The 119,478-nt window shown below is 45.7% G+C and overlaps 1 protein-coding gene across 2 annotated transcripts; it reads left to right on the top strand.

The window, feature by feature from the left end:
- The first annotated feature begins 23,016 nt into the window (after positions 1-23,016).
- On the top strand, positions 23,017-116,760 carry SRGAP3 (SLIT-ROBO Rho GTPase activating protein 3). Of its 2 annotated transcripts, none has more exons than XM_066596984.1 (22): positions 23,017-23,209; positions 71,580-71,775; positions 74,711-74,873; positions 75,653-75,715; positions 75,793-75,978; positions 77,725-77,853; positions 83,844-84,065; positions 84,157-84,258; positions 87,922-88,119; positions 89,603-89,687; positions 89,818-89,845; positions 92,546-92,648; positions 103,012-103,072; positions 103,204-103,281; positions 106,370-106,504; positions 107,103-107,208; positions 107,964-108,191; positions 109,887-109,966; positions 110,295-110,475; positions 110,617-110,766; positions 110,847-111,174; positions 113,830-116,760. In XM_066596984.1, exons 1-22 carry the CDS (start codon positions 23,152-23,154, stop codon positions 114,244-114,246), a joined length of 3,297 nt encoding a protein of 1,098 aa, XP_066453081.1. In that variant the 5' UTR covers positions 23,017-23,151; the 3' UTR covers positions 114,247-116,760. The 2 variants fall into 2 exon arrangements, with proteins under 2 accessions (XP_066453081.1, XP_066453082.1); XM_066596985.1 differs by lacking the exon at positions 92,546-92,648 and adding an exon at positions 101,331-101,361 and having other exon boundaries at positions 113,830-116,759.
- Positions 116,761-119,478: the final 2,718 nt, after the last annotated feature.

Raw genomic sequence — 119,478 nt, 5'->3', positions numbered from 1 at the left:
CATGATACTGTCTACTAAACTGTGTATCTAATCCCATCATGTGTGATACTGTCTACTAAGATGATGTATCTAAACCTATCATGTGTGATACTGTGCTCCTGTATCTAATCCAACCATGTGTGAAACTGAGCTATTTATACTGAGCTTTACTGAGCTGTGTATCTAATCCTATCCTGTGTGATACTGTCTGCTGAGCTCCTGTATCTAATCCTATCCTGTGTGATATTGTTTGCCGAGCTGTGTATCTAACCCTATCATGCACGATACTGTCTGCTGAGCCGCTGTATCTAATCCTATCCTGTGTGATACTGTCTGCTGAGCTCCTGTATCTAATCCTATCATGCGCGATACTGTCTGCTGAGCTCCTGTATCTAATCATATCCTGTGTGATACTGTCTGCTGAGCTCCTGTATCTAATCCTATCATGCACGATACTGTCTGCTGAGCTCCTGTATCTAATCTTATCATGCACGATACTGTCTGCTGAGCTCCTGTATCTAATCCTATCATGCACGATACTGTCTGCTGAGCTCCTGTATCCAATCCTATCATGCGCGATACTGTCTGCTGAGCTCCTGTATCTAATCCTATCCTGTGTGATACTGTCTGCTGAGCTCCTGTATCTAATCCTATCATGCGCGATACTGTCTGCTGAGCTCCTGTATCTAATCCTATCATGTGTGATACTATCTGTTGAGCTGTGTATCTTATCTTATCATATCTGATATTGTCTGCTGAGCACCTGTATCTAATCCCATCATGTGTGATACCGTCTGCTGAGCTGTGTATCTGATCTTATATATGGTACTCTCCGCTGAGCTGTGTATCTCAGCCTGTCGTGTGATACCATCTCTTGAGCTGCTGTATCTAATGCCATCATGTGTGATACTGTCTGCTGAGCTCCTGTATCTAATCCTATCCTGTGTGATACTGTCTGCTGAGCTCCTGTATCTAATCCTATCATGTGCGATACTGTCTGCTGAGCTCCTGTATCTAATCCTATCCTGTGTGATACTGTCTGCTGAGCTCCTGTATCTAATCCTATCATGTGCGATACTGTCTGCTGAGCTCCTGTATCTAATCCTATCCTGTGTGATACTGTCTGCTGAGCTCCTGTATCTAATCCTATCATGTGTGATACTATCTGTTGAGCTGTGTATCTAATCCTATCTGTTGAGCTGTGTATCTTATCCTATCATATCTGATATTGTGTATCAGCTGTGTATCTGATCTTATATATGGTACTCTCCGCTGAGCTGTGTATCTCAGCCTGTCGTGTGATACCATCTCTTGAGCTGCTGTATCTAATGCCATCATGTGTGATACTGTCCATCATGTATCTAATTCTATCATGTGTGAGACATGTCTGGAGTAGATCTCTAATGCCCGGGATCAGGGTCAGGGGTTGACAATCCTGTGGATGTCACTGTGACGCCTTGGCCGCCATGTTTGTGGCTGATGTCACCACCCGCCCTCGCTGCGCTGTTTTGTGTCTTCGCTGCTGATGGCAGACTCCCCTCAGAATAATCACACGGCTGTTTGTGCTGTTGGCAGAGACGTTCGCGCCGCGTAATGCTGCTCGCTGCGATCGCTTGGCTGCAAGTCTGTAAATTGTGTTCTGTCAATATTTCCATGAAACATACGGAGAGGAGACGGAACGGGGATCTGTGGCGGGAGGATGCGTCACCCATAGCAACAAGCAATCTCAGCTGCCATCTTGTATGGTTGTACTATCAAGCAGGATCTGTGGATGGTTTCCATGGGCAACGCAATCATGTGTAAACATTTCACGGATACGGCCCCCCCCCCATCCTCACCACCTCATATCGGTATATTCAGGCGGATGAAGCAGCGCCGCCGTTCTGGACTCTGGAAAAGCTGAGTGACAATCCATATGACCACCTCTATGACCACAGGGGCTGTCCCATGCTTTCCTGCACCCCCGAATGACCAGATCTGACTCCCAGGCGACACCTTAACCCCTACATGACCAGAGTGTCATCACTTTTTGATTTTCGTTCTTTCATCCCCGCCTTCCAAGAGCCGTAACTTTTTAATTTTTCCATTGACACGACCGTATGAGGGCTTGTTTTCTGCAGGACGAGTTGTGTTTTTTAATGGTACCACTAAATGTACCGTATAATGTACAGGAAAACTTTTTAAAATGCTTAGGCCGGCTGCACACGGCGGATTTGCATTGCGGAATCCAGAGCGGGCGTCTGTCTCCGGATTCCGCAGCAAATGCCGCCCATAGCATGCAGTGGCAAAATGCGATTTCCTGCTGACGAGCGGAAATCGATTACGATTTTCTGCTAGCGTAGGAGAAATCGCAGCATGCTACGATTCTATGCTGTTTCCGTGCAGACGGAATTCAATGGAAGCTGTCTGCCCCGCAACGCTCCCGTAATCATTACGGAAACGCTGGGGAAATCGTGTCATCGCTAGGCGATGGCGCGGTATAATCTGTATTGTGCATGTGCGCCGGCCGGCACATCTGAGAGATATAAAGATGGAATCCGCGCCCGTCCGCAATATCAATGGAAGCCGTCCGCATGGAATCCACACTAAAATGGCGCATGCTGCGATGTGTTTTCAGCATGCGGAATCCTTAACACAAATCCGCATGTCTAAATTCAAGTGGGACAACTATGCTTCCCTGTGGGCGGCTTGAACTGCGGGGAACCTATGCGGATTCTGCAAATCAAATCCATGGTTGGCACGAGGCCTGAGGAACACTTGGCGGACGAGGACGACTCCGTGCAGGAATCCAAAAGCAAAGACGCTGGAAGTTGAGGAAGGTGAAATCTGACATGTTTTCTGCTCTTTGAAGTATTGGTTGGTTGCCATGACGATAAAGTGCCGCGCCGCTTCTCGCTTCTCCCTGAGATCCGCACTGAGTTTCAGTCCATAAAACGTGATCCATTAACCATGGCCGTATAGCAGGAGATTACAATGTGCTGGGAAGCCATGCGCCCCCCCCCCCCCAATTTATAATGTTGTCGCACCCTCTCACTTACGTGTAAACTGTTGCCTAGTAACAGATGAAGCGATAGCTGGGTGACTACTGCTGCTCCTGTGAGTGCGGACACAGGTGGCTTTTACATATCTGCGTGGGGGGGGGGGGATGACAACTACTTTGAACACCATTTTGCACTGAGGTTCTCAGTTGTCGGGTTCCATTCACACGATTGAAGTCCATATTGGAAATATCTAACGCGAGCGTCAATGAAAACTGCTGCAGAAATCCATGGAAATGCGAGTGCAGTGCAAATCCGTGAGGGGACTTCCAAAGCCGACTTCATAAAAGGTCTACACGAGTTTTTGGCGCAAAAAAAAAAAGAAAAATTTATTTTTCACGAGCCTTGCTTGCACTAAAACTTTTCAACTTTTGCCCCTGCACCCCACTTTCTGAAAGGGGAGGGGCTTGTCAGGAGGGGTGTGGCCACCTTGGATTGACACAGTTATGTATAATTTACACCAGAAGCTGGTGTAAAACTTACTAGAAATCTGCGACAGCTCCTAGATGACCTACATTTTTGTGTAGGCGCATGGAGCAGCCGAGACGCACCCAAGATATGAAGAGGTGTGCGCCTGATCATGCATTAGGCGCATAGTGCGCCGGTTGAAATTATATTAAGATCGGCATTTGAAATGTTAGTCTTAATAAATTTTGCCATCTGTGTCAAAAAAAAAATTTCCGCAACGTGGACCTGAAATCCGTGCTCATAATAATCCACGGCATATAAACTACGGCGTTGCTCGCTCTTCAAGTAAAGGGGGCACTTTGTTGATTTTGCTGCAAACTTTCTATCAAATTGACACAAATTCTATGTGGATATTGAGCCAAATCCACAATAAAATCCTCAATCTAAGGGCGCCCACCCACTAGCGTTTTTTTACTGCGAAATTCGCAGCGTTTTTTTTTTCTGCAGGGGTCTTTGGGCTATGGGACATGCAAAGCTAAAATCGATTTTGCGCGATCGCAATTTTTACATTACAAGTCCCATAGACCCCCTGCAGAAAAAAAAAACCTGCGAGTTTCGCAGTGAAAAAAAACGCCAGTGGGTGGGCGCCCTAAGGGCTCCTTCACACTAGCGAGAAAATTATGCAATTTTCGAGCGATACGAGCTTTTCAATTGTTTCATTCCCATTTGCGATGATACGAGATCTGAAAATCGCAGCATGTTCTATCTTTCTGCGTTTTGCGATTTATTTATTTTTTTGGTCCTTTTCTAGTCTATGTTTCCCTATGGCGCCTCCGCTTTAACGCACAAACTTATGATGTCCATGTGATGCGTTTTTAAGATTAGAAACTCCTGTTGTCTATTGCATGAGAAAATGGCGGGCGGCAGCAATGCGATGCGAGATTATTCTCAGGAAAAAGCTTCGCGAAGCGCAAAAATCGCCTGAACAAATATGCGCATGTGAATGAGCCTGTTCAAATCAATTGGTTCCATTCTCTGTGTATTGTGCGTGCAAATTTTGCCCAAATGCGCCCATGTAAAGCTGGCCTTAGGCCTTTTTCACACAGCCGAGAGAATCGTGCGGGATTTGCGCATTGCGGGACACGCAAATCTCGCACAATTATGAAACCAACTCTTTTTTGAATGGGGTCATACACGTGAGCGATGGTTTTCTGCATGGCACCACAGGATGCTGACCGACCGTACGATACGCGACCGCCATTGTGAATTATTTATCTGGCTGTGTAAACTCTGTCATCGCTCGCTCATGTCAACGATGTATCACTCTGTGTAAAAGGAGATCCGCATACCGAGGCGCCGGGCTGCGTGAGTGACTGGGCCTGAAGGATCAAAGATGTCTGCCAGGACCTTGTCGCCCCAAGCAACCAGTCAGGATTTGGTTGTTGTGGGTCACAAGGCCAGTTTGTACCTGGGGAGCCCCTAAGTATTGGGCACATTTAGTGGGGGGCGCACTCGTCTTTGTAACAACAGCCATCCCATCATGGCGCTTTACACTTACATGGCAGACGTTTGTGTGGGATGACAGATCCTCTCTGCGTGACGACGCTTTTCTTTTCCCCCCAGCTGGAATGTGGTAATGAGCCACAGTCACAATGCCGCCATTATTCCAGATGTCACTGGGAGAAGACTACGGCCGTCATCAAACACTGGAAGGACGCAGTGTGGAAGGAATGCCATAACCGCTAATGAGTGCGCAGTGAATACCCTCATACAACCCCGTGTCATACACCGCTAGGTGGGGTGACACCGGTCAGTCTATGGTAGTCGTCTGCTTCAGGATGTGAACACGCTTTATAGCTCATCTGACAACTGGCTGATTGTTGGGGTCCCATTCCTGGTTCACCCCTTCCCCAATCACCTGGGATTAATATGGAGACCCCAAAGTAAATATACAGAAAAGTGATACTAGAGCGCCCCTGGGAGAAGGTATCAACACTGGACCTAGAAGGGAGCTCCGATCAGGGATTCTCCCATTGCTAGAGTTGACACCTGTAATAATAGCACCCCCTTTTAGTGGCCCTAGTGGTGATAGTACACCACCTCAGTGGCCCCAATAGTAATTGCGTGCCCCTTTAGTGGCTCCAGTAGTAATTCACACCCCCTTAGTGACCCTAGTAGTAATCGTGCATTCTAAATAGTAGTGCCCCCAATCATAGTAGTGGCCCCAAAGGTAATAGTGCCCCCAATAGTGTCCCAAATAATAATAGTTCACCCCCGATAGTGGCCCCAATAGTAACGGTGCACCCCCTTAGTGGCCCCAATGGTAATAATATGCCCCTATGGTTTGTGATCAACAAACTTTGTTTTTTAGTTGCTTCAAGATCTCTTTTTGCTGTCAGTGAACAGAAACATTCTAAAGAAATCTAACAGGACATGGGTGCTAGATTTAAGGGGGCTGTGTTGCTCGTCGCCGCACTGCGCCCCTCAAACCAGCGCTTGGAGATCTCTCGGATATCCACTTATGAGAATCTTTCATTAAGAAGATCAGAAGCTGCAGATTAGTTTTAGGCCAGTTTCAAACTAGCGTTATTCTCACGTGAGTTTTGTGTGTTATGAGGCTTTTGAATGGATTCATAACATGAGCGATGCTGTGAGAAATAAAATCGTGACATGTTCTCTTCTTTCGCCTTCCTCACGATGCATCGGCCATTGATCTCAATGAGACCTTAAATACATTGCATGGCACTCAAATGCCGTGCCATGTGCATGCAAGTTTTCCCATTGAAATCAGTGGGAAACACTGCCGATCCACTATCGCGCATGAGGATCAGAATTTCACAGAAGCGATGCGAGGCGATTTTGCCTGAAAATTGTATCACATCCACGGGTAAAACGCACATTCACAAAGATGACAGAAGTATTATAAATGGCACATGGCAGGTGGGGCCCTAGTATCAGGGCTAGCATAGCTAAAGGCCCATGGGCCTGGGTGCAAATTCAACTCCTTTCCCCATCTCTTCGCTCTGCAGCATTCATACAATACTACGAGAAGGAAGAGACTGGGTAGAAGTCCAGCACTGAGTAGGTATCTAAGCTTGCTGGAGTTTCTGAGGCAAGGGGGGCCTAGTGTCTATATTCATGCATGATATAGTGGTGAGGGAGGCCCATAGGCCCTGGCTTAAGGGGCCTAGTTGCAGTTGTGACCTCTGCAACCCCTATGGCTATGCCAACGCCTGGTATGGATTTTGAATAGGAGCCCAGTAGCTTAATGTTGTATCTCATGTAACAGAAGCGGAAGACCAGATTAGGGATACAGCAATATTGGAGAGCATTCACACCAGGCGCTTGCTGTAAATACATGGTTTTATTTGGTGTTATCATCCATCTTCGTAAAAAGCCTCTGAGGGCTCATTCACATGAGTGTATTTGGTCTGAGTATGACGTTGGGTATTTATGTGATGCATTCATTCCCTGCGGATTTAGATTTTTTTTGTGTGTGGAAATATGCAGTGATCAATCCATATTTACATGTGAAAAAAAAACCAAAAATGCAAGAACATGTTTCTTTCCTTCCTGCATGAATACCCTAGACCGCCTCATATCATTCATAGAGGGTCACATGAACCACAATACTACTGCACCCACTGCAAAAGCTGCCTGCTAACCATTTCCATCCCAGTCCGGCAACATCTGCTCTTTGCTTCAAGATCTTGGTAATCACTACTTGAGGGTGTTTTCACACACAGAAACTCGGACCGATATCGCACTCTTCAGCCTGTGATTTTTTAGCAAGTGCGAAACGCATCACATCGCAGAAAAATCACATTGCACTTGCATGAATATTGCATTTACATGTGAAGACAATATGATTTTTTTTTTTTTTGCCTGCCATAGAAATGAATGGGTGCCGTTAACGCTCATGTAATAGCACCAATTGCCAGCACTTCCAAGTGCAGCCCGGCAGTTATCTGGAAAATGCGGGAACTAGTTGCTGCCACCTCTGGAATAGCAGCACACATCAGTATAGCGGAGGTGTAAGGCCTCCTGCAGACGGCCGGGTCGGATCCCCTGCGAGAATTCTCGCAGCGGGACCCGACCCACGCCCCTGCAGTGACCAGCGCGGCTCTCACCTGCCCCCATGGCTCAGGCTCTCTGATGTGCCAGCTGCCACCCAGCTAGCGCATGCGCAGAACAGAGCCGGCGGTCGGGGAGTGACATTTCTGTGCGGACCTCTGCGAGACCCGCACAGAAATAGAGCATGCTGCGATTTGTTTTCCTCATGTGTTTTCACGCGGACAAATCGCGGCTGTGTGCATAGGATTGCGTTTTTCAATGCAATCCTATGTAGGCGGGCACGGGCGGAAATTCTGCGGGAAATGCCGTGCAGAATTTCCGCCCATGTGCAGGGGGCCTAGCCTCATGTCCATTAGGAAAATCAGGCCCGCCGCGGATTCTTCATGTAGAATCCGTAGCGGGTCCCTCCTGCCCCGCGGACATGAGGCTAAAAATAGGAATAAACTCAACTGTCCGAACACTGCGGATCTTCCCTCCGTCGCGGCCGGATCTTTTTTCTTCGGCCCGGCGGATATGCTCGGCACTCCGGTAGTGTGCCACGTGCATGCGCCGGACACATCCGCCGGGCCAAAGAAAGAAGATACGGCCGCGACGGAGGGAAGATCCGCAGCGTCCGGACAGGTAAGTTTTAATTCTGGTACGGGTGTTTCGCGGATCCGGATGGCTTCCATAGGCTGTAAAAGAAGCCTGCGGGAGACCCGCACTAAAATGGAGCATGTCGCGTTTTTTTTCCCGCACACGCAATCCGCGCCTGAAGGGCAAATGACATCTGCAGGTATTTAACTACCTGCGGGTGTCCAATGCATCCCTATGGGGCGCGGATCCACGTGCGGGAAAAACGTTGCGGATTTTAAATCATCTTTTCCCCGTGGACATGAGGCCTTAGACTCTAGCAATATGATTTATTCACAGGTGTCTGAGACTTCAGAAGATTATTTGGTTTGATTTTCCCATTACATTTGGGACAGGTGTTAAATACCTGAAATGACCACAAGGTGGCTACGTGTTCCAACACTTAAACTCCTATAATTGTATAATGTAATTTGTATATTGCCCAAGGCAGGAATCACATATACTCAACAGACACTTTATTAGAGATCCCCATCTAGTAGCACGTTGGACCACCTTTGGTCTTCCAACCACGGCAACTTATTGTGGCGTAGATTCCACGAGATGATGAAACCCTCCCATCAGCAAGGTGCAACAGAAATCTGGATCCTTCTGACCATGTAATTTTTTTTCGCTGCTCAGTGATACAAGTTTTTTGCTCTTTTACCCGCTGGAGTTTCGCCTTTCTGTTTCTCTTAGACACAATGGCACTGGAACTGGTCATCTGCTGTTGTATCCCATCTGTGCTAAGGAACGGCGATTTGTGCATTTGGACACATTAGTTGGCACAACAATGTTATATTCGGCTGACTGTGCAGCGTCTGCTGGTCAGAACAATTCCTGACATCCTCCTCTGACTCCTTTCGGTGATGAGTTGCTTCTCTCAACTTTTTTGGCGCACGGAAATGCACATGCCTTGCGCATGCAAAAAACACAGAAAATATGCATATGCAAAAAAGCAAATACATGACATTCATGCGCCCGCAAATATGCTTACACTCATTTGAAGCTGGCCTAAATAAAGAGGCTGGAGAACGGAGGTAGGAGGGAGTTTTGCAGCGTGACTGTTAAACTCCCTTCCCCTTCTCTTCTCCTCTCCGCCCCTTGCCACTGTTTGCAATGGGAGTGGCAGGACGAGGAGGGAGCTTGCTGGCTTGCGGACAAGAGGCGGGAGCTTAGCTCCACCTCCGTCCTGCCCCTTCCCATTGCAAACGGCCGGAGGGGAGGAGAGAGGAGGTGAGCTGGCGAGGGGGAGGGAAGGGGGAATGTCTTCCCAGGCCCCACGACATTGCGTCCTTGGCATATATGCGCCAGGCCCATTACTGTTCAGGCGTTTTTTCCAGCGGGCGCATGTAAAACGCCTACCGCTATGTAAATGGACCCTCAGACGGGAATTTGCTGTTGCTTTTTTTTTGCACAAATCCAACTACATGGATAGTTTTTTTTTTTCTTGATTTTGCCCCATTTTAATTTTAATATCATCATTCTGACTGTTGACCAATTATTTTATATTGGGTTATGCAGAATTACATTCTTGGAGTGAAACATATTTCCAAATGCACAATTTTGGTGAACGTACTAGTCTTATCCGCAAATTGGAATATTTTGCAGAGCAACATAAGCTACATGGATTTGGTATTGTTTAGGTTTTTACTGATTTTAACACATAAAATGGGGGTACTTAGACTGCTAGAATTTAATTTGTGTGTCAAAATACATTTCGTAGTAAAAATTGGCACATTTGTTGCGCAAATCTTTTGTGGAGCTTCAAATAATTAGGGCAAGTTACATTTCTGTTGTAATTATAAATGATTTTTGACACATTTTTGTGGGCTCTTTTCTATCAGTCTGTGCACCACCTTTGCAACTTTTGCGCAGTTTAAGACTTTTTAAAAAGAATTAGCGCAATATACGCAAATCTTTATGAATAAGGGCCAAAGTGTATTAGAAAGTTGCAGAACTTCTCATAATACTACTGTGTTGGTACCTTTTAAGAGCTCCATGCGCCTGACAGATGAGGGTCTATTACTAAGAGGCCGTGTATGCAGCATCCCTGCTAAACTCCTACACGCTCCCTGTTACTCCTAAGTATCTCAGCTGCTAGAAGTAAAGAGGATTCTAACACTTGAGTGATTCCCTATGCAGCAGAGGCCGATCCCCCTCTACTCTATGGGACCCCAATCCATCTGAATGCTCGGGTATAATGGGGGTAAGCAGGGGGGGGCAGAAGCTGCTCTGAATTACTGCTGCTACCAGACAATAGGGACACTATGTGCTCAAAACTGCACAATCACAACTTCCCAGGCTCTCTGTCCTGCCCGGAGGCATATCAATGAGGAGAGAGTGGGGAGGGGGCAGCTGAGAGAAGGACGAGGTGGGGGGCGAGCAGTACACTGGACATGACGCAGGTGCCTGCCATATATGCCAAGTCCTTGAGTCCGATTCTTCTGACCGGTTGTAAGAACACTAGTTCCTTCATCTGTTTGGTATTTATATTGTTCCTAGAAAAGCTGGGTGATGACCATTTACGGCACGTTCACATGGCGGAATATTCTTCAGATTTTTCTGCGTAGATTGTATCTCAAAATCAGATCCAGAAATATGTGACTTAGTCACCTGATACAATTTGCACTTGAGTTTTCTCCATGCCCTCCCAAAAAAATACATCATATTTACCCCAAAATGGTACCATTAAGAATAACCGCTCGCCATGCAAAAAATAATCCCTCATATGGTCAAAGGGATGGAAAATAAAAATGTAATGGCTTTATAAAGGGGAGATGAAAGTCTGCCAAAAATCGTCACATCCTTAGGTCCAAAATAGGCCACATCGCTAAGGGGTTACATCCACCTTGTCAGATGTCCCTCTCAGTTGCTGTCGGCTCCGACTTCTTCCATTCATTGCTCTGAGCTCAGGTCTTCTTATAAAGGGAAAGGAGAGAAGCGGTGACTGGGGCCACCAGACAAAAGCGAGAGTTCGCTTCAGACCCCATATTGGGGTCACTGACCCTCAAACAGATTACGTAATGGGCTCACAGCCGAGTCCAGGCACGGAGAATGATTTGAATAAACCCTGGAGGAGGCAAAGGCTGAGGACAAAGCTGAATTCTGCTGGAATAAGGCTGGTAAAGCGAAGATCCGGTTATACACTAAAGTTAATCCTTGTACCATATAATGACAAGTACTGCAGCTTTCTAATAGATTTTGTATTTAATTTCCAAGACCTCGGCTTGCTGTCAGTGAATGAGAGCATTCTTATCTACATCCAGAGGCTGAAAATCCATCCTGGTCTAATACTTCTCTCAGCTGACAGTTTGTTACATTTGTATTCAGTTTAGACAATCCTCTGTGAGCTAAACATCCTGGACTCTAGACCGATACATTATAACAAGCAACAGTGCTGTACTGTCCAGTCCTGTTTGTTACAATGTATCAGTGCAGGTAACATGTATCAGTGTGGAGTCCGGGATGTTACAATGTATCAGTGCAGGTAACATGTATCAGTGTGGAGTCCGGGATGTTACAATGTATCAGTCTGGAGTCCGGGATGTTACAATGTATCAGTGCAGGTAACATGTATCAGTGTGGAGTCCGGGATGTTACAATGTATCGGTGCAGGTAACATGTATCAGTGTGGAGTCTGGGATGTTACAATGTATCAGTGCAGGTAACATGTGTCAGTCTGGAGTCCGGGATGTTACATTGTATCAGTGCAGGTAACATGTATCAGTGTAGAGTCCGGGATGTTACAATGTATCAGTGCAGGTAACATGTATCAGTGTGGAGTCTGGGATGTTACAATGTATCAGTGCAGGTAACATGTATCAGTGTGGGGTCCAGGATGTTACAATGTATCAGTGCAGGTAACATGTATCAGTGTGGAGTCCAGGATGTTACAATGTATCAGTGCAGGTAACATGTATCAGTGTGGAGTCCAGGATGTTACAATGTATCAGTGCAGGTAACATGTATCAGTGTGGAGTCCAGGATGTTACAATGTATCAGTGCAGGTAACATGTGTCAGTCTGGAGTCCGGGATGTTACAATGTATCAGTGCAGGTAACATGTGTCAGTCTGGAGTCCGGGATGTTACAATGTATCAGTGCAGGTAACATGTGTCAGTCTGGAGTCCGGGATGTTACAATGTATCAGTGCAGGTAACATGTATCAGTCTGGAGTCCGGGATGTTACAATGTATCAGTGCAGGTAACATGTATCAGTCTGGAGTCCGGGATCTTACAATGTATCAGTGCAGGTAACATGTGTCAGTCTGGAGTATGAGATGTTTACCTCTTAGGCTGGGTTCCCGCCAGGAAAGTGCTGCTTCAAAACCCACGGCACATGCTTGGCTGCATGCTTTTCTGTTGCAGCCGGCGCTCCCATAGAGTACAGCGCGGCTGCAAGGTAAAAGAAAAAATTGACATGCTGCGGCTGGGGAATTTGCGCCGCAGCGCCGGCTTTGCCGCAATGGATTGGCCGTCCCATTTGGCTGAGATTTTTGACAAATCTCGTCCGCATTGCTGGCTAATCCTGGGATTAGCGGCCACAAGCGGATTTGCCGCAGTAAAATTCTGGACGGAATTTCTGTGGCAATTCCGCCTTGTGTGAACCCAGCCTAGGAGGATTGTTTCCTCTGGATAAAAATGTAAACCTCAGCTGTGAGATGTACACTAGAGATGAGCGAGCATATTCACTAAGGGCAATTGCTCGATCAAGCATTGCCCGTAGCGAGTACCTGCTTGCTCGGGAGCAAAGATTCGTCTGCCGTCGGCGGGGAAGAGCGGGGAGGAACGGTGGATGCAAAATGTGATACGGTCGGGCATGGAGGCATACAGGTTCCGTATGATGTTCTGCGGCATATTACTCCACATTTGCTGTTACTGAGCCTATAGATCGTGCAATTTGTAGGCTGTCGAAGCTGGCGTCCCTTTAGACATTAGATGACCAGTCGGGTTGTTGATCCAGGTCTTGGAGTCAGGTGGGAACTTTGAAATGTTGATATAGGGATTATTCTGACTCTCAATATGGAGTCAGGGCTCCTGCACACTTGCGTTTTTCCTGCACGTTTTTTCACGCGATATTGCTGCTTTTTTTGTAACGCGATTAGAAAGTCCCATTGACAATGTTAAAAACCCATCGCAAGTTGGTGCTTTGCAATTTTTATGCGATGCGTTTTTAACATTAGAAAGTGCCACTGACATTGGCGTTAAAAAAAATGCAGCAATATTGCGTGGAAAAAACGCGCAAGAAAAACGCAAGTGGTTGTTCACCTTCAGGAAGGATTTTTTTCCCCAGATGGAGTAAATTGGCTTCTGCCTCATTGTTTTTTTTATGCCTTCCTCTGGGTCAACAAGGGGGAGTGCAGTGTAAATTTGTGACAAATTTACAAATCCGTGTGCAACTTTTGTAAATTTGACACAATTTAGGGCTGGGTAGTTCTAAAAAGAATTGGCGCAATATACGCTAGATAAGGGCAAACGTGTGTTAGAAAGTCACTGAACATGTTATTATTCAGTGATTAGAGGAGAGCGTTCATCTCATAGGATGTGATATCACTTAAGGATCAGTGAGATATGAACTCTGAGACCCTCTGATCCTGAGAATGATGGGAACTGATTTGGCGCTGAGCAAGGAAAGTGTAGAGGTAGACGCAGAGTTGCATCTGCACTGCGGCCCCTCATTCCAGAATTAGTGGAGGTCCCAGAGCTCATGGCATATCCCAGCAATATGTCATCGCTTAGAGATGGGAATACCCCTAAGGCCTCATGTGCACGGAGAAAATCAGGCCCGCTACGGATTCTCCATGGGGAATCCGTAGCGGGTCCCTCCTGCCCTGCGGACATGAGGGCTGAAAATGAGAATAAACTCGCCTGCTGCGGGCAGTGCGTGTCTTCCCTTCTTCGCGGCCGGATCTTCTTTCTTCAGCACGGCGGATGTGCTCGGCACATGGGCTGCGTGCCGCGCGCTTGCGCCGGGCACACCCGCCGGGCCGAAGAAAGAAGTTTCCGGCCGCGAAGGAAGGCAGACCTGCATCGCCCGGAGCAGGTGAGTTTAATTCAGGCGCGGGTCTCCTGCGGATCCGGACGTCTCCCATAGGCTTCAATAGAAGCCTGCGGGAGCCCTGCACCTAAATGGAGCATGTCCGGAATTTTCCTGCACGCGGGACCCGCGCCTGCAGGGAAAAATGACATCCGCAGGTATTTAACTACCTGTGGGTGTCTAATGCATCCCTATGGGGCGCGGATCCACATAGAGGAAAAACGCTGCGGATTTAAAATGTTAATTGTACCGTGGACATGAGGCCTTGTAAGATCAGAAGCCCGCTTTAAGTTGCGGACACTACAGATGGACACGTCGCCTCCGCTGCAGCCTCACATCCCCATGTAGTACAGCGCAGTACCCAGAGTCTTCCAGCAGTGGCTCATCGTTCCTCTCCTCCTGTGACATTAGCATTCATCCCAAGTTCCTCGTCTGTAGCTTCAATGATTTATTATTGCGGGCCTGGCTGAGCCGCGGCGGGGAGAGCTGAGCTCCGGCACAGGAGCAGAATGAGCACTTTGTTTTGGTATTCGCAGCGTTTATTCTTTACCGCACGCTGCGTCATTTTGCTTTGAACAGAATCGAAATGAGGAAACAACAAAACTCAATCATGATTCATTCACTGACACGGCGCCGCCCAGAAAGAGAGCAACTGTAACACTGAGGATGAAGAACATGACATGATGGGGGAGGTAGTGTAGGGCGCTGCTCTGAGACTGTATTACACAGGATAGGCTCAGATACAGCAGACAGTATCACACATAATAGGACTAGTTACACAGCTCAGCAGGCAGTATCACACATGATAGGATTAGATACAGGAGCTCAGCAGGCACTATCATATATGATAGGATTAGATACACAGCTCAGCAGGCAGTATCACACATGATAGGATTAGATACAGGAGCTCAGCAGGCAGTATCATATATGATAGGATTAGATACACAGACTAGCAGACAGTAGCACGCATGATAGGATTAGATACATAGCTCTGCAGATAGTATCACACAAGATAGGATTAGATACAGCAGATCTTTTATTCTAAAAGTAAAAAGCACAACAAGGGATAATAAAACAACAAGAGAATTGCAAAGAACACAAATTATCAAAATACTAGTCAAAAGCAAAAAGCAAAAAATAAATATTTACAAAATATTACAAAATAACTAAGAGAAGAATAAAACTGGCTGGGCTGCATAACCATCCATACGTCTCCCATGAATACCAAATTTATATCCAAAATATATATTTCAAAACAAAATGAAGAAAATCCTCTTCAATAATTCTGTGGGCTCTGACCTACAAAAAGAGAAATGAAAAACACATTGGTAACACAACATATTTAAACACATATTCATACCCCATACCCACATCCTATACTCTCATATACCCTATATCAGTGGTGGCGAACCTATGGCACATGTGCCAGAGGCGGCACGCAGAGCCCTCCCTGCTGGCACACGTCCCTGTCGGCTGCTCACCATGTTAGTGAATACTGGCAGGGACTGCGGCTCCCCTGCGCACACAGTGACAGCGCACACAGCCAGGATCATCCTTCCCCCTTCCCTGACGTCTCTTACTTCTTGGTTCCGCGAGAGCAGGGGAGGAGGCGTCCGGCAGCACACTGACGTTACATTGTGCACTGGGATCAGCGCTACTAGTGGTGTGCCCCACGAGAAGGAGGGGGTAAGTATGTGGGTCTCGGAGGGGGGATGGTGGGCCACTGTGGGATGTCACTATTGTACTGGGCGCAGCTGTGGGACTTCACTATTGTATTGGGGGCCACTGTGGGGCGTCCCTATTGTAAGGGGGGCCACTGTGGGGCGTCACTATTGTAAGGGGGGATGCTGTGGACCATCATTATAGTACGGTGGGCTGCTGTGGGGTGTCACTATTGTATGGGGGGCTGCTATTGGAAGGCAGCATTCCAAGCCAAAGTCAGACTCTTTATACAAGCCTTGTAACAATGACTGGGAATTAAAAGCAAAGCCAGGCTCCATGTACAGACAGCTGTTTCAGCGTATTTGCCCTTCATCAGTGTATAGTAGGAGTCTGGCTTTGCTAGTTGGGCCTGTGTGTTATCTCTCTTTCAGACCTGCAAATAAGGAAGATGAAACAATACTGCTGCAGCGCCACCTATTGGATGGCAGCATTCCTTTAAATCAATTTATGACTTTTTACCAAGTCTGTAAAACAATGATTGGGAGTAGCACCCCTTCTGGGTGCTCTCCTTGGGGAGAGATGACCCACTCACCCCCCAGGTGTCTCCACACACCCCCTGGGTGCTCTTAAGGATACCCCTCTTGACCTCCTTCAGACCTTTCATATTCTCCACTGATGCAAGAACCCCGCTCCGAGGTTCACTCCATTCTTGAGGGTATCAAAAATGGCCATTAATTCATACTCCAAAATTCTTCTGTTATGACTTCTGTCTATGACTTGAAGTTGCCCTTCAGTATGATAACTCTAATCTGTTTCATGTTCTGTCCGTGACTAGAAAAACGTTTTGCCACAGGTAATTCCATCTTTCCCTCTGTAAGAGCTCTTTCCAACGGCGTTTTCACAGCCGGATGATATATGCTATCATCTGTGGCCTAGAAGCTCGTGATCGGGTACACAAATCTAACGTTTGTGCGCCCGTTCACACGGCATAGGCGCCAAGGTCACCATGCCGTCACCCCTTTCTCCTCCCTCCCCCTCGCAGGCTCAACTCTGCTCTCCCCCCTTTCATTCTTTGCAATGGGAGGGGCGGGACAGGGGCGGAGATAAACACCGACCCGTACCGCCTCCTCCTATTGCTGGCTATGGACATGGGGCGTGGAGAGGGCGGGAGCTTGGGTCCGCTCACGTTCCACTCCTTGTCCGCACCCAGCAATGGGAGGAGAGCCTGCACGGGGGAAGGGAGGGGAAAGGGGCGACTCCCTCCCACCTCTGGCCGCTGCCATGGGCTCCCATAGGAGTCTATGCAGTGGCTGACGTATTATGGCCGGGCGCTTTTACGTCTCAGGAATACTGCCATGTGATCTGATGCATTGAAATCCAATGTATCAGATTGCAGCGTATATCGGCCGGCCGTTTTCACGGCCGGCCAATATACGCTTGTGGGAAAGAGCCCTAATTGTGTGGCGATGAGGTCTCATCCTGGCTCTCAGTTTTTATCCTGTTTCTCCAACATAAAGCCCCACAAGAGGACATTCACTGCAGCGGATCAGGTACACAACATCAGACATGGAGCATGTGAATGTCCCTGGCATCTTATAGTCCTGTTGTGGATTTGTATCCTGTCTGTTGTCAGTACATGTGAGCAGGTTTTGTCTGCAGTTCTCTGGCAGACGTCTGTCCTATGCTGGACACTGCGTCTTTAATATCATAGATCTCAGTCAGACCCAGCTGAGACCCTTCAAACCGATCATCATTCTCCAACTTCTCCACAAAGGAACTTGCACCCTTAAAGAGGGCCGTCTTTCTCTTAACCAGGGTCTCTCCCTTTAATTCTTGGACACCCTGGTTCTATTGAGCCTTCCTTGCCCCACATGATTATTGACCAGGGATCTGGTTGCCCGTAACTCCTCTTGGAGCCTTTTGATGGTGCCACCAGCCTCAATTTACTCCTGGGTTCTTGCAGCTATCCTGGTGGCAAAACTGCTTACACCCTCCAGCTGCCGCAGTGTCCTCCAGTCCTGGATGGTAGGACAAGGTTCTCCTCCAGAAGCACCTGGCCTGGCTCCAGGAGGACCTTTGCTGAAACTCGTTGAAGCCGAGGTCCCGGAGGGCCGCCGTCCTCTTCTCTGGTCAGCCTGATGGCTACCTTGCGTGCAGGAGACACATCGCTACGCCTCCAGCTTGATCTGTACATCCGCACTCTCCACTCCATTGGCCTGACCCGGAGAGTAGGGGTAGTGAGCCTCTAACCATAGCCAGGGACCTCACCCTCCCTTGGCCAAGAGAGAGCAGAAGGTCCAGGTAGTAACAAAGATTGGAGCTGCAAGCACCCGCAAGTAGTCAGGAGGTAGATACACAGCTCATCAGACAGTATCACACGTAATAGGATTAGATACACCTGCTGAGCAGGTAGATATGATGGCTCAGTAGAAAGCATCACAGATTGTGGGTTTAGATACATTAGATCAGCAGAAAGTATCACACATTATGGGCTTAGATACGCTGGCTCAGCAGGCCTACAGGTGCATAGTTTTAGATTAGGTCATAATACTATTAGAATTGATCCTATTCTTGTCCGCAGACACAACCCATCACCCCTCGAGGGACCGCAGTTGCACTTATTAACCCTTTGTTTATTGTGCTTCTCTCAGTGTTCTCACTGTGCGGGCAATTACTCTGTTTCACTCACTTTATTCCATCTCCAGGCCCGTCCTAAATTCCCAAACCCCAGGAAACATCTGCAGCCTTTGGACGGTCTCAGCTCATTCACTGACTGCGCTGTAAATTCCACTTTACGCTTTATGTATGCCAGTGAATTTCTGCACTCGCTGAGCTTCCAAAACAAACAGCTTGGGTCACACAGCTGACGTGCAGCCTTCTGCCCAAATAGCGGAACAGTACAGCGTATCCCTCTATACAACACACCTTACCAGTGTACATAAATTGCGCAATATTCATGGCCATTCTGAACTTGGCGAGGAAATCTGCGACGATTAATTTTATAATATATCTTTATAGGAGTCAGTGCTCCAAATCCCTAGTGTCTCCACACACAGCAATATAGTTACTTAATGAAATTCCATCTGCCTGCAGCCACCACTAGGGGGAGCTCACTGCATAAGGATTAGTAAAGCTGTCATAGTAATTTAAACCATATGTAATGAGCTCCCACTAGTGGTGATTGTATATATCTGTATGTAATGAATCCACCCTAGAATGCCAGTATATCTGTATGTAATGAACTACTTTAGTGGTGCCTGTATATATCTGTTTACAGTGAGCTCCCCCTAAGGGTGGCTGTATAAATCTGCATACAGTAAGCTCCTCCTAGTGGTGGCTGTATATATCTGTATGTAGTGAGCTCCCTCTAATGGTGACATTATATACAGTAAAACCTTGAGTAGCATTGCTCTCAAGTAAAGCTGTTTTCAACTAAAGTCGATGTGTCAGGGCAGCAGCGGTCCCTCAAATAAAGTTGCATTCCTCAGATAAGGGCGCCAAACGCTCCATGACCCCGGGCGCCGCTCAGTGAGTCGGCGCACAGCTGATGCCGGTCACTTTCTGCTTCTCCTGCATCAGCGCGCGCCTACTCCTACCCCTCCCCTCTCCACAGTTCACAGTGCCGGCTGAACGTTGCTGTGTCTGCCTGCCTCCTGAGACAGTACAGCAGCTGAATCCCCAAAGTGCCGGCTGAACGCTGCCTGCCTCCCGAATCCCCACCGTACTGCAAAATGTAAGTACTGTAAAGATGAGTACAGTAAAGAAACGTTTGCAAATAAATACAGCAGTCCTATGTCAAAGCACAGATAACACAGTGATACATACTGCTAATGATGTCCCTGCAGTCCTGTGTCAAACCACAGATAACACAGTAATACGTACTGCTATAATGATGTCCCTGCAGTCCTTTGTCAAAGCAGAGATAACACAGTGATACGTATTGCTATAATGACGTCCCTGCAATGTTAATTTATTCTTTATAGTTGTGTTTTATATTCATTCAATATTGTTATTGTTTTTGGTATTAAAGACCAGAGTTATTCTTTATTTAATGGGGTTTGGTGTGTTTTTTGGAACGTCCAGAACCAATTAATTGGATTTACATTAATTCCTATGGAAATAATGTCCTCAACTAACATTGATTTCTACTAAAGTCCATTGCTTCCGGACGGTTTAATGACCTTAGTTGATGTTCTACTGTATATATTGTAAGCTTCCCCAGTGGTGGCTGTATAAATCTGTATACAGTGACCTCCCCCTAGTGACGGCTGTAGAAATCTGTATGTAGTGAGCTTCTCCTAGTAGTGGCTGTATAAATCTGTATGTAGTTAGCTACCCCTAGTGGTGACTGTATATAGTGAGTTTTCGCTAGTGGAGGCTATATAAATGTGTGTACAGTGAGCACCTCCTAGTCATGGCTGTATAAATCTGGGTATGGTAATCTCTCTCTAGTGGTGACTGTATATATGTGTATACAATGAGCTACCTTCGTGGTGGTTATATATATAGCTGTATATAATGAGCTCCCACTAGTGATGACTGTATATATCTGTATGTTTTGAGCTCCCTCTATTGGTGGCTGTATATTTCTGTATGTAGTGAGCTCCATCTATTGGTGGCTGTTAGAGATGAGCGAACGTACTCGTTTAGGGCAATTTCGCAATCGAGCATCGCTTTTTTCGAGTAACTGACTACTTGGGCCAAAAGATTCGGGGGGGGGGGGGCGTGGTGGAGCGGGGGGTAACAGTGGGGAACAGGGGGAGCTCTCTCTCTCCCCCCCTCCCCCCCTCCCCTCTGCAATCCCCCGCTCACCCCCGGCGCCCCCCCAAATCTTTTTGCCCGAATAGGCAGGTACTCGAAAAAAGCGATGCGAAATTGCCCTAAACGAGTACGTTCGCTCATCTCTAGTGGCTGTATGTGTCTGTATATTTTGAGCTCCTCCTAGTGGTGGCTGTATATACCTGCAAACAATAAGCTTCCCCTAGTGGTAGCTGTATAAATCTTTATTTAGGGACCTACCCCTAGCAGTGGCTTTGTGATCTGTATACAATGAGCTCCTATAACGGTGGTTGTATAATCTGTATATAGTGAGCTCCCTGTAGTGGTGGCTGTATAAATCTGTATACAGTGATCTTCTCCTAGTGGTGGCCGCAAGCATTGGGAATTTTACTATATAAGGGCTCCTTCCCACGGACAGATTTCCGCTGCGTTGCCCGCAGCTATTAGGTTCTATTGAACCTAATAGCTCAATGCTCACGGTGCGGAATTCCATCGCGGAATTCCGCACCGTGAATTCACCCGTCCTCACCCGCGGCATGCTCTATTTGCCGCGGGTGTACGTGTGGCCGGCTTCCATTGCAGTCAATGGAAGCCGTCCGTCACGCTATCTTCCGCTGTAGACGCCGGATCCAGAGGTAAGTATTGGGGTCTCTGGGGGGGCGCCGTGACAGGCTCCGCGGCGGAGCCCATCACGGCCGTGGGAAGCCGGCCTAACTCTGCTTATATGAAAATGAGCAGATGATTTGAAGCTGTGTATCAGAAACAGAGCAGTGACATTTATAACTATATATTAAGAAATGAATCCGCACAGAATTGTTGACCTATTTAGATAAGAAAAAAAGATATTAACAGTTTATTAATCATTGTATAACCATTTCCAAAATCTCTGCTTGCTGTCAGTAAATGGATACTTTTCTTTTACATCTAGTTTACACAGTCTATGGTAATTCAGACAATAAAAATGCACAGTCTCAGAATTCTCAGACGATACCAGACTGGTCAGGTTGCCAATTTGGGTCTGATTCATTAGTGCGATGGCAGCTCGTTTCACAGTTGCTATTTTGTGTAGGTTCTGCCAGTAGCAACATTTTTACAAATAAGAGGAGCTGATTATAGATAGGACTGCAGTGCGTGAGATGAAAATACAGTGACTACAGGTGGCTCAGCAGGAGAATGCAGTCTCTGAGAACAGCAATGTAGGGAATGGGGTATGGCAGTAGAGAGGAGCCTGGAGATAGAAATGACATGACTGCAATAATCAGGGATGAGTATGCAGTGACAGGAGATAACAATGCAGTGAATAAAAAGGATGGAGTGCCTGGAGATGAGGATGCAGTAAATAAGGAGGTTGCAGTGACAGGAGGTGAGAGGAGCAGTGAATGCGGAAAGGGCACATTGATTAGGGTGATGCAGAAAGGAAATAAATGCAGTGACTGAAAATGAGGATGAAAGGTTTCCATGCAGTGACTAGAAATAAGGATACAGTGCATGAGAATGCAGGGACTTCATGCAGCAGGACGAACTTTGACAGTAAAGATTACATACAATTCATTGACAATAGATCTGCATGTCCTAACTGGAGATGAGGTGCAGTGCTTAAGAAGGGTGCAGTGACTACAGAGCACGATGCAGTAACTGAAGATGAGGGTGCAGTAGATAAGAAGCATGCAGTGACTGGACAAAAGGGAGGAGTGGAGTGACTACATATAAGAAAACACTGACTATGGTTCTGCATGCACTGACTGGAGATGAGGATGCAGTGCATGAGAAAGATGCAGTAATTGAACATAGGGGGGAGGTGCAGTGACTACATGTAAGAATGCACAGAATAAGGTTCTGCATGCAGTGACTGGAGAGGAGGATGCAGTAACTACTTGCAGTGATTGGAGAGGAGGATGCAGTAACTACTTGCAGTGATTGGAGAGGAGGATACAGTAACTACTTGCAGTGACTGAAGAGGAGGATGCAGTAAATACTTGCAGTGACTGGAGAGGAGAATACAGTAACTACTTGCAGTGACTGAAGAGGAGGATGCAGTAAATACTTGCAGTGACTGGAGAGGAGGATGCAGTAACTACTTGCAGTGACTGGAGGGGAGGATGCAGTAACTACTTGCAGTGACTGAAGAGGAGGATGCAGTAAATACTTGCAGTGACTGGAGAGGAGGATGCAGTAGCCGTACAAGGATGTAGTACCTACAAGCAGTGACTAAAGATGAGGACGCAGAGGCTAAAAGGCAGGGCAGGGAGCAGTGGTTAGAGCTAAGTATGCAGTAACTACTTGCAGTGGTGGGATGAGGATGCAGTGTGTAGAGGGCAGGCTGCTGAGAGTGTGCACTGGCTGAGGGTGTCCATCTCTTGTAAGAGGAGCTGGGAGGAGCCGCTGACGTGCAGCCTCAATTCAACCCTGCAGCAGCAAGAAAAGAAAGAAGGAGCAAAGGAAAACAATCCGTGCAGAGCGATGCGGAGCCCCGTGTGTGCCGGGCGGCTCTGCAGCTGATCTCCCGGGGATCCAGTGCACTGATTCTCAGGCAGCCAACACCGGGCACCCGGCGGGCAGCATCATGTCCAGGTTCAAGAAGGACAAGGAGATCATCGCTGACTATGAGAACCAGGTGAAAGGTGAGTGCCTGCCGGGGGCATCTGCATCGCCCTGCAGCTAGTGTGCCACCCTCCCTACACTGTTATTCTGGGTCCAGTGCCAGCACCTGGCAGCCAGGGTGCTTCCTGCAGTGTGGGCATCCCTGTGCACTTGTGCTGGGTGAGACTGGCGCTGCAATGCAGCTGTGCAGCAAACTAGCTGCAAAATCCACCCTGCACCCCTGATGAAGCCTGCATTGTCCTCTCCCAGTCATCACATGGGCATTGTCCAGCAGCAGCCAGGCCCTCACACTGCATGTATGATGCACACCAGATCATGGATGGTGACTGCTCTGCTATTATTCCCTCAACTTGGCTCAGCTCCAGACCACAAACTTTCCCTGCTCCCCCAGCAGCCCCCTCCTCCCACCCTGCCTATAATCTCCTGCCCACCTTTATTACAGTCACATGCTGCTGCCCTTATATCATGCATGTCAGAGGAAGCCGTATGGAGAACATATGCACCTTCTTCTGCCTGCACAGGCTGTGGAGTCATGTTACAGGACCAGGCAGTGCCATCCCAGTGCCCATCCCCATTCTGCTGGATGCATTGCACCTGATGCTATGTACATGCAGAGTACATGTCACACTGTCACGTTATCTCCATACGTGTGCAGGCTGTACTGGAGGTAATGCAATATTTTGTCACCACGCCCATACACTGCATGTGTTATTCTAATCTGCGGCCACAGACAATACGGAGAGAAGATCGCGTCGTCGCTGCAGGCGGATATTTCATTTCTTTCTACGTATTTCTGCTGTTTGTTTCCTGCAGTATCGGGTCATGTGATCAGCAGGGTTGTTACAATGTATCAGGGTGTCAGTCCACACTCGCTACAGTTCTGTACGTGTTGCAACATGTGATGGGTCCTTGGTGGCATCTGGTAAACATGTTGTGTCCATTCTGATTGGATGCAGAGGACGTGTCGTTTCATCGTATCACTCGCATATTATTGCAGATTTGGATCTTTTAAAAATGGAACATCATGTTAGGGTGTGTGACAGTCCTTGATTATCTCAAGGCCTGGATGAAGATTTCTGCCGCACAGCGCTGTCGCTCCCAGACAGGCTTCTGTTAACTCTTACAACGCCACAGCTGCGGTGCAACATTCAGGCTCCGTAAAATTGCATGGAAACTGGAGGCGACCATAGCATGACAACCATGCTCCATAGAAGTCAATGGAAATTGGGTGCGACCCCGCCTATAAGGTTCTGTGTGTGTGTGGGCTAAAGGGGACTTACTAAATCCGAAATGCTTGGGAGTTGCTTCATTCATCTTGAATTGCACAAAATCTTTGGATTTGAACAGCAAAAGTTGGCAAATAGTAGCCATAAGGGCCCTTTTACACTGCACAATTATCACTCAGATTGCAGGATTATAATCATTCAGTGTAAATTGTGGCAGCGACAGAACGATCAACGATAATTAGTGCAGGCATAAAAATCAAATGCCCATCTGCCCGGTAAGCAGGCAGAACTTGGTCTATGAACGATGGCCTATTTACTGTGAATGAGGCGGGCGGGCTGGAACGATCCCCGGCGCACTCTGCCTCCATTTACTGGGAGATCATCGCTTCTGTATAAAAGCACAGGAGTGACTATCGCTGGGACAACTGTTGGGCGCAGAATAGTCTTCCCGTGTAAAAGGGCCCCAACTCATGCGCCTTCATTTTTGTGGTTCCAAGTAACGCAGTGATAAGGTCAGAAGCAATGGAAAGACTGAGAATGAATCGGCCACCATTAGAACTCCCACGCTGGTTGTCACCCAGCTTTCCTAATATCCTAAATGGCAAATTCGTCTCCGCATGCAGCGTTATACGGACTAGGGATGTATTTGCCCTTCAGAAGTCTAGAAATGCTGAGTGCCAACTTTTGTGCAGACTGTGATATCTGCCATATTGGTTGTCACCCAGGTTTCCCAGAGTCGGATAAAACTAACGACTGTTGTCAGGAGGATGACTCTGGGACAGATATTTTTGTGGGTGCGTTTAGCAGTTGTCTCCATTGCAGTAGTTCTTCCTCAGATCTAAGTGATAGAGCGGAGAGGTCACATGCGTGGGCAGAAGTTGGCAGATGAATCTACCGCGGTTCTAGGAAAGAAAAGCGACTCGCCAAGAAGCAACGGCAAAATACAATGTCAGCGAAGCAGAGATTCAGGGGGAGAGACAGTAAAAGCCGAAGCTTCCCCCTGCTATCATTCATTAGACCTCCAGGTCACCGGATCTGCATGTAGTTGTCACCCACCTTTGGCAGAAGGGCTGGGCTCCCAGGGAAAAGATGGCGGCTGGGATCCTATATTGGCCCTGACACATCTGTGTGGTTTATATATATGTAGGTAAATGCCCCACGATCAGCCTGTAGATGGTCAGCGCACATCGGAGGGGTTTATTCATAATGGCCTCCTGGAAATCATTCACAATGGATGATGAAGCATTGTAGCTACAGAAACGTTCCTTTAATATGGCACCTTTATAGGTGCCGGACTATCAGATGTTCCGGATTATGGGGCAGTCATAGTAAAGTACAAGGTGAGGCAAAAGTCTGAATACACACGTTTGAGGGCTCCTGCACACGCACGTTTTTCTTGCGCGTTTTTTTACGTGATTGTCAATGGGACTTTCTAATGTTAAAAACGCATCACACAAGAATTGCAAATTTGCGCTTTGCGATTTCTGTGCAGTGCGTTTTTAACATTATAAAGTCCCATTGATATTCGCGTAAAAAAAATGCAGCGATATCGCGTGAAAAAAACGTGCAAGAAAAACGCAGGTGTGGAAGAGCCCTAACTGGTGTAATAATGAAAAGATTGACTTCCAATGTGTGAAAGTATTAATTGGGAGGGAGGCTGCATTTTTTGGTGAAGGAGATGTTTTCGGCGACCATTTTGAATGCCGCCATATTGAATTCAGCTCAGGTTTTTCAGATGGAAAGGGGTCATGTGATATATCAGTCTTGGTTAGAATTTACTCGGAAACACACTGGAAGTGTCAGTTTTGTGCTGTCTTTACTTGTTTAGGAGATAAGTGAGGGCAAAGTATCACAAAGCGCTTTACATTACATGTCCACTGTGCTGACGGATGCACAAGGTTAAACATTTAATCCAGCCTTTGTGAACACGCGGAAGAACTGCAGGTGATATTTCTTCATAGCACTGCAGGATTCGCTGTTTCCACATACATAAGGGACTTTAAGTGACCCCAGAGATAAAAGTCCAAAGGCATTAAGTTTTGCAGCCTTAGCAACCATTCTACTGGACCCCTGCGTGCAATCCAGTGCTCAGATAATTTCACGTACAACCGTAGCGAAGTGCAGAGTTGCGCCATTGTGTTGAAAGTAACGTGGGCAATCACTGTTCTCCTTGAGTACAGATGGGAATATGGTGCCCTATAATATCCGGAAGGACTTCTCACTGCTAAGTAATCTGTCAGTGAAAAAAGGCACTGAATGTCAGACACAATTTACCAGTCTTGCCCTCACTTAACTCCTAAACAAGTAAAGATAGCGCAAAACTGACATTTCCGGTGTGTTTCTGAGGAAATTCTAGCCAATACTGATATATCATATGACCCTTTCCCATTTAAAAATCTTGAGCTTAGTTCAATGTGGCAGAGTTCAAAATGGCCACCAAAAACATCTCTTCCATCAAAAAAATGCAGCCCTCCCACTCAACTAATATTAATACTCTCACACATCTGAAGTTAATCTTTTCATTATTACACCAGATAAGCATGTGTGTCCAGACTTTTGCCTCACCCTGTATATGGACAACCTTCCAGGAGAGCAGGGATCAGACGTGAAGTGTTATAGGGTTGTCACACAACGGACATTTGTCATCTGCCGGTTCCTTCTCATTGGATGACTTCAGGGAGATGGAGTTTGAATGGATTGGGGCACGCCTCGCCCCTGCAGTGTGTATGGGACTGATAGAAACGGCTGCAGGCTGTAATTCGCTATCTCTACCAGTCCTATAAACTTAGAATGGAGCATAATGAGAATATTCAACCTAATATTCTACTTCATACAGACTGTGGTCGTAAGGCTCTAGACCCCTGTTCTAGGGATCGTGGGGGTCCCTGTGGTTATACCCAATGGGAACTGTGCTGCAGTCCTAATCCGTAGAATGTATGGAGTTATGTGCTTCCAACACACAGCAGCTCTGTGCACTTAAACAGCGGCCCCGACGAACCGCTGATCGGTGGAGACCCCAGGGGATGTGCCCCCGCCAATCAACTATTAACGACCTGTCCTGAGGATAGACCAGCAGTAGTTTGAAGCTGGGCATTCCCTTTAAAGACGACCCGTCACCCACTCCTGTGTTATTAAAGTGGCTTTCCGAGTGGCCCTATCATTCTTAGCAGCACGGAAGGGGGGGGGGGGGGGGGATTTTTCTAAAAAATAAAAACAAAATACCCCTCACTGCGCGCTACTGTGGATTGTTTACACATGTGACCACTGCAACCAATAGCAGTCAGGACAGAGATGTCATCAGTGACGTCACGTAAACCTGCCTCAGGACGTCTACATTACAAGCCCACGTGGCAGGTGCTCCGGACATCATCAGGCCTTCTGGTCGTGTGACGCCACCTGTCAAATGCCGTGGCACAGGACTGCCAAGGAATGCAGGTAACTGCCGCCTGCCAATCAGAGGCCATAGCATCACTGTTCGGAACTCCTGGCATCATGGCACCCAGGATGTGAGCGCTGATGTCAGCAGAACAGGCTTGACGCTGCTATGGCGTCTGATTGGCTACGGTGGTCACCTGACTCCCTCTCTCAACAGAAACCGGGTGAATTGCAGAGCTGGATTGCCAAGGACATATAAGTACTGTTTATTTTATTGTTTTAACCCATTTGGCTCTATATTGCAAGGGGTTATACTATAATTAGGGGGTTATAAGGGGTTATACCATAATTAGGGGGTTATAAGGGGTTATACTATAATTAGGGGGTTATAAGGGGTTATACCATAATTAGGGGGTTATAAGGGGTTATACTATAATTAGGGGGTTATAAGGGGTTATACTATAATTAGGGGGTTATAAGGGCTTATACTATAATTAGGGGGTTATAAGGGCTTATACCATAATTGCAAGAAATCTCTCCCATCCACAGTATGGGGGGTAAATTGCTGATGGGTGGGGGTCTCACTGCTGAGGCCCATGCCAATATGCAGAGCGGGATTCCCATGTTCCATTCTGCCTATCACTTCAGTGGTCTCCTCTGCACCCGCAGTGATGCCACTGAATGGAGCGCGGGTCGGGCATGCACAGCTGCCACTCCGTTTCTTTGAATAGGGCTGACGGAAATACTCGAGCGGGTGCCACTCGGTCCAGAGTCCCATTGAAAGTGAATGGAGCGCTAGTGTGCTTGTGCGACCAGCCTTTCCTTCAGTTTCCTCTTCTCTGCGGGGGGTGCAGTAGCCCCACCTGTGAGAAGGACAAATGACATGGAACCCCCGATTTCGAGATTGGCAGGAGTTTTTGTGGTAAGACCCGCACTATCAGCAAGTTATCTTCTATCCTGTGTATAGAACTTGTAATTGTGGTACAACCTCTTTAAAAAGTTAATTTATAACCAGACAACCCCTTATAAATTCTTGTATTCCTAATAAACAACAATTCTGGAGCAATTTTTTCTTAGACCTTTGCATTGTGCTGTTCCTCTGTTATACCTCCTGTAAATTTATGACAGTTGGGTGTTACTAGTTCGGGATGTGCCCCTACAGTCTGACATTGTCTAATCAGAGCTGTCTGTGTGTTTATTGACACACCCCTTTTTTAAGGAATGGTAACAACTAGTTGTGGGTTTATTCATAAATTTCCAGGAGGAATAACGGAGGGATGACACAGCACAGAGTTCTAAGAAAATATGCTCCAGAATTGTTATGGGGGGGGGGAGTATTTATTGAAACAAGTCAGGAGTGGTGACAGATCTCCTATAAAGGGGTTGTATGGGGTTAGAAAAACATGGCTGCTTTCTTCCAAACACATCGCCATCCTTGTCCGTGGGTGGTGTCTGGTATTACAGGTCAGGTGCATTGAAGTGAATGGGAACTGAGCTGCAATACCAGACACCACCTATGGACAAGGGTGGTGCTGTGTTTGGAAGAAAACAGCCATGTTTTTCTAACCCTGGATAACCCCTCATTAAAGGTGGAAACGTTGGGCCTCAACACAGTAGGGCAGAGGGGGCAACGCATGTTAGTGGCATTCACTATAGTCAGTGGATGATTATGCCCTCCATAGTCCAGAGTAGAGCATGCAGTATTTCAGTTCTCCAGGAAATGACAGCATCTCTGGAAACCCCCCAACTTGCCAAAAAAGGGGCTTCAGAAGCCAGACAATCCCTTTAAATCTTGTTATTGGTCTTCGTGACAACTCTCAACCAATGACATTCCACTGTTGGCCCAGAATGTAAGACAGTGCAGATGACATTGTCACTCCTGGTTGGGGACACCCACAAATGCTGACCCCTGTGTTTTGACCAGAGGCGTCCGTGACTCCCACTCCTCTGAGTGTCGGGGTTGTCTCTTTTTTGACATTGAGGATCCCCTTGTTCTCTGTATAATGGGGGTCTCCCAGCGGTCAGACCCCCCACTGATCAAACTCCTCCACCACTTCCGATATATAAGTCATCCAAGTTCATTGCTAGAAACCCCTCTCGTAAGGATGAAGATGGCCGCATGCAGTGAAGCTGTCCCTCGCCGGCGCTGGATGCACATACTTTGTAGCTAAATCGATATTAATGACACTCCGGCAGACGCATTAGTGCAGCTTGTAGACAATTTGCAGGCCGCTCGGATGCGCTTGTTGCGGACTGATTCATTTGTATATCTTCAGAACTGGCCCCCGAGGGGCGAATAATCCCGCTTTTAGTTGATGGACTCGGTGGGGAGGGGGAGGGGGGAGAGGCAGCTGCAGGTTTATCTGGTATACGCTTTTATATCTCTCTTTTGAATGGCTGCAGAAGTTGTCGGCATGGCTGGTAGAAGTTCTTTAATCCGGCATCATTGGATCTTGACGTGTGTTTTGGATTATCAGATGTACATATGATAAGATGTAGTGTTAGTATGTGGCGGCATCACGCAATCCCCTGACCTGCACGGTATCTGGGAAGCGTTAGACTTCTGTTGTTCTTTGAGATTCCAGATTATCAGTCTGTTTTGTGCCAGATTAATGGATTTGTTGGATTAATTGATTTTTGACTGCTCTGATTCTACTAAAAATGGAAATCAGCAAAATGAAAATAAGCGGAAAGCATTCCTTCCTTTTTGGGCGGATTTATATAATGGATCCATCAAAAATACTTTCCGTTTATTTCCCTTCCACGTAATAGAAAACTGACCCATTTTCTTGCACAGCTTGGTAGAGATGAGCCCAAACAACTGTAGATGTTGCCCTTGTGCACCCCTTAAGACACCTGCATTACAGTGGTGGTGGCTCAGTGGTTAGTACTGTTGCCTTACAGGGTCCCAATCCGACCAAGGAAACCATTTGCATGGACTTTGAAAAACTCCATCTAGATGTTGTCCTTGATCACATGTGAGCCTAGAACTGCAAGGCAGCAATGCTAACCAGTGAGCCACCACAGTTGTTCTTTCTTCTCCAGAAAAGGAGAGGAATTGGTGGAATAAACACAAGGAGAACATAAAAACTCCATACAGATGTTGCCCTCGGTTGGATTTGTACCTAGAACTCCAGTACTGCAAGGCAGCAGTGCAATCTGCTGAGCCACCACACTTCTTTCTTTTCCAGAGGAGGAGAAGAACAAGAATAATAAGGAGAAATTTACAAACCTATCTGCACCAGAATTCTGACATCAAAGGGATGCAGTTTTGGGACACGGTATCTTGTGAACCAAAAGTTGTGACTTTTTGCTATTTTATCCCTGGCAATTTTAACTCCTTATGACGCAGCCTTTTTTTCCTTTTTGAGTTCTCTACCCCACTTTCAAAAAATTGTAATTTGTTTACTTTTCTGTCAACGTACCTGTCTGAGGTCTTGTTTTTTGTGGGACTAGGTATATTAGGGCTCATGCCCACGGCCGTGATAGGCTCCGCAAGCGGAATACTGCAGTGGAGTCTGTCATGGCGCCCCTCCAAAGACCCCATACTCGCTTCCGGATCCGCTGTGCAGCTCATGCATGACGCGCTGGCGTGCATGCGTAGTACAGCGCGTGACACGCCGGCAGCGTCATATGACGCGGTGGGCAGGGCGCGTATTCACGCTATACTTTCGCTGTGCTTCAGCGGAAGTATAGTGTGAAGGCCGGCTTCCATTGACTACAATGGAAGCCGTCTGCGCATATTCCCACGGCAAATAGGACATGCCGCAGGTTATTTCACACTGCGGAATTCTGCAGTGTGAACATTGAGCTATTAGGTTCAATAGAACCTAATAGTTGCGGTGAAATCCGTCCATGGGCATTAGCCCTTAGGTGTAAAACTTACTTCTGCCATCTTGGGGGGCGGTCTTATTTTCACAGTATACATATTTCAGTAAACTTTATTATGTGGGGCGGTTCTATTATGACGATACTAAATTTATAGTGGGTTTTTTTCTATTTTTTTGCTGCACTACTGTTATAAAATAAAATCTCTTTGGAAAAATATAATTATTTTCTCGCTGGCATCTGCTGGCTGCCATGACTTTTTTTCATATTTTCCCACTGACATAGTTGTGCGAGAGCTCGTTTTTTGAAGGACATCCTGTAGTTTCTATTGGTACCATTTTGCAGTTCATGTAACTTTTGGACTGGTTTTCATCCCTTTTTTTTTTTTAAAGACGGGGTGACCAAAAATGGCGTTGTGATTTTTTTCTTTTTTAAACTACATTCACCGTGCGGGACAAATAATGTGTTACTTTGATAGATCGGACTTTGACAGATGCAGCGATACAAAATATGTTTTTGTTTTCTTTATATTGATTTTTTTTAATTAGAAATATGAGGAAAGGGCTTCTTTTAAAACTTTTATTACCTCTTATTTTTTCTAATAATTTTTATTTTCTACTTATTTTTCAACCCCACGGGGGATTCAAACTTGTGACCGTTTGATCATTCATAGAGCATAACTGCATTACACTGCAATCTGACAGTCAGTCTATCAAGCTATGCCACAGGCATGCCTTGATAGGCATCTAGTCATGGCAGCCCTGGGGACCTTCAGAAGGCCCCAGGCTGCCATGACAACTGAATGCCACCCCACGATCTCATCGCAGGGGGGTGTTCAGAACCCTCAAACATCGATCAGGCATTTAAAAGGTTAACACCCATGATCAGTGTAAGTATAAGCTCCATACGAACCCTGCATGCCCAGGACGTAAATCGGGTGTCGAGGGGTTAAAACAGTGGGTGGGGCTTAAATTATAGGAGCAATCTACGGCAGCGTGTAGCTCATTCAGATTTGGCGCACAGACTGCCCAAAATGCTTGCGCCGCACAATAGAATTGCTACACTTCACGTCAGCTGAGTTTTTACTTAGACCGGCGTTTAAAACAGTGATCTTAGTAAATCTGCCGCTGAGTTCTCCCCCATACTCTGCGGATGGTCGGTGGATTCGGTTTTGCAGGGTGCTCACCTCCCCCGTCCCCTCTTTGATCTGTATTGAAGTCTCACCTGCCGCAGGTAACTTTCCGACATTTCTGTCCGCAGACGTCTCTGCATGTTCTGATGTTTTCCACTCATTAGAGCTGCTTCGGGGTGGGGTGTATTTAATCTATTGATCGGCGTTACGTCCGTGGAGCCACGTTCCTGTAATTGTGCTGGAACATTTGTAATGTGGAATAAGATGTCCTGAAATATCTGCAAGGCCCCAGAGTCTAGAAATGTGCATCACTGCCTTGGTGAATCTGCATCCTGAGCTTCCAGTTTCATGAATGTAATTCTAGCACTGCAGTGAACACTGACACTTTACTCTGACAATGAAGGAGGTGATGTAACTTTTTATGTCTGCCATTCATTCTTCGAAGGCCCTGTATTGGGGGTCATTAGTGGTTGTCACCCACCAAGACGGGACTGAATAGAACAGCAGAAAGACTTCACATGTACTTCTAGCTGCAGATCCTTCATTACAGGGTTGCTATGGTGACAGAAAGTTTCTTCGGTTGACTGGGTAACGCCGTTCATTGGATCATATTCACTAGCAGACTCCCGGCGATCTGCGCTGCACTTTCTAAAACCTTTTGAGGGGCTTCGTTAGCCATTCGGACATTCCAATTAAATCTTCCCTGTCTGAGCCCCCCTCCCCCCAACTTATGAAATGAGCTCACAGTTGGGGGCTGAACTTTACGCTGGCGTTCGCACTCTTTGGAGATTAAAAATTCAGTACAAGTGCAAGCTGAATGCAGTGCGAGCACCTATAGATGTGTAATCCCCCTCCCCCGCCTGAGCCACATACAATGGCGGCGACTTGTACTTGTCCATCTGTCGTTCCTTTCTGTCATTAGAAGGACACTGAGGGACCTTTTAATGCGGGACAGAATTTGCTACTCTGGAAAGCCGCAGGCCTAAATGTGGATTTTGATATGAAGTTGCCAGCAGAATTCTGCCATTTTCAATTCCAAATTAGAATTCTCATGTTAGGGTTGCATATTATATTACTAGTATTAGGAAACTATAGTACCAGTATTTCTGGTAGCGCAATGCGCCACACAGCTCTGCTACATGCATGTCACACACACACACAGCTCTGCTACATGCATGTCACACACACACAGCTCTGCTACATGCATGTCACACACACACAGCTCTGCTACATGCATGTCGCACACACAGCTTTGCTATATGCACGTCATACACACATAGCTCTGCTACATAGCTTTCACATATAAGCTGCATGTGTTTTATGAACCAGCTGGCGGCTGAGGTGAAATCGTGGCTTGTCTCTGTGTCATGCAAGCTTCATTAGCTTCACGGCGGCGATGAACCCTCTGTGGTGACACGTTTGCAGGGCAGTGATGGTTTGTTCCAACACTGGACAAGGGTTGACGGTTACATGAAGGTTCGACTGTTGGCGGCATTCGCACTTGAGATGACATGATATGACATCACGGTCAGGATATGTGAAGATAGCGGGGAAGGACTGTGCTTCAATGTTGTTGGTCAATATACACTGCCATCTATGTATGTGTAAAGGACTTGTGATGACATCACCACCATGTGATCAAGGGGCGGGGCTAAGAGCCAATATGTGTAAATTTGTCAGGTGTCATTTATTGGAGGTGTGTAGCAGTCTGACAACCAGGTACAAACTGGCAGACTGAGTACTGCTGTATCCATAGCAACAGAGGCTGCAGGGGTTTGTGGGGATGTAGTCTGCCTATAATTCCTCACTCACTGCAGAAGGAGGATAAAGGACTTGTGATGATGTCACTGTCATGTGATCAGGGGGCGGAGCTAAGAGACGGTAATAACTGACATCACAGATGCTGTCAGGCTCTGCATGTAACTCACACGTCACACACAGAAGTTGGACGGACAAGTGGTCGTTGGTAGTTTGACACAGTGAATTGAACCCATTGATTTCCATGAGTTTGTTCAAAAGTGCGTATTTAGTCACACAGAGTGCGGTAAAAATACGCAGCATCTCCTATTTTGATGTGTATTACGCGCTGCAGAAGGCTGTTGAAGTAAATGCGCCGGCGCAAATACCTAGTGAATACGTTGAAAAGCCTTCATATTTGCTGTGTATCTGAGCAGCAGATCAGTGGGGCCCTTATTGGTTGGGTGCACAAATACGCAGTGTATTTTCGCGCACAAAAACTCGCAGGACCAGCTGAAATACGCGGGCTAACGCCAGTTTCGGTTGCATAAATATGCAGTGTATTTATGCGACTGAAACGTACATCCGCCCGTGTGAACAAGCCCTTAGACATGTGGATTTTGGTACATAAATTTCTATACAACGGAAATTTTTGCTGCGTGTTGCAGAACAGTTCCGTCTCCTGTGAAAGGTCCCTAGGGGTTCATACACACGTAGCAGAAATGCTGCAGATTTGCAGCTGATTTCCGCCTGCACTCAATGGCGCTCCGCTCACGTCTGAATAGTGAGCACTTGCTGCCAGCGCGAAGAGCACAGAGTACAGCGGCAACTGCTACTGCACCCCGCCAACTGTACCCTGCTGAAAGGCCACCCACTCGCACATCACCTGACCAGCAGTGGCGCTCAGTAGAATCGCCGTTATATACAGCCTGATATCCGCTGCAGATCAGTAGCAGAATCTGAGTCAAGATGTGTACTAATAGTGTAGATTGTGATTGTTCTCAGTATGGCCGCCTGCAGACGGCCGGGTCGGATCCCGCTGCGAGAATTCTTGCAGTAGTATACAGACCTGTGCCGCTGCAGACTTGCGGCTCACCCGCTCCTGCTATGCGCCGGCCAGCCGGCACATGCGCAGAGCGGAGCTGGCTCGTCACTACTGACATTTCTGTGCGGGTCTCGAAAAAGAACATGCCGCAATTTGTTTTCTGCCTGTGTTTTCACGGGGACAAATCGCGGCTGTCTGCACAGGATTGCGTTTTGTAATGCAATCCTATGCAGGCGGGTACGGGCGGAAATTTTACGGGAAATCCCACCGCAGAATTTCCGCCCGTGTGCAGGGGGCCTAAGAGAAACCAAGTGATCTTGTACATATGATACCTTTTAATGGCTAACAAAAATACATGATGTTACAGCGAGCTTTGGGATCTTCTATGGACCCTTCGTCAGGCTTGATAACTAGTGTAGGTTTTGATGAAGAAATGGTGCGGATTTTGCTGCAAGTTTTCCCGCTTTAGAAAATCAGCAGCATCTCCGCTATTTGTGAACATAACCTTATGAAGTTTTCCAGGTTTATGGACATGAAGATTATTTATTGTTTAATGAAAAGTTCTGAAATGTACTAATCTGTGTTGTGATATTTCACCATTTTCAAGATCTCTGCTTGCTGTCAGCAAGTGGAAACATTCAAAGTTTATCTCTCCTGAAATTGAAACCTGTAAGAGTTTTATGATGTTGGGATTATTTTTGGCCTATGTAACGAGCCATATATGTTCTATTGGATATAAATCTGACGACCGGGCGGCCATGGAAGTGTGACAATGTTGTGGGGACATTCCTGTGACCCCCTTGTGTGTGCGGCCGAGCATTATCCTGCTGGGAAATGCCTCCTGGAAGCCATGAGAGGAACACATGTGGCTGCAGGATGTCCTGAACATATCACTGAGCTGTCATTGTCCCTCGTACCGCTACTAGGGGTGACCGACTGTTGTATGCAATGCCCCCCCCCAGACCATCACACCAGCAGGGGGCAGTGTGCCACTCCACAGCAAAGGCACGATTAAAGCCCTCACCCCGAGGTCTTCAGACACGAACATGGCCCAAACTAAACCTAGATTAGTCGCTGAAGACAACCCGGTTCCACTCCATAGTGTCCAGTTTCATCGTTCATGACACCACTGCAAACAGAGGAGACTGTGGGTGTTAAAGGCAGAACATTTAATGAGGGCTGTGAGACCAAATGTCCTGCAGTCTGGAAATGGTTCTAACGGACACCGGGGTGCAACGATGGCGCCACCTGCCTCTGGATGGCAGACAAGGAAACAGTTGGAGCTGCTCGAGCTTGTCAGACGATCAGATGGTCCTCTCTACTGGTGGTCTGTCAGAAGGCCCTGAGCCCGATCACCTTTTGTGCCCCCACACATCCACTGGTCCCAACTCCTCCTAACAGTCTGGTCAGAACGGCCCGGTGGGGGACAATTCCTTGATATGACCATCCAGCTTCTCCCATCCCAATAATGCGCCCCTCTCAGACTCTGGTAACGGGGTGACATCTCTTCTCTGTGTTGTAGAGGTGTCTAGTGGCCAACAAGCCCTACAGAAGTGGAAGAAGAGGTCAGTACACACAAGGAGCCTCCGAGAGCCTTTTATAGGTCAAGGGGGGAACCACTTTTAGGGCCTCAGGTGACAAGACTGTTCATCTAATCACCACAACTCTAATCACTTGTATATCTGCCTGAGATGGAACTGCATGCCGAGTTTTGCAGCAGAATGACAACTATTAGAGGAGGGATTGCTTTTGACAAAGAGTGTATTTGGCTGTAGATCCACGTGTGGGTTTAGCACTTTTCAATGGGCAAATCCATGTGCAGAATTACCAACGCAGATTTCACTCAGCTACATCAGGGAATCCGCATCAAGAACTGACACCTTGCTATTTATTTATTTTTTTCCCAAAAATCTGGGGTGGAAAAATACAGAACCCTATTCAAATAAATGGGATGTGAATTTTAGCGTAGACTTTGGCGAGGAATCCATGCCAAAATCTGCAATGTGAATCTGGATGTAAAATGTGTTGAAAATGACAAAGAATTAAATGGTAAAGTTTATTAACAAGTAGTATCTATTAAATAATCCGCAGTCCCCAGGGATGTCCAGGCGCCATTTACTACTAACTGGGTATTTCAAGGTGGTCACTGGCCGGCTGTTGCTAAGCAGAGGCCTGAATATTTAACTTTTTAGGAAATGGCGCTGCTACACAATGCTTAACATGTGGTAAGTCACCTGGGTTCATAGCGCCACCTCTCTGTTAAGTTACATGAGGGCCATTCGGTGGGGCCCTGCTGCCATTGCCTCACCGGGCCTCTCCTGCTTCCTCGGTGCTTTCCGCTGACATGCCATAACATTAATACCAGGTGAAGCAATAACACGGATTATCTGGTGACAATGGCGCCCGTTGGAGGTCGGATACATCAGGCAACAAGTGATCGGTCAGTTCCAGAAGTTGATGATGGAAGCTGGAAAAATGGGCAAGCAGAAGGATCAGAGCGACTGCGACGAGGGCCGAATAGTGATGTGTAGACGACTGGTCAAAGCATCTCCAGAGCGGCCCTGACTTGTGGGGGGTTGCCGGTATATAGCGGTTAGTATCAACAAAAAGTGCTCCAAGGAAGAACGACTGGCGACCGGGTGATGGTTGCCTGAGCCATGCAGGCCGCACCTCACCACTTACAGACCCGTTGACAGATACCACAGGACACTTCAGTATTGTGAAGTCCACGCCTCGATAGGCAGCCCGAGGGGCATCTACCTGCACAATATTAGGCAGGTGGTTTTAAAGTTATGGCTTTTTTGTGTTTATGGCATATCGATTGCTTGTGCTGTAAAATCTCCATGGGGTCTATAAAACATCAGGCTTGCCCCCGCCTGCCGCTGCCTGCCCCTGCCTGTCTCTTGCTGCCTCTGCCTGCCCCTGCATGCTGCCACTCTCCTAAATTTATGGACCACATGATAGAAAAAACAATGATGGTGGAAAAGGTCATCCGCGAGCCAGTGTCTCCTCGTATTCAGTGACATGGACGGTATCATAATGGTGGACCTAAGGTTGCACATGGCTGGTAGATGACAGGCCCAATCAGTAATTAAGTTCCAAGGCCGGTGCCTGTATTTATTCTTTACCAGCCATATTAATAACCTGTAAAAAATAGCAACAAAGGTAATACTGCCCCCCAAAAATAATAGTGGCTTCCCCGATAGTAGCTCCTTAGATAGTATGCACAGACCCTGCTACCTCCCTGGCATCTGCGTTGCGCACTCTACTTACGCGAATGTAGACGCCGGGGTGGAAGCAGGGTCTGTGCATATGGAAGCTGTGGCAGGTCATAGCGCAGCTGCTTCGGTGAGTAAAACTACTTGCCGCCATGGTTGTTGCCCGGCCGTACTCACAGGAAGCAGTTATTTTTTATCGGCTGCTTGCAGCCATGATTGTTCCTCAAGAGCACTAAGGGCGCACACTAGTACCACTGGGAGCACTATTATTATTGGGGCCATTAAGGCAGCACACCATTACTGTTGGAGCTACTATCGGTGGAACCACTATTATTTTTGGGGGCAGTATTACCTTTGTTGCCACTAAGGAGATGCACCATTACTATTAGGTGTGCAGTATTATTATTGGGGTCACTAACGGATGACTATTACCATTGGGGCCACTAATGAGGCGTACCTTTATTGGGGCCACACTATTATTATTTTGGAGACTATTGGGGGCACTATTGCTATTACAGCTACTAGGGAGGTGCACTATTGTTATTGGGTCCATTAAGGAGGTGCACTACTGCTATTGCGCCACTGTCAAGGGCATTATTACCATTGGCCCCCTAAGGTGGTGCACCACTACTATTGGGCACACCCTATTATTATTTAGGTCATTGGTTATCAACAGGGGGACTGAAAATTAAAGGAATTGTCCACTTTGAACTGCTTCATGCTGATTGTCTCTGAGTTAACACTTTCCAATCCAATTTGTATCCTGGTTTTCCTAGGGGGCTTACTCTTTTTCTGCCATTATATAACGATACTATCTGCTGGCTAAAGCCAGTACTGCATAGGGTAACACGTTGGATAGGCTCCGACAGTAGAAAGGCTGGCAATATACAGTAAGAGAACCCCAACGGATGTCTTGCAACATAGGAGCTGTACAGCCTTAAATCATAATGTCTTAAGACGTCAGACAATGGATTGGAAAGGGTTAAATGCGGAACAGACATGACATATCCCCCACTCGTGTACTGAGGCGCTCTTTGGGTGATGCCTTCTGTGAGAAGGGATGGCGGCCATATTGCTTGTCGCCCAGCATTCTTGGAAATGGATATGACTAAGAAACAGCTGAATGGACTGTTTTATGAGTTGATAATCAAGGACGATTCGAGGACCGGAGCGGCGGAAATGGATCGGTTGCTGGGGTGGACCCTGACACTTGGAACAGATTAGTGTCCCCCCTTCTATAGAACGGATGGAGTGTCTGTAGTGTCGTAGTCGCCGCGGTTGACCCTTGCTACAGGAACTTAGCTCATTTTTCGGTTAAGTTACAGAAACGCATTACAGATCAGAATCGGGGTCTTGAACGCTGTGAACAATGACACTTAATATGCAAATCCTTTCCCTTAAAGATTTGGGAGAGGAGAATGTGCGTCGCTGAGGATTCTGGCGCCTGAGGATGGAGATTAGATAGCGTGGGCTGGAGCGCTGCCATTTCTAATATCGAGCCCCGGCAGAGGAGCTGAATACGGTTCATTCTATCAGATGATTAGGCCGGGGGAGGATAATGGACCTGGAACGCTGCGTCCCTCCCCCTCTTCTATCAGGTTGCGTTCGCGATATTAAGGGCCCTACCTAGGAGATAAATATTATATATACATCCTTCAGTCTTCCTCTTCTCTTCATTTAGTTGTTTCCTAGTTAGGTCTCACCGCTATGGCCAACGTTACATATTGCTGCATGCTGCCTATTGGGGGCTGACGGTGCGCCAACCAAGTCTGGAGGTGGGTGTCCAACTTGACCCAATAGATGGCACCCCAAGGGTGTAAATCCCTGTCCTGTCTGTATGAACACTGCACCCCGATAGTCACCTGCAGGAAGGAGCTGCTCTTAATCACATCGTTCTTTCTGAAGTTTCTGTAACTTCTGCCCAGTTGTAAATAATATGGAAAAAATGAACCGCGAGAAAAGCATTATTACAAGAGTTGTTCTTTAATAGATAGAAATCTGCAGAACCTTTATTGCGCTGTATAACTAACTATGTATCAGACTGGGGGAGGGGAATATCTGTTACATAGGATCTATCTATCTATCTATCTATCTATCGTCTGTAGTAAGCATTTTGTTTAATCAGAGGAGTCTAGCAAGCTGTATAAAGTGTAGTATAGACTGCAGTAGATGGTGCATCGAATGTTGAATAGAGTGCTATGTAGAGTGTCAAGGCCTGTGATAACACCTTCCACCATGTCGCAGAAGATGATTGTAACATGGACTTCCCCTTTAAGTGCAGTCACCTTAGATTATACTGGCCTCCTAGTTTTTCTATATTTTTATTCGGAGCCCGTCAGGCCGAATAGTTAATTTTTTCCTTTCCAGAAAGCTCAGCTGGCAGGAAACATCACATTTTGCACTGTTTTGGCCATTCTAGCGGTTCAGTAGACTCACAGTCAGAGTGGTAATATGAGGTAATGATGACTGTGCAACGACTGTGGGGAAGCTGGGCAGCATGTATTTAAAGGGGAACTCCACCCAGCATGAGGTTCTGCAGTGAAAGGTGCACTCACCACCAATATTCAGTTATGTGCAACAACTCTGCATATCCTTGCAATGGAAATGAATGAGAAGTTGTCACCGCCCCACCCTTACTGCAGTTTATGCAGCCGGGTCATTGCTGTATAATGTACCTGTCCCTTTAAATCTAAAATATCACCCCCATTAAATATCAATTAGGATTTGAAGAAAGCCGAGCGATTACTGGAAATTGCCACTACAGAATTGCAGGAACTTTACTTGCTGCCGCCTGGCGCTGTGCACACGGCCTTATAGAAGGGGAGATTATAGCATGTAACGTAGTGTCACACGATGTGACGGCGGAGTAGATCTTGTAACTGTTTACAGGTTGTGACTACATAACATTCCTCATCACTGTATCACTGTGTTCCTGCGCTGTCAGCGGAGGCGCCGCTTATCTGCTGGTACAGGCCCATGAACAGCGACGAGCGAGGATCAGACGGTTACTGCGAGATGTGCTGAGACTTCTATTCTAAATATATCTGAGCGGCAGGCAGATGGCTGCGGGACTCGTACAGAGCGGCTCCTCTTCTCCTCGCTGGAAGATGAAATATTCATGAAGCCTTATTCTTTGCCACTTCTGTTCCTTAAATACCAGAGCTGCGCCGTCCGCACGGTCTGATCTGTATTTTGGTATTTCTGGACCCAATGCTGTGACCCGGCCTTAACCCCTCCAGGCGGAGACTCTGCGCGTTCAGGACAATCCGACCCGAGAACTTGTACAGTGTCCAATTCAGAATGATGGTGTATGTGGCAGCGGTCTACAGCTGGAGGCCAAGGAGCAAAATGTGCAGAGTGCAAGGGCTTAAAGGGCAGCTCCATCCTGGGTGGTGACTGCAGCTGCACTGTGTGTGCCATGACCTGCTTCACGCTGCGTAGTAATAACATCACCGGTGTCACCGCCATTCTTCTGTGGCCAGGGGTGTGCCAAGCCTCTATACTGCCTGAGACGAAGTGTTCAATAAACCCCACTCACTTTACAGACTTTAAAAGCGCCAATACATAAGATTTTGATATTTTAAGCATTGAGGCTTTTCTGAAGTAATAGTGCACCTTAGTGGCCCCAGTAGTAAAGGTGTTACTCATAGTGGTCTCAGTAATAAGAGATCCCCATTGTTGCTCCTATAGTGGCCCCAGTAGTAATAGTGCACCTTAGTGGCCCCAGTAGTAAATGTGTTACTCATAGTGGCCTCAGTAATAAGTGATCCCCATAGTTGCTCCTATAGTGGCCCTAGTAGTAATAGTGGCTCCTATAGTGGCACCAGTAGTAATAGTACACCCTATTAGTGAACATTTGACTAGACAGCAACCCCACAAGCGGTGCACTCACTTTGTCCACAGCTCTGGTCAGACGGCCACCGCGCTGTCATCAGTCTGTAGACCCCTGCTTTCTCCCGCCGGCATTGCTGCGTGCAAGAATGCAGACACTGGAGGGGTCCCAGCCTCTGATGACAGCATGGAAGCTGCCCGACTGAAGCTGCCAATAAAGTAAGTGAAATGCTTGTGGGTTTGCCACCCAGTCAGGTCACAGCTGAAAATTATTTCTTACTGGCCATTAATATGGGCAGTAAAAAATGAGCCCAAGCCGGGTGGCAACCCGCTGCCGCTCTGAGGTCCTGCAGACTACCGCCTGAGGCAGCAGGCTCCGGTTGCCTCTTGGAAGGGGCACCCCTGTCTAAAGCGCAGGTATTCTCCTCATTAACAGCCATGAGGGGTATATGGCTGACAACCACTCCAAGCTCCATCACAGCAGAGATGTGGGCTGCAGCGGAGAGCTAGCCATGCCACATGCAGCACTGTAGCAAAAACCGCCATGAACCCAACCTTGCGACCTTAACTCCTTCTCTCCCTGTGCAGTTTATAGTACATTGTGGCTTGCATTCAGTTACCGTGAGCCACTGAACTGTAAGTGCTTATTCACATGGTTGATTTTAATGGCCCAGTTTGAAACTGGCAGAACTCGGCCCAATTAAAGTCAATCATATGTGCAATTTTTTTATGGTTTGCAGAAAGAGAAAAATCAAAGTATACCCTATTATGGTTCGATTGTTGGACAAAAATCGCCTATTTAAGTAAATGGGTATGTTAAAAAAAACCTAACGCACTTCCATGTCATGTGAGTACCGTCTATTCTTTTCATGCACCCATTGACTTCAGAGGGAGATTTAACCCTTTCCAATCCAATTTGTATCCTGGTTTTCCTAGGGGGCTTACTCTTTTTCTGCCATTATACAACTGTGCTATCTGCTGGCTAAAGCCAGTACTGCATGAGGTGACACGTTGGATAGGCTCCGACAGCAGAGAGGCTGGCATTATACAGTAAGAGAACCCCGATGGATGTCTTCCAACGTCGGAGCTGTACAGCCTTAAATCATTATGTCTTAAGACGTCAGACAGTGGATTCGAAAAGGGTTAAATGATATCAATTAGGCCCAATATCGCGTTCGTGAACATGCGGTGTCCTGCCGAAAGCGAGGCGGTTTTGTCTCAAATGCCTCCCATCGCTTCATTACAGTTTCAATGGAAAACCTCATATCGCACTTGTGTGCACATCGCACACCGTGGGATGTTATTTCTGAAAACAGTGGGCGATGTGTTCCGAGGGAACTCCCAAAGATAGGACACTCATGTATATGACTCCATTCAAAAGATTTTTTACAGCAGTTTGAAAGCAGCTTTAGTCCACCTTCTTTTTTTTCTTCACACAAATGAAAAATGGATTGCACTTGGTTGACACTTATACATTAAAAAGCAAAAAGTGATGTAAAATACACTCACGGTGAAATAGGTTGTTTTTACTGACCAAAATCACACTCGCCCATGTGAATGAGACCTTATGGCACCGTGATGATGGGGGCTCAGGAGCTGTGCCCATGCCACTACTTGTGGGTGTCAGATCTTTTATATAGCTGGCACCCTACCCAAACGGCCAGGATTGAAGATGATTTCAGTCTTGGTCAGTTAACCCTTTAGATGCTGCAGCCAATGCTGACCAGGACATCTGAGGGGTTTAAGGGAACCTGTCACTTCCCCTACAGCACCATATACTAAGTGATAGGGAGCCGCGTGAGATATTTTGTTATACTCACTGCAATCCAGTGGTGTCCCTCTCTGTAAGTCGCACCAGCACTACAAATCTGACTCTTTTCACAGTGCTGTGCACACTCCCATAGACTTGTATAATGACCAAGGGTCACTGATGCGCAGCGTCCAGGTCACATTCTGCAGTTCTGGAATACCCCCCAAAATCAGATTTTAACAGGTGCAGAATGCAAGCCCTATAGTTTTTTAGTGTGGACTAATTCCATGTCATGTGAAAGGTCCCTTAGGGCTTATTCACACAAAACACATGTGTTCTGTATATTACACGTGCAAAATTTGTACACGTAATAAGTCATGACTACTGATTTTAGTGGGTTCATTCACATGAGCATATTTTACACGCTCATTTGGTTCACGCCAAAAAATACACAGCATGTCCTATTTTCGTGGTTAATTAAATAATTGGGAGCATTCTTGCCTATTTTCTTTTGCACGCGCAAATACACAAGCACGCACGTGCAAAAACGCAACAACCATCGTTCAAATACGCAATGCAAATGTGCACGTAAGTATGCTTACGCCTGTGTGAAGCTGGCCTTAGCTAGTCTTGATAAATGAGGCCCACGTATATGGAGCTGAATAAGCGCTGATCGATGTGCATAATCTGCCAGTGTAAAAGGGGGCACCATAGACTGCCTGCTGCCAGAGACTCCTGACCCCCATAGATCTTAATTGCATAGCAGCATTATTTAGACATTGTATGGTGTTACTGTATGTATGGTGTTTTGGTGACTGTCTGGCGGTATTATTTGAGCATCATATGATTTACTCACTGATTGACGGTATGAGCTGCCTATTTGTGTATTATATATGGATACAGCTGAATGTGATGATATTGGTTCTTCTAACTATCACATATCTGTTGCCTTCCACATTTCTACTCGCCATATCCCGGCTGATCGTTCTCCGGGTTTCTCAGCCATTGCACACATCAGTTATTCTCGGAGGGATGAAGGAGGTGAAGAATATAGAAGCAGACAGGAGATCTCGGCCCTGTTTATCATTCTGTGCACCGCACCCTCCATCTCTCGTAGAGCGAACCGAGGTCACTAACTCTGTCAGATACGTCTCAACTGGTCTGTTAACTCCTTCACTCCCGGTGTGACGTCCTCAGTTGTGATGGTTCTCAGTAAAAGAAAGAAAGTAATCTTGTAGATATAAGAAATGGTAACAAAAAGACATGATGTTATAGCAAGCTTTCGAACCTACTTAGGCCGGGCCTCACACAACCGGATTTGTATTGCGGATCCGCGGGGACTTTCCACGATAATAAAGCAGGCATTGAAAGGCATGCATTTTTGATTTTTCCCTCACAATCGTGGTTACGAATTGTGTATTCCACGAGAGGAAAAAAAATCGCAACATTCTCTATTTTGCCACGGAATCCACGCAGATTGCCTCCATTGAAGTCAAAACTGTACTGCACATGTCTGCCTGCGAGCCTCTGCGGTCATCTGCAGTATAGTTAAGGGAGGTAGGCAGGGTCACAGGCCCGACTCACAGCCAGAATGCCAGAATACGCTGCGGGCCCCCCGCATGCGGAATCTGACCCGCTTGGGTGAGCCCAGCCTTAGGGTTCTTCCTCAGGCTGAATATAATAGATCCAAAGAAGTTTATATATATTGTGGCATGGTGGTACACAGAATGGCCTGCAGGCGGCTGTAAACAGGCCTTCTATGTACTGGAAGGTGTGCTAATCAGCAGAGATACCTAGGTGGTTGTGTCTGGAGGAGCTAAAATCTTCAGACACATGCAGTTGAGAGTTAAGAGCCAAGCTGAAAAGCTGTGACTGAGCTGTTGCTGAAAGCCCTGCCGAGCCCGGCTCTGAGAGCGAGAGCTGGAGCTACTCCTTGAGAGGGGGGCTGAAAGCCTGCCATCTGTGGGAGACCAGGTTATGGTAATGCCAACAGTCTGATGGTGAAGGACACCCCCAGACTAACACCCTGTTGAGTACGTGTAGTGGCGCTAGACCACGGTGTAGTAATCAGTGAGGAACTACTGTTGAGTTAGCGCCTTGATGGGTACGTGTTTTACTAGTGTATTACTTTCATAGCACAAGTGTATGTGCTGCCAGTGGCTGTTGTGTTTGCACTGGGATTTCCTTGCCGAAAAGTCAAGAATAATTGTTTTTTGGACTTTTATATGGACCGAGTCAACATTCCGCATGTCTTAAATCACACCAGGACTATTATACTATGCTTCTTCGGATCTATTCCATTAAGCCTGATGAAGAACCCTAAGTAGGTTCAAAAGCTGGCTCTAACATCATGTGTTTTTGTTGGTCATTATAAGGAATCATATCTACAGGATTACTTGGTTTCTCTTATGAGAACAATCACATTTTGCTCTACTGGCTAACCCCGTACCAAACTTGTTTCATCTTCCGTTGTGTAACGCTCTGCTATATGGATTGGATTATAGAGTCGCACATCTAACAAATCCCTAATGCAACATTAGCGTTGAAATCAGCAGATGGCGGCCAATACCAGACGTTTCAGGAATATTCCTGGGAATTTTACACGGATCACTCCGGTCTTTTCCGGAACTTCTCATCTTACAATGTTTGTAACTGGATCCTGAACATTCCCAAGAATCAGTTGCCTCCGGAATAAACTGCATTGGACGGATGTGATTGTAAAGTCCACATCAGATGAGAAGTAATGACTGATGTCTTGGGGTGGCCTTCAGTGACACATTTGCAGGGATGACGTTTCGTGATGCTTGTCTCATATGACATTGTGTGAAGTCTTTAGTGAAGCATTTCAGGAATGGTCTTTATGGAGCATCCTCAGTTGACTTGTTGAAGAGCGCCATGGCACCTGCTGCAGTAAAACCCACCCCTTGGTCATAGGGGTGATCTTACTGTCATGTCAAGGGTGGCCTTCAGTGAGGCGTGTCTAGAGCTGGCTTTTTGCGGGTTATGTCAGGCAGCATGCAGGTCTGTCTAGGAGTGGCCTTAAAGGCATTGTGCCAACACCTGCAGCCGAGGGACCGGATCATCAGCTGAAGGAAACGTTTGCAGATTTGTGCAGTGTATGGATAACTTAGGCTCGATTCACACAAGCATATGCGCATTTGCACGCGTTTTTGCTAATTGGATATTGCATATTTGCTTGTGCAACAGTGTTTTTTACTGTACGTTTTGCACGCGCAAGTCATGTGCAATTGTGCGCACAAAAAAACATGCAGCAATTCTCTTAGCCATTGAAATGGCCAATTAGTTTAACAAGTTCAAGATGTGCTCTTTCCCTGCATAAATGCGAAGGAAAATAGGGCACGCTGTGTGTTTAGTTTTTTCGCAACCGAATTGCACACGCCAAATACACGCATCAATGAATTCTATTTTTTACGTATTGCATATGCACATTTTTATGAGCAAATACGGAATGTGTGAATCCTGCCTTACTCCTTGGTCCTGAGGCGTTGTGCGGAATATAAAGATGTCATAGTGTGGAGTCATCCGTTTGGGACCTGCTCTATGAGTCAAAATGTTCTGATGGACTTTGAGCTGTGTTTATATTATAGGACAGTCGTTCATCTCAATGGCTGCCATGTAATACTATATCTTCCCTACAGCGGAGGTGACTAGCTGGACGTGTCTTTCCTCGGCAAATTGCGCTGTGTGCTGTGAAGTGATCTGTTTGCCACAAGTGCCACATCTGACACCTGGCCGCAACAGTGAACTCTGATCACGGTCGTTACACCTTTAAATTATGCTGTCAATTCTAGCAGTGGTATTTAAATGCCCTGATCTGTGTTTGAGACAGCCCCCCCCCCCAGTGATGACATGGCGAGGTGCTGTCCCAGTGTCATGGCAGATTCCGAAGCCCCTAGGGCTGCCATTTATTTCTGTCCGTGAAGGCGGGCCTGTGGCAGAAATAACAAACCTATACATGGTATACTCAAATGATTACAAGTTAAAGTCTCCTATGAGGACTAAAAAAGAAGTAAAAAAAAATGTAAATAATGGACAGTACTCCCCCCCCCCCATATGTATGATTTAAAAAAAATTTCTGTCCCCCTGTCTCCAAGTAAAAATATAATATAAAGCTATCAAAAAGTCGTATGTACTCCTAAAGGGAACCAATAGAAACCGCAAGATGTCCCATAACAGACGAGCCGTTATACAACTATATCGACAGAAAAATAAAGTTATGGCGATAAAAAGATGGCAGCAGAAAATAGTTTTTGTTAAAGTTTTTTTATTTTTTAAAAGTAGTATCACAAACAAACAAAAAAAAAAGAAAATAAATTTGGCATCATCACAATCCTACTGACTCCCAGAATAAAGTTCTGAAGTCATTTTTGATGCATTGCATAAGACCCTCCCATAAATGGCGAAATGATTTGTTATTTTTCTCATTTCACTCCATTTAGAAAAGTTTTCCAGTACATCATACAGGACATTAAATAGCACTGGTAAAAAATACAACTCGTCCCACAATAAACAACAAGTCCTCCGACCGCTACGCCAACGGAAAAAAAAAGAGTAATGATTTTTGGAAAGTGGGGATAAAAGGGGTTAAAGTAGCTGTGTCAAAGGGTGGCCATTGGTCAAATATGTCCGAGGGTAGTGTCTAATGGGTTACCAAACACACCTAGGGGTGACATTTAGTGAATCACGTCTACGAGTAGCCTTTAGAAAGTGACATGAAGGTGTAACTTTTGGTGGCCGTGATCAGGGGTGGCCTGTAGTGCAGCGTGTCTATGGAGGGCTTTTAGCAAGTCACATCAAGCTGTGGCTTTCGGTGATGCGCGTCCGTGGGCGCTTCTAGTGCGTTCTGTCTAGGGTGGCCTTTAGCGCGGCACGCTTGTTACGGTTGTATGTGCTGGCTCCAGCCGTGACTAAATGACCATCCTAAGTCCAGCATCAGATCTGCCGCAGCTGCCCGTTTTCCGTATAGACTATAGGATTTTCTCTCGCCACCGTCTGTGCGTACATCTGTTCTGCGTCTCTCGGAGTTGACCCTTTCCCTGCCTCGCTCATTGTTTATAAGCTCGGAGTCTGCTAGAGGAAAACCAATTAGAAGCTGACAAAACTGATTTATCTCATTAGCGAGTTCCCATCTGGCTGTGTGCAAACGCCTGGCATGGTAACAATCGTAAGCCATGCATCTCTGGAAGGTCTGTTCGCATCGCCCTGTCATGGTTGCCACAAGGGCTGAAGAGTTCACCCATGATGGCTTCAAAGTCAAGTGGAGCAGGAAGGGACAGGATTGTACCAAGATGGCGGCTTTAAAGTAGTCAGTTGGTTTAGCCTTCGTTTTTTCCACTTAAAGGGGACTGCTTGTATTTTGAACGCAGGACATTTTAAGCTGAAAAAATTGCAGCATGCCCTAACTTTGGGCGTTCCCTCCGACTGCCTCAGCCATTGTTGTCAATGGGGCTGGCAAATACATGCGATGCAAGGTTTTCCATTGAAAACCATGGGAAACACTTGCCGATCTAGTGCGGCTAAAAGTCTAGGACGATTGCTATTTCCCTGAAGGGATGCATTTAATACAAAAACGCCTCACAACCATGGGCAAATCGCACGTTCCTGAGCGCAATAACGGGCCGAATTTCATGTGTGAAATTAGCCTATGGCCACTCTAACATACAGCGTCGCAATTTTGATCTTACCGCCGTTTTCAGAAACAGATTACTGCGCCTGACAGTGGTTTTTAATACACCCCATCATTGTGATGGGTGATGAGGTGTGTTAAAAAGCATGAAAACGTGGCAAAATAGAACAGATAGCGCTCGAAAAATATAGCGTTAGAAAACACCGCGTTCCAGTGCAGGTCTGTGAGGCGCCGTTGAAATCAATGGGAACGCTCTACCACGATTACAGCAGCGTTCAAAACGCTGCGGTAAAAAGCACATGTGTGAGAGTGGACTTAGGCCGGTTTCACGCGACCGAGAATCTCACATGAGTTTGGGGCATTGTCAGGACGCACAAAACTCGAGCAAATATGAACCCCATTGTTTTGATTGGAGCCGCATACACGAGCGATGTTTCCCCTCACAGCACCTATCTTTTCACGTTCCACGGAACACATCGCCCTCGCGATGCAAGGTTTACCATTGTAAACAACGGGAAACGCTTGCAGATCGTCTAACAAGCCTGAAAGCCGGAGCGGAGGATCGCTGTTTCACAGAAGTGAAGGGCGGCCTTTTTGACAGAAAAACGCCTGGCATCCACATAAAAAAACGCACATTGGCGTGCGCGATAACCGCAGGCTACTTTCACATGCAAAATTTTTCTGTACGAATTTTGGTCCGTTTTTTCAATTCGAGACTTGGACGGAAATGGAAGCCATTGATTGGAGCGGCCGCATTCACACAGGTTCTCTTTATAGTCGGGTGAAAAGTCCGAGGGAGAAAAATCACAGTATGTCCGATTCTTGTCCCATTTTCGGCCGAGAGTAGCACGTGTAAATGTACAGCGTCCCGCACATCGGGCAGCGCATGGAGGGGATATCCGCATGCTGCTCAACTCTCTTAATTGTCTGTGTGAATGCAGCCTAAAACTGTCCCTTTTTCATAGCAACTAATTGAGTTCTGATTGGTTGCTACGGACAACATCATATATTGTGTCTGTGGACCCTTATGGCGTTGATGTGCGTATGGTCATGTGATGCTGATGTCAGTGCACTTTATGGTCTTCAAGACAGAGGGAAGCAGATAGCTCCCTCCTGACGCCGCCTTCTCCTTTACTTTAGCGCATCATCTACATTTTACCACATTCGCTTCCCGTTGCGGCTGATTAGATGACAGGACCCTCTGCTATTTTTGAGGGCTCTGACACCACTTTGGACGTGACCAGAAATTCTTCTGTATTTCCTCCCTCCCAGTTGATAGCTGCCCTGCTCTTCCCTTTCTCTGCTTTCGCAGGTGCACATGACTGCGGTGAGGTGGGGGGTTTAATAGATTCCTCCGAGCAATGAGGCCAATGACCATTAGTAATATCAAAGTAATGAACCCAGAACATTAGGGGATTGTGTTTATGTGGGAAGTGGAAGCTCAGGGAGATGGATGGATGTCCCACCACTGAGCCGTGAGATTTACAGCTGCATGGGAACAGCTGAGTTCTCCGCAGTGACACAAGCAGTGATATATAGGGGGATGTACAGATCACACACAGCAACGGATCCCCCAGTACTGAGCTGAAGACTTATCTGTCACAATATACATGCAGTAAACAGCTACAAATACTTTATCTGGATTTTATTAAGACTGCACAGAGCACATTTCTGCCCTACTATGTACAAGAATATACTGTAATGCTGCCCCCCTACGTACAAGAGTATAACTGCTATAATACTGCCCCCTATGTACAAGAATATAACTACTATAATACTGCCCCCTATGTACAAGAATATACTGTAATGCTGCCCCCCTACGTACAAGAGTATAACTGATATAATACTGCCCCCTATGTACAAGAATATAGCTACTATAATACTGCCCCCTATGTACAAGAATATAACTACTATAATACTGCCCCCTATGTACAAGAATATAACTACTATAATACTGCTCCTATGTACAAGAATATAACTACTATAATACTGCTCCCTATGTACAAGAATATAACTACTATAATACTACCTCCTATGTTCAAGAATATTACCACTATAATACTGCTTCCTATGTTCAAGAATATAACTACTATAATACTGCTCCCTATGTACAAGAATATAACTACTATAATACTGACTCCTATGTACAAGAATATAACTACTCTAATAGTGCTCCTATGTACAAGAATATAACTACTATAATACTGCTCCTATGTACAAGAATATAACTACTAGAATACTGCTCCTATGTACAAGAATATAACTACTATAATACTGCTCCTATGTACAAGAATATAACTACTATAATACTGCCCCCATGTACAAGAATATAACTACTATCATACTGCCTCCTATGTACAAGAATATAAGTACTATAATACTGCTCCTATGTACAAGAATATAACAACTATAAGGGCGCCCACCCACTGGCGTTTTTTTTTCCCTGCGAAATTCGCAGCATTTTTTTTCTGCAGGGGTCTATGGGACTTGTAATGTTAAAATCGCGATCGCGCAAAATCGCAATTTACCGCGATTCGCGGTAAATTGCGATTTTGCGCGATCGCGATTTTAACATTACAAGTCCCATAGACCCTTGCAATAAAAAAATGCTGCGAATTTCGCAGGGAAAAAAAAACGCCAGTGGGTGGGCGCCCTAATACTGCCTCCTATGTACAAGAATATAACTACTATAATACTGCTCCTATGTACAAGAATATAACTACTATAATACTGCCCCCATGTACAAGAATATAACTACTATCATACTGCTCCTATGTACAAGAATATAACTACTATAATACTGCTCCTATGTACTACTGCTCCTGTGTGTGTGTGTGAAGTGCCACCAGAAACACTGGGACTATAATTTCCTAATAATTACTAGTACATAATTATGAAGCATAGGTCCTCTACATGGACAGGTATCCCACCACCACACTGTTATGGAAGCTTCTAAAAGAGAACCTGCCTGTTTCCCAGAGCAACCAATCACAGCACAGCTTTAATTTTTTTATACTGCTGAGATAAAATGAAAGCTGTGCTGTGATTAGTTGTTATGGGCGACAGACAGGTTCTCGTTTAGAAGCTTCCATAAGAGTACGGAGCCGTAATACTTTTCTGTGCCCCCCCCCCCCCTGTAGTGTCTAATGCCCATAATATAACCTCTGACAATCTGGAAGGCAACAAAAAGTGTCCGGCGTCTTACGAATAGGAATGTCCCTGATTATCTGGCACTTTGGGTTTTTGTACGAATCCAGCGCTTATTGGTCTGGAATATTTTGAGCATAGCGGACTATTGGAAGGTGATAATAACCAGTCGCACCGCTTAGATAAACACCCGCCTGTGAATTATGAGGGGATTTAATCTCTGGTGGGACGGAGGGACCTTCCGGAACAGATAAAGGGATTCTTTTAACACGAGGACCTTTGGATGCGTCTTATTACTTTGATGTTTTATCCTTTTTTACATCTATAATTACTTCTGAAAAGTCGTTTAAATGACTGTAAAGCTGAGCCGGCTAATTATCCCCATGAATAATTAGTGCATGTTAATGAGCGCAGTGGAATACGCCGGCGCTCTGAGCGTTCCTGCGGGATCCTGATACGGTTCCGTCTCCTGTAGGACTCGCGCTATGAGAGCGAGGCGTTTGTATGGACTACAACACCCAGGATCTCAACCCTGTGGAGCCACATTGTCTCCCCACCAGGGTGAGCCCGGCCATGATGGCGGTTTCTGTCCTCATTGGTATTTCTCAGCGCGGCTCTGATGTTTGTTTCGCCTCAGGTGAAATGTTTTTTCTTTTGTATAGTTTGTCAAATTAATTACTGTCAAATATCTGATTCTGAATGGAGTGACTCCTGGAATCTTCATAGTCTGTAATTATATACAGTAGTGTGTGTTCATACTGAGTCAGGCATGTTATTCCGTACTGGCAGTAAAGACTGACATGGAGCAGGAAGAGAGGCAGATGTAAAGAGATGTTGACTGCGCACTGTATTCAGGGTATATAGTTATACAGTCATGATGGTCACAGGGGGAGCTACAACAACCTTTTAATCTTTAGGGGGCCACAAAGATTAATCAGTATATAACAGCTTGTGGACTTGGACAGACTAAGACTAATTTCACACGAGCGAGCGCGATATCGTGCTCCGTAATGTGCGATTTTCTTGAAATGCGAGGTGTTTTTGTGTCAAAAATGCCTCACTTCACGGTAGTAGAGATACTATTGCTTTCAATGACAAACCTTTCACGCCATGCAATGTTTTTGCCGGCCCCATTAAAAAGAATAGGGAAGGCGTTCTGAGGGAACGCCCAAACATCGGACATGCTGCCATGTTTTCTCATTCAACAGAATAGGGTTCATATAAGACGCACCGATCTTGCATGAAGCCCACTTTTTACAGCGATTAATGCAGCGTTTCAAACGTCGCACTAATTGCGATACAACGCCTCCATGGATTTCAATGGGGCTTCACAGACTAGCGTTCAAATGCGGCGTTTATAACGCCACAATTTTCAGGAGTTATCTGCTCTATTTGCATGCATTTTAGCGCTTTTTAACGCACCCCATCACCCATGACAATGATAGAGTGCGTTAAAAATGCCGTCAAACGCCGGTTCAAATGCGGCATTTTGCTAACGCATATGTGAGAGCCGCCTAAGGCCTTTAATTCTGCTGCATTAAAGGGTTCGTATTACAGCTGCAATGCTTGGACCCTCACGGTTTATGGACTCCAGGCCCTTGACCCCCCCACAATTCATAGGCCACAAGAGCTGAACTCCCATGGTTAATGGGTCACAAGGCCTGGAGTCCCACGGTTCATGGGCCACAAGGCCTGGAGGCCTGTGGTTAATGGGCCACAAGTCCTGGACCCCTTCGTTTTCTAGGCCACAAGTCCTGAACCCCACATTTTCCGGGCCACAAAGTCTTGACCCACTCTCTTGATGGACCACAAGGCCCAGACTCCATGGCTCATGGGCCACAAGGCCTGTACCTCTATGGTTTATGGGGCACAAGGCCTATACCCCACATTTTCTGGGCCACAAGGTCTTGACCCCCTATCTTGATGGACCACAAGGCCCTGAACCCATGGTTCATGGGCCACAAAGCCCTTTTCCTCACGATTTATGGGTCCCAAGACCTAGATCCCCACTGTTCAAGAGCCACAAGGCCAGACCCTTATTGTTCATGGGTCACAAGGTGTGGTCCATATTTTATGGGATACAAGGCCCTGACCCCACGCTTCTTTGGTCACAAGGCTCTGACCCCATGGTTAATTCAAGCTTAATTCACTTGAATCTGGGTGTTGTGAATGAAGTGCATCCACCTTACAGCCGCCTGCATGTGGCCTATGAAAGCAATAGTGGCATGATATGGAGTCCTGTCTAGGGTACAACTGGTGATGTTTCCTTAAAATAGCGGTCCTGTCACCATGTACTTTGCGCTCCTCTAGATGTAACATTTGCTTTCTGGGCTTTGTTATTAATTTGGGCGCAGTCCAGAGAGTAATAATCTTGAACGTCTTGGCTCATCGTCCAGCAATATGAAAATCCTCGTGGTTGTCTGAGACCTGGCACCATTCCCGGCTGATATGTTGTGTATCTTCAGTAATCGGCTACAGCTGTTTGTTGGGTCGCCCCCCCATCTGCCCCCATCTACCTGTTCCTCTTGAAGCTCATTATCCACAGAATATCTCCTCCCTCCATATCTGAGGATGCTGGCCAAGATGATTTCCTGCTCATAAAGTTTGGCACTGGGTTACAATGTATCAGTGCAGATAAATATCAGTCTGCGGTGCAGGATGTAGCCCACAGGGGACTGTCTAGACTACATACAATTGTAGCAAACACTCTGCTTGCTGTCAGCGAATAGGAACATTTTCGTTATATCAAGACACTGAAAAACTTACAGCCCAAATACTTCTCATAGCTGAGGATTTGTTGTGTTCATTACAGACAGTCATGTGAGGCTGATGCATGTCACCTGTACTGATACATTGTAGAAAGCGACCAGGACACAATCTCCACCGTACTAAAATCTTGCGCATGCGCCGGTCCTCAGAAGATTCAGTCCGGTCATTTGCACATGCGCTAGCCAGTCATCTTCTGAGATTTTATCCGTCTTGTGAATAATGTTGCAGGCGTCATCCACTACAAGCTGGCCGATGGGGCGGAGTTTAGAAAAGACCTAAATAGAGATGATCTGGCCCGCCCATCGGACTGGTGGGTCCTCATTAGCATATGGCACTTGTTAAAAGCTATTCTCCAAAGTCCGCAGCCACCTTTAGTTATACAAGCCGAAAATTTAGTAAAAGGGAAACTTCACCGTTGTGTTGCTTCGTACAGTTTTTTCGTATTGGGAACTGATGACGGGTTCCTGTCAATTTTCGCTGTCAATTTGGTGCAGAAAACTTGCAAATTTCTGCAACAGACTTCAATGGAAAAGCCATTCTGCAGCAAAATATGCAACAGCAGCTGCAGAATTGGGCATGGAGTATGCAGAAAATATACAGATAATCTACAACAAAATACGTAAGAAATCGCCAAAAGTAGTCACAGATTTTTTAATCCGATTTTACGTATATAACGCTGCAATTTGCCCTTGTGGAAAATCTACGTCAAATCTGCCCCCATGTGAACTTCTACTTCTACTTCCGTTTAATACAACTTCAGCTGTAAGCTAATTACATGTCATTTGAATATGTCTGGAATGAGATTACAGTAAAGAATCGCTGAGTATCTGTAAATCATGTTAGGGTGACAATTGGCTTCTGAGGACCACTGCAGACCTGGGGGTCCTTACTGGGTGATACTTATATAGGGAGTTTCCATTTATTCGGCACCTGGTAATTCAGAAATGCTGCTGACCTGCAATAAAAATAAGATTGTGGTGGATGAGATGAAATATTACCGTACAGCACATACCCATTAGATGGTTAAATCTAGTGATATGAGAGACTTCCATCGAGGCCTGGACATCAGTGCTAGAATAGCCGGGACAGGATTTCACAGGGGTTTTCTCTTGTATACCGAGAACTGCGTGATCAAGGAAAAATATCCAGCAAATACAGGGTGATTCATAGGTATGGAAATACTTTAATACATGGAAAATGGGGGTTGGAAACCCTGCATGGGGTTTTCTCATATAACTGTGTGGAGAGTATACCAAGAAGGGTGTGATTGAGGAAAAATATCCAGTGAAAGGGGATCCTGTGGATGAAAACAACTTGTCATCGAAAGGGGTCAGGGGAGGATGTCAGGAATCGTTATGACAAACAGGCACTGCACAGTCAGCCGAATACAACATTGATGCTCCAATTAACATGTCTAAATGCACAACTCGCTGTTCCTTAGTACAGATGGGATATAACAGCAGATGACCAGCTCCAGCACCATTGTGTGTGAGAGAAAACGGAAAGTTTAGACCCGAGCGATACACCACACATTACACTCGCACAAAAATGGGACATGCAGCGACTCCTCATGCTCAGACCATCGGTCTAAGTGAAAAATTGCTCCTGTGAAGGAACCCTTTCAATTGAATGGGTTCATTTTCTATGTGAGTCCTGTCTGGGTCGGGCACGGACAGAACTTGCGCAAGAGTATCAGCTGTGTGAATGCGGCCTCAGGTTGCTTTTTCCTGGTGATTTTTGCACGTGATATGTGAATGATTGGGATTTGGTCAAATGTCACATGTGAAAATTACCTATTGATTTCAGTTACTACATGTCCTATGTTTAGGTGATTCTTGTGTAAGACTTGTCCATTCTTTCCTATGGTGGGCAAAAAAAAAAAACAAACATGGAAATCTGATGCGATTTTTTTTTTTTTTTTTTTTAATCTTCACTATTGAAAAAACATTATATTCCCACATGTGAAAATCTCATGTGCTGTGAGGCACTTTTCTTTCCGAACACATTGCACTTGCAGCTGAAAATCGCAGGTTAAAGAGTGCGATATCAGTCTGAGTTTCTTCAACTGACTTTGCACTTGCCCGCGTAATGCCAGCCTTTCTGTTAGATTTTTATGGCATTTTGGGGCTGTATGAAGGAGGGGGACATCCAGTTAGGTCACTATTAGCGGTTTTATGAAAGGTGGGGGACAACAACTATGGTCACTATTAGCGGTTGTATGAAGGCGGGTACAACCAGTATGCTCACTATTGGCGGTTGTATGAAGGAGGGGGACAACCAGTATGCTCACTATTGGCAGTTGTATGAAGACAGGTGACAACCAGTAGGGTCACTATTATCAGTTGTATGAAGGTGGGGGACAACCAGTAGGGTCACTATTGGCAGTCGTATGAAGATGGGGGGTAAACAATATGGTCATTATTAGCGGTTGTATGAAGACAGGTCACAAATGCTACTGTGTGGTCACTATTAGCGGTTATATGAAGGTGGGGGACAACCAGTAGGGTCACTATTAGCGGTAATATGTAACTGGAAGACAACCAGTAGGGTCACTATTAGCGGTAGTATGAAGGCGGGGGACAACCAGTAGGGTCACTATTAGCAGTAGTAGGAAGGCGGGGGACAACCAGTATGGTATCTATACGCAGTTGTATGAAGGAGGGGGACAACCAGTATGGTAACTATAGGCAGTTGTATGAAGGAGGCGGACAACCAGTAGGGTCACTATACGTAGTTGTATGAAGGAGGGGGACAACCAGTATGGTAACTATAGGCAGTTGTATGAAGGAGGCGGACAACCAGTAGGGTCACTATACGTAGTTGTATGAAGGAGGGGGACAACCAGTATGGTATTTATACGCAGTTGTATGAAGGAGGGGGACAACCAGTAGGGTCACTATTGGTCTTGTCTATGATTTACTTTTCCAGGTTGTTTAGCAAAGAATTAGTATTGCGCAATTTGTGTTGTGAGAAGCTGCAGAACGCGCTGGCTGTCAGGATGCATCTAGGTTTGTGTAGGATCAATATGTTCTTGTGATATCACTAATTACCCGCCAGCGATTACATTATTGTCTCATACAAGACAAAAAGCAGCGACTGCACTTCAGGGTAATGTTATATGTGAAGTAAAGCGGATCTTACTGCCGATGAGATGAGCGAGCCGTATGTGTTACTTAACCCTTTACATCCCTGTTACATCTGATAACTCCCGTTCTGCTACAATGGACAAACCCATCTCTACTACATTTGACCAACTCAGCTTTGCTATACCTTGCAGACTTGCTGTACTGCACCTGATAGATTCAGCTCTGCTCCAGCTGACCATCTAGGCTCTGCTGCAGCGGACCAACTGCGCCGTGCTTCCTACAACTTACTGATTGTCCTGTGCGAGAACCGTCCGATTGTGATATGGGCGAAACTCATACGGGAAAATAACCCATTGATTTCAACGGGTTAATTTACATGGGTGAGATACAAAAATTGCAGCATGTCCCATTTTTAGGTGATTTTCTTTAGGAATCACTAAATATTTTCTTTAGGGGTAAAGAATAAAATCCGAGAGAGCGATGCAGTTTTTTTTTTTTTTTTGGTATTGGAACAGCAGTTTCCCGCATGTGAGAATTGCGTGTGCAACAATGCATTATTCTCACGAAACGTCACATTTGCAGGTCTAAGGGCTCATTCACACGAGTCTAACTTTTTTTAGCCGGCCATGTAATGGCGTGGCCTAAAAACGCATGAATGGGCGCACAAATCTGCTCTTTTTGCACCTGTTCAGATGGCTCAGGCCCGGCGCATATACGCCGAGCCTGGATTGCCGTCGGGCGGGGGGAGGCAGTTTAGTTCTGCTAAATTGCCTTCCCCCTTTCCACCTCCTCGCCGGCTTTCTGCAAGGAAGGGGGCAGGAGCTAGTGTGCTAAGCTCCCGGCCTCTCTCTGCCACCTTGCCGGCAGCCGGAAATGGGAAGGGGAAGGACGGGGCAGAGCTTAGCATCTAGCTCCCACCCCTCCCATTACAAACAGCTGGCAAGGGGCGGAGAGGAGGAGAGAAGGGGGTGGGAGCTTAGCAGTCACGCTGCTAAACTCCCTCCCACCCCCTTCTCCAGCCCCTGTCATTGGCTCCCATAGAAGTCTATGGAGCAACCGACGTATTCCGGCCAGAAAGATAGTTCAGGACTATCTTTCCAGGCTGGTGTAAAAGTGCCTGGCACTATATTGGCTATCCGGGCGCTTTTACGCCGTGGCAATACGCCCATCTGATCTGATGCATCAGAACGTAGCGTATATCTGCCGGCTGTGAAAACGGTGGCCGATATATGCTCGTGTGAATAAAGCCTTAAGAATGTTATATCGGTCTGAGTTCACCTGTGTTAAAGCACCCAACTTTGCTGTGTCGCATCAGACCATCGTAGCGCTGCAACATCTGACCAACTGAGCTCTGCTTTATTTGGCTAAGGCCGATAAAAGCGTGTGAGATTATTGCATTGCTAGACACACAAATCTCAAACAAATATGAACCCCATTTATGTGAATGGGTTAATACATATTACCCATGTTTTCGTGCATGGCTGTATGATCTCACATCGCAGCCCCATTAAAAGCAATAGGAGAACTCTGTGATTCTCTGCTGTGGCTGTGACAGCCGTGTCGCAGGATCCCTTCTTCCCCGAATTGTTTTTGGGGATTTAACATGGATGGCAAGGGCAATATCACCCTTGCCCATGTGAAGTTGGCCTAAGTCTACTCTGCACACCTGACCCTCTCAGTGCTTCTATGACCGACAACTTATGTCCTGCCTCATATGACTAACTCAGCTCTGCCACACCTGACCCTCTCAGTGCTATAGTTACTGACAAACTGAGCTCTACTACACATGACTAACACAGCTCTGCAGCACCTGACCGTCTCAGTGCTGCTAATAACAAACTGAGCTCTGCTTCATATGACTAACTCAGCTCTACTGCACCTGACCATCATTTGACAAACTTACTGTATATCTTGAGAAGCTCAGCTCTGCTACGCTAGTATAATATGCATTGATGAAGGGCCATTTAGCCATTAGTCTCCATCGTCTCCCGTCTTTGTCTCCGCGTCCCTCCCTCCTCAGTCTCCTCTTTGGCTGCACTGAATGGCTTCAACAGCCAAGGATTCTGTTTCCCAATTCTCCAGGCGTCTCCAGCTCAGCCGCATCTGACTGCTCTACATATGTAATGGGGGCAGCGTGTCAGCGGCCGGGCCTGCGTTAACTCCTTCAGTGACTGTCTGACAGCTTCTGATGCATGGACCAGTGTGCACTCCGAGCTGTCACTGGGTGACCAACCTGTTACTGCCAGGGACTTGTGTGCCCGGGTGCAGTGCATTACATAACCCGGGCACAGCAATAGGGGCTGCACCAGATTCGTCTCATAGTGAAAGCAGGGTGACAGACAATATGGCTGTCACTGCAGCTGCATAGAGGGGTGTACTATCAAATCATGGCAGGGATGTATCGCCTATTTCAGGGTTTTAGTGGATGTTCTATGTAGCACGATGCGGCATGCGGTGGTCACCCGGGCTGTGCAGGTTTCGCAGCAGGTGCCGCTGCTTCCGCCTGAGCTCTGATCTTGTGCTATCAGCAGCACTCTATCTATGAGTTATCAGTCAGTAGATATCGGATGTATGTGGGTGATGAGATGCAGCTGATGGCGGCTCCGCAGTCGATTTTTCTCGGATGCGAGACCCAGTTTTGCAGAGATGTTGGACAGTCCTGACTTCTATATGCTGCTCTTCTCCCCGTCACCTTGGTAACTCCAGGAATGGCTCCAGCCGGATCATGCATGACTGCAGAACAATATTTAACTCTGCCAGGAATATTCTGCATCTTGGCCGGAGACAGCAGCGAGTCATGTGTCCTGTCCTGAGGTTTAGAGGGGGCAGAACGACAAGGGGAGCGGATGGACAGTGAAACCCGTAAATAGACTGAGAAGGCGTATGTCTGCAGAGAGGAAAAAACAAGCGTCAGGGACGAATTATAGCCTATGGAAGCTTTTTGGGAAGAGAGTAAAACTGTAATAATACTACCTGTGTAATACTGCTATACCATGGCTAAATAAAACCACCATATAGTGCTAACAGTAACATAGTGATATATAGTCTGCACATAATACTGCCATATAGTGTCTATATTCATAATTATTAATCATAATTATTAATCATAATTATTATCATACTGTGAACATATAAAAGTGCCATATAGTATGACTATAAAACCACTGCATTGTGCCAAATTACATTCCTATATAATCTCCATATAATGCTGCCATACAGTGGCTACATAAGTTTACCTTTTAGATGTAATACCTCGGTACAGTGGTAAATTACATTCCAAATAGTCTCCATATAATACGGTCATACAATATCCACATACTATTGTTCTGGCATTCTAATAATGCTATATATATATACTCAATAGAACACTACTGTACAGTGCAAAAGTACATTACTATATAATACTTCTATACAGTGGTTAAATAAAACCACTATTTACTGCTATCAGTAACATATAGTCTACAAATAATATCTGAATAGTCTTCTCATATTGCGAATACATAATAGTGCCATATAGTATGTGTATAATACCATGTCAAATTACATTCCCATAGAATCTCCACATAATACTGCCATACATTGTCTCTATAATGTTACCATACTGTGAATATGTAATAGTGCTAAATAGTATGGCTATCATACCAATGTACAGTGCTGAATTACATCACCATAGAGTTGTCATATAATAATGCAATACAGTGCCTATATAATAATTACTCACTGGGAACCCATAGTAGTGCTATATTGTGTGTTTATAAAGTAATACCACAATATAGTTCTGCTAAACAATGGCTAAATAAAACCACTATTTAGTGCTAACAGGAACCTATAATCTACACATAATGCTATTATAGTGTCTTTATAATATCATACTGGGAATCCATGGTAGTGCCATTACCTGTGTATATAATACCACAGCCCCAGCCAAATTATATTACCATATAATACTGCTATACAATTCAAATGATAACATATAGTCATACTGTCTTTATAATATACAATACTGTGAACAGATAATAGTGCCATATAGTATGAATATAATACATGAATGAATTACATTCCCATATAATACTTCCATACAGTACCTACATATTGCAATACTGTGAACACATAATAGTGCCATACTCTATGTATATTATTCCACTGTACTGTGCTGTATTACACTGCCATATAATATTATGGCTAAATATAATCACAATACAGTTGTAACAGTAATCTATAGTCTGCACATAATACTGCCATACAGTGTCTCTCTCTAATATTACTATACTGTGAACACATAATAGTGCCAAACACTGTGTACAGTACCAAACAGCAATACATAGAATTTTCACATTTTACCATCATTACCACCATAACTGCTTTTCACCTGACTGTGTCACTGCCATAGTCGCTGGACCCATATACCTTGGGGATGGGGTGGACAGAGACCACTACTGGCCACAAAGAGTATTGCACAAATATAAATATGTATAGTCTGTATATTGGTTTTCTTACCGGTGCTGTGTGATTAGCAGTAAGGGCCAGTAATAGCGCCCCCTAAACTTCAGGGTAATAAGACAGAAAAGCATTGATGATGTAGCGCTCCGCCATCTGATACACCGAGTGTTTTGCTAGCTCAGTAAATCTTGCAGATCGATCCTTCTGCTGGGTTCATACAAATTATTAATTCTTGCTACTGCTAAACTGGTAATGGGGCGCAGTGCTATTTACGGAGGAGGGTTTGGAGCTTTGTGTCGGCTTTCGTGTGGAATATTTAAGTTTGCACTTTAATGTTTCAGCAGGGAAAGATAAGGAACGTTGCGGTGACTCCGCACTCAGACGGTCGGGGATTTGGTTTCCTCTATTCTAGAGATGAAGGAAGGTGATGGGATAATGTTGGGGGAATACCCACGAATGCTCATTTATTATGCATCGAGAGATACGAGCTGTAATGGCGTGGAATGCACGGAGCGCCACCGCACTCTTTAATGGAGAACTCCTCTGAAAATGATCCATATAAACCCCTTAGTGACCGCAATATGCCATTTACTGACCTCACAATGGGCTTTAAACCCATACATGCATCCTTTAAAGGTGGTAGCTTGGCTGACCACTGACAGCCAGGCTCCTGCTCTAACCAACAGAAGAGGAGAAAACATATGTCCCTGCACAGGTTGCAGGGTTATGATTCCTCACTGGGCACAGGGTGAGGGTGATTGGTTCCTGGATCACCTCCTATGCCAGTATCTGTGTCACTTAAAGGGGTTGTCTGGTTACATTTACTCCCTGGGATGGGAATGGATTAAAGGTGTTGTCTGGTTTAACCCCTTACATGCCACAATCAATAGAATTACAGCATGTAAGCACCTATCGGCACCCTGCAGAGTGATCACAAGGTACCAATGGGTTCCCATGGCAGCTGGCAGCCTGACAAAAGCCTCCATGTCTGTCATGTAACTTAGCTTATAGGGCCCCGTCTCTGGCAGATTCTAATAGGTTGGTGATATAGGCTTAGGCCGAATGCACACAGGCGTATTTGCATTGCGGAATCCGGAGTGGGCGTCCGCCTCTGGATTCCGTAGCATATACTGCCCATAAATTTGCTATTGAAAATCACTTTTCTCTGTCCACAGGTAGAGAAATCAATTGTGATTTTCCACTCTCTTCTATTGAAGTCAATGAAAGCCGTCCGAACTTGCGGAAAGTTTGCAGAATCTGCGTCATCGCCTTGCGTCGGTACGGCATAATCTGTACTGCGCATGTGCGCCAGTGTGCCAGCTGGCACATTCGCAATACAGATTATGAAGAATCCGATCAGATATGCGGGGTCAGCGGCTGGTGTGCAGCTGGCCTTAGTAGAATGCATTACATAAGTAATGCAGTGTACTATCCTAATGATTGAATGATCACATCTTCAATCACCTTAAGGGATTAAAAAATAGTGTCAAAAAAGTTCAATAAAGCTTAATAAAAAATATCCAGTTAAAAAAAAAATCACATTTTCCAAATAAAAATCGGAAAAAATGCCAACACTTAAAAAAAAGGGCAAAACCTAATCGTCCCTCTGACAACACCTATCACTTCTGCGCTTTAGCCGGAGTTATCATAGACATCAGCATATACAGGAAATTCCATCATCTGATTGGTTGTTAAGATTCCTAGTGCATGAATACAATGGAGAGGGGCTGGCAGGAATGTGCAGTATAGAGGTTTTATATTCTAGTCGTATGCAAAGCTGCATTCATATTTACGGTTTCCAGAGAGCAGTGCATTGTGGGAGGTCAGATCATAGGTCTATAGTATCCAAGGCAACCTGCAGAACTTTGAAAGTAGCTCTGGAGGTGATTGGAGTATAAGATATGATGTAACTCAGGGAAGAATCAGGTCAACAAGGCCTCATGTCCATGGGGAAAATCAGGCCCGCTACAGATTCTCCATGGAGAATCTGTAGCGGGTCCCTCCTGCCCCGCGGACATGAGCGCTGAAAAGAAGAATTAACTCACCTCTCGCCCGCTCCGGATCTTCCCTTCGCCGCGGCTTCATCTTCTCTCCCTCGCAGCCGGATCTTCTTTCTTCGGCCCGGCGGATGTGCATGGCACGTCGGTTGCGTGCCGCGCGCATGCGCCGGCCCGAAGAAAAAAGATCCGGCTGCGAGGGAGAGAAGATGAAGCCGCGGCGAAGGGAAGATCCGGAGCGGATGAGTATATGCTGGTTTTGGTCTCCCGCGGATCCGGACGGCTTCCATAGGCTTCAATAGAAGCCCGCGGGAGCCCTGCACGAAAATGGAGCATGGTCCGGATTTTTTCATGCTCCCATTTTTTAAAAATTCCCTTTTATTGACCATCTGCGGGTATTTATCTACCCGCGGGTGGTCAATGCATCCCTATGGGATGCGGATCTGCATGCGGGTGATCCGCTGCGGATCCTAAATCATATTTAGCCCGTGGACATGAGGCCTAAGGCAAAAGTACTCAGTATTGTAGGTAGATTTATGTAAGTTATACTTAACTCCTTAATGATATGGCCCCTTTTTTGTTGTTGTTGTTTTCTTGTTTTTCCTCCTCACTTTCGAAAAAAAATCTTAACTCTTCCATCTCCGTAGCTGTCTGAGGCGTGTTTTTTGCAGGACAACTTGTATTTTTCAGTGATACTATTTCATGTACCATGTAATATACTGAAAAACTTTTGAAAGTGCAGTAAAATGCCCCCCCTTCTTGTTTTTCCGCTGCATGCAGACTAGATAACACAGGCCCACCTTGATAGGCTATCATTTATGGCAGCTCTGGGCTTCCATGACAAAAAAACCCTTTAAGGCCAGCTGTACACGAACTGATTTACATTGCGTAACCCGCAGTCGTTGTCCGCACCGTTGATCTGCAGCAAATGCTATGTAAAAGGGCTTTTTCTGCACACTTGCGGAATCGAATTGCGATTTCCGTGAGCAAAGGCAAAATTGCAGCATGCTCTATTTTCGTGCAGAGTAAATGGAAGCCGTACGACCCAAGGCCCTTCCGCAACTGACATTGCATAAAGGTTGCAGATTCCACATCATTGCCTAGCGATGGCACAGGAAAAAAATGGGGGAAAAAAATCTATACTCCGCGTGTCCGACTGTGAGCCGACTGAACCATCCGCAGTACAGAAAATACAGGTACGCAGGGACGCCTGCTGGGCACAGGGTCCAATGCGGGCTCTCGCATGTAGAATCCAATTTGTTCGTGTGCAGGTGGCCTAATTTAAAGAAACTCTGTACAGAACTAAGGGCTCATTCACACGGGCATATTCAGTTTCAGTCTGTGAAATGCGCAGTGGTCTTATAAACCGAAACTGTGTGTATTCATCTTTCATGTGCGCAAAAAAAGCAAGAAGGCCAATTAAAGCCAATGTGTATTTACGCAGTCCCATTGGCTTTAATAGGCTGTTTCAGTCCGTAATATGGCCCAAAATAGGGCATGCTGCGTAAATACTTACATGAAAAACGTATGTCTGAACACACCAACGCAAATCAATGGGGTTTCAGTACTCCATATTATACGCCTCAAAAATACATAATATGATGTGCAAATACGCCCGTGTGAAGGAGGCCAATCAGTGAACTTCTCACAGCTGATACAATGTATCCAGTGCAGACAATCCCCTGTGAGCTGAGCACATCAGCACCCTCCTGTCCTGAGAGTTTGTTACAATGTATCAGTGTGGAGTCCAAGGATTGTCTAGACTGGATACATTGTAACAAAACCCACAGCTGTGAGAATTTTTAGACTAGATTCTTCAGAAAATCATTATTTTTGCACCTCACGCTCTCATCACAGCACATATTTGGGGGGCCGCTCCCAGTGGGGCCTTATAATGGAGACTCATCAGAGCTTCTAATTTACGTGTCTGCTATTGTGGTGGCGAGCGGTGATCTAACGCATGCTTCTGCCATGATGGTGGCTTCCTCTGCCTCCTCCTGAGCTCTGATGCGGCTTCTTCTTCTCCTTCTTCGCTCCCCGCAGAGCTTCTAATTACAGATTACTAAATTACTTGGAACTAAAATAAGAGCGTTGGAAACGGAGGTTTTAAAGGCGCAGGCAGCGGGCGCCGTGTGTCCGATATGTCTGCCGGGACGCAGAGCCGCAGCCAAGGGAATCCCCCATGGATCAATCTGCGGAGATGTGACTGCAGCACATGACAAGCCACGCAGCGCGGCTTTCATCGCCTCGTCCTGATACGCCGTGTCCGTTGGCTGTGTCTCTTGGGCCGAGCCACATGTGCGCGGTTCAAGTAGCAATTATATGCAGAATTGTAATTTATCCTCAGAATGCCGGCAAAGGACAAGACCCGCTGTCATGTGACACAGAGGAGAGTTAACCCCTTATAGGTGGTTTGAAAAGGACACATGTTATGGTCACGTCCAGTGGTCGGTCATGTTGGGGGTTGTAGCGATCTATGTATAGCATATAACAGACTTGGATTGTGGTCATGTCCAGGAGTTGGTGATGTTGGGGGTTGTAGTTTTCTATGTATGAAGTATAATAATATTATTATGGTCATGTCCAGTGGTCAGTCATGTTGGGGGTTGCAGTAAACGATCTAGGTATAGAGTATAATAGAAGTGTATTAGGGTCATGTCCAGTGGTCAGTCATGTTGGGGGTTGTAGTTCTCTGTGTATAGAGTATAATAGAAGTGTATTAGGGTCATGTCCAGTGGTCGGTCATGTTGGGGGTTGTAGTTCTCTGTGTATAGAGTATAATAGACTTATATTATGGTCATGTCCAGTGGTCGGTCATGTTGGGGGTTGCAGTGAACGATCTAGGTATAGAGTATAATAGAAGTGTATTAGGGTCATGTCCAGTGGTCCGTCATGTTGGGGGTTGTAGTTCTCTGTGTATAGAGTATAATAGAAGTGTATTAGGGTCATGTCCAGTGGTCCGTCATGTTGGGGGTTGTAGTTCTCAGTGTATAGAGTATAATAGAAGTGTATTATGGCCATGTCCAGTGGTCGGTCATGTTGGGGGCTGTAGTACTATGTATAGAGTATAATAGAAGTGTATTGGGGTCATGTCCAGTGGTCGGTCATGTTGGGGTTTGTAGTGCTTCATGTATGGAGTATAATAGAAGTGTATTATGGCCCTGTCCAGTGGTCGGTCATGTTGGGGGTTGTAGTGCTTCATGTATGGAGTATAATAGAAGTGTATTATGGCCCTGTCCAGTGGTCGGTCATGTTGGGGGTTGTAGTGCTTCATGTATGGAGTATAATAGAAGTGTATTATGGTCATGTCCAGTGGTCGGTCATGTTGGGGGTTGTGGTTCTCTGTGTATGGAGTATAATAGAAGTGTATTAGGGCCATGTCCAGTGGTCGGTCATGTTGGGGGCTGTAGTTTTCTGTGTATAAAGTATAATAGAATTGTATTGTGGTTATGACCCGTGTTCAGTTATGTTGCGGGTTGTAGTGCTCTATGTATAGAGTATAATAGAAGTGCATTATGGTCATGTCTCGTGTTCAGTTATGTTGGGGGTTGTAGTTCTCTGTATACAGAGTATAATAGAATAGTATTCTGATTGTGCCTTAGTGGTCGGTCATGTTGATGATTCTTAAAGGGATTGTCCCAAGAAATTATTTTATCCCTTATCCATAGGATAGAGAATAACTAGCTAACAGTTGGGGGTCCGACTGCTGGGACCCCTATTAAAAGGTAAAACGGGGGCCCAAAGCGTAACCAAATAAATGTAGAGATGGTCTCACTTGTGCTTCACTGCTCCATTTCAATGGGACTGCATTGGGACAGCCCAGTTCAAGCGATCAGCTATGTCTGGCGGTCCCAATGGAGTGAATGGAGCAGTAGTGCACATACTTGACTGCCACTCCACTCATTTGGGGGTGCTCTGGACCCTCATTCTCCGGTTGGCGGGGTCCAAGTGCTCAGACCCCTGACGTTAGTTAATTAACCCTTTCCTGTGGAGAGGTGATAACCTATTTGCGACAATCCCCTTAAATTCAGAGTGTTTGTGATTAGGAGGCTCTTTGGGCAGATGATCCTGAACACGAGAACATGCTGATATTGCAGCTTGCGCTCTAGAGGACGCACGTCCTCCGCTGCGCCGTGCAAATCTCTTTTTGTCAGCAGAGGTTATTGGGGGGTCATTAGCTGGAGCTGTGAGGACATCGTAGGCAGTAGGTGGGGGAGGCCCTGAGGAAATTCTAGGGCAGCTGTCCAAGGTCCTGACAAGAACCCAAGGCCAGGTCCAGATGTTAGGCTGCAGCTGCTCCTAATGATGAACGGAATCACTGGCTACGGCGGATACATCGCAGATGATTTCAGAGATTTCCAGAAACTCATTGGAAGACGCATACAGATAGTGAAGAACATTAAAGGACCCAAGGCCTTTAAAAAGTGGAGTTGAATATCCCCCCAATAAATCATCGGGTGATCGCAACTTTTACTGTCTTTTTACATGGATTACATTTCTCTTACATGGAAAAAGAATCACTAGTATAGGGAAGAGCCATTTTTATTATGACCATTCGTCCTCGTAGAGCCAGCTGTACCCAAGGGTATATTTGCCACCTGGCACTGGAGGTCCAATGCCTAGGGCGTCAATCTGCAGGGAAGGGGGTGAGTGCATGTGTTCTGGAGTAAATTACAGTGAATTCGATAGGCCGCAGGTGGCTTCACCCCCTCCCACCAAGCCCTACTTTTCGCAAAACTGGGGAGGGTGGTGGGAAAGGCATAAAATTCACACATTTATGCACACGTGGGACTCACACAAAAAGTTGCACCTTTATAATGAGGGAATTGTGGCATAAACTGTTCTTTGAATTTCCCCCATGTAGTAAGCAGTATTTCGATATTGTATCTATGTAGTGAGCATGGTTCTGGTATCATATCTCTGTAGTAAGCTCTGTTGTGACATTATATTTATGTAGTAAGCACATTTCTGGTAACCTATCTATGTAGGAGCCTCTGTTTCAGTGTCTTATCTATGTAGAAGCATAGTTCTAGTATCGTATTTATGTAGTAAGCGCAGTTCTGGTACCGTATCTATGTAGTAAACTCGATTTCTGTACCATATCTATGTAACAAGCTCGTTCGAGCATGCATGTGCATGGGGGAGTAGGGAGGGATAGCTGTCTGCCTAGCAAGCACTTGGCTGACAGTTTTCTAAGGTTGTACTTCAGCAACTTTAACACAACTCGATAGGGGGCAGGAGTACCAAGGGCAGAAGTAACTCTAACAATGCCCTGTGTAAATATGGGGAGATGTGCAGCTGACCAGTGAGCATTTTTATGCTTACTAATGAACAACGATCAGCCGATGAACAAGCGTTGGCTCATTCGTCAGCTGACCATTGTATCCCGTTACACAGCCCGACAATTGAGTGATTGACATTCAGTGCCTGATGAATGAGCTGTGCAAATGGACTTTTACATGCAAGATAAACAGCACCGTTATCGGCAGCACATCTTCCCATGTGACGTGGGGTTATGCTGCTGACGGCCATAAAACCGTAAGTATGGGGGACGAACGATCGTATCATTGATAGTTTGTCCCATAAACAGTCTGAATTGGCCTGTCCAAAGACGAGGTAGACAAGCACTGATCTCGTTGATCGACACTTGTGTTCCGGAGCCAGTTGCTGTGTGTAAAAGGACCCTAAAACTGTTGGCATTGATAGAAATGTATGGGAAAGTTTCTGGGACTCATGATGCCAAAAGTTTTCATTGTGAGGAAAGATATTGCTTGCGCACAATGCACTTCCTGTCCGCTCCATTGAAATTTACACCTTTAGGCTCGACTCTTCTTTTGGTACTACAAATATCAGCATGGCCGCTTTCTCATATGTTGCTAGCTTAGAAGCAGTGGAGAGGTCATGTCATATATGGAAATAGTCAGCAGACTCCGCTGCCATGTGATGGCGCCGTGTTCCCTCTTACTCTGTGTTTACCTTTATAATTGTCCTGGAAGGACACAACGGATGACATTGAGCATCTTTGTCCTGGTTCTGCCTCCTGTACGGTGCAATTACTTGACCTCTTTCTCGAGGCTTCATCTCCTGCCAGCCGCGATATTAATGGCCTACCCGTAGGGCAGCATGTCTGACCGTCCCCTCTCTTTGCTTCTCTTTCCGCAGAGATCCGCAGCCAGCTGGTGGAGCAGTTTAAGTGCCTGGAGCAACAATCCGAGTCCCGGCTGGCCCTTCTCCAGGACCTGCAAGAGTTTTTCCGCAGGAAGGCAGAAATAGAACTGGAATATTCCCGCAGCTTGGAGAAATTGGCTGAGAGGTTCTCCTCCAAGGTCCGCAGCGCCCGGGAGCAGCATCACTTCAAGTAAGAGCTTCATGATGATGCTGTGGAAAATGAGGGGTTAATGTTCCAGCACGTGGCAGTGCCCTCACTACCTAAGCCGTGGGCACATGGTGTAATAATAAGCCAGTCATTTTCAGATAATTTCAGGCATGATCGTCCCAAAATAACGTGACTTTTATTCACTGCCATTCGGAGGGGCAAATGAGGAGAATTACAAGAACACGATGCCCTGTAGACTCGGGGTGGTTCTTCGGGGTGTTACCCCATTAGACCTAGAGGGCCTGGAGGGGCTGCCACATCTGCACCTATGTCCCTGCACAGGTGCAGGTTTATGATTCCTCAGTGGGCACAGGGTTAGGGTGATTGGTTCCCTGATCACCTCCTATGCCAGTATCTGTGTCACTTAAAGGGGTTGTCTGGTTAGATTTACTCCCTGGGGTGGGAATGGATTAAAGGTGTTGTCTGGTTACATTTTGGCATAATGCCTGCCAAACGTGCACCCTGAGATATAGTACTGTATAATATAAACTCTGTATCAATTACCTGTTATTGCTGAGTTACAGCAGCCAATTTTAATCCAATTCTCCCACATGCAGTTTCTTTTTCTCATGCGTCGTTCGCTTCGGAGAACATGGCTTTTGGCCCATATTCCAAATGGCACATCATCAATGAAGTCAGTCTGTAACTCAGAACGGAGTCACTCAAGATGTCCCTCCTTCTCTGAAGACTTCATTGATTACGCGCCATTTGGAGTCAAAATCTAACTGACCGGACAACCCCTTTAAATCCTTCCTACCCCAGGGCGTAAATATACATTCTGAGTGGGAAGCGGTTCGCGTAAATGGACATACATTTTCTTCTTATGAATAGTGTGGGCTCAGAAGCTCAGCCCATTGAAACATCGGGGATCAGTGAGAACAATGATCCTCCCTGTTAACTTCTTACATGCCATGATCAAAATTGATCGCAGCATGTAAATGGTTCACAGAGGGTGGACACTCTCTCTGTGACATCATTGGCCCTCCGCCATATAATCACAGAGGGCCGATGGGTTGCCATGACAGCCAGTCACCAGACAATGGCATCTGGGTCGGCCATGGCTTGTGATCATTATGGTAAGCAATAATACATTGCAGTACACAAATACTGCAGTATACTATCGGAGCGATCATAGCATCGCAGGTTCAAGTCCCCTTCAGTAGCAGTTGTCGGGTGCCGGTGGGTGCTGTGCTCTTGGGCCTAGCAGCAAGTGCACAGTATTCCGAGGTGAGATGTATAGCATTGCAAACTGAAATCAATTGTGGATCCGCAGATGAATCCAAGTCAAAATCCACACCAATGGTGCAAATTTTGATGCAGAAGTGCTGCATAATTTTCCGTTGCAGAAAATTCGCCAGATGTCCGCTACGTGTGAACGTACCCTTAAGGAGTTAACAGATGTCTCATGCTTCTTTTAGTCCACCCTCAGTTATGATACTGCTGTGATGACAAGCTTTCCATCCTCGTTTTTCTCCTAGTAGTAAATGATGTCAGTTAATCAAATGAATTTCCACTGATTTTCTGCCTTGATGAGAATTAGCACTTATTAAAGCACAATGGAGGATGAAAGACCGTGATGAATAACTACTGATGAATGTTATGTGCTGTGCAGGTGGAGTCTTCAGCTGGTACCATGGCACTAGAAATGTCATAGCGGGCACGCTTATATTAGGGAAAACTGGATTGCAAGCTAGGCGGCCTCCATAGAATCTCCCAAAGGCGTTGTTACCCTTTTCCTAGAGTCCCGAAAGGCAGATCTGGCTAGCTTTGCATTGATATTGGCAGTAACAATATATTAGCTGCTAGTTTTATCCTTGGGGGTCTGGGAAAGCAGGAGGACAAGTCCTACATGAGATGTAATGGGTAGACCCTTTATTAGAGCCCCCAGCCCTCTATTAGAGACCTCCAGCTCTTTATTAAAAGCCCCTGGCCCCTTTATTAGAGCCCCCGGCTCTTTATCGCGCCGACCCTTTATTAGACCCATGTCTTTTTATTTGATCCTCTGGCCTCTTTATTATAGTCTCTGGCCCTCTCAAAATTGGTGCTTTTCTGTAAGGAAATTCTCCCCGTGACGCCGGAGTGCAGCATAAAATCACGTGACAAGTTGTCTGTGGATTAGTTTCAGTGTGAATCCACATTAGATGGGAAAATCCAGCGATTTGAACGACTTTCAACGAGGCCGGGTCATCGGTGCTAGACTAGCCGGGCCTCACTGCCAACCGTGTGGGGTTTTCTCATGTAACCGTGCGGACAGTATACAGCGTATACAGGGATCCTGTGGATGGAAGGATGTCAGGAATTATTCTGACCAACAGGTACTGCACAGTCAGCTGAATACAACACTGGTCCTCCAACTAACGTGACAAACGCACAACTCGCTGTTCCTTAACACGGATGGGCTATAACAGCAGACGACCAGTTCCAGCGCCATTGAGTTTAAGAGAAACAGATAGACGAGTTTCCAGCAGGCAAAATAGCGCAAAACTTGTATCACTGAGCAGCAGAAAAGCATCACCTGGTCAGATGGATCATCTGTTGCACCATCTGATGGGAGGTCAGAATTTGGTGCAAGCAGCATGAATCGATGACCCCTTGCTGTCAGCTGGTCAGAACATGTCAGCACCTCCATCTAGTCTGTGGTGACTACAAGAAGCTTCCTGTCCACAGGGGCCGATATTCCCGCAGAAGGATTTAATTATCTGGTGGAATTTACACTAAAAATGAATTTTTTGTGGTTATGAAGATCAAAGGAGGTCCAACGCACTACTAGATGGGAGTCTCTAATAAAGGGGCCATTCAGTGTAGTAATAGTATATAATCTCATAGGACAAGTCCTCTAATCTAGTACTTTATTATATGTATATAATATGCACTTTATTATCACCGGTGTGTATATATAATGTCTTGTGATTTGCAGGAAGGATCAGCATCTCCTCTCTCCCGTGAACTGCTGGTATTTGGTTTTGTCCCAGACCCGGCGTGAGAGTAAAGATCATGCCACGCTGAACGACATCTTCCTTAATAATGTCATTGTCAGGCTGTCGCACATCAGCGAGGACGTCATCAGACTCTTCAAAAAGGTGTGGATGAATGGCTTTAATTTCCTTAGGAATGTCTGCCAGCTGCTGCTCAGATATGGGGGCGGCTTCCACCACACGCTGCCCTGTCCCTGGGGCCATACTGTGATGGTGTCAGGTTGCTGTCCGCTGTTCCCTGCATGTCTTTTGTTCTCCAGTGTCATGTAAATGAAGTTTATATTAATCATTATATAACAAAAAGTTCACCAACTTTCTAATAGAATTTGTATTGCAGCTCCTCACCACTTGCAAGATCTCTGCTTGCTGTCAGTGGATTGGAACATTCTTGTTTACACTCAGAGACTGAAAACCTGTATAGATCTAATACTTCTCACAGCTACGAGTTTGTTACAGTTGTATCCCATTTAGATCTAAACACCTCAGCAGCACAAATCTTTCCAGGTCTGATCTGATAGTTTGTTACAATGTATCAGGCAACGTCTCAGTCTGTAGGCTGTATAGATCATAGAGGATTGTGTAGGCTGGATATAATTTGTTTTTAGTCTTTGCAAGAAGATTGTAATTTACTAACCGAAAGCAGAGATCTTAATAATAGTGAGCATGCAAAAATGCATTCTTTTCATTGGCTTGCAGCTCCTTCGCTGTTCCTATGACAGCACTTCCTGTCCTGTGCTCTGTTGGATCCAAACCATCATTAACATCATGCCGACCATACAAAAAAGGAAGTGTTTCCATGGGGGAGCAGGAAGAAGGAGCTGCAGTCTAGTGTACATAACAGTTGCATTTCTTTGGACCATTATAAGGTTATTATTGCCTTGCAGAGTAAAGATATTGGCCTGCAGATGCATGAGGAGCTGGCAAAGGTCACAAATGAGCTGTATACGGTGAGTGTCCCGGGGGATATTCACATAGCCATTCGTTTAGGTTAGTATTCTGAAAGTAACAATCTGTCGCTCCTCAGGTGATGAAGACGTATCACATGTACCATTCGGAAAGCATTAACGCCGAGAGCAAACTGAAGGACGCAGAGAAGCAGGAGGAGAAACAGTTCAGCAAATCTGCAGAGCTCGGGCCCAACGCCCTGCGCCACGAAGACAGACAGCAGAGACGCAGCTCTGCCAAGAAGATCGAGAAGATGAAGGAGAAGGTGGGAGGGGGTCCTGTACTGCATGAGATTATCAAGGGTTTGAAAGGGTTAACGGACACGAACACTGCAGGCATTATAGTGCGACAGGATAATAACAGTCACATCTTAAAGAGATAGTGACCTCTCTATAACATTGCTGCTGCAGTTCTCTGCATACTGTGATTGTAAAGGGCTTGTTTAGTGACCTCTCTATAACATTGTTGCTGCAGTTCTCTGCATACTGTGGTTGTAAAGGGCTTGTTTAGTGTTCTGCAGCTTTCTGATCTACATTGTGTTTTGGTTTATCACTATTTTCTATGCTTGCTGTCAGCAAAAAGAAACATTCATACAAGAACTAGTGAACTGCAAACGGGAATTGCGAGCAGACATGAGGCAACAACCAACAAACAGCCAAAACACTCATTTAACATACATGCTTCCATAAACAGATGGAATTACTATGGCACAAGGTATTGGTTTGCCTTTTGGCCAATATACTTAAGCCCATGAGCCTGCGACAAGGGTCCTTGTTGTCTCATTGGTACCTACTCTAACAAGACAATCTAATCCCAGACTTCCCACCTGCAAGTGGGGCGATCGTACCAATAGGGACGGCCCCATGCTGGAATCTAAGGGCCTGGCTCACTCTAGATGGAAAACAATCCAAGCAGAAAAAAACACTGTTCACACCACACACACAAGGTAATACATACCACACAGAACAGGACTGTTCACCCCATGTCCGGCCACCTGCACAGAGACACAGAGCATGTCACTGTTCACACCTACAGAAAAACATGCATGGATGCAAGTGTACTGGTAGGGAAATGAGGAAACCAGAAGGACTGGTAATTATGTGCAGCAAACTACTGGAGATTGGCTGGCTGGAGAACTCCACCCGCAGCCAGCTCAAACATCCCACACATGTGGAAGTGTGCTCCTGGGACCCCATAGAACTACAGGTCCCAGGAGCACAACACAGCCTTTGGTTAGGTGGCATTCTATGTGGAATTTTCTTATGCTGTGTTCCCCAGCTCCCTTCCTGTCATAAGGAAAAAATAAAAACATGATAGTCAATCTGCCTGTATTCTGCTTGTGTAGAAAGCAGCAAAATAGCAGCATATCTACACCAGAATATCTAAAGGAATAAATACAGCACAAGAACCAAGTTCAGTAAATGAATACAGCTCCAGAACCAAGATCATAACATAAATACAGCACGAGAACCAAGCTCATAACAAAACAGCACCAGGACCAAGCTAATATCATAAATACAGCACCAGAACCAAACTCACAAGATAAATACAGCAACAGAACCAAGCTCATAACCTAAACATAGTACTAGAACCAAGCTCAGCACGTACAAATAGCATTAGAACCAATCTCCTATCATAAATACAGCACTAGAACTGAGCTTAGTACATAAATGCAGCCCCAGAACCAAGCTCATTTCTGAAATGTAGCCTCAGAACCAAGCTCTCAAGATAAATATAGCACTAGAACCGAGCTCATAACATAAACATGATACCAAGATCTGTATATAAATAAACCACCAGGTGAAGGTGGACCTAAGGGGAGCAATCACCCTGCATCCTACATCCGGATTATCAGACTGTGTGTTATTGAGCCCTGTGTTAGAGGGATTGTACTGCGTTATCCCAGGCTGCACTGTGGTTAGTAATAATGTATTTTTTTTTCTTCCTCTTTTACATGGTTGTTATTTTCTTAACTTTTTGTTATTTAATATTTTTTCTTGTGATTTTTTAGAGACAAGCGAAATACTCGGAGAACAAGCTGAAATGCACAAAGGCCAGAAACGAATATCTGCTGAACCTGGCGGCCACCAATGGGTGCATTAGCAAGTACTACATCCACGACGTGTCCGACCTCATCGATGTGAGTGCTTATTAGTGCTGGCTGAGACGGCACTGCCCTGCATGTATAGGGAATTCTTGCTTTTATGGAAAGAGAACTTAAACAGGTCTTATGAAAACAAATTCTGTACACTATAGGGAATAACTTGCTGATCACTGGGACCCCAGCTAGTCCGGAGAAAGGGGTACACAGCATCCCACAATCAAGGTAGTGGGTGTTGCACGTGCTTACCGCTGCTCGATTGATTTCAGTGATATAACAGGGCACTTGAACTCAGCTACTGTATCTCTGGTAGTCACATTTAAATGAATGAAGTGGCAATGTACATGTATGGCCGCCGCTGCCTTCATTGTAGGATGATCTGGACCTCCGTTCTCAGGATTGGATGGGGTCCCAGTGGTCAGACCCTCACTGATCAGCAATTTATCCACTATGCCAGTGTTACCCAATACCAGTCCTCAGGGACCACCAACAGGTCATATTTTCAGGATATCCTATGGTAAGACCACCTGTGGCAATGTCTGAGGCACCAACAATAATTTCATCACTTGTGCAATACTGGGGAGATCCTGAAAACATGACCTGTTGGGGGTCCCTGAGGACTGGAGTTGGGAAATACTACCCCGTGCTGTAGATACAGGATAACGCCTATACGTGGGACAACACCCTTAATCATCATCATACTAAGAAGCAACTTTCTAACATAGTTGGTTTCAGTTCATCACCATTTCAAGACATCTGCTTACTGTTAATGAATCGGAACATTCTTGTTTTCATCCAGAGGCTGAAAACCTTAACAGACTTAGGCTGGGCTCACACGGCCATGTGCGTAAAAGGCTGCGTGGGTAACAGTGTTTTAACTCTGTAGAGCCGCCGGTTACCCGGTTAATCTCACGCACGCTGTAATGCGCAGTCCACCTGTTTTTTTGGATTATAATTCCTGCGCCGGCGCTCTGCAATAGTGTGTATACACGCCGCACATACGCAATGTAATCACGTATGGGCGACGTTGATTACATGCCCATAGAGAACAATGTGCACTCTCACGCATATTACGCCGCAAAATAGAACGCGCTACGCTCCTTTTTCTGCGCTTGCGCATTATGCAATTCCTACATGCTAATGTGAGCAGACCTGTGTAAGGAAATGTATTTGATTGCCTGCAAATTACCGCGTATTACACGAGCATACAGCGCAGTTGTAATACGCAGTAATCTTATACTCGTATGAACCCGGCCTTAGGGCTCGTTCACATTGGCGTATTTGCACCCGTAAAATGCGGTGAATAGAACCCATTGATATTTTCACGTGATGTGTGATCTTGTGATAAAATACGCGACATGAACTATCTTGTGTACATTTGCACATCACAAGAGCCCATAGAAATCGATGGGCTTGTGTAAATGTTCATGACATACAGAGAACGCTTCGCTGTGCATAACCATGTGATATTGTGCATATTTGTTTGTGTACGCAAACAAGCAGTGCATATTTGCACGGCCGAAATGCGCTTACACCCATGTGAGCCCAGCCGTGCTACTTCTCATAGCTGAGGATTTGCTACAATTGACTGACTATCAACAAACTATCAGGGCAGGAGAGATTTGTTTTGCCAGTGTGTTTCGATCACAGACTGGATACACTTGTAGCAAAATCTCAGATATGAAGAGGACTGCATCTGGACATGTTTTCAGCCTCTGCATGTAAACTAGCATATTCCAATTCACTGACAAGAAGCAGAAATTTTGATAACGGCTCATTCATGCAATTTTGGTCCATAAAGACCCTTTTACACTAAACGATTACACTGGTCAACAAGTCAAAAAAAATGTTCTGTATCTGGTTTGGAAATAGGTTGATTTAAAGGGGTTGTCCCGCGCCGAAACGGGTTTTGTTTTTTTTCTCAACCCCCCCCCGTTCGGCGCGAGACAACCCCGATGCAGGGGTTAAAAAAGAACACCGGACAGCGCTTACCTGAATCCCCGCGCTCTGGTGACTTCTTACTTACCCGGTGAAGATGGCCGCTGGCATCTTCTCCCTCGGTGGACCGCAGGGCTTCTGTGCGGTCCATTGCCGATTCCAGCCTCCTGATTGGCTGGAATCGGCACGTGACGGGGCGGAGCTACACGGAGCCCCATTGAGAAAAGCAGAAGACCCGGATTGCGCAAGCGCGTCTAATTTGGCCATTAGACGGCGAAAATTAGACGGCAACCATGGAGACGAGGACGCCAGCAACGGAGCAGGTAAGTGAATAACTTTTGATAACTTCTGTATGGCTCATAATTAATGCACAATGTACATTACAAAGTGCATTAATATGGCCATACAGAAGTGTATAGACCCACTTGCTGCCGCGGGACAACCCCTTTAACTAATTTTGGGGTGCTGAACTCAGTGGAAGAATCAGATTCTATCTATCATGTCACATTTGTGTAATACATAGCACTATTACATAGACAATAATACAGTGTTGACAAATATTGTCTGGTTTTAAATACAAAAAAAAAATAACATTCGGAACTCAATAATGTTTTTCTGGTAATGTATTTGTGAATGAAACTCAAAAAATACTGATATGCTGAGGTAAGAATGAAGAGAAGTGCTTCATGCAGATTACAACAAACACTACACAGCAGTACAGATAGGCTCATGTCAGTAACCTTCCTGCTCAACTTCATTGTTCTGCCTTCTGTGACCATTTTGAGAACGTCATCCACTGTGTGTTACATTCAAATAAAGAGTTTAGCTTAGTCACTGATTTAATAATATATAAATATTTCACCAAAAAATGAGCACAAACACAAAAACTTTGTTTTTTAAATTGAAAAAATCTAAATTACATAAAAACCCTACGTGATACATCATTTCTAAAGGTAAATTCGGATTCTACACCCAAATATCCATAAGAATTGATATATAGCACACCAGATGCAAAAATGCTGTTGAGCAGTGTAATCATTCAGATTCTTGCTGGATCACGGGAATCTGAACTAGAATCATTCAGTGTAAATGCCGGCAGCGACTGAACAAGAAATGATAATTCGCTTGTTCGGCTTCTGCAGGCATAAAAATCAAATGACGATCGTCCCGTGTAAACTTCATCTATGGATAATGGCCTGTTCACTGTGAATGGAGGCAGGTGGCCCGAATGATCCCCATCCCGCTCCGCCTCCATTCACTGAGTGGTGATCGTTGCTGTGTGAAAGCACAAGAGCAGTTATTGCTGGGACGACCGGCGGGTGCAGAAGATACTGATAGTCGCCCTGTGTAAAAGGTCACTAAAAAGATAGCGTTTTCACTGCGTCTGTATGTGTCTATCATATGGCGTTTTGCCGCATATGTGAGTTTTTTTACATTCATGCGGCATCCGTGTAATCAGTGTTTCATGTGCGCAAAGAAAAATGCCAGAAGGCACAAGTAATGCTAGTTTGTCACAACCCGCCAAAAAGATGCCAGTGCACGTTCGCTGCAATTTTTTTTACATAGCGATAGACTTTAATGGGTGATTTTGGTCTGTGAATACGGACCAAAATACGAGATGCTGCAGTTTTTTTTTACGTATAACATTGCCCTGCGTTAAAACGCACTCTGAATACACTAATTTAATTCAGTGTGTCCATATCAGTCAGTAAAAACTATGGACTAAATATGGACAGAAAATACACCCGTGTGAATGGGCCCTAATGATGGCTAATTGAAGCATAAAGTATATGAAAAAGTCGCAGAACATCTTCTCATCGTATTCTGCAGCGAGAAGATTTTTGTGAGCTCCTTTCGTGGCGCTTCCTTCCCCGCTCTCTCCCTGGTGGGGAGGGGGGCAGCAGATGGTTTCATTTCCCTGGCGCTCAGCTGCCTGATGATGACGGCGGTCTCCGCTCTCCTTCTCTAATTACCTCCTCTATGTGACAGTGTAACAAGGGGACGGCTGTCAGCATGGAGCCCAGGTGTTCAGCGGAGTCCCCCGAGACACGGGAGGTTATATATGTGCACATACTGGGGGCTGTCAGTCGTGACGGCTTGATTTATCTTCGTTTCAGGAGGGTTCTGCAGATGTAAACTTGCCTTTGTCATTCATCTAATGTGGTCACTGATAAGGCTACTCTCTGCCGGCGATCAATAATATCCGAAGGACAGGTCTGGACATAGAAGCCATGAACGTCCCGTAGAGACATAGTCATTCCTGCATTACAGGATCCAGAAAGGACTTTTCCAGCAGTAAAAACATCCTATGGGCCGGGGATGGGGTAAAATAAAAAGAAATAAGCCGTACTCACTTCTCACATTCTATCCCACCCACCTTGGTCCAGCGCAGAAGCCCCCTGGCCGCTCAGCCAGTCACTCACTTCACAGGTCACATTTCATTCATGGTAGTATCACCGCTGCAGCCAGTGTGATTGGTTGAACGGTTACGTGTACAATGAACAGCAGGACCTTGTAGGACTGGAGCGCATACCTCTTCATAAATTTGGCGCATTTTTGACTTTCTTGGCATTATAAATAGCATGTGTAGATTTGCTCTATAAATTACGCCAACTTGTGATATAAATAATAGTGAGGCTGTATTCTCATGCGTGAGTGCGATATCTGTCCGAGAAACTCGGACAGTTATCGCACTCCTAAATCTAAAATTTGTGATACAAGTACGATGTGTTGTGCAAAAAAAAGCATTGTATCGTGTGCGTGGTTTTCACGAAAAAAAAATCGTATATTGCTTCTGTATTTCAATAGAAAAAGTAAAGCACTTGGCATGCGAGTGCAATGTGTTTTTTTTTTTTTTCATGCACCCATAGGAATGAATGGGCGATATCACCCAAAAATAGGACATGCTGCGATTTTTCTGCTTTGAACTTTCAGTCCCAGTGTCCATGTGTAGAACAACAGAAAATAATGGGTTATTTCTAGAGATAAGCGAGTAGTGTCTTAGCCGAGTATCTCCCCGCTCATCTCTAAAGATTCGGGGGCTGGCGGGGGAGAGCGGGGAGGAACGGAGGGGAGATCTCTCTCTCCCTCTCTCCCCGCCGCAACTCACCTGTCACCCGCGCCGGCCCCAGAGTCTTTAGAGACGAGCGGGGAGATACTCGGCTAAGGCACTACTCGCTCATCTCTAGTTATTTCCTCATGCAAGTGACAGTCCTATCACAATTGGAAGGAACTTTGTGAGTAAATACTGCTTAAGGGCTCATTCACATGGACGTATATCGGCTTATTCACATAGACGTATATTGGCCGGGTTTTCACACCCAGCCAATATACGCTGCCCCTCTCTGCAAGGGGAGGAGGCGGGACGGGAGCTAGTGTACTGAGAGCTTGGCTCTGCCACCTCCCATTACAAACAGTGGTAATGGACGGAGAGGGAGCAGGAACTCAGTGCACTAGCTCCCGCCCCGTCCCGCCTCCCTTGCAGAGAGGGGCAGCATATATCGGCCAGGCGTGAAAACCCGGCCGATATACGTTCATGTGAATAAGCCCTATGTCAGTATTTAAAGGCCTTGATAGTCTCACACGAGTTTTCTGCGTTCTGAGAGGCACAAAGCTCGCATAGAAATAGACCCAATTATTTACAATGGGTGTATATACATGACCAATTAAGGCATTTTTGCCCAATTTTTCTACTATGGAACCACAAAAAAAATTATCGCATCCAAATGCGATTTTCATGTGATGTGAAAATTGCATATACCACGATGCAATGCGTTTTTCTCGCAAAATGCATCAAACTTGCATTGAAAATCACGTTTACCTGTGCGATATCGGTCCGACTTTTTTTTAAGACCAATATCATGCTTGTCCGTGTGAATACAGCCTGAATCTGTGTTCAGCCCCGCTCACTTATTTAGTTAGCTATTTTTGAGAGAAGTGTAAAAAAGTTGTAAATGTGACGTGCACTGTCATTTGCAAATTTTCAATGCTTGAACTGTGTCGCAAATTAAGCCCCCCATAGCGTGCAGCTGTACATTGCAGCGTAGCATTTGCTGCCCCATCAATGTCTGTGTTTTCTCTCATTCTTCCAGTGCTGTGACCTGGGCTTTCATGCCAGTCTTGCCCGCACCTTTCGCACATACCTCTCTGCTGAGTACAACCTGGAAACATCCCGCCATGAAGGTCTGGACATCATTGAGAACGCGGTGGACAATCTGGACGCTCGCAGTGACAAGCATAAAGTCATGGATTTATGCAATCAGGTCTTCTGTCCCCCCCTCAAGTTTGACTTCCAGCCTCATATGGATGATGAGGTGCGTAGTCCTGCTTTGCTGCAGGGTTGTGATCACAACCAGGCATGAGGGTTCACTAACTTTTTTAATCATTCATGATGCCATTTTGCAGGTGTGCCAGGTGAGTGCTCAGCAGCCAGTGCAGATGGAGCTCCTGGTCCGTTACCATCAGTTACAATCCCGTCTGATGACGCTGAAGATCGAGAATGAGGAGGTAAGCCCCCCCCCCCCCCATGTTCTGCATAGTGCAGTTGTGTAATGTACCAGGATAAGGGCAGAGCGCCTCAGTGGGACCCATTTGGTAGTATGACTGCAGGGGGGCACTGGAGTGCATATTCTGCTCAGGTGGCGAGATCTTGTTTGAGAGCGTGCTGCCAGCCTACACCAACCAGTTGTTGGATCAACATCGACCTAGCAGGGAAGTAAAAACAAACTAGGACCCGGATTTATAAATTGAAAACCATGTATGCTGAGACACCAGTTGATGGTAAAAAAGATCTTTTTTGTGACCAGTACAGTAACGCGTTTCGAGATATTAGACTCCTTTATCATACAGCTGGCAGAAATCCACATTGGTGGCCAGGGTGTCAGCGAGCAGAGTTGGATCTCCTTTGCCACACACAGATTTGGCTTTGAGCTCAATTTGGAGGCAGCACCTGGGGTACCGCTGTATTGACCCTTTCACCCCACAAATTGGGATCTGGTCTTTGCTGCACATACGTAATCTCAGTTATATGGCAGCTGGAGCTACATGAGACCAAGACATGATACCTGTGAGCAGAGACATAACCAGGAGACTTAGCCGAGCTCAAGGCTGGCAGAACAGGTGCATCAAAATGCGGGCCGGCAGCTGGTAGAGAGTCCAATAAACATAGCCGAGGTCAGCGATGGAGAAGCCAGGAACAGGCAGGAGACAGAAAACCAGGGGAACACACAAACTACTGATCAGGCTTACACAACAGGTGGAACCAAATCTTAGGAGAAGAAAGCCTAGTATAGTCAGAAATGTTTGGCTATAGGCTGGGGAAAGATTAGCAAGATGTGCACTGTCCCTATAAGTATGGAGGTGGGTACATGCGTGTGTCCTATGGTCAGAGGCTAGAGACTGCCAGCTGAGAAGGGCATGGCCTCTGCTAAAATGAAGGAGAGGCAACCAACTGCTGTAGCATCAATTGGCAGCCACGACGGTGCATCGTGGCACAGAGCCTCGAGGTCCTTATTCCGCTATCTGACGAAGGGGTCTAATGCCCTGAAACATAACGGAGCAGGAAAACTGAATCCGTAGCGCAGGTGTGAATAGAGCCTTTCCTGTCCAAAAAAAATAAAACTTTAGAGAAGAGAAGCAAACTGAAGCCTTAACATTTTTTTTAATTAATTGGGGTAAAAAACAGATCCGTTTTTTAATGTTTTATTTCATTTTTCACTCCTCCGAGCAGAGTCGGATCACCATGCATGCATGCAGCGCTTTTTCTTCCATCGAAAAGCCAGGCATATTTGTGGAAAGTGTGCGGACCCCATCATAGTCAATGGGGATTCCTCTTTCCTGCTACACAGTGGGTCCGCTTTCATGTTCTCACATTGGAGCAGAACATCCCTCCTTCTCCAGTTTCCCTGTTAATAGAGCTGGAAGATGAAGTGATTAAACACTGTTGTGCCCCGGGGCGTCCACTATCAATCCCATTCTCTCCTCTCTCACAATTGCACGCTTTGTTTTGCATTTGAAATTACTTCATGTCCTTGAGTCGTCCTCGTCTGTCAAGTTAATAATAATTCTGTGCAGCCATTTCTTGCTTATTTCTTTCTGTAGGAAAGCTGGGTGATAACAAATATGGCTGCTTTTAGGTGTTGCTGGAGTCCTAAACACCAAATGTTCCAAGTGATGCGCCGATACATCACCAATTCCCATACCGTAGTTTTACTCAACCAGGACTACAGAAAGTCCATGATGTTGCAAGCAGAAACCCCAATCTAGAAGATATATTATTTTTTTTCTAACCCCATAGGGATCCTTCACATTGGCGTGTTTTTTGTTCCGTGAATGCGCAGTGTATTCATGCACCGAAAATCACCTGTTCCCTGTGTATTTCAGCTCTTCTGCGGTGTTTTTGCGCATATAACTACGCTTCGTGTTTACATAGGCAAATCAAATACGCAGAAGGGCCATTGTTTTGAAGTGCAAGTATGTAGTGAACACACAGGTTTCCTGGGCTTTAAACCTGCACATGCATCTTTTTAAGACGATGGCTTGACTGACAGCCAGGTTCCTGCTCTAACTGCCAGGAGAGGAGAAACCTCTCATCCTACACCTTACATGCACCAACCAATAGTGGCTGCAGTATGTAAGCAGATGACAGAGAGAGGGTGCTCTTCCTGTCGTTTTACAGCACCCCACAGTGTAATTGCAAGGTACCAATGGGTTCGTACGGCAGCCAGAAGCTTGACAGAGGCCTCCATGTCTGCCATATAATTCAGCCTATTAGGCCCAGTCTATGGCAGAGTCTACTAGACTGCTGTCATAGGCATAGTAGAATGCAATATAGAAGTAATGCAGTGTACTATCCTAGTCATTGAACGACAACATCTTAAAAGTCCCTTTCAGTGACTAATAAATAGTTGCAAAGGTTCAATAAAATTTAATTTTTTTTCAAGAAAAATCAAATATTTCTATTGAAATGTTAATAAATACACCAAATAATGTAATCTAAAATACAACTTAACCAGCCCTGAGCCCAACCTACCTCCCCCAGCCTCTCCCACTTATAAAGAGGAAAGAAATACCGCACATCACAGTCTATAAGCCATCACATTCTATACAATATGTGTATACTCCATTTAACAATAGTATTTAAAAAAATTTTATAGACATATTAACTAATTTTATTTCTAGTTTAACTGGATTAGTGACAATATTCAGTTTGAAGAACAAAGTGTAATTTAAAGAAAAAAAAAAAATCCAATTGAAAAAAAATACACATTTCCCCTTTTCTAAATGGATAAAATTGCTTTTTTTTTTCTTAAAAGCAGCACATAAAGGGTATTACTGCGTTCGTAACGACCCAAACAATGAAATTAGTTTGATATGGATCCTGCATGGTGAACATTGTAAAAATAATTTTAAAAAGTAACACCAGAATTTCTATTTTTCTTTTGTCATTTTCCAAAAAACGTAATAAAAAGCAATTCAGAATTCACGGGCCTCAAAATGGCACCAATAAAAACTACAACTCTTCCCACGAAACAATAAAGCCCTCAAAGAGTTCTAATGCCGGATAACTAAAACTGTTATGGGTCTTAAAATGCAGCGATGGAGATTCAAGTGTTTTTCATTAAAAATGTGGGGGGTTTTTTGTGCTAAAGTAGTTAAAAATGAAGTGATTTCTATAAACTTGATATCGCAGTAATTGTGCTGATCCAGAAGATAAAGGTATCGTGATATTTTTACCAAAGACTGAACTTCATAAAAGCAAAACCCCAGAACAACGTCAGAATTTCTGAGGGATTTTTCCTTCACCCCCCTTTCAAAAAAAAAAAAGTAAAAATTTACACAGCACATTATATGTACCCTAGAGTGGTGCCATTAAAATATTCAACTTGTCCCACAAAAAACAAGTCCTCATATGACTACATCACTGAGTTATGGCTCTTGCAACGCGGTGATGAAAATTGCTTTGTCCTTAAGGCAAAAAAATAGGCTCATCAATAAGGGGTTAAGTTGATCACTATGTTTTCCGAAAGCTCCGCCTCCTCCTTATCCTCCATAGTCATGAACTATCATTGTCTAATAGTCTCCTTAATTATTCACAAGATGCATTAGGTAGAACATTCACTGTACGTGACCTATTTGAAACCACCGATGCTAACTGTATCTGTCGGGCAGGTGAGGAAGACCCTGGACGCCACCATGCAAACCTTGCAGGACATGTTGACAGTTGAGGACTTTGATGTATCTGATGCCTTCCAGCATAGCCGCTCCACAGAGTCTATTAAATCCGTTGCCTCCGAGACCTATATGAGCAAAGTGAACATCTCCAAGAGAAGAGCCAACCAGCAGGAGACAGAGAGCTTCTACTTCTCAGTAAGAAACCCTCATATCACCCGGACATGGACAGAATGATGTTATCTTCATTGTATGGCATGATGTAATAGCAAATTATACTTCCCAGAAAAATTATTTAATAAAGGCCTACGGAGGTAGAGGGAATGCAATTTATGTAGACCTAATTCTGAGCAACATTCTAGTTACACTTCCCAGACCCCGTGCCTGCACAATGTCATTTATCTCAGCAGTAATATCCTGCAGCATAATAGACTAGTGTAATGTAATATATTCCCAGAGGTGATTCAACCACAGTATGCCAATTCAGGAAAGATGACATGAAATGTAAAGGGCAATGGCATACACAGTTCTTATTAATATAACTACTATAATAAGGTGCTTTATGTACAAGAATATAACCACTAAAATACTACCCCCTATGTACAAGAATATAACTACTATAATACTGCTCCTATGTACAAGAATATAACTACTATAATACTGCCCCCTATGTACAAGAATATAACTACTATAATACTGCCCCCTATGTACAAGAATATAACTACTATAATACTGTCCCTATGTACAAGAATATAACTACTATAATACTGCCTCCTATGTACAAGAATATAACTACTATAATACTGCCTCCTATGTACAAGAATATAACTACTATAATACTGCCTCCTATGTACAAGAATATAACTACTATAATACTGCTCCTATGTACAAGAATATAACTACTATAATACTGCTCCTATGTACAAGAATATAACTACTATAATACTGCTCCTATGTACAAGAATATAACTACTATAATACTGCTCCTATGTACAAGAATATACCTGCTATAATACTGCCTCCATGTACAAGAATATAACTACTATAATACTGCTCCTATGTACAAGAATATAACTACTATAATACTGCCCCCTATGTACAAGAATATAACTACTATAATACTGTCCCCTATGTACAAGAATATAACTACTATAATACTGCCTCCTATGTACAAGAATATAACTACTATAATACTGCCTCCTATGTACAAGAATATAACTACTATAATACTGCCTCCTATGTACAAGAATATAACTACTATAATACTGCCCCCTATGTACAAGAATATAACTACTATAATACTGCCCCCTATGTACAAGAATATAACTACTATAATACTGCCTCCTATGTACAAGAATATAACTACTATAATACTGCCTCCTATGTACAAGAATATAACTACTATAATACTGCCTCCTATGTACAAGAATATAACTACTATAATACTACCCCCTATGTACAAGAATATAACTACTATAATACTGCTCCCTATGTACAAGAATATAACTACTATAATACTGCCCCCTATGTACAAGAATATAACTACTATAATACTGCTCCCTATGTACAAGAATATAACTACTATAATGCTGCCCCCTATGTACAAGAATATAACTACTATAATACACTGTATCTATATGTATATATACATATTACACATCTGTACTCCTCTCTTTTGCAGAAGTTTAAGGAGTATCTGAACGGCAGTAACCTGATCACCAAGCTACAAGCTAAGCACGATCTCTTGAAGCAAGCACTGGGAGAAGGTAGGGACGGTCGGGTTCAGTACATGCTGAGCAGACCACCTGTATACTGTGCTGTGGTCCCACAGATATATAATGTCTCCTCCCTGATGTGACTGCAGCACATTAATAATCTGTTTGTGTTTGTCTTCAGGCGAGCGAGCGCACTACGGCACCACCAGGTGAGCACTTAGTGTATAGCAGAACCTTCATGGAAGCCGCTATAAATGAACAGGGTCCGTTGACAATCCAGGCTTTCCTGATATCATATAGTCTCGCTTCTCACTGAACCGATACTTTGAAATTTTGAATGAAAAATAATAAAATAAAATAACCGACATGCGGCGCTGTATTTAGGGTAGCGGTAGCGATCAGTCGTGCCCAAATATCCTTTGAAATCTTCTTCAATGATATTGTCCTGAGACTCACCTTCTTCAGTCTCCTTTCATCTTGTTGTAGCCCTGTCTTTCACTCATTGTAGCATCACCTTCCATTCTAGTAAAGGCTTCTGTTCCTTTATGTTGTCTTCCTGCCTTCCATGTCGCTCATCATCCATGTTGTTGTTGCTCTGCCTTTCGCTTTATTGTAGCCCGACTTTCCATTTTGTTTTCTCTTCCTTTGTGCTGTAGTCTTGCCTTCCATCTTACTGTGGCCTCACCTTCCATGTTGTTGTAGACCTGCCTTTTGCTTTAGGGCTCATTCACACAACTATGATTTCGGCATGTATTACGGCTTTGTGACCCGCGGTGAATGAAGTTAATGAAAGTAAATAGACTTTCATTGTTCTGTTCACATAAGTGTGCAGACACTGGATGTCAATATGCTCGAGAAATAGATCACAGCACACTCTATTTCTTCGTGTATAACGCTGCGTGAGTATTATATTTTTGTATGGGAGAGTATGTAAATTCTGTCCATATGCAATACATTGCGTATGTGCGCCGATTTATACACGATTTATACACGACCCTGCTATGAAACAGAGCAGGAAATGACCGTGTGCGTGAGATACGCGATCATGTGCAGTCCGCTCGCTGCTATACGCGGTCTATGCTGGCTCATACAAACTGCGAGACTCCCACAGCGTTTAACAGATATGGTTATTGTAGTTTCACTATCTATTTTGGAGTTTTCACTTTCTTTTTGTTGTAGCCCTGCCTCCCATGTTGTTGTAGATCTGCCTCTTACTTTCTCGCAGCTTTCACTTTCATGTTGTTGCAGCCTTGTCTCCAATTTTGTTGTAGCTTCACCTTCCGTTTTGTTGAAGGCTTCTCTTCATTTTCTTTATAGTAATAATCTTTATTTGTATAGCGCCAACTTATTCCGCAGCACTTAATATATAGCTCTGACCTCTGCCTTATTGTAGTCTCACCTTCCATTTTGGAGTTTTCACTTCTTTTATTGTTGTAGGCTTGCCTTCCGTGCTGTTATAGCCCTGTCTCCCATGTTGTTGTAGGCTTGCCTTCCGCGCTGTTATAGCCCTGTCTCCCATGTTGTTGTAGGCTTGCCTTCTGTGCTGCTATAGCCCTGCCTGCCATGTTGTTGTAGGCTTGCCTTCTGTGCTGCTATAGCCCTGTCTCCCATGTTGTTGTAGCCTTGCCTTCTGTGCTGCTATAGCCCTGTCCCCATTTTGTTGTAGTCTTGCCTTCCGCGCTGTTATAGCCCTGTCTCCCATGTTGTTGTAGCCTTGCCTTCTGTGCTGCTATAGCCCTGTCCCCATTTTGTTGTAGGCTTGCCTTCTGTGCTGCTATAGCCCTGTCCCCATTTTGTTGTAGGCTTGCCTTCCGTGCTGCTATAGCCCTGTCTCCCATGTTGTTGTAGGCTTGCCTTCCGTGCTGCTATAGCCCTGTCTCCCATGTTGTTGTAGGCTTGCCTTTCTCGCTGTTATAGCCCTGTCTCCCGTGCTGCTATAGCCCTGTCTCCCATGTTGTTGTAGCCTTGCCTTCTGTGCTGTTATAGCCCTGTCTCCCATGTTGTTGTAGTCTTGCCTTCCGTGCTGTTATAGCCCTGTCTCCCATGTTGTTGTAGTCTTGCCTTCCGTGCTGCTATAGCCCTGTCTCCCATGTTGTTGTAGGCTTGCCTTCCGCGATGTTATAGCCCTGTCTTCCATATTGTTGTAGGCTTGACTTTCATGCTGTTATAGCCCTGTCTTCCATATTGTTGTAGGCTTGACTTCCATGCTGTTATAGCCCTGTCTCCCATGTTGTTGTGAGCTTGCCTTTTGTGCTGCTATAGCCCTGTCTTCCATGTTGTTCTAGCCTTGCCTTCCGCAACGTTATAGCCCTGTCTCCCATGTTGTTGTAGCCTTGCCTTCTGTGCTGCTATAGCCCTGTCCCCCATGTTGTTGCAGGCTTGCCTTTCGTGCTGCTATAGCCCTGTCTCCCCTGTTGTTGTAGGCTTGCCTTTCGTGCTGCTATAGCCCTGTCTCCCATGTTGTTGTAGGCTTGCCTTCTGTGCTGCTATAGCCCTGTCCCCCATGTTGTTGCAGGCTTGCCTTTCATGCTGCTATAGCCCTGTCCCCCATGTTGTTGCAGGCTTGCCTTTCATGCTGCTATAGCCCTGTCTCCCCTGTTGTTGTAGGCTTGCCTTTCATGCTGCTATAGCCCTGTCTCCCATGTTGTTGTAGGCTTGCCTTCTGTGCTGTTATAGCCCTGTCTCCCATGTTGTTGTAGCCTTGCCTTTTGCTTTATCGTAGCCTCACCTTCCATATTGTTGTAGACCTGCCTTTCACTTTGTCGTAGCTTCGTTTTTCATATTGTTGTAGCCCTGTCTCACATTTTCTTGTGGCTTCACCCTCAATTTTGTTAAAGGCCTCACTTCCTTTTTGCGCCTTTTACAGAATTTTTCACTGTATTATTGACAGATTATTCCGTCTCCCTCAGGCCCCCGAGTCTTCCCCCTAAACCTCAGAAAATGAGAAAGCCCCGACCTCGCTCCCTCTATAACCACATGCTCTTTAATGGGAACATGGAGCAGTTCATCCAGGTACTGGTGGACGACGTTGTGTGAGTCTGCTGCTCTGCCTGTGGCTCTCAGCACGGCTTCCTCCTCACTTAGCGCTTCCTATCTACCGCTCTCCTGTAGGTTTCTTCTTTTGAGGACATGGGGTATTTATAATGATGACAGTCGTACATGTGGAGTCCTTAGAACTTGGCATTATGTCACCTGTCCGGACATTTCCCAGAATCTGCAAGTCAGTGGAAAACGGATAGAATATTCTGCAATACCCTGTGTGCCGCAGCCATAAGGCTCCACTGTGGATGTCACTCTGCTTGCCTATACAACAGAACTGAAAATATTGACAGTTACATGGTGTTGTGTGCCGGGAGGATGGAAAAATGTCCTTCAGATCTCTAGGAAAACTAGTTGCAGAGAAATAATGGAGGTCCTGTGGCTTGCATTGCGTTGGGCAAGTGAGTCCAGTGCAGAACAAAGGGCGCTGTGGTGAGGCTTCTCGCTGCAGTTTCTCATTTCCTTGAAGTTCGGCCCTCTGATCTTATCTGTACGTAGAGGAGCAGCGCTCCACACAGAAACCCTACAGGCGAAGGGAACAGAGGCCTGAAGATAAATATATAAACGCTTCACAATGAATGATGTCTTTAGCACCAGAGCTTTGAAAATAGTTTCCATTATATTATGACTGCAGTACAGCGTGTCCTGCAGGATAACTGAATATTACAGTGAACGGTCCCTTTATTAGACCTCATCTAGTAGCATGTTGGACTCATTTGGCCTTCAGATCTGCAGCAATTCGTCATTGCGTAGATTCCACTAGGTAATGAAATCGTTCTGCAGGAATATCGGCCCCTGCGGACAGGAAGCTTCTTGTAGTTGTCACAAATTAGATGGAGGTGCTGACATGTTCTAATCAGCTGACAGGAAGGGGTCATCAATTCATGCTGCTTGCGCCAAATCCTGACCTTCCATCAGCACGGTGCAACAGAAATCTGGGTCCATCTGACCTGGAAATGTTTTTCCGCTGCTCAGTGATACAAGTTTTTGTGCTCTTTTGCCCACTGGAGTCTCGCCTTTCTGTTTCTGTAGCACACAATGGTGCTGGTACGGGTCGTCTGCTGTTATAGCCCATCTGCGCTAAGAAACGGCAAGTTTTGCATTCTGAAACATTAATGGAGCACCAGTTTTGTATCCACTGGCTAAGCAGCATCTGTTAGAGCGGTTCCTGACATCCTCCTCTGACTCCTTTCAGTGACAAGTTGTTTCCATCCACAGCATCCTTTTTTTGTTTTTGATGCTGTTGTCTTTGATCTCGGTATACTCTGCACACTGTTACATTAAAAAAATCTTACACAGCCGGCAGTGAAATCCTGGCCCCGACTTCTTAGGACGTCACTCAGATCGCTGGATTTTCCCATCAAATACGGATTCACACAAAGTGATCCACGGAAAACTTGTCCTGTGATTTTTATGCTGCACTCCAGGGTCACGGGGGTAACTCCCATACAGGGAAGCGCCAATTGTGAGAAGGACGGAGGTGCTAATAAAGGGGCCCATCAGTCTGTATTATATAAATATGTTGTTACAATTAGAAAAGTTTTCCAGATAAACATCCTGGACTCCAGACTGATACATGTTACCTGCATTGATACATTGTAACATCCCAGACTCGTGCATGTTACCTGCATTGATACATTGTAACATCCTGGACCCCATATCGATGCATGTTACCTGCACTGATACATTGTAACATCCCGGACTCCAGACTGATACATGTTACCTGCACTGATACATTGTAACATCCCGGACTCCACACTGATACATGTTACCTACACTGATACATTGTAACATCCCGGACTCCACACTGATACATGTTACCTGTACTGATACATTGTAACATCCCAGACTCCACACTGATACATGTTACCTGCACTGATACATTGTAACATCCCGGACTCCGCACTGATACATGTTACCTGCACTGATACATTGTAACATCCCGGACTCCACACTGATACATGTTACCTGCACTGATACATTGTAACATCCCGGACTCCACACTGATACATGTTACCTGCACTGATACATTGTAACATCCCGGACTCCACACTGATACATGTTACCTGCACTGATACATTGTAACATCCTGGACTCCACACTGATACATGTTAGCTGCACTGATACATTGTAACATCCTGGACTCCACACTGATACATGTTACCTGCACTGATACATTGTAACATCCCGGACTCCACACTGATACATGTTACCTGCACTGATACATTGTAACATCCCGGACTCCACACTGATACATTGTAACATCCCGGACTCCACACTGATACATGTTACCTGCACTGATATATTGTAACATCCCGGACTCCACACTGATACATGTTACCTGCACTGATACATTGTAACATCCCAGACTCCACACTGATACGTGTTACCTGCACTGATACATTGTAACATCCCGGACTCCACACTGATACGTGTTACCTGCACTGATACATTGTAACATCCCGGACTCCACACTGATACATGTTACCTGCACTGATACATTGTAACATCCCGGACTCCACACTGATACATGTTACCTGCACTGATACATTGTAACATCCTGGACTCCACACTGATACATGTTACCTGCACTGATACATTGTAACATCCTGGACTCCACACTGATACATTGTAACATCCTGGACTCCACACTGATACATGTTACCTGCACTGATACATTGTAACATCCTGGACTCCACACTGATACATGTTACCTGCACTGATACATTGTAACATCCCGGACTCCACACTGATACATGTTACCTGCACTGATACATTGTAACATCCCGGACTCCACACTGATACATGTTACCTGCACTGATACATTGTAACATCCTGGACTCCACACTGATACATGTTACCTGCACTGATACATTGTAACATCCCGGACTGCAGACTGATACATGTTACCTGCACTGGTACATTGTAACATCCTAGAATCCAGACTGATACATGTTACCTGCACTGATACATTGTAACATCCCGGACTCCACACTGATACATGTTACCTGCACTGATACATTGTAACATCCTGGACTCCACACTGATACATGTTACCTGCACTGATACATTGTAACATCCCGGACTCCACACTGATACATGTTACCTGCACTGATACATTGTAACATCCCGGACTCCACACTGATACATGTTACCTGCACTGATACATTGTAACATCCCGGACTCCACACTGATACATGTTACCTGCACTGATACATTGTAACATCCTGGACTCCACACTGATACATGTTACCTGCACTGATACACTGTAACATCCCGGACTCCACACTGATACATGTTACCTGCACTGATACATTGTAACATCCCGGACTCCACACTGATACATGTTACCTGCACTGATACATTGTAACATCCCGGACCCCACACTGATACATGTTACCTGCACTGATACATTGTAACATCCCGGACTCCACACTGATACATGTTACCTGCACTGATACACTGTAACATCCCGGACTCCACACTGATACATGTTACCTGCACTGATACATTGTAACATCCCGGGCTCCACACTGATACATGTTACCTGCACTGATACATTGTAACATCCCGGACTCCACACTGATACATGTTACCTGCACTGATACATTGTAACATCCTGGACTCCACACTGATACATGTTACCTGCACTGATACATTGTAACATCCCAGACTCCACACTGATACATGTTACCTGCACTGATACATTGTAACATCCCGGACTCCACACTGATACATGTTACCTGCACTGATACATTGTAACATCCCAGACTCCACACTGATACATGTTACCTGCACTGATACATTGTAACATCCCGGACTCCACACTGATACATGTTTCCTGCACTGATACATTGTAACATCCCGGACTCCACACTGATACATGTTACCTGCACTGATACATTGTAACATCCCGGACTCCACACTGATACATGTTACCTGCACTGATACATTGTAACATCCCGGACTCCACACTGATACATGTTACCTGCACTGATACATTGTAACATCCTGGACTCCACACTGATACATGTTATCTGCACTGATACATTGTAACAGACTATCAGGACAGAAGAGAGATCTGTGTTGCTGAATGTGTTCACCTCACAGAGGATTTTGTAGGCTGGATACAATTGGAACAAACCCTCAGCTGTGAGAAGTACAAGGTGCTCAGCATAAAGTAATTTCAGGACTTTCTTTTAGAGTAAGAAATATCAGAGTTTCTGCTGTATTTGTATTTCCGTCTTGCGGCCCTTTTTGTGCAGCCGCTATTCTCATCTCTAGGAGGCGGCGGCACCATCAGACGTTGCTGACCTACATTCTGCCGGTTGCTGGATGCTCCTCTCTCTGATGCTGTTTGTCATGTCTTCCACGTCTGCAGCAGCCTCGCAGGAGGAAGCCGTATCGCCAGCCAGACCGACATCTTGTGCTGTTATAAATAACATAACTACGTACTAGACAAGCGGATTGAGGTCTCCGTTGGTCAAGCCAAGCCTTGGCAGTTTTTCCTTTTTTTTGCTTTTGCCTCCGGATTATGTACTGGATTGCACATTTTTTGTCGTAAATCTAAAATGATACCAGATGATGCAACATTGATACATGTGCACTCATGACAGGGACGGAGTATGGGCAGTGGGAGGTCATAGAGTGGAAGCTGCAGGGTCCCAGCAGCACAGAGTATGTCAGGAGAGGGGTGTGCTGATCTTATGGGAGCTCATAGATTGAGCATTACATAGCGCAAGAATCGGGGTCTAATGATGAGGTACAGACATAATGTAAGGAGCAGTTTCCCCTTTACTACAGAGTATTTCTGAAGAGGAGTGTGCTGATCACATGGGACATCGCAGGCTGCGAGTTACAGTACATAGAGGAAGGAGTGGACTGCGAGTTACAGCACTTAGTGAAAGGATTGGACTGTGAGATACAGTATATAGTGGAAGGAGTGGACTGCGAGTTACCGCACATAGTGGAAGGAGGAGACTGCGAGTTACAGCACATAGTGGAAGGAGGAGACTGCGAGTTACAGTACATAGTGGAAGGAGTAGACTGCGAGTTACAGTACATAGTGGAAGGAGTGGATTGTGAGATACAGTACATAGTGGAAGGAGCGGACTGCGAGTTACAGTACATAATGGAAGGAGTAGACTGCGAGTTACAGCACATAGTGGAAGGAGGAGACTGCGAGTTACAGTACATAGTGGAAGGAGTAGACTGCGAGTTACAGTACATAGTGGAAGGAGTAGACTGCGAGTTACAGCACATAGTGGAAGGAGCAGACTGTGAGTTACAGTACATAGTGGAAGGAGCGGACTGCGAGTTACAGTACATAATGGAAGGAGTGGACTGTGAGTTACAGCACATAGTGGAAGGAGCCGGACTGCGAGTTACAGTACATAGTGGAAGGAGCGGACTGCGAGTTACAGTACATAGTGGAAGGAGTGGACTGCGAGTTACAGTACATAATGGAAGGAGTGGACTGTGAGATACAGTACATAATGGAAGGAGCGGACTGCGAGTTACAGCACATAGTGGAAGGAGTGGACTGTGAGTTACAGTACATAGTGGAAGGAGCGGACTGCTAGTTACAGCACATAGTGGAAGGAGCAGACTGCTAGTTACAGCACATAGTGGAAGGAGCAGACTGCGTGTTACAGTACATAATGGAAGGAGCGGACTGCGAGTTACAGCACATAGTGGAAGGAGCGGACTGCGAGTTACAGCACATAGTGGAAGGAGCGGACTGCTAGTTACAGCACATAGTGGAAGGAGCAGACTGCTAGTTACAGCACATAGTGGAAGGAGCAGACTGCGTGTTACAGTACATAATGGAAGGAGCGGACTGCGAGTTACAGCACATAGTGGAAGGAGCGGACTGCTAGTTACAGCACATAGTGGAAGGAGCAGACTGCTAGTTACAGCACATAGTGGAAGGAGCAGACTGCGTGTTACAGTACATAATGGAAGGAGCGGACTGCGAGTTACAGCACATAGTGGAAGGAGCGGACTGCGAGTTACAGCACATAGTGGAAGGAGCAGTGTAAAACAAAGACCAGGCAGCATCAGATGAATTTTTCAAGATAGCTTCAAACTCTTTATTCCTCCATCAAAGGAAAACCTGCGACGTTTCGGTCACTATCGTGACCTCTCTCAAGCATGATAGTGACCGAAACGTCGCAGGTTTTCCTTTTGATGGAGGAATAAAGAGTTTGAAGCTATCTTGAAAAATTCATCTGATGCTGCCTGGTCTTTGTTTTACACTTCTACTGGCTATTGGGTCGTGATCCAGACCAAGCTGGGCTGCTGCATCTATCTGCTCCTCACTGCACTTGCAGTAGAACGACCGAGATCAGTCTGGTGAGAATCCATGTGAGTGCTGCTGTTGGCTTTATTATTCACTTGCATAGTGGAAGGAGTAGACTGCGAGTTACAGTACATAGTGGAAGGAGTGGACTGCGAGTTACAGTACATAGTGGAAGGAGTAGACTGAGTTACAGTACATAGTGGAAGGAGTAGACTGAGTTACAGTACATAATGGAAGGAGCAGACTGCGAGTTACAGTACATAATGGAAGGAGCAGACTGCGAGTTACAGTACATATTGGAAGGAGCGGACTGCGAGTTACAGTACATAGTGGAAGGAGCGGACTGCGAGTTACAGCACATAGTGGAAGGAGCAGACTGCGAGTTACAGTACATAGTGGAAGGAGCGGACTGTGAGTTACAGCACATAGTGGAAGGAGCAGACTGTGAGTTACAGTACATAGTGGAAGGAGTAGACTGCGAGTTACAGTACATAGTGGAAGGAGCGGACTGTGAGTTACAGTACATAGTGGAAGGAGCGGACTGCGAGTTACAGTACATAGTGGAAGGAGCGGACTGCGAGTTACAGTATATAGTGGAAGGAGCAGACTGTGAGTTACAGTACATAGTGGAAGGAGCGGACTGCGAGTTACAGTACATAGTGGAAGGAGCGGACTGCGAGTTACAGTACATAGTGGAAGGAGCGGACTGCGAGTTACAGTACATAGTGTAAGGAGTGGATTGTGAGATACAGTACATAGTGGAAGGAGCGGACTGCGAGTTACAGTACATAGTGGAAGGAGTAGACTGAGTTACAGTACATAGTGGAAGGAGTAGACTGCGAGTTACAGTACATAGTGGAAGGAGCGGACTGAGTTACAGTACATAGTGGAAGGAGCGGACTGAGTTACAGTACATAGTGGAAGGAGCGGACTGTGAGTTACAGTACATAGTGGAAGGAGTGGACTGTGAGTTACAGTACATAGTGGAAGGAGCGGACTGCGAGTTACAGTACATAGTGGAAGGAGTGGACTGCGAGTTACAGTACATAGTGGAAGGAGCGGACTGCGAGTTACAGTACATAGTGGAAGGAGCAGACTGTGAGTTACAGTACATAGTGGAAGGAGCGGACTGCGAGTTACAGTACATAGTGGAAGGCGTGGACTATGAGTTACAGTACATAGTGGAAGGAGTAGACTGCGAGTTACAGTACTTAGTGGAAACAGCAGACTGCGAGTTACAGTACACAGTAGAAGGAAAGGACTGTGAGTTACAGTACACAGTGGAAGGAGTAGACTGCAAGTTACAGTACATAGTGGAAGGAGCAGACTGCGAGTTACAGTACATAGTGGAAGGAGCAGACTGCGAGTTACAGTACATAGTGGAAGGAGCGGACTGTGAGTTACAGTACATAGTGGAAGGAGCGGACTATGAGTTACAGTACATGGTGGAAGGAAAGGACTGTAAGTTACAGTACACAGTGGAAGGAGTAGACTGCAAGTTACAGCACATAGTGGAAGGAGCTGGACTGTGAGTTACAGCACATAGTGGAAGGAGCCGGACTGCGAGTTACAGCACATAGTGGAAGGAGCCGGACTGCGAGGTACTACAGTGCATAGTGGAAGGAGCAGACTGCGAGGTACTACAGTACATAGTGGAAGGAGCCGGACTGCGAGGTACTACAGTGCATAGTGGATGGAGCCGGACTGCGAGGTACTACAGTACATAGTGGAAGGAGCTGGACTGTGAGTTACAGCACATAGTGGAAGGAGCCGGACTGCGAGTTACAGCACATAGTGGAAGGAGCCGGACTGCGAGTTACAGCACATAGTGGAAGGAGCCGGACTGCGAGGTACTACAGTGCATAGTGGAAGGAGCAGACTGCGAGTTACAGTATACAGTGGAAGGAGCCGGGTTCCAGCAGTGCAGAGGGTATCAGGAGAGGTGTGAGCTGATCTTATAGTAGGTCATAGACTGAGTGATACACTGCAGAAGGTGCAGGTTCCCCATCAGCACAGAGTATTTCAGGAGATTGTGCTGATATTGATATATATAAAAGACTGAGCAAGCTTCTCAGCAGCACAGAGTATATCAGGAGAGGGTGTGCTGATGCTTCTCCCATTACAACTGAATGTAGTTGACCACTTTGAATAAATTTTTTATGAAGCTGCGCCTTTTAGGCTCCTGAGCTCGTACAGGACGGACATGTCTGCCCCTGCACCCCTCATGTGCTGGGGTTATAACCCCCGTGTCTTCCTTTTGCTCCTGACTCTGCTGACTTTTCCTTCTCCTTTCTCTTTCTCTGCTGCTGTCGCTGGTGAATTTGCTGTGTGTTTGTGTTTGTTCCTCTCATCAGAGGACGGAGGAATACGCGGACCAGGAACCAGGTACTAACACACCTCCCCACAACTGCCTGTGACATGAAGCTGGTCGCACCAGCTGTGACCGAGGGACAAGAACTTACTGACGAGCTGCGACCAAGAGACGGGGCGACTGCAGCTTACTGAGGAGTTGTGACCGAGGAACAAGAACTTAAGGCCCATTTACATGGAGCGATGATCGCTCAAAGATCACTCAAACGATAGTTTAAGTGACAGCTTTGAGCGATCATTTTACATAAACTATTAAGCAGCTACTTAAGAGCAATTAACTGTGCAAATGAAGCCTTAGCTGAAAGCAGTTAATAGCCCGAGGGCTCTTATCTGCATTCAGTTCCATTGTTCTCCAATGTAAAACAATGCTATCAGCACTACCTGCGGAGAACTCCTGATAAGACCGCACAATGATTTTTAGGTTGACCTGAATTCAATGATCAGCTAGCTAGCTTTTCGTGCACGATGGCCGCGTGTTTAGATGCAGCGATTATCGCTCAAACGATCGCTTTTTAGCGATTTTTGAGTGATCACCGCTCCGTGTAAATGGGCCTTTACCGTCGAGCTGTGACCGACGTACCAGAACTTACTGACTATCTGTGACTGAGAGACAGGGCGACTGCATCCTATGGCCTATTTACACGTAACGAATGACTTGCAAAATTTGTTCAAACGAGCAAAATGCACGATAATTGCTACATCTAAATGCAAAATCATTCAGCATTATTAATTTACTTTTTCTTTGTCTCTCAGTTTCAACTAGTATAAAAATCATTGCTGGTTCGCTGACTTCTCTCTGCGTTTAAACGCTCGCGGCTCAGCACATCACATAGAATATGAAGCGCTTAGCGAGAAGTTAGCGATTCTCAGAGATGACATTCAGAACAACCAGTAGTGACGTCACCCGCTCATTTAGATGATGGTCGTTCCATGTAAATGGGGCATAACTGACGAGCTGTCATCGATTATATGTGACGACTAGAACTTATTGACGAGCTGAGACTGATTGCTTGTTCATGATCTAGTAGATTGCATTGGTAACCAATCACACATAGGTTATTATAATGCAGTAGGGGGGATAAGCAGCTGCAGGACACTTCATGAGTTGCTTACCACCCAAGAAAACAATAGGATAGGACAAGAAAAGTCATCTGCGCTTTCCCCACTGCGAGACCCCATAGTCATTAGATCGTCAGACCACAAAATATCACCCTATGGCTTCGCTTTTTGGGATAGGGAGAATACCATGGGAGGAGGGGGAGAGTTATCTAGTGGAAGGAGCTGATTGCCTAGCAGTACAGAGCATTTCAGGTGACAAGTGTGCTGCTCGGGTGGGAGGTAACAGACTGAGAAAGTGTAGGGTCAATCCAGCAGCACAGAGTATTTCGGTGTACTGGTTTTGTGAGAGGCAGTGACCTGTAAACTGGCGATCTGCAAGTGAAGGGTTGTAGGTTTTAGGTGAGTGAAGGCATCAGGCCTGATTAGGGACTGGGGAACCACACGAGACGGACTGAGCTGCGGGCACCGCCGCGGGACGGACTGAGCCGCGGGACGGACTGAGCCGCGGGCACCGCACGGGACGGACTGAGCCGCAGCGACCTGTTCCTGGGGGTAGATGATGAGAGGCTGTGACGTCATTAGCTGAATATATTCTCTCGGTTCTAGGATTCGGGCCAGGCCATCCCATTGGTAGTTGAGAGCTGCATCCGATACATCAATTTATATGGTAAGACTGGTATTCGTGCTCTATGATATGTATCCGTGATGTTGGTGCGTGGGGAGCAATAAGAGTCATGTAAGAGTTTGTCCTCTATGTCACATCACATTATTAATACAAGAACTGTCTGCTCTCCGCAGGTCTGCAGCAGCAAGGAATATTCCGGGTTCCTGGATCTCAAGTTGAAGTCAATGATATCAAGAATTCATTTGAGAGAGGTGAGTGACGCTGCTCCGCAGGTGACACTGCTCTTTGCTGAGTGACACTGATCTGTGGGTGACGTGGATCCGAGAGCGATGCCAATTTCTGAGTGACTCTGTTCTGTGACTGATGTGGATCTGTGAGTTACCTAAAGCTGTGCCGACACTGTTTTATATATGACTTTACATACAGTATATGTTCACAGTAGTCCTGCAGTATATGCAGAATTGTGAGGGACGATTCCTGCATGAAGATTTTTCATGAGACTTACCGTTTGGTTGTGTTATGTGATTGACCACTAGAATAAGCTAGCTGAAGTGCTGATCCAAGCGCTGTTACTGCTTGCTAGCTGATGACGGGTTTGTAGACTTTCTTTTGCGCCAATCTTCAGCTAGTGAGCATTGACAGCGCTCGGATGAGTTCTTCAGCTGGCTTGTTCTACCGGTCAGTCTGGCCCCAACACCCGGAGCGCCAGCAATCAGACCTTCTGACATGTTACTATCAAATGTCAAGTTTTTAGAAAGTGCAATAACAGGGCAGAGGCTAAATTGCTTGCCGCTGGCTGTCCGACTGCTGGGAATAGAGAGGTGGTGTGCATACTTAACCACCGCTCCATTCACTTCTGAGGACAGGTGGAGAATGATGCTTTCAGCAGTCATCCTCCGTCCCATAGAAATGAATGGTCATACATGTACACTGCTGTTCTATTCACATGAGATATAGTAAATCAAAAGTTGCATATATTACAACCATAAAACTTATGCTCAGCTGCATAATGGATAGGCAAAAAAGAGGCGCAAAAGCCTCAATAAAAAGAATTACATTTTATTAAATAGAATTATATTAAAATATCACATAACAGAAGAGATTAGTTCCCAAGAAAAAAGTATAAATAATGCATCAAAAAAGGAAGGCATCTAGCAGGGGCGTAAGTAAAGGCCCCTGATGCAAAAGGTGAGCTGGCCCCCCCCCCCTCTATCTGTACCCGTACCCATACCCATACCTAAACCATGCTGCACAGAGACATAACTTGAAGCTTCTGGACCCCAATGCAAAACTTGTAACAGGGCCTCCAACTATAATGCTTTATTCATAGTACTGGGCTGCCTATATGGAGAAGAGAGGCCTTATGGGCCCCCTAAGGCTTCTGGGACCGGGTGCAACCGCATCCCCTGCACGCTCTGTAGTTACGCCCCTAGCATCTAGCATGTCATGTTAATAGAGAAATGTCTATGAAAAAGATATCCCATGCTGTAATATGTTACCAATGATGACTATAATACAACAAGCATATTGAATACTACATGGTCAGATGTACAAGACAATAATAAAAACATGAACATAACAATAGTGCCAACATTATGACCTGCGCCCCGACGCGCGTTTCACCAAACTTCCTCGAAGGGGGAACTCATCTCTTCTGTTATGTGATATTTTAATATAATTCTATTTATTAAAATGTAATTATTTTTATTGAGACTTTTGCGCGCTGACCTCTTTTTTTGCCTGTCCTATTCACATGCGGCATGTTGGCGCACTGGTCTCGGGCTCACTACGGGCCCAGCGATCAGCCATTTTTTTCCTTATGCTGCGCAAAAGGAATAAATGTCATTAGTGGAAAATGCCTTTAAAGGGACTCTGTCAGCTTGAACGTGCTGTCCAAACTGCTTGTTCTCTTTAATTAAAGGTTTTGCCCACTTTTAAACTATTGATAGCCATTTTCTCTGGAAAGGCCATCAATATTAGATCAATGAGGTCTGACACCCAGGACTCCCATCAATCAGTTGCTCTCTGGGCTGGTGCACTTGTGCATTGAGCTGATTTCTGCAGGAAGCAGACAGCTCCGTTCTCACTGCTGTGGCCAGGCTTGGTATTACATGTAAAGTTCTCCTTGAAGTGAATGGCCTGCAATACCAAGCCTGGACACTGCAGTGAGAACGGAGCTGTCTGCTTCCTGCAGAAATCAGCTCAGTGAATGAGATAAGGTGCCCAGAAAAGAGCTGATTGGTAGTGGTCGCTGTTGACGGATCCCCACCTATCTAATATTGATGACCTATAATGAGAATAAACTATCAATAGCAAATCTGAATGGCCACAGTCCCTGACACTAAGCCCCACCCACAAAAAATAGAAAACAACGGTCATGGATGCTGTAAAATAGTAAATCATACGCCAAAATGTGTGGCTGGCATACGCCAGACATCGGGCATAAACCGTGTAATAAATGTGCCCAGAATCTATTGCAAAGTTGTAAAACTTGTCATTATTCAGAGTGATGTCAAAAAGCCGGATCCAGCGCTGTATGTCACTACTAGCGTCCTATAGTGCAATAACAAAAGTGCACTTGAACAGGAAGGCATGGATGCATTACATGAAGGTATGGCGCACGGCCTCTGGGGGCCCCGGAACGTGGATTTCAATTTTTTTGTTGTGGCCACTGTAGGAATGAGAGACTATGCTTTCCTTAATTCAGTCATGGCCGCGGTCCCACGGGACGTAGAGAAGCGCGGAAAGCTGATTTCTGCTTCTCAAATGCTACTCTTCAACTTTGCAATTAGGTTTCACTCTTTCTCTCTTACAGGGGCCACAGCGCAAAAATGAAATCCATGTTCCGGGGTTCTGTGCACCATACCATCATGTAGCGCCTCCATGCCTTCCTATTCAAGTGCACTATTATTCACTATAGGACGCCAGTACTGAGATAGCGCTGGAGCTTTATGGCCTGTATATCGACCTTTTTATATACTTTTGTTACTTGTTAGCAGAGCAATCATTCCAAGGTAATGTACAGGTTAAAGGACACGGCCCCACGTAACGCCCACGGGGCGTCTGAGACAGAGATGCAATGCTTCCAAAAACTGCACCGACATTTTTGCATACAAACAGCTGTTTTAGCACAATACTACGCGGCCAACTGCGGTTCACCTACGGCGGTCACTACATGTCACATATACTAAGAACTGTATCCAGGGAATGCTTAGATTTTCAGGAATTGTGCCAAAAATGGCAATATGAAAACAATGTGTGAATAAACCGAGGAAACTGCTGTTTGTTCGATGAGTATTTTAAGCTCTGATAACTCAGTGCAGTTCTTTCTTTGTCCAGGAGAGGACCCCCTGGTGGAGGACCACAGCGAGCGGGACATTAACTCTGTGGCGGGAGTGCTGAAGTTGTATTTCCGTGGTCTGGAGAATCCGCTCTTTCCCAAGGAAAGGTTCCAGGACTTGATGTCTACAATCAGTGAGTATCACCGGAGCCGCAGCTACAATGCCTGTATGTGACGCAGTATGGACACCTGTATGGGGACAGCCTTTGGGCAGGCTCACAGAAGCATCATTTCACTGCGTATAACACACACAATATATGCGGTGAATGGAGCCAATGAAAGTACATTGATTTTTATTGATCCATGCATACTTGCATATAATACATAAAAGAACGCAGCATGTTCTATTTTATTGCGTATTACATGCAGTAGAGCTCTATTGTTCTATATGAGTGCGAAATAAACTGTACATACACAATGACATTGCATATGTGCGGCATTTATACACAATGTCGCTAAGTGAAAGAGCGGGCAATTAAAAAAAAAAAACAATGAAGACTGCGTTTGATAGCGTGCATGAGATACACTGTCATATGCAGTGAAAAATCGCTGCCATACACGGCGATATGCCGGCTCACACGGGTACAACGCTGCATTATACACGCAGGGTCTTACTACACACTGGTGTGAGCCTGGCCTTTGTAAGAGGGGGATTGCTGGCTTAGCCCTCATTTGCTGTTTGAGTAAAACTTGTCATTCAATGGCGCTAACTTCTTTCTCTTTCCATTCCAGAGCTAGACAACATGTCAGAGCGCGTTCATCACATCCGTCAGATCCTCATCACATTGCCGCGAGCCGTCCTTGTGGTCATGAGATATCTCTTCGCGTTCCTCAATCAGTAAGTCATTAGCACAATCGGGTAGAAGTGGGTGCAGCGAGGGTTATAGAAGGAGGAAAGGGAACTGCGCCGAACACCTGGGGGTCCCATAGTGAACAGAGACATGTAGAAAGGGAGACAGAGCAATGGCGCACTGACTTAGGCTGACTGTACACAAACAGATTTACATTGCGGAATCTGCGGTCAGCTTCCGCACCGTGGATCCGCAGCAAATACCGTTCGTAACATGCTATGTAAAAGCGCTTTTTCCTGCACACTTACAGAAACCAATTGCGATTTCCGCGAGCGGAGGAAAATTGCAACATGTTCTATTTTAGTGCGGATTTTGTACGGACAGCCCATCCACAGTGGACATTCCGGATAGGTGGTGAATACCCACGTCATCACTTTTTTTTTAAAATCTGTAATGCGCATGTCCGACGGCAACTTGCTGCAGCCATCCGCAGTACAGATCAAAAAGAGAAAATACAGGTAGGCGTGGACACCGGCTGCGGTTAGGGCCGGATTTTACTTCAGACTTCCGCATTCAGCTTCTGACCTGATCGTGTGCAGGCGGCCTTAAAGTGGTTGCACCAGAATTTCAAGTCATTCCCTATCCACCGGGTATCCACAGGATAGGAGATAAAATACTGAGCAGTGGGCTCTTTGGGGTACCTGGATGATCTCAGTCCTCTTCCTTTCTTGCCAGTGGGGTTTAGGTTGGCACACGGCCTTTGTGCGTACTATAAGCTGTTTTGCGCTGTGATTTCTTACAGTTTATCTCAGTACAGTGATGAGAACATGATGGATCCGTACAACTTGGCCATCTGCTTTGGCCCCACATTAATGCCTATCCCTGATGGACAAGACCCGGTGTCCTGCCAGGCGCATGTCAACGAGGTTATCAAAACGATCATCGTTAACCATGAATTGATCTTCCCCGCTCAACGTGAACTGGAGGGGCCAGTGTACGAGAAGTGCATGACCGGGGGCGAGGAGTACTGGTACGTGCGTTGGCATTAAGTATAGGCTTTATATGTCAGCTGGTATATAAGATGGTATATAGGAAATGTCACTTAGGCTCCCCGCACACTTCTGTATTTGGGACTGTATGCTGTCCATGGTAACTCATAATGCACATTGATTTTTTTCTCATGTGGACTAATTGTCCACGTGAAAAACTCATAGCATGTTCTATTTCCCTGCGATTATATCACAGAGGGTCGATCGGCTGACAGAGGGAGTTTGTACCCATCTTTAACCACTTATATGCCGCACTCAACTTAGACCACAGCATCTAAGGCATTGTAAACTGGGATCAGAGTTCTCTCGAATTCCGGCTGTTGCAGAGGGACCCTGGAGGATAAGTATGAAGAATGTGTTTGTGCACATCATGTAAGGCCAGGTGCACATTAGCCATAACTGCAAGCTATGCATCGGACTGTGCTGTCTGCTATATATGGACACAGCACACTGATCTGTAGTAGCGTGATACAGTCAGGAATAGGACATGCTATCAGTTTTTACTCACGGACTATCAGTGCATATGAAAAAACAAATCAATGTGCATAGCCTCATAGGTTATAATGGGGTATACGCACTGCAGCGGACAAACCCTTGTCGATGGAAAAATATAACCTGTATGGCTGTGAATTGTGAAGGTGGAAAAATCCCCCTGTTCTGAAAGGGGTTGTACCAAGGTAGAAAGTTATCCCTATCCACAGTTATCCCTAACCCCTGCATATGTCCAGAAAAGATCTTCCATGTCCCATTCTGCATGTCACTGGAGAGGTCGCTTCTTCCCCTCTGTGACACCAGCAAGAAGTGAGCGCTGTCCAAGCATGCATAGTCAGTGCTCCATTCATTTCGATGGGGCTGATGGAAATACCAAGCAGTTGTGGCTCAGGTTGTGTGCTTGCCCAACAACCGCTGCATTTATCTCCTCCTCATTATGGGGGGTTCAGTAACTCCACAGTGAGGAGTTCAGGGGACACAGGACCCTCGATCTTGATATCGACGGGGATCTCAGCAGTGAGACCCCACCGATCAGCAAGTTCTCCCCTATCCTATGGATAAGGATTACTTGCAATCTTGGTACAACCTCTTTAAGTACCAAACTAGGCCGTGACCTTAAAGGGGTTGTCCCAAGTCTAGCTGTTTTGCTTCAGGAAGCAGACAGCTCCGTACATTGCGCAGTGGCCCGGGTTGGTACTGCAGACAGTGTTTTATCTACTTCAGAGTGCATTCACACAGGTGAGTGCGATATCCATCCGAGAAGCTCAGACCAATATTGCACTTGCACTATCTTTCAACATGATACGCAGCAAGCTCCCATACACTTCTATGGCAGAAGAAAAAGAGGGAGAGGGAGGAAGTTACTCTGCGTACAACGCTGTGAAAAGAAGACAGATCGCCCTAGTTAAGCATTATTGGTCATTCCAAGCATTTTCTTTGGATTGTTGCTTGCTATCGCTTCTGCGTATTTTTTAACATACACGCAGCAGCGCACCATGTGAATGGCTTTAACCATGCAAATAAAGATCAGGATTCGATTGAGTCAAATCTTCATTAATGCAATTTATATTATGGGTACGGGCGCATGTAAAAACGCATACGGTCGTGTGAAGGAGGCCTAAAGGGTTGATTCTGGGAAACCGATGTTTAGTCCCAATAGTGATTTTCTTTGTATCTCCATATAGTGACAGTCCTCACAGTGAGCCGGGTGCTATAGATGAGGCTGACCATGATAACGGCACAGAGCCCCACACCAGTGATGAAGGTAAGGTGGGCTACAAACACCCACAACCTGCTACTATTTTATAAACCCTGTGACTCAACTCAATTCTTCATCATTTACTGTTTCACTACCAGTGAATAGGAACCTTATGACTACACTTGTAGCAAACCTTCAGTGACATTAGGTCTCTAGATGTAAACAACAATGTTCTGATTCACTTGCAGTAAGCAGAGCTCTTGAATACAAGAAGTAGTGTGGAAAGAGTAATGTCTCCATCTAGTGGCTGATATGTAGAATGGCGCTTGAGCCCTATTATATGGTTTATAATGGTGCCTTAAACCTATCTGCTTTGTTAATTCTGTCTTCCTAGAGGTTGAGCAGATTGAAGCCATTGCTAAATTTGACTACACGGGCCGTACACCGCGAGAGTTGTCCTTTAAGAAAGGGGCATCCCTGCTCCTGTACCACCGAGCATCAGAGGACTGGTGGGAGGGTCGTCACAATGGAGTGGATGGGTTAATACCGCACCAGTATATTGTGGTCCAAGATCTGTGAGTAATCCAGACTAAACCATGTGATGGTTTATAGTCATGTGACTGGCGGTCTGAAATCATGCCGCCTTCTCCTATGCACATTACACACATTGCTCAATTCTTTACCCGTCCCCGTGAGACATTCTTCTCTTCCCATAGGGATGACGCATTCTCTGACAACCTGAGCCAAAAAGCGGACAGTGAGGCAAGCAGTGGACCTCTTCTAGATGACAAGTCATCCTCTAAGAACGATATCCAGTCGCCCACCGAGCACCTACAGGAATACTCCTTTGCTGGCATTTTGGGCAGGTTCGTTGGACGTAGGTTCTAACTTTAACCCCGTGTGTCTATCATTACATCATCTCCAATAACCTATCTGTCCATTACAGGGTCAGGCTAAGATCTGACGGAGCAGCGATACCACGCAGGAGGAGCGGAGGAGACAACCACAGTCCTCCACGAGCACTAGGCCCCTGTATTGACACCCCTCCCCGAGCTGCTGCCTGCCCCAGTAGCCCACATAAGTTATCTCTGAGCCGAGGACGGGTGGACAGTCCAGAAAAACGGAGAATGGCGACATTTGGAAGTGCTGGGAGTATTAATTACCCTGAGAGGAAAGGACTAAATGATGGGATACCACTGAGGTCCGTCACTGGGGGGACAAGACACAGCAGCCTGGGAGACCACAAGTCCTTGGAGGCAGAAGCTCTCGCTGAGGTACCGTGGGCGATCCTTACTACCAACTAATCCAATAGAACAACCTGGAAGTCAGCCAGTCAGTGCCCAGAGAGGTAGCAAGCTAGTGTCAGCTCTGTAAACAGTATTGAGGTCACTGAGGAGCGAGATGCCTTGGTGACAATGCTATTGTTTACAGACCAAGTGTAGAGATATCTCTGGGGTCCTTTCTCAGTCTCACTATACAGTGGTCTCGTAGTTTCTGGTCACGGAACCTGCAGGACCTGATCGAAGAGGAGAGCCTGCTTTGATCATGCCACTGTCGCTTTGGTTGCCAAAGGGTTAAATGGCTGGGATCAGATTCCTCTGATCAAAGCCGTTAGAATAGGATCCTTTCTGTCGGAACACAGTCAAGCTGGCACAGGACACCCGTCCAGGACTTAAAGCTCATTCACATTGGTATTTTTCCAATCTGTGTGCCATCCGTGTTTTTAACTGACTGAACACAGACAGCACACTGGCCCATTTAAGTAAATTGGGGGATTTGACTTGCATGTTTTTTTTATGGACCGATGTTGCATGTAAAAAAAGACAGAAAAACAACACATGTCCTATTTTCGTTTGTATTCACGATGTAAAAAAATCAAATCAAAGCCTAAAGAAATGCAGCAAACATGGATGGTACATGGGTGTGCGCTGTATTCTTTACGCATGTTGCCACAGAACAGTGAAAACTAAAAAAAAGTGACTTCAATTGGGCCTTGTTGTAGTTTTTTTGCACACTTGAAAACCGGATGACACATGGACGTAAAAAAACGCACATACGCAACAAAAACACATGCAACACGCACATACAATGCGTTAGAAACTCTTCAGATTCTTTCACTTTTTTACATCTTGTTATGTTGTGACCTTATGTTTTCCCATCATTCTGCACTCAATACCCCATAATGACAAAGTGACAACAGAAATCGTTTAAACTTTTAAAATTTTTTAAAAATTCAAAACTCTCATTTTGCATTGACATATGTATTCACACCCTTTGGTATGCCACATGACATTTAGCTCTGGGGCTTCCAATTTCTCTTGATCATCTTTGAGAGGTTTCTATACTTTGATTGGAGTCACCTGTGGGAAATTCAGCTGACCGGACATAAAAGACACCCCTGTCTATATAAGGCCTCACAGATCACAATGCATATCAGAGCTAAAACCAAGCCATGAGTTTTTCCAAATAGCTGTCTGTCTGTAGATTTCGGAGACAGGATTGTGTGGAGGCACAGATCTGGAGAAGCTGCAAAAACATTTCTGCTGCACTGAAAGTTTCCAAGAGCCCAGCGTCCTCCATAATTCTTACAACAACCAGGACTCTTCCTAGAGCCGCCGACCCACCAAACTAAAGTAGGAGAAGGGCCTTGATAAGAGAGGTGACCAAGAACCCCATGCTGACTCAGGCTGAGCACCAAAGATCCTGTGTGCAGATGGGAGAAACTTGCAGAAGGTCAACCATTACTGCAGCACTCCACCAATCTGGGCTTTATGATGGAGGAGCCAGAAAGAAGCCTCTCCTCAGTAAGACACATTAAAGCCGCCTGGAGTTACCAAAAAGAGCCTAAAGGACCCTCAGACTGCGAGAAACAAGATTCTCTGCTCTGATGACACCAAGATGGAGCCTGGTGGTGGCAGCATCATGCTGGGGGACAGGGAGATTGGTCAGGGTTGATGGAAAGCTGAATGGAGCAAATACATAGATAATGAAAACCTGATCCAGAGCGCAAGGGACCTCAGACTGGGCGGAAGGGTCACCTTCCAACAAGACAATGGCCCTAAACACACAGCCAGGACAACACAGGAGCGGCTGAGGGACACCTCGGTAAATGTCCTTGAGTACCCCAGCCAGAGCCCTGACCAGGAGCCAACGGAACATCTCTGGAGAGACCTGAAAATGGTTGTCCACAGACGGCCCCCATCCATCCTGACAGAGGGCAGAAAATCCCTAAATCGAAGTGTATAAACCTTATGGCACCATCCCCAAGAAGACTGGAGGCTGGAATCGCTGCCAAAGGGGCTTCAACTAAATACTGAGTACAGGGTGTGAATACTTATGTCAATGCAGATTGGGAGTTTTTCATTAAAATAATGTACAAAGATTTCTCCCATTCTGCTGTCACTTTGTCATTATGGGGTACTGAGTGCAGAATGATGGGGAACACAAGGCCTCAACATAACAACATGTAAATAAGTGAAAGGGCTTAAAACTTTTTGAATGCATTGTACATGCAGTGAAATCGGTCAGTTTTTCGCAGCCTGAAGTAGCATACGCCCATGTGAATGAGCCCTAAGGCCTTGCTGTCATGCAGCTGTTTTAGAGATGTGATTTGGCTGTAAAAAAAACCACCAAATCGCAGACAGGTCGCAGGCGACTTACATTGCAGTCCAAAAATCTAACTTTTCGGGATTATTTTGCGCTGTGGTCATGGTCGTATTATGTTGCAGCGTGACCGCACTGACAATTTTGGATGCCATTTTGCAATGTGACACCGCGATCTTCATGTTTCGCAACCAGTCGCCATGCAGCCCTAAGCATATTTCACAGTGCTGTAAATTGGCATATTGGAGGTTGATAAGAGGTTAATATAATAATCGTTAGAACAGGAGGATCTTAGATCCCTTAGTGACTCTAACTTTCCTTCGCAGGACATTGAGAAGACAATGAGCACGGCGCTAAATGAGTTACGGGAGCTGGAACGCCAGAATACGGTCAAACAAGCACCTGACGTTGTGCTGGACACTCTGGAACCCATGAAGAACCCGTCTCTTAGCACCCCCAACTCTGAGCCAGTCAGCCCCCTGCACACCATTATGATACGGGACCCTGATGCCGCCATGCGGAGAAGTAACTCCTCCAACACAGAGATGATGACCACTTTCAAGCCGGCACTGTCGGCCCGTTTGGCTGGAGCCCAGTTGAGACCACCTCCTGTGCGACCTGCCCGGCCAATGGTCCAGCATCGATCTAGCAGCAGTAGCAGTTCTGGGATGGGCAGCCCGGCTCTCACCCCTACAGAGAAAGTATTTCCTAACAATTCGTCGGAGAAGTCCGGGACTATGTAACATTCCGCCATTCCTGGTGAGGGGCCTTACTGGCAACAGTTGGAGAGAGTGTTCGGAAGAGGGGGCTCCGACGTTTACAACATACACATCCCCACTTTTCCATTGCTGGTCCAAGCCAAACCTCTCTAGATGAGACGTAAGTCATTTCATCTCCAGCCCATTACTGCGTCCAAAACCAACCTTCAGATTGCCTTAAAATGCGTCAACTCCGTTTGGTAAATCCACTTTCCGTTTTTAGCTTTTTCCATTCATTGGTTTTACCTCAGTCTTCTGTAAGTCACGCAGAAGGATATATATATATATACACACACAACAGGTGGATCCGGAGGAGGCTTTTCATTGTCTGGGTTCTTGAGACTATGAATGAAGGTTCTAAGCGAGGACATCGTTCTTCAAGGAGTGAGGAGTCTCCTCTGTCCTGGATCGCTGGTCACTATCCTGCTGCTGTATTGGTGGGATGCAAACATGGCTTCCAAGGCCTTGGGGGGAGGGGTAGTTACTTTGTGTGACGTACCTCAGTCCAAAATGTGAGGACCGACTTGCTCCGCTGATCTAGAGCGATATGTAAATTTGTAGATACTTACTCGGAAATGTTAGCTATGTTGTTAACCCCATGTAGGCCACAGGCCTTGCGATTTATAAATATATACGTGCATAAACATAGCATCTCATGTAGAACAATGTGAATTATGCTTGAATTTTAAAACCATAGAAAGGTTGTATGTGCCGTCACTGGAAAGGAGGTATATATGTATATATATAGTACAAGTATACACTACGATACGCCCTTAGATTTGTACCTCTCCGCCATCTTCTCTGGGATTCAAATTGGACAAAGAAAAAGCACATGAGGTAGATCAGAGACTTAAAGGGACACGGTCGTCACCTTTAAGTCCCATAAACTATGTTATGAGACTGAAAGGTGATAGGACAGGGAGTTCGGAGAGGTAACGTTCATAATAACTGGCACCCCATTCCTGGAGAAGTCAATGTGAGCCAGCGGCTTGACTCCTTCTTCAGGCAAATCTCCCATTTATCTCTATGCAGAAAGAATCAAGCTGCTGACTTTGCAGGGACACCGCACAACAACAGGGTGCCCAGTGAGTATGAAACACCGCATCCTCCCTGGACTCTCAGTCCTCTCACCTTTGAACCTCATAACATAGTTTATGGGGCTTAAAATTGATGAGAGTGTCTCTTTAAGGAACGTAACCTGGGCCATTCGTGCTTCTATACTAATAACCGTTCTAGGCCTGGGCATGCTGGTAATTATAGTCCCAAAACCAACCGAGCTTAATCGGTCACTAATGTTGTTGGTGTTGAAAAAAATGACTGAACTTTGAACAAATGTTATCGTCCTCAAAATAATGTAGAAAGTGCAGCTGTGAGATCTCAACCCTCCTAAGATCTATATTCTGGTCCATAGGGGGCAGTATTAAAGGAGTGTTGATGCAATAAAGAAGGATGAGGGCTGGAAGTGCATTTGTAGCAGTGACAACCTTTTGTGAGTCAGAAATGTGTTCAGCCAGTTGTCGCTTCCCTTCCACCACCCTAGGCAGATGATATAATGTGCGCTACCCAGCAGGGGGCGATGGTGAACACAGGAGAAAGCAACAATCCCTTGTCTGTATAGTGAACAACCAAGAACAAACCGACCTGCAATAAGTGACACCAAATTACAAAATCTTCACCCCTTTAATATAAAACTCAAGAAAGGGCTCATTCACATGGATGTAAATACGCTCCACATATTACAAAGTGCTGAATCCCCATTGATTTGCATTGAGTTATTTGGACTTGCGTTTTTGTGTGTGTGTGTGTGTGTGTGTATGCGCACCATGTCCTATTTGGGTCCTTATTATGGACAGAAATAACCCATTGAAGTCAATGGAAACATGTAAATACACAGTGACTATGCATGATTCACGCATATTCACTGCATATTTCCGCATTAAATCAGTGGACCTGGGCTTTATTTGCGCTTTTGAAAAACGCTGTAACATACGCAAGCAGAGCCATATACACCGGAAATACGCAGTGCTTCGGTTCATAAAAACGCTGTGTATTCACGGACCAAAACCTGCATTCGCCCATGTGAATGAGCCCAAAGACTAAAGGGGACTAGAGGAACCCTAAGGCCTCATGTCCACGGGCAAAAGAAGAATTAAAATCCACAGCAGATTTTAACTCTTCACCTGCCCGCGGATCCGCACCCCATAGGGATGCATTGACCACCCCCGGGGTAGATAAATACCCGCGGATGGTCAATAAAAGTGATTTTAAAAAAAATGGAGCATGAAAAAATCTGGACCATGCTCCATTTTCGTGCGGGTCTCCAGTGGGGACAGCTCCCGCGGGCTTCTATTGAAGCCTATGGAAGCCATCCGGATCCACGGGAGACAAAAATCAGATTTTACTCACCCGCTCCGTTTCTTCTCTTCGCTGCGGCGCCATCTTCTCTCAGTCACGGCCGGATCATTTTGCTTCGGGCCGGCGCATGCGCGGGGCACGTCACCGACGTCATCCTGCGCATCCGCCGGGCCGAAGAAAGAAGATCCGGCCGCGACGCAGAGAAGATGACGCGGCAGCGAAGAAAGGATCCGGAGCGGGTGGGAGGTGAGTTTATTCTTATTTATTCTTATTTTCAGCCCTCATGTCCGCGGGGCAGGAGGGACCCGCTGCAGATTCTCCATGTAGAATCCGTAGCAGGCCTGATTTTCCCCGTGGACATGAGGCCTTAGGCCAACACCGCACTTGGCGGAATAGCTGTGGGCAATCCACAGTGGAACACCCGCAGTAATTATGCTGGAAGTCCTCGGCAACCAGATCGGCTCCTTAATGGTGCGGATTTGGCTTTGCTTTTAATTGCAGATCAGCCGCGGAATTTAACACTTTAATTGCAAGCGTTGAATTCCGCAGCATAAAAGGACATTCGGCAGCTTGTAAAGGTGTATTAAATCCCCTCTACATGGCTTGTAATGTAAACGCTGTGGCATTTCTGCTCCGAATCCACCGGTGGAAATTCTGCAGCATTTACGGTCCATGTGAAGACGGCCTAAGGGTACCTTCACACACAGCGGATTTGGCCACGGTTTTTGAATAGGATCTACTACATGATTTCACCATTTGTATTTCAGGGGTTGAATTCCGATGCATAAATCCGCAAGATGAATAGACACTTCTCAAAAACGCTGCAAAATCGTTGTGAAAAATTTCTGTACTGTTTGAAGATTTAAAAAACATCCCCATTACATGGCTTGTACTGTAAAAGGTGCGAAGTTTCCATTGCAATTCTTACCCCACAAATTCTGTAGCCCTTTAGTCCATGTGAAGGCGGCCTCAGGGTGCGATGACTGTCCATTGTAACATGGCTTCTAGAAATAAGATAATATGCCAGTCTCCTTATTTGGATTCTTCAGTGTCGGGTATACAGTGGACGCAGGTTTACAATGTGATCATGTTGTCACCAGATCACAAGTGTCAGTAATATTTGTAGGAACCGATTCCCAGGTGACAGCATTCTCATTACCGCAAATACCTTTTTTACAGTCTAAATATGGAGATAATCATTCTTGGTTCCATTCCGGTAGTCAGAAGGAGATCCGAATACACATAACAGAGATGCTTATTTGTTATTTAATATTACTGCGGTGAGTATGAGAAAAAAAAAACACTAAAGGGGGTGTCCAGTTATAAACTATTGATGGCCTATCCACAGAATATGTCGTCATTAGTAGATCCACAGTTGTCTGCCATCCTGGATTCCCACTGATCAGCTGTTCGCTGGCCCCTTGTGCTCCTGCACTGCACTGATTTCTGCAGGACTCAGACAGACCCGTTCCCACTGCAGTGGCCAGGCATGGTACTACAGACATTGAAGTGAATGGGAACTTTGCCTGTAATACCAAGCGTGGCCACTGCAGTGGAAACGGAGCTGCCTGCTTCCTACAGAAATGTAGGTGCTTAAGAGCAGCAGTGCAGTGAACAGATAATCTGCGGGCATCCTGACCAGCAGACCCTCACCGATCTACTATTGATGGCCTATTCTAAAAATGGGCAATCAAGGGTTTACAATTGGACAACTCTTTTAAGAGTTACATAGGAAACACAGCAGGTGCAGCAGGTAGGACTCTATGCTTTTGTCAGCATGTGCTGTTTTTATCAAATCAGGACCTTCTTATTATTGCACTTTGCATTTTGGGTCTGCTCTATCGATGTTGATAATCGAAGGATGATATCAGTTATAAAGCACATGTGAGATTTATGTCATCTGAATGCAAAACCGTGTTTGAAATATCCCCTCAGTGGTGATTGCGGACATTCCATTCCATCCTGCATAGGACTATATATACTGTCCATATCATACAGATGGGTCTCTATAGGCGAACACTTCTATAATCTCGTGCTATGATGTACATAAACCGGGCTGAGAGCAGCTCCAGAGAAGCACAAGACGTGGGGACTCCAGAACCATCAGTACCAGTAATGTTAATACTTGTGATACAATGTTGCGATCTGAACATTCCATTCCTAATGGAGATCATCAAGGGCTTCTGAGTTGAGCACAAGCTTCTATCTATACAGTCATCACTGACAGCAGTGGGGCCCTGTGACATGGGGGCCAAATATGCAGAACCAGTGGACCATATTAGTTCAGATGATAATGAATTTTGAAAATTTGATGTATTGTAGTTAAAATCCGTCACTGTAACACTGCACTGATGTGCGGAGGACAGCGGCGTCCGCTACTAATGCTGCTCATGTCCTTGGCCTTCAGGCAGATTTCTCACCACACTTTTGACATGTCATACGCTTGCAGTCCGACCTCTGGGTCCACCACAAAGAACCATGGTGCCCATGTCTGTTCCTGGCAGGGAGGTGGCTGTGCATGGAAGATACAGGAACAGTTTGGGGTACTCACTTGTTTATTTTCAAGTCTCCCATTGACTTTAATGTGGAGTCACTGCGTATGTGTGGTTACGGGGGCTAGTTAACTAAGGCCGTACTTAAAATGGCAATTTTCCCTTGATGCGCAAAAATACAAGCCGTCATTTTCAATTGGCCTATTTACGTGTGCAATCTCTCTCACAGAAATGCTGCGGGATGGAATAATGCAGCATGCCCTATTTTTCTGCAATATTGCAGAAGACTCGCCCATTATTTTCTATGGGGTTAATTAAAAATCACAGATTTAAGTGTTCAACATCAGTCAGAGTTTCTCGGACTGATATC

The sequence above is a fragment of the Eleutherodactylus coqui genome, chromosome 3 (genome assembly GCF_035609145.1).
Source record: "Eleutherodactylus coqui strain aEleCoq1 chromosome 3, aEleCoq1.hap1, whole genome shotgun sequence".
Classification (NCBI taxonomy): domain Eukaryota; kingdom Metazoa; phylum Chordata; class Amphibia; order Anura; family Eleutherodactylidae; genus Eleutherodactylus; species Eleutherodactylus coqui.
This window is presented reverse-complemented; position numbering and strand designations above follow the sequence as displayed.

Coding starts and splice junctions, on each gene's coding strand:
- SRGAP3 (XM_066596984.1), top strand. CDS start 23,152: ATGTCCAGGTTCAAGAAGGACAAGGAGATCATCGCTGACTATGAGAAC. Junction 71,776..74,710: donor CGGGAGCAGCATCACTTCAA/GTAAGAGCTTCA, acceptor TGTGATTTGCAG/GAAGGATCAGCATCTCCTCT. Junction 89,846..92,545: donor GCGCACTACGGCACCACCAG/GTGAGCACTTAG, acceptor CGTCTCCCTCAG/GCCCCCGAGTCTTCCCCCTA.